This window comes from Camelus dromedarius, chromosome 27, assembly GCF_036321535.1.
Source record: "Camelus dromedarius isolate mCamDro1 chromosome 27, mCamDro1.pat, whole genome shotgun sequence".
In the NCBI taxonomy this organism is placed as follows: Eukaryota; Metazoa; Chordata; class Mammalia; order Artiodactyla; family Camelidae; genus Camelus; species Camelus dromedarius.
In genome coordinates this window covers 25,305,427-25,447,768 of record NC_087462.1, presented here as the reverse complement: position 1 = coordinate 25,447,768, position 142,342 = coordinate 25,305,427, and the positions used below count along the sequence as shown (strand labels likewise).

At 48.1% G+C, this 142,342-nt stretch overlaps 2 protein-coding genes and 1 long non-coding RNA gene across 8 annotated transcripts; 2 read left to right on the top strand and 1 right to left on the bottom strand.

Annotated features, from left to right (window-relative positions):
• Positions 1-40,434: 40,434 nt before the first annotated feature.
• Positions 40,435-80,215, top strand: GFPT2 (glutamine-fructose-6-phosphate transaminase 2). 2 transcript variants are annotated; one of them, XM_010993646.3, is made up of 19 exons: positions 40,435-40,519; positions 52,869-52,976; positions 54,879-54,977; positions 55,485-55,610; positions 57,827-57,885; positions 58,552-58,686; positions 60,926-60,987; positions 63,001-63,080; positions 63,516-63,633; positions 67,291-67,454; positions 68,930-69,025; positions 69,114-69,211; positions 69,499-69,619; positions 71,830-71,987; positions 72,125-72,239; positions 74,665-74,792; positions 76,747-76,914; positions 77,791-77,952; positions 79,329-80,215. In XM_010993646.3, the coding sequence occupies exons 1-19, from the start codon at positions 40,513-40,515 to the stop codon at positions 79,371-79,373; spliced, it is 2,049 nt and encodes a 682-aa protein (XP_010991948.2). In that variant the 5' UTR covers positions 40,435-40,512; the 3' UTR covers positions 79,374-80,215. The 2 variants fall into 2 exon arrangements, with proteins under 2 accessions (XP_010991948.2, XP_064336253.1); XM_064480183.1 differs by lacking the exon at positions 52,869-52,976.
• Positions 70,415-88,105, bottom strand: LOC116148481 (uncharacterized). The gene is made up of 2 exons (XR_010378137.1): positions 87,881-88,105; positions 70,415-72,190 (listed from the first exon to the last, which is right to left on the bottom strand). It is a non-coding gene; the product is annotated as an uncharacterized LOC116148481 (long non-coding RNA).
• A 257-nt stretch (positions 88,106-88,362) lies between these two features.
• On the top strand, positions 88,363-134,552 carry MAPK9 (mitogen-activated protein kinase 9). Of its 5 annotated transcripts, none has more exons than XM_031437993.2 (12): positions 88,363-88,474; positions 99,314-99,484; positions 109,529-109,658; positions 112,077-112,135; positions 114,175-114,313; positions 123,779-123,944; positions 125,352-125,423; positions 128,601-128,783; positions 129,790-129,914; positions 131,033-131,096; positions 132,387-132,458; positions 133,819-134,552. In XM_031437993.2, the coding sequence occupies exons 2-12, from the start codon at positions 99,363-99,365 to the stop codon at positions 133,959-133,961; spliced, it is 1,275 nt and encodes a 424-aa protein (XP_031293853.1). In that variant the 5' UTR covers positions 88,363-88,474; positions 99,314-99,362; the 3' UTR covers positions 133,962-134,552. The 5 variants fall into 5 exon arrangements, with proteins under 5 accessions (XP_031293853.1, XP_031293855.1, XP_031293854.1 ...); XM_031437995.2 differs by having other exon boundaries at positions 133,814-134,552; XM_031437994.2 differs by lacking the exon at positions 125,352-125,423 and adding an exon at positions 124,943-125,014.
• Positions 134,553-142,342: the final 7,790 nt, after the last annotated feature.

Genomic DNA, 142,342 nt, shown 5'->3' with positions numbered 1-142,342 from the left:
AGTTTAAATATATATGTATACACACACCAGTTGTTAAAATCCTGACATATTACCCTTCTGGTTGGTAAGTAGATGCTACCCTGAGCCCCTCAGTGCCCCTCAAAGCCCTTGTTCCTTCCGTGAGACCTCCAGAACCCCCTCTTCCAATCCAGCAACTGATGGGGTAAGGCCTGGCATGGCAGGGAGGGGTCTCCAGAGCCCCCTCCCCAGCCCGCTCCAGGCCATGAGTGGTCACAGTCTTCCTGCCTTTTGCCTGTCCTGAGTGGCCCTCTTGTTTGGGAAGGTGACCAGCTTCCCAGCAGGCTCCTGTGGCTGATCCTGAAGTCCTCGTCTCTGGTTTGAAGAGGCTCCCCTGAGTGACTCTGACTGTCGGCCAGATTTGCAAGCCATTGGCATAAATGGCTGCGCTGGGGGTTCACCCTGATGTCCCCACTTCCCAGATATGTGATTTTGGAGATGTCACCTCCACTCTCTGAGTCTCGGTTTCCTCATCAGTGAAATGGGGATGAGGGTATCTCATATAAAGAGTTTCTGGGAAAATTAGAAGAGACACTATGTGTAGTGAGCCTATCCCGTGTCCAAGAAGGGGACGCACTGGGAACTTCCCTCTAGGAACGCGTGTAACTCACCCTAAGACCGCCAGGTGGGGCCATTGGCACCAGGGAAGAAGAGCAGCTGGTGTCATACTTGGGTGGGCGTCCGCATCTCCTGAGTTGTTCTGTGTGTTGCTTTTTTCTTTCAAAACAGGAACTCTTCCAGGAAGGCAGAATCCAAATCTCCTTTGGGGCCAGGGTATCTGTATTTTAACAGGAGACATTAGTTCACATTAAGAAAATCTGAGACCCACTGATTGAGTGCATGGGGTAAGGGGCTCCAGCCCTTCCTCCCTCCCAGAAACTAGCACTCGGTGAATGTACACATACTTTATTGAGGGGTTGAGATGGATTTTAAAATAATTTGAAAGCCTTTCAAGCAGAAGCATCAGTTTACATAGTGGAAATTGTCAACCTGTATTTCCATAATCCTGTGTGTATTTTTATTTTGAGTAAACGGAAAAAGTTGGGGTTTTTTCATTTTTTTCCTCCTGCAATTCAAAATGCATGGTCATTTAATATAGTGACTTTTTTGAAATCTGCTAGGATTTAAAAAAATAAAATAAAAATCAGAAGCCTGTCTTTGCTTTAAATCTGTCCTGTAAAATTGTTATAAATCAAGTGAAAGGTGACAACGCCAGAAACAGACCATTGACTTGAACGACTAGGTTAGGGAGGACCTAGGGCTGCTTCCTGGGCAGTAGGGGCTTGTCTTTCTTTTCTTTCTGCATGATCAATTCTGTTGGTATTTTCATGATCACATTTCTCAAAGCTAAGGGGATATAAATATTCAGGCTATTGGGAGAGGAATAAATTAAAGTTTTTGCTCTGAAAGAACAAGAAAGGTTCTCCTCTGCGTTGGCCCAGGACCTTCAGGCCCACTGTCAGACATGCGTCAGGGTTGCTGGGATGACCCCATCAGAGTCCATTTTCCAGCTTTGATCTTGGCAGTCCCTCCAGGACTCGACTCTCTCAGCATCCTCCAGCCCCATGCATGGCATCAGTGGTGAGGAGCATCTTGGACCCTGCAGCCTGCCCTTGGTTATAACCCTGTTGGCAACTGGCCAAGGCGCCTGGATAAGTAATAACCTCTCGTGGAACATTTGATTTCTCCTGGGAACACCCCTCAGCCGTATGAACCAAAGGAAGACTGGTCAGGAGGTGGCTGAAACAACTCAGGGTAGAGACGACGGGACCCGAACACAGGTGTGGCAGCAGGAGGGGTGAGGGGCCAAATTCAGGAAGTATTCAAGATGTGGAGGGCGAGGTGAGGGAGAGGAACCACCAAAAGCCACATTCTTCTAACTGAGTTCCAAGGTTCAGCAGTGGCACTGGGGGCTTGTCAGAAATGTGGAATCCTGCGGGGAGGGTCTAGCTCAGGGGTTGAGTGTGTGCCTAGCACGCATGAGGTCCTGGGTTCAACCCCCAGTACCTCCATTAAAAATAAATCAATAATTTGACACAACATTGTCAAATGACTATAACTCAATTTAAAAAATGTAAAAAATAAACCAACAAAAACCTAATTACCTCCCCCTTGCAAATAAAAAGTAACTAATTAATTTTAAAAAAGAAAGAAAGGTGGAATCTTGGACCTTCCAGACCTCCTGATCAGAACCTGTATTTTAGCAAGGTGATTTGTGTGTACCTGAGAGTCTGATGGCCCTGATCTATAGTCCTGACTAGGTTTCTGGCTGTTTCTGACATCACCCCGATGGAGGAGACAGGAGGAGAGGCAGGAACCGGTGGTGGGCAGGGAATTGGGGGTGGGACTATGAAAGTTTCCTTTGGGCCTATGGGATTTGGGGGTGCCTGAGGACACCCAAGTATAGTGTCTGGGAGGATCCTGGGGGTAGGGCCGGATCTGGCAGGAGGTGCAGGGATGGGAGCTGGGAGCACACCTGTGACGGCTAAGTCCCAAGGGCAGATGAAATCCCTCTGGAAGGGTGGGTAGCAATGAAGGTGCCCAGGTGGCCCAGTGGATACGTGATGTGGTGGACTCGAACTTTTCTGACTCTTTGGTGAGAGCCAGGACTTGCCTATTGTTCAGGACTGCCAGGTTTGTGTCATGTGCCCTGGACCCCTCCTCAGAGCTACCAGACCCTTGTGACAACTTGTTCACCTGCCATCTGCCCCATTCCTTGACTTGCATCTCACACCTGTGGCCCCTCGCGGAACCCCTGTCCTCCTCCCCGCCAGCCCTGCTGCCATCTGAGCTCCCCTCAGAGGATGCAGGCGGTACCCGGGCTTTCCCCCTTCTCATCACCCAAGTCCTGTTGCTTGGACTCCCCACATCCATTTACTTCCTATTCCCACTGCCACTGCCCTGGTCCAAGAACATCATCTTGAACCAAATGACTGCCATGTCCTTAAAGTGGTATCCCAGGATCCAGTCTTGGCCGCTCTAATCCTCCCCACCCACAGCAGCCAGAGGAAGTTTCCCAAATGCAAGTCGGCTCCTACATACCTCCTAGCAGTCTACCAGCGGCTCCTGTGGATCTAAGAACAAAGCCCAAACCTGCTACCAGGTCCTCAGCACGTGCAGCCTGTCCCACTGCCCCCGGGCCTCGCCCGCCACAACGTGCACCAGCCTCCCGCCTTCCATCAGCCTCCACCCGGGGACACCGGCAGGTTTCTGGAGCAGGCTCCTTCCCCGCCTCCCCACCTCACAGAGGCCTTGCCTCCGTCTTGGTCCTCAGCACACAGAGGGCCCCTTCATCGCAACGTCCGAGTTGCCTTGGTGGATTTGCTCCTTCCCCTGGTTGCTGCCTGTCTCCCCCGTGACTGTCAACTCCAAGAAGTGAGGATGCTGGCTACTCTTTTCTCTGTGAGTGCTCAGCACACACCAGTTTTTCTGCCAGTGTTGAGTGAAAGGCAGACGTGTGCCAGGATGCAGAGAGATTCCAGGTTCCTGTGGTAGGAGGGGTTAGGAAGTGCTTCCTGGAAGACCTTCCTGGGATAAAGCTGGAAGGAGGGGCTCAGGATTTTGGTGAGCTGTGGTTATAAGTACAGACTATTTCAGGCCAGGTCAATTGGGAGATGAGACTGAAATGTCCTGATAAAGAGGGGAAAGACTGACCTACCTAAAGGGGGAGCATGAGAATGATTGGAGGGGCTGGGGATGTGGACACAAAGGGCTTCCAACACCGGGTGACCCTGCAGGGCCCAGGAAGCCCCAGAGGGATCTCCTGAGCGGGATCCAGGTGATGCTCCTGGGTCACTCCTCATGTTCTGCCTCTTCACCTGCCCTGCCCTTTGGACTAGTCCACAGCCTGGCTCTGCCCCTGCTGGTCTGTGTCCACCCCTGTCTGAGCTCACCTTGGCTTCTGTGCCCCAACTCCTGTCATTCTGCCTGACTCTCGGGCCTCCCCTTCTCCAGGTCAGTCATTACAACTGCCCTGGAGGTTTGCCCTCTCCCAGCATGGGCCCTTCCATCCCCTCCTTCCCCAGCCCAGTGTCCACAGTTAGTCACCCTGGGCTGCTCCCAGCCTGCTCCCACCTGCCTGGTCCTTCAGGTGCTTTACTGCTTGAGTTCCAGTTTTCTCGTTTGTAAACTGGGGTGAGACTGTCTCCTCTCTTGACTATGAGAAATGCTTCCCTCGCCTTCAGCACTTCAGATCTTCTGGGCCTGTGGGGAGGGGGCCTGCTGGTGCGGACCCAGGACCAGAAAGCGCTAGCCCTGAAATTTGACCAGAGACGTGCCTTTCTTCCTGCGCAACAGCTGGCTGGGGCAGCCTCCCCTCCCACCCTCTTTGCTTAGCCCCCTGGCCCAGGGCCCCGGGCTCTAGTCCTTCCTGGTAGCCCTCCCGGCCCGTCTCCAGTCTCTGCCAACAGCAGAGTGTGCCAGCAGCTCGTGGGTGCCTGCCCAGGGCTTCCCAGCTGTGGCTGATGCAGGAAGCATGAGATGGGAGAGATAACCCACTCTGTCCTGGCCCTCCGGCTTCTGGAAAGCCCTGGGGAATTCCAAGATCATTGCTGGCCCCATATGAGCCACCTGGTCCCACCTCCCCAATACCATCATGGGCTCACCCAAAAGCACCCTCTGCTGCCTCCTGTTCTCTCAACCTCAGGCCTAGCTTCCTCCTCCAGGGAGCCTCCTGGATGACCCCAACCCCCAGGGCTCTCTTTTCCTCGAGAACTGAGCTCTGGTTATCTGTGCCACTTAAGACAGCACTTGGAACGGACATCATCGGGCCTTACGCAGAGCTTCATTCATTGATTTGCGAACGCTGCTCCTCCCAGCCCTGCCAGGGAGCAAAAGGCAACGCCAAGAGGCCTGGCCAGGCCTGTCCCCAGTCACTGGGCTCTTAACGGGCATTGTCTTGGGAGCTTGCCCAGAAAGGAGCTGTCAGCCCCTGGATTCAGTCCCTTGGACCATTCTCGCCTGTTGCCTCAGCTCTGGGCTCCAGAGCGCCCTCTGCTGGCAGGTGGCCTTTGGTGGATTAGTGTGACTCTCCCTGAAAATGAACAGGTGGTCATCTGATTTGCACGGACATCTAGGGCCCACACGCTGGTCCAAGGCATATTTGCCAAGTTCATTGCCACCTTAGGGAAACTGCTTGGGAGATGCATTGGCCGGCTCACATTTGACGGTGACTTGAGTCTGCAAAGAATCCTCCTGCAGCTTTCCTCACCTGCTCAGGCAGGTGAACGGGAATTGCTACCCTCCTCACTTTGAGATCAGAGAGGTTGAGACTAAATCCTCCAGGCTGTTAAGTGGCAGACAGGTTTCCCTGTCCCGCTGCCCCTCACTGCCTCTTCCAGCTGGGGAAGGTGAGGAGGGTTCCATGACGGGCCTCAGCTGGCTCAGACTGTTCCCCACAAAGGGGCCTGTCGTGCTGGGCTGGGGCAGGTGCTGGCAAGACAGTGAACAAAGTAGAGAGGGCCTGCAACCCAAGTGGCACCCTCATTCGGCCAGACATAGCCGTATCTGGGCAGCCTTGACAGTGGGGACATGAGGAGTGCCGAGGGGTGCCACAGAGGACACCGCAGATATGAGCGTCTTTTGGTGAAACATATTTTGGCTCCTTCTGCCCACCCAGCAGCCACTCTCTCCTAGTTGGCTGCCCTCAGAGGTCTCCCTTGCCCCACTTTCAGTAGATGGAGTTCCAGCGAAATTACCACTCCCAGCACCTCCACTCCAGGCGCAGGGCCGAGGCCCAGAGGCTGACTCAGAGAATTCCACTCCCTGCCAACGCTGTTGCTTCTGAGGTAGGCAAGAGTTCAACCCAGGAGAAGGGTACACTAGTTAAGGCCTTTTGTAGGGACGACTTTCTGTATGTTTGTTAAGCTGGGCACATGGCAGTGTGAGGGGCTGGAGCCTCCCTGCCTGAGAGGGAAGCCAGCAAGGAGCCAGGAGAAGGCAGGAGAGGCCAGGGAGGCACACAGGCCTGGGGATGGGGCCAGCCCCCGCCCGGTGATGCCTGCAGTCTACCCTCAGGGTTTCAGTGAGCCCAAGCCACTCATGTCCTTCATCTTTGACCCAGTCTGCACTGGGTTTCCACCACTGCCCCGAGTTGCCCAATGAGACTCAGAGCCAGGTGGGCTGAGGCCAGAGCTTGGAAGTCCTGCCAGGAGCATGGAGCACAGCTGTGGGAGGGAAGATTCCAGGTGAGGCTGCGTAGGGAGAAAGGTGGCTTCAGAAATGTGTGTACAAAAGGGGACTGAAGGCAGGCAGGGGAGTCAGGGGCCTAAGCCAAGATATGAAGGGAGTTGCTGATGGGACCAGAAGCCCTAAGGAGGGTCCTGGGGAGGCCCAGGGAGTCTTCACAGGGTCAGGGTACCAGCTTCTCCACTCCTAGTGATGCCCAAATCTGCCGATGGGGGCGGTGGGGGGAGAGGTAGGGTGGCAATGGAGACCTGATGCTTTCCTGAATAAACCAGCTTTCTTAGGGTCTGAAGGACTGTTTATTTAACAAACACGTAGGCTCACCCCATCCCTGGGAGGCAGTGGGTGCAGGAGCCCCAACAAACGTGACCTTGCCCTTCAAGGCTAGAATGGGAAGAGGGGCCAGGGCTGACCCTCACAGCTCTTTCCACGCCTGGGCAAACCTGCTGCTTAAAAGCAGTCTCCTGTGAAAACAACACATTGACCATGTTAGAGCCCCGGGGCCACCCTAAAGGAGAGTCCCCTGTCCCTTCATGTTGGTCGCTTAGCGAGCAGCAAGTGCTCCTCAAGCCCCAGTACGACGAGTGCCCTGCCCTGCAGGTACCATTGTGAGCACTCGGTACACCAACGTGAATGGAAGAGAAAAACCTCTGGCCTCGTGGAAGTAGCCTTCTAGCGGGTGGGTCTGTTTAGGACAGAGCCCCTCTGTCTCCTCTTTAGAGCAGCAGGGATGAAAACCCACCTCACTGCCAGGACCGGGTGGGACGGAGGACTGGGAGCAATGGCATTCATTTTTAAAAAATTTATATTTGCCTTTATTCTTTTTTTTTGTTTTTGTAAGAGAGGTAATTAGGTTTACTTATTTATTCTTAGAGGAGGTACTGGGGGTTGCACCCAGGACCTCCTGCATGCTAAGCGTGCACTCTACCACTTGAGCTACGCCCTCCCCCTTGCCATTCATTATTGTCAATGTCAATGTCGACATCTGCTCCCCAGGCACTCAGGGGCTCATCTGCCCCTTCTCAGGAGTCTCCCTCTCAGCTGCTCTAAGTCCTAAGAGGGTGTCCTCCTCCCCTCATCTCAGCTGGGCTTCAGCAGCTTCCATCCAGGCAAGAGGAATGTCTCAGACAGGACAGATGGCTTCACCACCAGCTCCTGCAGGGACCAGCTAGATGGCCGTCCATTGCCTCCCCTGCACAGCCATCATCCTTCTCTTTGTTGCCCATCTCTCTTTCCAGTGCCCCACTAGCTTCTTCCTGGGGAAGAGGGCTGGGGTGGAAGCCCACGGGAGCTCTGCCAGCTCAGAGGTGCGCCTCTCCTGGACCCCAGCCATGGGAGACACAGCTCACAGTGTCCTATTGCTTCCGTGAAGCCCTGGCACCATACCTGTGCCATTGCTCCTTTTGAGACTTCCCTCTACCCGCTGCTTCCGCCATTTCGTCTGCATGTTTACTGACCACCCACCATGCACCAGGCGCTGTTCTAGGCACGAGGGGTACAGCCGGGAACAACGCAGACAAAGGCTCCGCCCCCATGGAACTTACCTTTCAGTGCGAGTTGAGGGAAACAGGCTAAGGACATGCTCACAGGACAGATATGGGAGCCAGATGGTGGCATGTACGTGCTGTGGAGAAGCAGAAGCCGGGTAGGTGGACAGTGAGCACCAGTCGTGGGAGAGGAGGCCAGGAGAGGTCTCACTGAGCAGGGGACAACTGAGCAGAGACCTAGGGAGAGCATGGGAGCGAGCCGTTCTATCTGGGAGAAGAGCTTTGCAGGCAGAAGGAAGGCCAGGTGCAAGGCCTGGGGTGGGACCGTGCTCAGTCCTGAGAAGTCACCACACATACAGCAGCCACAGACTGCCTGGCCCTTGGCACCAGCGGGTTCCATCGCAGCACCCACTCCAGTTGCAGGGGTCTGCAGCGTGTGCGTGTGTGTGTGTGTGTGTGCGCGTGTGTGTGTCGGCAGAGGAGCAGGGGATTTTCCACCTAAGCCAGGCAAACGGTAGCGCTTTTCACCTGGAGCCAAGAATAGCGCCTTCCCTTTGGCCCTGGAGCTGAAGCTGCCATGTCTCCCCCCATAGTACGTCTCCTTCCATTACTACAGGACCCAGCAATTCCACTCATAGCTATACACCCAAGAAGTGGGAAATAGGTACTCAAATCAATGCCTGTATGTGAATGTTCACAGCAGCACTATTCATCTCAGCCCAGATGTGTAAACAACCTAATGGCCACCAGTGGATGAACGGATAAACAATAGGTGGGATATGAATCTAATGGAATATTATTCGTCTAAAAAAAAGGAACAAATTGCTGATAGTTGCTACAATTTGGATGAACCTGAAAAACGTTATGCTAACGGTAAGAAACCGCACACAGAGGGCAACGTCTTGCACGATCCCATTTACGTGAAAAATCCAGAATAGACAAATCCATAGAGACAGAAGACAGCTCAGTGGTTGCCGGGAGATAGGGGCAGGGAGGAATGGGAGTGACTGCTGATGGGTGTGGGGTTTTCATCGGAGATGATAAAAAAGTTCTGGAACTAGATAGCAGTGATGGTCGCAAGACATTATACATGTAGTTACTACCACTGAAAGGTACGCTTTAAAATGGCTTAAGTGGTAAATGTCTTATGTGCATCTTACCACAATTTTTTAAAAGGTAAAATACGCATCCATCATATGATGTGGCCGATTCTGTGATCAGCAGTCCAGGCTCAAGTCCTCGTTCCTCCACTCCTGGCAGAAGACCTTGGGTGTATCCCACCTCTTAGGTCTCCTCTCTGAGACCCTCAGAGGGGTCCAGTGGGATCAGCAAAAAGCTCTGTAAGCCTTAAGGCGATACTTAAATGGACAGGAGGGCCCAGCAACCCGAGGATGGGGTTTGAAATCAGATGATGGGGTAAGAATCCAGGAGGCTGGCAGGGTTTGGCCTCAGTGTCCTGTTCTAGAAGTCACGGGGGCACCGCAGTGAGAGACACTCAGGAAGGGCTGCCTCTTCACATCTGTTTATCTTCAGCTCCTTCTGCCCTGAGCCTGACTGCAGAGACACAGACGGGGTTGGCGCCTCAGCTTTACACATAAAGCCAGTAACCTTGGTGAAATTACCAGTCCACTGGAGCCTCGGTTTCCTCATCTGTGACGTGGAGATAAAATCAATACTGTGGGCTGTGGTGCAGAAATGGTAAAGAGAGATAGTATGCTGTGCCTCATTCTAAGGTTTTGAGGCGGCAGCATGATGTGTGCCAAGGACCTAGCAGCAGTGAGTTCCCTGTTCTGTTCCCTCTCCCCTCCCCAGACGCTCTGCCTCCGTGATCTCACCCCTTCTCCACCCAGATTTCAGGAAAGGGTCTGACGGTCTCACCCTAGTGGGGAAGGCCTGTCTGTGCATAAGCGCACAGAGTCCCAAGACTGGCCCAGGAGAAACGGGGCGAGGACAGGGCCTTCCCAGGACCCCTGATAGCCCAGCTTCGCCCTGTGGAATGCCACGGTGCTGGAATCTCACCGGATGAGTGATCACAGGCCACTCTGGGCTCCCAGCACATTTCCCAGGGTGTTACGTGTGTGGACGAGACAGCGTGGTACCAGCCTGGAGAGAGCGTGGCCCCCGCCTCTCGGCGGCGCTGCCCCTGCCCGTGCCCCTGCCCCTGCCCCAGCCACGGCGGCCTCTCCCTCTGCGGGCGGCCCGCTGGCCTGCGCCTGGGACGCACATGCCTTTGCGCGGCTGTAATCACAGCGCTCGTCCCACAGCGCGCTGCTCAGCCTCCAAGTTGCGACACAGCTCTTAGCACTTTGCTTTCCAACGCCATCCGTCCAAAGTATGTAAGAGCCACGCCTCGAGGGGAGAGGTGCCCCCCTCTTCTGGATTATTTCATCAGAGTAAATTCCCAGCAGTGAGATCCTTGGGCTGGAGCCTAAGAACATCTTTATGGCTCTCACTGCTTTTTGCCGAGTTATCTTCCCCGGTGCTTACAGACTCTCATATCAATACAGGAATAAACCAGTTTATCCCAGTGTTACTGGCTTTGATTCTTATCATGAACTTTTACAAATCCTTTTTCTTTTTTTTTTAACATTTTTTTATTGAGTTATAGTCATTTTACAATACTGTGTCAAATTCCAGTGTAGAGCACAATTTTTCAGTTATACATGAACATACATGTATTCATTGTCACATTTTTTTTCGCTGTGAGCTACCACAAGATCTTGTATATATTTCCCTGTGCTATACAGTATAATCTTGTTTATCTATTCTGCATATGCCTGTCAGTATCTACAAATTTTGAAATCCCACTCTGACCCTTCCCACCCCCGACCCCATTGGCAACCACAAGTTTGTATTCTATATCTATGAGTCTGTTTCTGTTTTATGTTCTTTTTTTTTTTTTTAGATTCCACGCATAAGCGATCTCTTATGGTATTTTTCTTTCTCTTTCTGGCTTACTTCACTTGGAATGACATTCTCCAGGGACATCCATGTTGCTGCAAATGGTGTTATGTTGTCAGTTTTTATGGCTGAATAATATTCCATTGTATAAATATACCACATCTTCTTTATCCACTCATCTATTGATGGACATTTAGGCTGTTACCATGTCTTGGCTATTGTAAAGCTGCTATGAACATTGGGGTGCAGGTGTCATCCTAAAGTAGGGTTCCTTCTGGATATAGGCCCAGGAGCGGGATTCCTGGGTCATATGGTAAGTCTATTCCTAGTATTTTGAGGAATCTCCATCCTGTTTTCCACAGTGGCTGCACCAAACTGCATTCTCACCAGAAGTGTAGGAGGGTTCCCTTTTCTCCACAGCCTCTCCAGCATTTGTCATTTGTGGACGTTTGAATGATGGCCATTCTGATTGGTGTGAGGTGATACCTCGTTGTAGTTTTGATTTGTATTTCTCTGATAATTAGTGATACTGAGCATTTTTTCATGTGCCTGTTGGCCATTTGTATGTCTTCACTGGAGAATTGCTTGTTTAGGTCTTCTGCCCATTTTTGGATTGGGTTGTTTGTTTTTTTCTTATTATGTTGTATGAGCTGCTTATATATTCTTCCATTTTCAGAAATAAAAGTTGCTTGTCATAGTATTATTATGCTATAGACAAATAGAGAGGCCCCCAGTAATTTGATATCTTGCAGAAAATAACTAAAATCCTAAAATCCCCTATACTCCTGCAGAGCCATAATACCATGATGACACTGCACAATCACACAGTCTTTGGTGTCCTCTAACGCCCAATCCATGGTCACACTCCCATGTTGCCACAAAAATAAAGTCTCTTTTCATTTGTTTTGTTCAGATAGGATCCACACGAAGGCCACACAGGATATCTAGGTGTTATGTTTCCTAATTCTCTTTTAATCTAGAGTATTCCTTCCCCTTTTCCTTTCTTACCTTTGTCTCGATGCATGAGCCAGGTCAGTCATCTGATAGAGTGTCCCCTTCTTCCCAGTTTGTTCAGGCTGCCTCGTGGGGTCATTTAACTGTATTCTCTATCTCCCCCTCTTCCTGAAGCCATCACTAGATTCAGGCTCAAATTTTTTGACAGGAAGCCTCAGAGGAAGGGCTGGGAGCATCCTAGCACGTCACATTTGGAAGCACAGGACATCTGGGGGCTCTTCTCTTGGTGATTCCAACATGAGTCCCTTCAAGGAAAATGTCTATCAAAATAGGACATTGAAAAAAATGTGAAAAACCTATATGTTGACTCTACAAATATTTCTGAGAATTTAAGGAATACGCAAAAAAAATAAATGGAGAGCTATACTTTGCTCATGGGTTGGAAGACTCTGTTAATATGTCAGTTCTCCCAAAGTTGGTATAAAGATTCAGTGCAATTTCCTTCACAAGTCTAGGAGACTTTTTGTGGAAATCAACAAGCTGGTTGTAAAAGTCATGTGCAAAAGATCCTAGAATAACCAAAACAATTCTGTGAAAGAACAGTTGAAGGGCTAACCCAGCCCTGTAGAATTATTTTAAAGTGATAGTAAAGTGTGGTTTTTGGCAAAAGAGTTCATCTTTCAGATTATATGAAACTCTTCAGTATTTCATTTTAATGTATTTATTTAATTTATCTCTCTCTATATATATTTGTATAGATAATTTTAGTGGTCACTCTAGGGATTATGATTTACATAATTAATTTTTCACAGTCTACTCAGAATCAGTATTTTAACTCCAAGTGAAATACAGAAAACTTTGCCACACCCTCTCCCTTAATGTTGTAGCCTTATGTATTACATCTACATCTACATGCATTGAAACCCCATCAGACAATACTATAATTTTTACTTTTAACATCAAACATGTTTTAAAGAATCTAAGAATATCTAGAATATAGAAGCAGCTCATACAACTCAATGACAAAAAACAAATAATGCAGTCAAAAAATGGGCAGAAGACCTAAACAAACATTTCTCCAGTGAAGACATACAAATGACTAATAGACACATGAAAAAATACTCAATAACGTTATCATAGACATGCAAATCAAATCAACACTACAGTGAAGTATCACCTCACACCAGTCAGAATGGCCATCATTAAAAAGTCCACAAATGACAAATGCTGGAGAGGCTGTGGAGAAAAGGGAACCTTCTTACACTGTTGGTGGGAATGTAGTTTGGTGCAGCCATTATGGAAAAAAGTATGGAGATTCCTTATAAAAAAAAAAAAAACAACTAAAAATAGAGCTACCATATGATCCAACACTCTCACTCCTGGGCATACATCTGCAGGAAATTAATTCGAAAAGATATATGCACTCCAATGCTCATAGCAGCACTACTTACAATTGCCAAGACATGGAAACAACTTAAATGTCCATCAACAGAAGACTGGGTAAAAAAGTTGTGGTATATTTCTACAATGGACTACTACTCAGCCATAAAAAAGAACAAAACAAATCCATTTGCAGCAACATAGATGGACCCAGAGAATGTCATTTTAAGCAAAGTAAGCCAGAAAGAGAAAGAAAAATGCCATAGAATGTCATTTTAAGCAAAGTAAGCCAGAAAGAGAAAGAAAAATGCCATATGAGATCACTTAACTGTGGAATTTAAAAAATTGACACAAATGAACTTCTTTACAAAACAGAAACAGACTCACAGACGTAGAAAACAAATTTATGGTTACCCGGGGGGGGGGGAGGGAGTGGGAAGGGATAAACTGGGGGTTTGAGATTTGCAGATACTAACTACTACATATAAAATAGATAAATAATAAGTTTCTACTGTATAGCACAGGGAACTATATTGAATATCTTGTAGTAACCCATAAAGAAAAAGAATATGAAAATGAATATATATATATGCATATGTACGACTGAAACACTATGCTGTACACCAGAAACTGACACTGAAACATTGTAAACTGATTATACATACATCTCTATCTATCTATCTATCTATCTATCTATCTATCTATCTATCTGTCTATCTCTTGTTTTAAGCCTTCAGGTTTGTGGCAGTTTGCCACAGCAGCCCCAGGAAACTAATACATGTTCAGAGAGGTCCAACTGTTGGCAGGTAATTCTGGAAGGTAATCGTTTTCATATTCTTTTTCATTATGGGTTACTACAAGATATTGAATATAGTTCCCTGTGCTGTACAGTAGAAACTTATTGTTTATTTATTTTATAGATAGCAGTTAGCATCTGCGAGTCTCAAACTCCCAGTTTATCCCTTCCCACTCCCTTCCCCCCAAGGCCTTCTCAGTCCAGAAATCAGACCCTAGGCAGACTGATGAAAAGCCAGTTGCAGTGCACTGTGGGAAGAGCAGAAGGGCGCCAGCAGAGGCCCTAGCAGGAGACTAGACTTACCAGGGGAGAGTCCAGCACCTTCTCAGGTGGGATTCTTGGTATAACTGTGGAGCTACCCTATGGAAATATCTCTGTCGTGAATGTTACTCGACTTAATGTTACCTCCTTTAGCAAATGCGCATCAGTCAGGACAGGGAAGGCCATGCTGCGATGACAAAGAACCCTAAACTCTCAGTGAATTACAACAACAAAAGTTCTTTTCTTCCTCATGTCACATGTTTATAATGGGTTACATATGGGTTCTCCTCCGTATTTTGTGTCTCCATGACTCAGGCTGAGGAAGCAGGCACCGTTTGAAACATTAATAGTCACCCTGGCCAAGGGAAGGAGAGCTTTGGCAAGTCCTGCATAAGCAATAAAATGCACAAACTCATTTGTCTGCCTCATTAGTCACTTAAACCCACCCAAACAAGGGTGGGAAGAAAGTGTGACCCTGTCATCTGCCCAGAAGGTGAAGAGCTAAACCTATTTAGTAAACAGCCTTAACAACTAGCACACTTTCTGTGAACCCAGAACTGCTGTGTCCCACTGATCTTGCAGTGATCGCTACACAGCACGGGGCCTGGCTGCGATTATACTCGGTTACTGTTGAATACAAGAAAGACAGGAAGGAAGGAGGGAAGGAAAGAAGGAAGAAGAAAGGCGGGAGGGAAGAAAGATAAAGTTCTTGACATGTAGAAAGTGTTTAAGACAGTTTTTCCAAACCAGCAATGAAAATGGAACACAGCAGGAGCACTATAAGCATGTGCTGAATGCAATTGGATTGATTTTTATTTTTGTCCCTTCCATTTTGACTTGTAGCTTTTTGTCAAATCCAAACCCACAGCCAGACATAGCCCAGGACAGAGCAGCCTGAAAACCTGGGGTCAGGAGCAAGGTCTGTGCTGGCGAGCCGACCTGAGCGGTCAGAATGCTGACTGGGCGTCAGAGCAAGCCTTGGAGCAGGTTCAGTGCCAGGGCTGCTCTTCTCTCCCCCAACCTCAGGGCTGTGTCCCAGTGACCGTGGGCAAGCCCAGGTCTGCACTGTTATTTGTGCCCACTTACTCTGCTCTAGCAAGCTCAGCTCTGTCTGGGGTGGTATCTGTGCCCTACCTCTACCAGCCCATCTGGATGACAACACAGACTGTGACCTGCTTTCATTTGGGGCTTACCCTTGAATTAGTTATGACATATTACATGCAAGTGTCAGAAACCCCACTCAAAATGATTTACAGAAAAGAATGCAAGTGGTTTCAGTTATGGGTGGATCCAGCTGTCTAAACCAATGCTCTGTTTCTCAGCTTGGCTTTTTTTCTGCTAGCTTCATTCTCAGACATGCTGTTCCCCACTGTGCAGCCCTGACCTATGAGCCTAGGCCACAGCCAAGAGTATTTTAGGCGTTCAAGAAATACTTGTGGAATGGATGAAGGAAAGAAGGAAGGAAGGAACGAATGATAGGCTTAGCACTGCAGGTTTATATCCTATTAGCTTAGCAATTCCAGGAAAAATAGAGTAAGTAACTTTCCAAACCAAAATCCTCTGGGCTGACTGTAATTAGTCTGGCCTGGGTTTGGGTCATGTATTTGTCAGCGTAGGCTAGACTTCGCCATGGTAACATGTAAATCCTGCAGTCGCTTACCGCTTATTCACGTTACAGTCCAATGTGTTTGAGGGGTGGTGGCTTTGCTCTAAGTAGTTGCTAAGGTGTTCAGGGTCCTCCCATTTTATGACCGTTTTCAGTGTGAGGCTTTATAGTCATCAGGAAAAAGCAAAAGAGAGAATGTCCTAGGCGGGGTGTTCTCCCAGATGTGGCAGGGTGTTAGGTTGGCTGGTACCTCAGAGCGACATCCGTCTCTCTGCCTGTACTCCACTGGCCAGAGCTGGCACAGAAAGAGAATAAAGTGGTCTGTAAACATGTGGTGTCAGAGTTTCCTGGGGGCCGTGTAGCTCCCTGAGACAGGAGGTCTCATTGCTCTGACTGGCCAGTCTAGCTTACACACTTAGCCCTGGAGTCGGGGGGGCAGGTCAGCCCATTGGGGCTGCTGGGGCTGGCTGTGGAGGGGGCTGCTTCCCCGTGAGAAAACTGGGCTGCCACTACCAGACGTGGGGACGGGTCCCGGGCAAGCAGAATAACCGTAATGCTGACTTCTAACACCTAGGTATTGCTTCCTGACCCTCTTCAGCATCACCCAGGCCAGCAGACTCCTTCGGAGCATCCTTATCAGGGCCAGGCTGGCAAAAGGGCTCAGAACAACTTTGATTTTGTTTAAATTATTCTCAAATAACTTTCAGGCCCCTGTGGCCCATCAAAGTCAATTTAGTGAGAATATTCAAGGCTTGTTTCCATAACACAGACTCTGGACAGATAAAAAAGATTTAGAATAAAACATTAAATACCTAGAGAGTAATATGCATTTTAACAACCTGCCAAAACTGATTTTAAAATTCATGCTTATTACTTGTAGAAAGTGTTAGTCAGCTTTCACTGAGAGATGCTTCAGTCACAAATGATCCCCCAAATCTCAGTGGCCTACAGCAACGAAGGTTTATTCCTCACCCATGTTTTATACCAGCGGTGGAGCAGCAGGCTCTGTTCTGTGTGTTTCCACTCTAGGATGCAGGCTGAAGCATCAGTCCCATTGGGACATGCTGTTCTTGTAGCAAAAAAAAAAAAACCAAAAAACACAGAACTGGCCAAACCACACAATGACATAAAGTTTCTGCTCTGACGTCGTATGTGTCATTTGTGCCCACACTCCACTGGCTGAGCAAGTCCATGGCCAAGTCCGGTGTCAGTGGGGCTGGGTGCCCTCAGAAGGAGGCGCGGCAGAGTCACAGGCAATGGGTGGAGACGACTCACAAGAAAAAGGAAAGTAAATACATGGGAACAAAACAGTACCTATGACAAGTGTAAAAAATAAAACACAATTATCACAATCTCATCATCCAGAGGTAACCACTCTTGCCTCCTCGATGGATTTCTGTCAGTGTGTGTTCCCACGCGCACGTAGACTAACACTCCTGTCTAACCACAATTTTCATGAATCACTCAGAATACTCCAAGACAGTCAAATCCAGATAATCTAAGCAACTGTCATATCAGACCCTAATCAAATGATCCAGTCAGCCCCCAACTCCAGTCAAACCCAGCCCCCCGCAAACCAGTCGCCCTGACCAGTTAATTGATTTGGCTGGAGAAGCAGACTAATCGACAAGACACTGGTGGAGTGTGGCTGCATACCAGACTTTGCTGTTTGTTGACTTAGTTCTGTTGACTAGATTATGTAAATTGAGTCCAGCTGACTTCTTATGAGCAGTATTATGATTTATAAGGTCGTCCAGATGACCAAAATATATTTTTCCTTGGTTCCTGGCTCACAGTTCCCAAAACCCTTGGAATTTGCTGAATGATAAGAGCAATGGGAGCATTTTCTGTTATAATATTTGGCTTCTTGTCCTCAGTTCCTGAAAACAGAGCCATAAAGGTGAAATGGGTTTCTTGCTATTCATAACAAGCCCTTTTCCTCCTCAACTGTGTTCATGTTAATGAGGTGACTTTTGGAAAGCACCTAAGGATGGGGGCTAGTTGCCAAGGGAGCCAGCCCTGAGCAGAGGGCTGGAACTTTCAGTCCCAACCTCCGATTTCCAGAGAGGGAAGAGCGGCTGGAAGTTCAATCAGTCAACAATAGCCAATGATTTAATCAGCCATGCGTGTTAAACGAAGCCTTCACAAAAACTCAAAAGGTGGCGGTGGGGTTCAGGGAACATCCAGGTTAATGAATCAGGATGCTTCCATCTGCCATCATGCTGGGCCCAAACTCTACAGAGACAGAAGCTCCTTCATTTGGGACCCCCACTCCATATATATCTTCCTTGGCTGTTGATTAATATCTTTTAAATCCTTGGATAATGAAACAGTAATCTAGTGAGTAAATGGGTTTCCTGCGTTCCGTGAGCAAATCCAACCCAAGGAACAGGTCATGGCAACCTCTGATTCACAGCCAGTCAGTCAGAAGTACACACAACAACCTGGATTTGAGATTGGCATCTGAAGTGGAGGATAATGTTGTGGGACTGAGCCCTTCACCTGTGGAATCTGATGCTATTTCTAGGTAGATACTGTCAGAATTGAATTGAATTGTGGGACACCCAGTTGGTGTCAGAGAATTGCTTGGTGGAGTGGGAAAACCCCCACCCTCCACATATTGGAATTGGAGCCAAATCTTAGTATGTAAGTGTATATTTTTTCTAAATAATATTTAATTTTTATTTTAAACTAACTATGTAAGTTTAAAAAGCTAAAGCTCGATTCTGTTCTTGGAAACAATGATCAGTACACATATGTAAACTAAAATAGGTGCAGTGCGCCGTCTCCATGTACTTACGTGCAGCACAATGTGTGTGTGCGGTCGGACCGTTTTGATTCTACCTAATAAAACTGAAAAAGGAAAACAAAGATTTTTCTGTGTGGCTAAAAACTTTAAAAAAAAAACTTTTGCAAGTATAATTTTAATGACCACATATAGGTTTATTGTATGTCTATATCAAATTACTTAACCCAAGTCTTGAACATTTTAAATGCTTCTAATGTGTGACTTTTAAATAATTTGTTTATAAAATAATTTCTTTTTTTAAATTTTTATCAGTTTCATTTACTTATCCATTTTTTTCTTACCTTTTTTGGGGGGGGGATCGGTAGGTAATTTTGTTTATTTATTTGTTTATTTATTTACTGGAGGTACTGGGGACTGAACCCAGGACCTCGTGCATTCTAAGCACTTATTCTACCACTGAGCTATACCCGCCCCTTCTCTATTTATTCAATTTTATTGAAGTATAGTTGCTGTACGATATTATATGTTATAGGTGTCAACGTAGTGATTCACAATTTTTAAAGTTTATACTCCATGTATAGATATTATAAAATATTGGCTATATTCCACGTCTTGTACAATATATCATTGCAACTTATTTTATACCTAATAGTTTGTACTCTTACTCCCCTACTATGTTGCCCCACTCCCTTCCCCCTCCCCACTGGTAACCACTAGTTTGTTCTCTATATCTGTAAGTCTTCTTCTTTTTTGTTATATTCACCAGTTTTTTGTAATTTTTAGATTCCACATATAACTGACATCATACTGTATTTGTCTTTGTTTGACTTATTTCACTTAGCATAATGCCTTCTAAGTCCATCGATGTTGCTGCAATGGCAAAATCTTGTTTTTTTATGGCTGAGTAGTATTCCAAATACATATACACAGACCACATATTTATCCAGTCATCTGTTGATGTACACTTAGGCTGCTTCCATGTCTTGGCTATTGTAAATAATGCTGCTAAGAACATTGGGGTGTGTGTATCTTTTTGAACTAGTGTTTTCATTGTCTTCGGATGTATCCCAGGAGTGGAATTGTTGGGTCATATGGTAGATCTGTTTTCAGTTTTCTGGGAAACATCTATGCCATTCTTTATGGTGGCTGCACCAATTTACGTTCCCACCAAAAGTGTACGAGGATTCCCTTTTCTCCACAGCCTCTCCAACATTTGTTATTTGTGTCCTTTTTGACGATAGTCATTAGGACAGGTGTGAGGTGATATCTCATTGGGGTTTTGATTTGCATTTCCGAGATGATCAGCAATACTGAAGCAGTAATTCTGGCCACCCCTGCTGAGGCGACTCCATGTTCGGCCAGCAGTGGACATTTTATACAGTTGTGTTTAAGCTTCTGTCTTCAGGGGTCTCAAGACCATCCTTGAACTCACAAGACTCAATATCAGGTCATATTCCACAAGACTTATTATAGAAAAGGACACAGAGTAAAAGCAATGGGAAAAAGATGTGCACCGGATAAGGTCCAGAAGGGCAGGCACAGGCTTCCAAGTCCTTCTCCCACGGCGGCCCCACAGCGCACACTTTTTTCTGTAGCAGAAAGCTGCAGGGGCGTATGCGAAATGCCTCTGCCCAGGTGAGTTCTCTCAAGTCTCCAGATCCCAGGCTCTCAGAGAGCTGGTCACACAGTCACAGCCTGCTCTAGCAACTGAAACTCGGGGGCCCCAAAAGGCAGCCAGGTACATCAGCAGTCTGGCTGCTTACGCAGAGCAAGCCTCGTGGACTTCTCAGATGCCACTGACCCCGGCACATGCAGCATGACCAGTCAGCAGCAAAAAGAAGACTCTGAGGGCCACACTCCCAGGAACCGGGCGAGAGCTGGCCTTGCTTCTGCGCTCCCCCTGAGGACATAAGGGGACTGAGCAACTTGAACCATTGTGGTCATCTATTCCTCACAGTTTCATAACGATCTTGCACATGGGGACTGCTAGCCTGTTTACAGAGGGCGAAACTGAGGCTCAGGGACACAGTGACGGGTGGGGCAGGGACTCGCACCCAGGGCTGTGGGAGAGGAGACACACAGCAATCAAAAGCAAGGACTCTGAGGCCAGGTAGGTCTGGGCCCTGGTGTGGGTGGTTCTGCCGCTCAGTTCCAGTACTGCTACAGGCAGTTTCAGCCCAGCTGTGCAACAAAAGATAAAAATCTCTCCGAGGATTGTCGCTAGGAAGTGCATGAAGTATCGCAGTGCAGACGCTTAGCACAGCCACAGCACGCCACGAGTGATGCAGAAACACGAGCTCTCCAGATTTCGGTGATGACTTCGGTAGGATGGTTCACCCATTTCCAGCACAAAAATCGCTCTGGGGACGTGGCGAGAGGTGCGCTCTTTGGCCAAGGAGGCTGACGCAGCTCAGCATGGCCTTCAAGCCCCCAGGACCCCTCCAGGCTGTGTCGGGAGCAGCAGAGGGGAGAGGCCTGGAAAGGCGATCACGGCAGCCTCCCTGAGACTGGTCCAGGCTCTGGGCCCCATCGCTGGCTTACCAGCCTCTGACAGGATCCCCGGGGTGGGAGCAGCCTGGTGGGGCTGAGCCTGCGCACGTGTGGTGCCTCGGCCCAGGGAAGCCAGACCTCCAGGCAGCACAAGGGAGACATCAGTCCCCAGGCCTGCAGACCACTCCGAGGGCTGGGCCTGGGCTTCAGGAGCCCCTCCCCAGGTGTCTGCTGGTGGCAGGACCCTGACGAGGTCCTCTGCATCAGGCACCGAGCAGGGGCGGCAGCAGCTCTTGGCTTGTGGCCACACCGAGCCTTCAGTGAGGCAGCCAGACTGCAAAGGGGGCCAGCGGGTGGGGTCCCCACATGGGCAGTCACACAGGTCTCGGGGCCACGGTAGTCTCATTTATAAATTGAGGGCAACATTATAATGAAAGGCCACATGATTCAGAGGGTGTAACGGTCCCTGGAGGCCACGCCAGCCCACGGATTTATGTTATCTCGTCCTCACAGAGCATCTGATATGGTTACCAGCATTTGAACATCAGAAGATATTGCCTAAAATCTGAATTTGCAGCTTCTGCTACATGTGAGCTGCAGCCCTGCAAAGCCACAGGTGGCTGAAGCCAGGCAGCGGCCACCCCTTCAGGCCAAGGTCTTCCCCCTCCACCCCGCCCCGGTCAGCCACAGGTGCAGCTGCCAGCTCATCTGGCAGGCAGCTGTGTCTGATCCAGCTTCATGGCATAGGCTGCCAGGTGATGCTCCAAGAGTGCCAGGCAGGCTGGCCGGATGGGAACACAGACTATTTCTAGCTGTGGCCCCAGCCGGCTGTGAACATGAGCAGGAGGTCTAGGGTGAAACAAAGGGTGATGGCGAGGCCCAGAGTCAGGGCTGCACTGCCAGGTACTCACCCTCCTTCACACCCAGGCTGAGCACCTAAAGCCACATCAGGGCCTGACCTCAGGCCACCCGAGGGATATTGGCCACCTGCCGCCCAGCTCTGGGAGAGCAGCCAGGGTGGGGAGCACCTGGAAATTATAGGCACAGGGAGATGAGTGGCTGTGGAAGCTCTGTGGGTTTGGAGGTTCTTGGGGTTTGCAGAGTGGGGATGCTGCTGGAGGCAGGCCTTTCTACATGGCAGGATCATTGGCCCCAGGGGCCTGCCTGGGAGGAAAGGGTAACCCCATCACCCATTACCAGAAGCATGAGGGTGGGTGGCATCTGTCATTTTCATGTCTTCTCCTTGCTCTTGGAAACTGGGAGGCAGAAACCAGAAATGCTCAACAGCACTGAAGCACTGAATCCGTATGGCTCCTGGGGTCCCTCTGGGGGCAGAATGTAGGAAACCAGAGGCAGATGAGTCACAGTGCTCTGGCCCCTGCATGTGGCACTCCTCCTCTGAGCAGCCTTCCCTGACCTCCTTTTCATTAAATTTTCTTTCTTTTTGATGTTTTTATTTTTTTTTTTGTTTTATTGGGGGGGTAATAAGGCTTATTTATTTATTTTTAGTGGAGGTACTGGGGATTGAACCCAGGACCCCGTGCATGCTAACTGAGCTGTACCCTCCCCACCCTGACCTCCCTTTCTGAAGTCCTTTTCCTTAGCTTTCTTGGTCAAGCTCCTTCAAGACACAGTTGAAAAGCTTTCTCCTCCCAGAAGCTCTCGCTAACCCTTGGGGAGAAGCGACCTTTCTGCTGGGTGACCCCAGGGCCATGGACATGCCAGGTTATCCTACCATCCAGCCACTCTGTATTGTGACGGGACAGTCACATAGCCGTGTTCCCCACCAGGCCCTGAGAGCCAGGGGCAAGGGTCACCTCTTGTTTTCCGGGTACCCACATCAAGACCTGGCACAGAGAAGTGTCTGGTAATTCCGTGGGTCACTGGGCAGGGACAGTGTTTCCTCTTGGAGTGGCCCATGTGCCTACGGTCCTTACGCAACCTGCAGGCCCGCCCCCAAAAGTGCGCAGCCCCGTGGTGTCAGCGCCTGCGTTCAGCAGGCCCAGGGGACGGGCGGGGTCTGCATGACCTCAGAGGGGTGTGTGCGGGACATGCGTGAAGTCATGCTTGTTTATGAGGCTCTGACACAGCAAGCGTCATTTCCTCCCTGCCAAGCCGCACGGTGCTTCACCTGCTCAGCCAGCCTCTGACTTCTCCCCTGGCATCACATGTCACCTCTGTAGCCCATGTCGGCAGGGATGCTGGGGTCAGAGCTGTTTGTCTGACATCACTTTGGCCGCATGAGGAGAGACCCTCCCAGCAGCTATCTTCTTGGGCTTGGCATGGCAAAGGCTGCGAGGTGCCCCAGCTGCAGCTCGGCGTGCAGAGCTGGGCCCCGGCCAGGAGGTCCCTGAAGGGGTGACCACAGCGATGGAGGCTGGGATGGCCAAGCCTATCCTGCCTTCCTGACCATGGGCCTTCCAGTGAAGGGCTAAGAAACAGGGGTCCTAAGTAAGGAAAACCAGGGAGCAGTCAGAAGGGCCTCAGAAAGACGGAGGGAGGCAGAGTTATGAGCCCATACAGCTCAGGTCAGGGCAAGGGCCAGGCAGGGGCCAACAAGGAGGAGGTGAAGCGCACAGGCCCTGCAGCTCCACCCTCCAGATGCTGGCCCCTAGGCACAGTGTCCTCACGGGCCAGACCTCACAGACCACGGTGTGCCTGCCCTGCCTGAAGGCACCGACATTCAAAAAGCTTAAAACTGTTTGCTGGTCTAAACAGAAATGGGCGTAAATACACACCTGCACATAAACACACACACACACACACACACACACACACACACACTCACACACACTCACACACGCTCCGCCCCGTTTGTCCCAGTTACTTTGTGGTCCCTGGCAAAAAGCCTGTCAGATCCAGATCCCCACAGCTTGAGAGCAAGTTCTTTTGTCTTCAAGGGTCAGAGACTAGGTCAGGCTGTGCTGAAAGCTAAGGAATTTGTGATAAAGAGAGCATGGGGGTCTCGCTACTAGTGTCCTATTGAAATATAGTTTACATTCAGGAAAAAGCCCAAATATTAAGTACAAAGCGGTAGGTTTTCATCTATGCCTCCAGTCCTGCAAACCTCGATTGGTGTAAAACACATTTCCATCCGCCCAGATAGTTCCCTCGCGCCCCATCCACTCAGCCCATACCTGCCCCACTCCCCGGGGGGCAGTCGCTGTTCTGATTGCTCTCACCGTCTGTTAGGTAAACTGTCCTTGAACTTCATGTAAATCAGATCACTCCGCATGCACACCCTTGTCCAAGGCTGCGTGGCGCTCTCTTGGGTAAATGCCCAGAGCGGGATCGGTGGGTCACAGGGTATCCTTCTGCTTAACTTCACAAGAAGCGACCAAGAGGTTTCCCGCTGGACCATCTCACGCTCCCACCGGCAACGCGTGTGAGTTCCACTCGTCGCGCATCTTCGCAGCGCTCAGGGTTGTCAGGCCTGTCCATGTAGGCATGCAGAGGGGTGGGGAGTGGTACTTCACTGTGGTTTTAATTCGTTTTTTCCTGATGATTAAGGAAGCTAAATGTCTTTCCGTATGCTTATTAGTGGTTTGACTATCCGCTTTTGTGAAGTAGTTCTTCAAAAATTTCTTTTCATTTTTTTTATTGGGTTTTACCTTTTTTTTTTATGAGTAGGACCTCTTTATAAATTCTAGATAGTCTATAAATTCTAGTGTTTTGTCAGATACACGTACTCTGAATACTTTCGTTCAGTCTGTGGCCTGCATTTCACTTCCTTAATGGTGTTTGTGGGTGAGCAGAAGTTTTCTATTTTGTTGAAGTCAAATTTGTCATTTTTGGTCTTAGGATTAGCGCTGTGCACATCCAGTTTAAGAAACGTTTGTCTACTCTGAGATCATGAAGGCATTTTCCTATTTTCTTCTAGAAGCTTTATTGTTTTATCTTTCACATTTAGATCTATGATTCATTTCAAAGTAATTTTTCTGTATGAGGTAGTGAGGGGATTAAGGTTCATCGCAGTGTGTAAATTTCTAGTTGACCTAGCCCCGTTCATTGAAAAGATCTTCCTTCCCCTGTTGCATTATGCTGTGTTGCCATGTCTGTGTTGAACATGTATGTGTGAGTCTGTTTCTGAGCTCTGGATTCTCTCCATTGGTCCGTGTGTCTGTCCTCACAACAGCACCAGAGTGTCTTGATTACTTTAGCTATATAATAATCTTGCTATCACATAGTGTATATCCTCCAGCTTTGTCCTTCTTCAAGTTCGTCTTAGCTCTTTGTATTTCCATATAAATTTTAGAATCAGCTTGTTGAGTTTGCTGAAATTTTCATATGAACACAATTGAACTTATAGATCAATTAAAGGAGAACTGACATCTTAGCAACAGTGAGCCTTGCAATCCATGAACACGGTATATCCCTCCATTATTGAGATCTTGATTAATTTCCTTCAGTTATGTATTGTAGTTTTAAGTGTGTAAGTCTTGTGCATTTCTCATGAAAATTTTTGACATTATTGTACTTAGCATTTTTGAACAATTTGGTATCTTTCTAATGGCAGCTCTCTCTGTTTGTTTCTTTCTCTCAACCACTGTGTGCATATTTTCAATCTAAATTTTGAAAGGAGCCAGTCTGGTTGGCCTGTTTATCGCCACAATCCCTAAGCAGATGCCTGCCCTTGAGTCTGGCGACCAACCTGAGCCCACTACCAAGAACAACACACTCCTTCCCTGAACAGGGGACTTCACGTGTGATGTTTCTTCACAGGACGGAGAGACCGTGTGTGGCAGCTGCTGTGGCTGACACGCCTGCTACAGTTCTATAGTGGGTTGAATGGTGTCCCCCTAAAAAACATATCTGCCTCAGAACCTCAGTATATTGATCTTAATTTAAATAAAACTCTTTGCAAAAACACCAGCTTCAGCAGACACATCTGGAGCTTTCTTGTTGGATGTTAGGTCCCAACCATATGACCCTTCTGCAGCTCCTCAAATGACTTCTCTCTCCTCCACCCCACTCCCACCCCTGCCAACACCTGCTCCCACTGCCTACCTGGTCTGGCTGCTCAGTTGTGCGCCAGGCTGCATCTGGGAGTCATCAGTGGACAGCGAGGCCCTCCTACTGTCTGCACCCGGCCTGGAGAGCACACAGAGCTGGTGGCTGGGGGCATGAAAGGGTCCCTAGTCCCAGGCCCAGAAGGAGCAGGAAAGGGATATGGGGGGATTTGCAGATTTGGGGGAGGTGGACAATTTTGCAAAGGAGAAAGGGACCTGGGTGGACCCCTGCAGGGGCTACTGTGGGGGCAACAAAGATGAGGGTGCCCACAGGTTGCCATGATACCAGCTCTGTGAAGTGGGCACAGCCATCAGAGGAGGATGCAGGGCTCAGGGAGGTTAAGGAACACCCCTAGGTGGACATGCGTAGGGTTGGAGCAGGGCTCTGCTGGCTTTCCTGAGACCCTCCTCTGACCCTTGGATACTTAAGTATTGGGGTAGGTGACCCACCATGAGGATGGAGTGGAGAGGTGGCCGCAGGAGTGGGACCCTGAGGACCAAGCTGAGAAGGGACCTAGGGAGGAATGCTGAGGCCTGGCCCACCAGGGCTAGGGGCAGGTGCACATCTCAAACCCTCTTACTGCCCTGAGAAACAGCATTGCTCTGCACTTTCTTAGTGCACAAGAAATCCAAAGGTTCTTGTTGCCAAACTGAGCTCATGTTTAAGGGAACATACAGGCATGTGCAGGAGCAAGACTGGCCTTACTGGAAGGCCAGCCGGAAGCAAGTACCTTTCACCCAGGGCTTACTGAATTGTCACCACCACCTTGGGTACTATTATCCCTTTGTGCAGATGGGAGGCTGTAACTGAAGCGAAGTCACCTGTGCAAGGTCACAAGCTGGGGGCTACTGCTGCAAGGGCCCCTGGCCTCAGGCTCACTGGTCCTGGGAAGGATGGGGAGGAGGCAGTGGTCCAGGTGTGTTCCTGCGGAGCCTCCTTTGAGAACCCGGGAGGGGGTGAGGGGAGGCCAGTTTGCTGGACTGCAGAGTGGACGCCTTTACCCCAGGATAAGAAACCCCCCTCCTGCCCACTTCCTGGCCCCCCGGGGTGCTGGCCAGTTTCTCCAGCACATTCTTGGCAGCTTCTTGCTCCTGTCCCCTAAGAGGCAGACCTTTCCCAGTGCCTTCCTGTTCAAGTTCACGGGCATGGGACGCAGACTCGAAGTTGAAAGAACCAGGTGCGCAAACTTGGCCAAACAAAATTTCTTTTCTTTTTCTGCAGGAGGAGTGAAATCCAGACCTTGGGCTCCTCACCAGGGAGGGGAGTGGTTTGGCCCAGCCATCAGCTCAACAGGGCAAAACAGAGCACAGCATTCTCAGACACGGGGCCTTCTCCACTTCAGGGACTCGGAGCTCCGAGTTTCAAACCAGTCTCTGTGTTCATAGTTGCATTTTTGGCAAGGACCATCCTCAGGTTTCCAGGACAGGAGGCCTCACATGTGTTACCAGGATCGCTCCAGGGTTCTCTGAGCTGCTTCCCTCATGGATATGGCCCCGAGGTCAGAGACACAGGAAGCAGAAACCCTCAGTGGGATTCCCTCTGCAAAAGATCTTTAGAGAACTTGGTGAATTTCTTCTTTATTGTTATTTGTTGTGCTTTCATTGATTGCCATGAATCATGCTTTCATAAAAAATAAAGGCAAAACAAAAAGGTTGTTTTGAAAGAGAAGTTCCCTGATTTCGTTAGTTGGAGTTTTGCCTAAAATGAAGCACAGGGAAACCATTAAGACCTTAATGTGTAAACAGACAGAATCTCCGTCTTCTTTAAAAAAATTTTTAAATTAAAAAAAAGGGGGGGTAGGTAATTAGGTTTATTCATCTATATATTTATTTTTTAATGGCGGTACTGGGGATTAAACCCAGGACCTCATACTTGCTAAGCGTGCACTCTGCCACTGAGCTATATCCCCCTACTTCTTTCTATTCGAAGAAAGATAAAAGAAGCCTGGTTAGATTCTCAAAAAAATAAATAAATACTCTCAAAAAAAAAAAAAAAAAAGACTTGATTCTCGAGAAAAAGGTGGACAGACAGCCTATGGCAGACCAACACAGGGACAGGAGCGGTTAGACACGGCAGCCATCCAGACGCTGCAGGTGCTGGGTTCAAGTCTCCACCCCTATTCATCGAGCTCGGGTGGGGCCAAGGGCCCCTCACCCTCACTCCACCCTCCATCCCACCCCCATGCTACTTTTCAGCCAATACAAGCAGTTACTGTGTGTCAGGCGCTGCTCTAGAATCTGGGGCTACAGCAGCGGACGGACCAGACAGAACTCCCTCCCCTTATGGAGGACGTGCTTATGAGGGAGATGGACAAGGGGCGCAGCCCCACTGCGTCGCCTTGTGTCTCCTGCTGGCAAAAGCTCTGCTCGAAGAGAAGTAGAGCCAGAGGAAGGCAGGGATACGCTGGGACGGGGGCGTGTGGTGGGGGAGGCACCGCATCGTGAAGCACAATGTTCAGGGAAAAGGTTCGTCGAAGAAGTGACAGGGGAGCAAAGGCCTGAGGAAGCAAGAGAGGACCCCATGGGGTTCTGGGCGAAGAGAGCTTCAGGCAGAGGGAACAGTGTGCAGAGATGAGCCGGCATATTTCAGAGACGTCGAGGAAGTGGGGGCCATTCTGTGTGATGGGATGGGAGAGTGGCAGGAAGTGGAGGGAGGGGCAGAGATGGTGGGTCTGAGCACAGCAGGGGCCTACTTGTAGTGGGTTCCCCCAAAAAAGACATATCTGCGTCCCAGAACCGGTGAATGTGACCTTATTTGGAAAAAGAGTCTTTGCAGATGTAATTAAAGCTCTCAAGATGAGCTCATCCTGGACCATATAGGTGGGCCCGGAATCCAAATGGTGTGTCCTTGTAAGAGACACAGAGGAGAGACAGAGGCACAGAGAAGACCAGGTGAAGACAGAGGCAAAGATCAGAGAGTGACGTATCTTGACACAGGGCAAGGACTGCCTGGAGCCACCAGGAGCTGGGAGAGGCAGGGACCTAGCCTCCCCTGCAGCCTTCAGACAGCGCGTGGCCCTAATGGCGCCTTGATTCCGGCCCAGTGAAACTGAGTTTGGACTTCTAGCCTCCAGAACTGTGTGCCACTAACTGTGGGTGGTTTTCAATCACCAATTTTGTTACAGCAGCCACAGAATTAAACACACCACTGCAGCGGGCTGGGGTGAGGGTGAGGAGACCAGTGTGGGGGTGGCTGTAAGACACGCCCCCCCAAATGACTCCCCGGTCCACCGGGCCTGCCTGTCCCCGAAGTTCGCCATGCTTACCCACTGCCTGGCTTTTTTTTAAATGTCTCTCCTTGTTTTAATTTAAATAAACGTATTTCAAAATGCAATATTAGGTCCCTAAGTTAAATATAAAACTGGATTTCTTCTCCATAAATAGAACTAGAAATATTTTCTATGAGGCTGAGGGGCCCTTGAGCCCACTCAAGCTCGATGAAGAGGGGTGGAGACTCAAACCCATATTTATTTCTATGAAAATAAACTCAAGGGAAGCCAAATTGTGACCACATTCTAATGACATGCCCCACCACCTACAAGCCGTCTGGGATTGTGACCATCTCTTTGTGTCTAAAAACATAAAACAGCCCTCGTGCCGGAGGAGCAGCAAAGGCTTGCAGCCTCAGACAGAGCTGCGCCGGGAGGAGCCCTCCAGCCCTGCGGTCAGCGTGGCGTGGGTCGCAGGGCCCGCAAGGCCAGCTTGGGTGGTGGAGGTCTCCGCTCAGACCCCACGGGGACGGGGAAGAGTCTCCATGGTGGGGAGGCAGGGGCATGCTGCCGAGGGAGGTTATAAGAAGGCTCACCCTTTGGAAACGAATGACTGAATTGGCGTGAGCATCCCCCGTGGACAACAGACAGTCTGGGGCTGAGCCCAGTTTTATTGGCAGTTTTCACTGTCCAGGTACTGAGTGAAGGACACCAATATTCAGTTACAGACTTATTTTGACTCTACAGGATTTCGCGCTCATGTGCACACGAGACTCTGGCTTGAGGTTTTTCAAGACAGAGGGAACGCACCAAGGAGCGACACCACAGGCAGGACTTACATGCTTGCCAGGTTCGGAAATAAGTGGTGGGAGACCCAGATCTCCAGCCGCGAACTCCAGCTGAGGCGTAAGAAAGGAGTGCCAGCGACTTCGGTCTGCCCTGCACAGGCCCCCTGCTCCCTGCTCTGCGCCCCAGGAGCCTGACCTCGGGGTAAACCGCAAGTCCACATGCTTTCCTCAGCAGGGAGTGCAAGTCCAAGTATTTCTTCCGCAGGGCTGATCGTGGTCCTTTGCCAGAGGTCACAGCTCCTGGCTGGCCGCCCCTCCGCGTAGCCCCCTCCTTTTTGAGTTTCGGATACTGCACTCTGCCCCTGTCCCTGCAGGCAGAGGGTGGAGGCACAGCCTTGCTGTTATCAGCTCGGGGCGCTGCACTGCCCCTCGTGGCTTTTCTACACTTTGCCCACACCTTGATGGAGTTCTTTATTAAATTCTCCTCAACTTACCCTGTTGGAATGTTTCTCAGGAAACACATCCTGAGAATGGTCCCTGGGATCTGATTGTTTACTTATCTGAGGAACACAATCACACCTCCCTGCCAGGAGGAAAGGGGACATGGGACATCGGGCATGCCGTGGCATCATGAGTCCCCGGAGGATGGCTGGTGGTGGCGTAAGGTACATGCAGGTGAGGGCCAGGCACCAGAGCATCAAATGGCTTTGATGCTCAGTTGCTTAGCAACCGCGGCCCAAGGAGCAGTAACCAACCCTAGAGCATCATTTGTCAAAATGTGGCTCCTGTCCACAGACTGGTGCCATCACTGACTGCTTGTCGCTGGCCAGAAACGAGATAAATTCAGAACTTGAAGGTGTTTGGAAATCTTTTAGGGTTTTGATCTAGTTGCAACATCCAAGTGCATCCAAGAGTATGGCTGTTGTTCTTACTGCACAAGACACAGACTTGCTGGGGCACTGGCAAAGACTCACGGTGGGTCGCATGTAATGCAGGAGCGTCCGCAAGGTGAGCAGCAGGACCATGTTCCCATGTGTGGGCTTTAGGGTTAGTCTTTCCTGTAACTCGAAAGTATTTAAAATATGGAATCTATTTCTTTCTAAATGAGACACACCCACATTCATCATTCAGATTTGATGGAGAAATCAAAAGCTTTCCAGATAACCAAAAGCTAAAAGAATTCAGCAGCACCAAGCCAGCTTTACAGCAAGTGCTAAAGGAACTTCTCTAGGCAGAAAAGAAAAGGCCACAACTAGAAACAGAATTACAAAATGGAAAAGCTCACTGGTAAAAGGCAAACATTTCATAAAGGTAGGAAATCATTCCTTCTTTTTTTTCTTTTTAAGAAAATCATTCTTGCACAAACTAGTAGGAAGGATAAAAGACATTAGTAGAAAAATTGTCAGTTTCCACAGTAAGTAATTCAGTAGATTCCTGGTAATCCCCACTAATTCAGGCTTGTTTTACGTGTATGCGTCACACACACCTGCCCCTGCCTTCTCTGGGGCTGTGTGTAAGTAAAGGGACCTCACGACTGATTTGCAGGCGATAGTCCTAGTTGACACCTGTTGTCTCAGCATTGTTATTAATAATGCCCCACTGCATTCTCAGAGTCCCCAGTTTAGACAAACAATGAGGCGTCAATAAATGATATAAGGCGCTGTGTCCAGAGAGTAAGAGGAGTGGTGACCTACGTAGAAAGTGCGGGTCTGATTTAGAGGACAATCTTATTCTTTGTCCAGACTATCCAGCTGGCATCAGCACCCTTACTTAGTCTGGTGGTGAGCTGCAATCCCCTCCTGGCCTCCAACTTGCTCTTTGTTTACACACACACACGTACTCGCACATGCACACATCCACGTGTATACATACACACACACTCAAACACACATACACGTGTTCACATAGCACATGCACGTGCAAACATTTACACACATACACACACACACAACTTCCCAGGATGTGCTGGGCCCTGCCGATGACATTCTGAGCCAGTGTGAGCCATGGATAGGCTTGGGGAGGGATAGAGTATGTTCTAAACCTGGCAGTGCCACCCCACCTGAATGAAGGGCCAGTGTCGGCAGAAGCCTGTGGTCACTTGGGTGCCCCCAATGGCCAGATGACTCTGCAAAACGCACTGAGCTGCTCTGGCTCCTCGGTCCGTCTGCCCAGTGGGTGGACCGGCCCAGAAGGCCTCAGAGCCACCGCACCCAGCCGTGGCTTGACTCGCCCGCACTCTGCAAACAAGCAGCACACAGCTTATTTTCTTCATCTGCTGACAAGTTGAACATCCAAAACTCCCGTGGAGTTGGGAGGGGCGACAGAAAGGCCATCTGGCCAACACCCATCCCCATGGCTAATGATCTTTCATTTCCCAGCTGTGTTTTTAGAAGAAAATAAATAAGACTCTAAAAGCTGCCAAAAGGGTGGCTCTGTGGCTGTCCTTAGCGGTGACCCTACGGAGAATCCCCATGATTAAGCTCCCTTGCCCTGGCTGGGGCCTCACCCGTTGGGCCCTGCTGGGGCCACTTTTAGTTCAGATCATGGGGTACCAGCAGCAGTAGTCCCCTTCCCATGGATGGCCCCAGCCTCTGCCTGGGACCCACCTCTCAGACCCTCTCTGTCCTCACCCTTGTCCTGCCCTGTTCCCTGCTGTCCTCTGAGCACCCACCCTGGGCTTCATGCTTTGCAGGGCCCGTTTTCATCAGTCCTTATAACTGCACAGGAGCTAGGATTTCTCAACCCCATTTTACAGACGAGGAAACTGAGGCTCAGGAAGATAAAAGGACTCATGGGGGCACAGGCCAGCAAGAGGGGGCCCAGAACTCTGATCGAACCTCTGAACTTGGATTCCTTAACATTCTCTCCCATTCCCCTCACACCCCCGCTCTCTTCAAATCCAGGCCCCCGACTCCAAACCCCGTCTCCCGCATAGTCCCCTCTCTGAGCTCCACATTCATGTCCAAAAGCCTGTGGACCTCTCTGCTGGGGGACAGGGGTCCACAGTCACCTCAGGTTCAACAGGGCCCAAACTGTGGTCCTCCCCTCCCTCAGCCTGCTGCCATCTTGTATTCCAAAGACCAGCAAATGGCTCTCCTGTGGCCTCCAGAGTCGGACACTGGGGGGCCATGCCATGGCTCTCTTCCTCCCCACTGTCCTCTCCTGGGCAAGCTCCCAGGGCTCCCCCTAACTCTTCTCTCGCCTTAGGCCTGCACCAAACCTGCCCACCAGCACTCCTCCTGCTGCAGGGATTTTTCTAAAGAGCAAAGCCCACCACGGCACTTCTGCTTAAGGACTTCAGCTGAGCCTCCAACCACAGAGGGAACCCTGGCCCTGGGTGCTCCACCCACTAGCCCAGCCTGAGGTCTGCTTCTGCCTGACTGGGTGTCCCACATATCTCTTTTATACCTGACCCTATCTGTCCTACGAATTTGTGATGGACAAAATGTTTTTAAATCTCATTAGCCACGCCCTTATTCTAGTAACAGCACCTCAGGTTTTACTTGGGGATGTCCATGTCCATCCTCACTCCCATGGTGTGTCCGAAAACCTGACCTATGATGGCATGTACAACAATGAATGGCTCAGGGAGGCAAGATTCCCTGGACAATATAAGGAAATCCCAGATCTTCTCCTGGAACCTTTAGGGAAGGATGCGACTGCCCACTGGCGTTGCTAAATCAGTAAGACATAAGACTGAAGCTGTTGGAGCCACCAGGTGAGGAAAGCTGACCTGAAGCCAATACAGAGAAAAGCAGAGCTGAGAGACTCAAAGAGAAGGACACATAAACTGAGCAGCTTGATCCAGCTGTACCTGCGCGCACCCCCTGCATTTTTGAGCTGTGTGAGACAATAAAGTCCCTTTTTGACCTGCACCAGTTTGAATCTTTTTCTACCATTTGCACACCATCATGATCAGTTCAGATGGCCCTCTACTTCTAGGAAGAGTAGGTAGTTTCCTCCACTTGTTCCCCATCATCTGTTGTTCATTCCAGCGCAGAAAGGATTTACATCTGCCTCCCAGCTTGACCATGAGCTGTCAGGGGCAAGGATGGAGCTTTACCCATTGCTGTCCCTCAGTGCCAGCACAAGGCTGGTGCAGGGTGAGCCCAGTAGATGCTCAAGTGCTCAGGGGATGGAGGGATTCTCTCCCATCCAGGAGAAGTTTCCTGAGCAGACCCCCATCCTTGCCTTTGGCACTGCAGTACTCCCTCCTGCCCACCTCGGGAAAGAGGCGAGTTCAGTCCTCTCTTGGGAAAGAGAAGGAACGGGGATGGAAGGTTCTCACTGCCTCTGTTGTGTCCCCCAGGCTGAGCTCACCTTTGACTCTCAGACACTCATGGACCACCCAGCATTTTCCCCCTTTCCCATCTGTGGACCCTCCCCTTCTCCTCTCATTCCAGTCGGCTATTGGGTGAAGCCCAGTCCCCAGCTCCCAGTTCAGGACTACAGCTGGGGACAGGAGCTCACTTCTCACTTCTCACCCCTCACCTGGGGGGCACGTTGCACAGGCCCCAGCTGCCAGGAGGGGCGCCGGCCTGAGCCGACCCCGAGATGGCCCAGAGGTGAGCTGAGTGGGACACAGCACCGTGGATACACCAAGCCCAGGTTCTACTTTCAGAAACAGTAAACTTCCTTCCTTTTTCGCTTAAGTCTTAGTCCGATCAGGGCACGATAACAAAATAACTGTAGACCAGGTGGTTTAAACAAGAGACATCTATTTCTCACAGATCTGGAGGCTGGACGTTAAGGCAAGGTGCTGGCGGATTTGATTTGGTTCTTGGTGAGAGCTGTCTTCCTGGCATGGGGACAGCTGCCTTCTCCATGCGTCCTCACGTGGACTTTTCTTGGTGTGTGGACTTTTCTCCATGCGGAAGGGGATGAACGCTCTCTTTGTCTTCTTGCGAGGGCATGAATCCCTTAGGAGGGTCCCACCCGCATGACCCCATCTAAACCTAATCACTTCTCAAAGGCCCTGCCTTCAAATACCATCACGCTGAGGGTCAGAGAGACAACATATGAATTTGTTCAGTCAAATACCTAGTTTAAGGTAGGTCTCTGCTCCATGAACTGAGCGGAAGCCCGGGTCCAGCACCGTGTGGGACTCCAGGGGCAGGCCCAGGGAGAGCCCTGTGCTTGGCAGAGACCTCAGGGCCCCATCACACCGAGACGTCAAGGTGCCCAGTCACGGGATTACAGGGATTTCCTTGTTGACCAATGAGAGAACACAGTGTCACGTCCCAGTCATCTCCAGTTAGCCAGATAGGGAGGGCACCTGGCACAAAGTCACATGACAGCCAGGACTCCTGGCACGGGCAGTCACCAACCGCCTGTGTGCTTAGGGAGCTAAGAGAGGGTTAGTGTGTCCCTTCCAGGCAAGGCTTCCGCGCTCACTTGCTGTCAGCGTCTCTGCCTTGACTCTGCGGATGCACACAGACATGCCAGGATGAAGGCGAGGAGTTCACACGTCTGCCTGCTTCTCAGTTATCATGACTCGTAACATCTGCAGACACACAGAAGATCCAGAGAGTTTCACTGCGCAGACTGAGCCCAGTCAGCTCCAGGACACTGGATGGTTTGCACCCCTGCAGGACTCAGAGCCCCCTGTTCTCCTCGCCCTCGCCTCTCTGCTGAGGGGCAGGCCAGTCAGGCAGGTAGTGCCAAGAAGCCTCAGACCTCAGCTCAGCAGGCAGGCACAGGGAGGGAGGCGCTGGGGGGCCACCGGAAAGAGCTGGTGGTGTGGGGGAGGCTGAGCCCCGTCACACCTCGTGGGCACTGCCCCTTCAATGAGCCTGTGAGGGCCCCAGGACTCAGAGGTCCCAGGTCCCCGGAAGGCCGGCATGGACCTCCACAACCCTCAGCCTCATGGCACAGCTAGCCGCCATCACTTTCCAGGCAGGGCAGGAGGCCTGCACTGCTCCTTCCAGGAGAGGGGGCAGGCCTCTCTGCTTCCCAGGACCAGTGAGCCTCATCCACCCAGCTTGGAGTTTCTTTGTTCTTGTTGCTGTTTTATGGAAGTATACTCAGTTACAGTGTGTCAGTTTCTGGTGCACAGCATCATGTTTCAGTCATACATGTACATATATATATTTGTTCTCATATTCTTTTTCATTATAGGTTGCTACAAGATATTGAATATAGTTCCCTGTGCTATACAGAAGAAATTTGATTTTTGTCTGTTTTATATATAGTAGTTCGTATTTGCAAATCTCTAACTCCCAATTTATCCCGTCCTACCCTCTTTCCCCCTAGTAACAATAAGTTTGTTTACCAAGTCTGTGAGTCTCTTTCTATTTTGTAGATGAGTTCATTAGTGTCTCCTTTTCCTTTTTATTTTTTTTTAAATAGATTCTACATATGAGTGATATCATATGGTATTTTTCCGTCTCTTTCTGGCTTACTTCACTTAGAATGACAATCTCCAGGTCCATTCATGTTGCTGCAAATGGCATTCTTTTATTCTCTTTTATGGCTGAGTAATGTTCCATTGTAGAAATATACCACATCTTCTTTATCCAGTCATCTGTTGATGGACATTTAGGTTGTTTCTGTGTCTTGGCAACTGTAAATAGTGCTGCTATAAACATTGGGGTGCATACGTCTTTTTTAATTAAAGTTCCTTCTGGATATATGCCCAGGGGTGGGATTGCTGGATCTTAAGGAAAGTCTATTTTTAGTTTTTTGAGTATTCTCCATACTGTTTTCCATAATGGCTGCACCAAACTACATTCCCACCAGCAGTGTAGGGGGATCCCGTTTCTCCTCACCCTCTCCAGAATTTATCATTTGTGGATATAAAAGACATTTTTGAGACAACTGAGGAATATTGAATATATTCATATATATATATATCTCAATATTGAAAATGAAGTATATCTGATAATATTAAGTATTGCTATTAATTTTGTTTGGTGTGATACTGGAACTGCAGTCATAAGGGCTTTTATTTACTTGTAAATACACATAAATGAATTATTAACTAACAAATCACACTAGGACTTGTTCCAGCAAAACAAAACAAAAGCTGGATGGGTAGGTGAGACAAGATCGGCAAAACGTTGGTAATTGTTAACTTTGGGTAATAAGTGTGGGGATTCATTAGACATTTTTGAAATATTTTATAGCAAAAAATTAAGTCTGTGTTCATACTTAACTAAGATCAAAAATATTTTCTAAAGATAATATTGTTAAGGAAAGAAACACTTAAATGGCACAATCTGGCTTCCATTTACAAGAAAAGGAGGAGGGTTTTTATAGACAGGTTACGTTATTTCAGAACATAAGTGAGACCTGGCCATGCCAGCACAATGGGGAGCTGTGTTTTATTGTCCCACTTGTCTTGACTCTGAAGGAAATGTTTTCACCACTAGAGGCAGCAGAGTTCCCCTTCGTGGGCAGAGAGTAAATCTCTGTCTCTAGCAATGCAGCCACTTCATAATGCAAAGATGGTGAACAGACACCTGGCCAGGGCTCCTGCGTTCCCAGGCAGCTGGTTTCTTGAGCCCCCCACACTCCACAGAAGGTGGAACTTTCTTAACAGTTAGCTCACAGGTTATATAAACAGGTGATGGTGCTACCGACATCCTACGAGAATCCTTGGTGCATTTCACAAAGATCAGTACTTGGAGGCCCAGTTTACAGAAGGACTCGCCTCCAGAGTACCGCACAGAAAGGTAGTGACTGGGCGGGCTGCCTGGAACCCCACAAACATGGCAAGCCCTGAGCAGCAGGGGTGAGAGCAAAGGTCAACTTCACCAGGTAAAGCTGGGCCCCGCACCCAAGCAAGGACAAAATGCCTGGGAAGTTCAGGCATGCATGACTTCGGGCAGAGCTGGATCCATGTGCACAGATCTGCTTTTCTCTGTTTTATTTCCACTCCTGGATTTTCCCCACTGGGGTCGAGCTGGTTACAAGTGGTATCCTAGCCCTAAGTTCCAATGCCTGGAAGTCCCTCTTTTTGAGTGGGCCCAGCAAAACTCCTCCAGGATGTTACTCACTGGGTCTCATAGGCCTGATTTAGGTCCCTTGCCCAGCCCAGACCCAATCCCTGTGTTCAGAACATGGCACCCTCATTGTCCAGGCCTGGATCTGGTACTCCCTGCAGGAGCCGGGGGCAAGCCAGCCCCATGTGATCCAACTGACTGAGAGCAGAGAAGGGGTACTTCCACAGAGGAATCCAGAGTGTTGTCCCCAGAGGGGAGGGAATCAGGTCCAGACATATCCTCTGCCCACTGGTCACTCCAGCAGTCACCTTTGCCTGCCTACCTAGTGAAAACCCAGGTCGTCCCTCCCTGAAGCCTCCTTCCTGCATCAGCAGTGTCAGGGAGGGCTTCATGTCCCATTACCTCAACAAACATGGGAATGAGGCCACACGTGGGTCAGGAGTAGCTCCAGGAATGCTCTGGGGTCCAGCCCTCATCCTGTGGGGCTGGACTGACCCTTCCATAGGATGCCCTCCATTGCCCTGCAGGGTGGCCCACCTAGAAGCAACCCCTCTCCACTGATGAAGAGAAAAACCAGAAGAGTCCTGAACCCTAAACTGTCACTTTCTGACCCTTCCCTGGGCTCTAGGAATCACTGCTAGATCGGATGACTTGGAGGAGACATTTGGAGTACCCCCGGAGAGCCCCCTCCTCTCCTCCGCCACCCTGACCTGGGAATCTGTAAGACACTGGCAGCGTAAAGGAGTAGCTGGTCCATGTACCTTCAGAGTCAGGCAGGAGTCGCATGCAGGTAGGACAGCCAGCACCCGCTTAGGAGGGGTTTTGGGGAGGATGCGGGGTGAAGCCCCTCTCAGGACACTGCCACACTTGGTAACGGGCAGCTGTTGCCCCTCAGGATGGGGTCAGGGTGGCCAGCTCTTCTAATTGGTCACGAGAAACTGAAAGTCCATGGCACAACCTGGGCCCTTCTTAATCTCAACTTGTTAGGCAAGAAGGCGGTATCAGAGACTCTGCAGGGATGGGTACCAGGTAGAATGGCCGACTTGTCCGGGTTTGCCTGGACGGAGGGATTCCCTGGAACATGGGCACTTCACTACTAAAACCAGAACAGTCCCAAGCAAACTCAGACAGCCCAGGTCACCCTGCGTTGTGCTCGTAGACGGGGCGATCACACCATTTTCCGAAGGGAGTGTGCAGGGTTAAGGAGACCAACAGGGCTGGGTCCACTTCGAGGGGTGCTCAGGCTGAGTGTAACCACTAGGAAACCTGAAGTGGCAGGAACCAGCGAGGGCAGCTGGGGGAGAGGCCGCCAGATGGAAGCTGACGCCTCGGGGCTATCCTCACCACAGCCCCTCTTCCCCAGACCCCCTGCTGAGTGTCCTGGTACCAGGACAGGCAGGAAGCCAGCTGCACAGGAATGGGGAATGAATGTGTGAAAGTGACGCTGCACTGGGCAAGGGGAGGGGCAAATGCAGCAGCTCCTGAACCAGCTCTGCCCTTTCCCAGCAGGATGACTCAACCAACCCCTTCCTTACCGTCGCTGAGCCTCAGTTTCCTCAAATGTCTAATGGGTACAACACACACCTCCTCCCCACCAGGGCCTGAGCCGTGGTGAAGTTAGAGAGGGATTACACCAAGAAAAATGCTCTAGACAAGACGTAAAACACTTCATTTTATTCTCCAACATGACTGAGGAGGATCTGTTTAGAAATTTCCGGATTTTTTTTTAACAAAATAAAAAACACCAGATGGCTTCAAAGTACGCAAATTTGAGGCCAGTTCTCGTGACCTTCCTCGGAAGACCCGGCCCAAAGCTCAGTGGGGAGGGGTGGGGGGAGCCCGGGTGGGGAAGCGCCGGCCTTGGTGACTCACGGAGGGGCCAGAGGAGGGCTCCTGAGATTAGGCAGGCGGCCGAGGCGGAGGAGCCTCTGGCTAGAGCGCAGGCCAGCTGCGCAGAGAGGTCGGCCAGCGCCGCCAGGGGAGGGGGCGTCTTCCTGGGTTACCCCGGCTTTGCTCAGGATCTGGGGAATCCCGGCCTCCGACTTCCGGCTCAGCAGTAAATCCCGTCCCGGGTGCGAGCTGGGACGCCGCCCCGGCCGCCCAAATTTGGCGAAGTCCTTCTCCATGTCTGAGTCTGAGCCTGCCGCGTGCCGCGTCTCCGGTGCCCTGGGAGGAGCCTGGCACACAGACGGGCGCACACCAGGAACACGTGTTCTTACGCCCGACACTGTGCTCGGCGCCTTACCTACAGAAGCCTGACTTAAAACCTCATTACGACCCGGGAGGTAGGATCCATTGTTATCCCTGTTTTACAGAAGGGGAAACTGAAGTGCAGAGCGATTCAGCCAGTCCCCGGCCCAAGGTCCCACGCCTGCTCTGTGGGACTTGAGTCCGGGTCCGAACTCGGGTAGCGTGCTGCCCCTCAGCCCACTTCCAGGACCTAACGCCGGGCGCCCGCGTGTTACACCCGCAACTGGCTCCTGGGAGCCGCGGGTAGCCTCCTGCCCAGACTCTTGGGGGCCCAGAGCCGGTCGTTGTCACGACAACAGGAGGCCAATGAGGAGCCGGCAGGCGGGAGGAGGCCCCGCCCCGGCCCCGCCCCAGCGGAGGGCTCGGAGCTATAAGGGCCAGAGTCCGAGGGGCGGGCGCGAGTCCACGAGCGCAAGGCGCGCGGTGAGTGCCGAGTGTCAGCAGCGCGCAGAGGCCCGGAGCTGCGAAGGGCGCGAGGAGCCTCCACGATGTGCGGTGAGTGCATCGCCCATCTGCGCCCCCCTCCTCCGTGGCGGCCGCAGGTTCCGGCGCCCCAGCCTCTCACAGCCTGGGCCCGAAACCCAGGCGCAGGCGACCAGAGGCGGCTCGGAATGGGGGCGTCGATTTGTCTTGGTCCCCCTCCGAGGGGCTTTCAGGGGCCGAGCCTGCCTCCGCTTGCCCCGCCGCCAAGTGGGTGTCCCGGGGAGGTGTCGGGGAGGGGTTACCCAACCTTGGTCTCGGACCCACAGAGAGGAAGGAATTGGTGCTGTCACAGGCCTGGACCCTCGCAACACAAAGGTATCCGCGCCCCGTGTCCAGTAAGGAAAGCGCCCCCCCCCCCCGTGTCGCCCACAAAGGCGGCCACGCTCAAGCTCGCGCGCATCCAGGGCACGGGGTGTCCAGCCCGGCTCCTTGCGCGCACCGAAGAGAGGCGACCCCACCTGCACCCTCCGGTTGGTATCGGGACCAGCCCCTGGTGCGCTGGGAAGGGCCTGTCTGTTCTCCTCGCGTCCCAAAATGAACTTCTTGGCCCCAGAAGGGTTGATTCCGTACTGCCGCCTCTTTGCTGGGAAGAGCTCTCAGCGAGGCACGGGGAAGAAGCAGCACTTAACTGCCGAACCTTGGGCCAAATCTGGGAGAGGGAGCCCTGGAATGGGAGCTCCGGCGTCCGGAATACCTCGGCGACTGGGCGCTGTCGGGCCAGGCTGCGGGACGGTGGGGAGGGCGGCCCGGCCCTGTGCACACATCTACACATCTGCAATTCCTTACTGTCCTGGCTGGGCTGCCGCCTCTGGCTGGAGAGAGGGCCGAGAACTTCGGCTGGGACAAAAGGTCACTGTGACTTTTTTTTTTTCCGTGAGTGGGATTCAGTTACCCATTCCAGCCTCCTGTGGCTGGAGGACCTGGTGGAACTTTTGAAGCCATGAAAGGCCTCTGTCTGACTTTACTGAGGGCTGCTGGGGTAGGGTGGGGTGTGCCAGCGGTGAGCCGAGGGCCAAGGTCTGTACAGGCTTTGTTTCTGAGGCCAAGCGCTCCTGAAAAAGTGAAAACGGACTGACTGACCAAGGAGCAGGCAGCCGACTTTGGGATGCAGCTTCCCCCAGGCCAAGCAGGCATCAATTTAAATTGCTGAACTCTCTGTAAAAATGTCAGGACTCCAGGGCATCATTGGTAACATCCATCTAGGGCTGACTGCGGGTGTTTCTGGGTAGAGAGATAAGGAAAAGGTGGCAGTTTTGCTAAGAAGCTTTGGATTCCAAACTCCTCAGTGTGGCATTCAAAGCCCTTGGCCTTAGAGCCAGACTAGTGCACTGAGAGCCTCCCACTGGGTCTGCCCCCCAAACACGGAGCAGCTTCCCTGCTTCCTCCTCTCAGATGCCCTTTCACAGCGGTCCAGGAGCTGGTCGCTGACCAGGGACGGAATAACTCATGAGGTAAATGTTGCCATAGAGGGAAGACCTGGGGTACACACCGCAGTGTGGCCGCCCAGTGCCAAACCAGCAGACAGACGTCTTTCTGTTTGGTGCACAGGATTTAAACTTTATTTTTTAAATTATTGTAGCACCAAGATACAAAATTGGGAGATTTCATATAAGGAGGTGGGGTTTTGACTTCTCTTGAAAAAAAAATCTGAAGATGAGCACCCCTGAGTCCGTATTTTCTGAGCAGTGTGCGGTGGCCCCTGGGGTCACGGGGGCAAGCTCCCCAGTTCTCCCACCCCTGCCCCGCTGCCTCACTCACTGGTGTGACCTGCTGGCCCCCATGCAGGCTTAGTATGGGACCCTGGCACGGTGAGGGCAGGGACACTGACCTTCCCCAGAAGAGAGGAGGGACCTGGGACAGTGCCTCAGGGCCTGGACTCCAGTATGAGCTCTGCAGAGAAGAGGGTGATAGGTGTGCCAGGCTGAGGGCACAGCATATGCAAGGGCATGGCAGCATGGACCGTGGCTGCACCATGGCTGCGTGGGGATTTGATGGAAAGGATTCCACTTTCCATCCATGAATTCTTAAATCTTCCCTGCCCTACATTTAGTAATCTGTGCCGGGGGGAGGGAAGACTTGGCTATGCAGAATTGGAGAATTATTATTTTGCTAGTTTTGCCTTGAATTTGTCATCTTTGATATTAGTTCCTCTAGCCGCTATAACAAATTACCACAAACTTGCTGATTTAAAACAACATAAATTTTTTTTATATAATTCCGGAGACTAGCAGTCCAAAAATCTGTTTTACTAGGCCAAAATGGAGGTGCCAGCAGGGCCCCACTTCCTCCAGAAGCTCTGGGGGAGAATCTGTTCCTTGCCTCTTCCTGGCTTCCATGGCTGCCGGCATTCCTTGGCTTGTGGCTGCTCATTCCAACCTCCTCCTCCAAGGTCACGTTGCTTTCTCCTCCTCTGTGTTAAATCTCCCTCTACTTTCCTCTTACAAGGACACTTGTGTTTGCACTTAGGGCCCGTCCATATAATTCAGGATAATCTCCCATCTCAAGATCCTTAACTTAATCACATCTATAAAGACCCCTTTTTATATAGAGTAACATTTACAGATTCTAGGGATTGGGACCTAGTATTTTTGAGGGCCACTGTTCATCCTCCTACAGTTGGGCTCTTGCTTACAGATGCCTTCCTCAAGAATAGCCCAGTGTTGCCAATCCCAGATGGCCACAAGAATGTCGCCCAGAGGGCTACCAGCATTCCCTCGCATCACACACACCCAGGTCCTCTGGTCCCAGCACTCTCAAACTGGACCCACTACAGTCAGAAGGTGAACGCAGGCATCAGTTAAATACCCCGTCCTTCACTGGCATCATGCCACTTACCCAGTTGGATCAAATCGTTTTCACACCTTCTCTAAAAGTCAGTTTCCGAGTCACATAAATAGCATGCTCACTACATCTGCCCTCCTTGCACATACATGGTACCCTTCTCGCTCATCTCTTCTCTGCAAGAAGCAGACATGGTTTTATTCCGCAGAATCCAGAGGAGCCAGGACACACACACACACACACACACACACACACACACACACACACACGAGATTCTATTTACTTGCACAGTGGTCTTTCAGGAGAGCTTGTCAAGTGTCTACAGGGACTTGCCTCCTATCTCAGCTGAGAAAACAGCAATCCAGGGAGATTACTTGACTCAGGGGGGCTCACCCTTTTGTCCCAAACTCCTTGTGGCTCTCAGAACCCTGTCATATTTGACATTCCTTTCCTTCTTGTAACAGTTCAGCCCATGGTTGGATGCCTCAGTAGGGACTGGGCTGGAGTTAATGGGGCCTGGATTCTGGGGTCAGTTCGCCTGGCTTGTTACTTCTCCAGGCCACAGGAGCTTTGGGAGACAGAGCCCCCTACTCAGTGATGTGCACATTAATGTTTACCAACTGGCTCTCTGATTTGCCAATTTCTTGGTGTGAACACTCTCACCATGGCTAATTTCAGGTCATCAGTGTGAGGTCCCTGAAGCATGGAGTTGGGAAGCTGTGCACACAGCTGGCTCTCAGGAGCCAGTCCTGACAGCTCGCAGGCACCACCACCCCTACTTACAGGACTGTGGTGGGCACTCCTGCCTGGAGGGCTGCACAGAGGCTAGTGGGGCAGGGGCTCAGCCCGGGCTGCCACCCGCCCTCCACTTTCTTCACCTCGCCTTCCCCATCACCACGTCGTTTTCCCAGCAATTTTACTCATCAGGGGTTTTTCCCAAGTTCTGAGAAACCTTCTGGAGATTTTGTGATATAACATCAGTAAACAGTGCTTTTAAATTGAGGAGGTTTTTTTTTTTTTTGATAATTCTGTTTTTCCCTATTCCCTGTTTTGTTTATCTTTGCTCTAATCTTTTTTTTAAGTTTATTTATTTTTAAATTTTTATTTATTTTTCATTTTGGTGGAGGTAATTAGGTTTACTTATTTATCCATTTATTTTTAGAGGGTACTGGGGATTGAACCCAGGACTTCATGCATGCTAAGCATGCAGTCTACCACTGAGCTATACCCTCCCTCCTTAAGGGGTTATTTTTATATTTAGCAACATTTGCTTATAAGGAAATATTAATTTGAGGTTACAGATACTCTTGGGAGAAAGTTCTGAAATTCATTAAGTGCTTGAACAGTTAAATAATATAATCTGGTCATCTGCCTCTTTTTAATTTTCAAAGGAAATATTTCACTGAAAAAAAAAGTCTGGCTTTTTTATAGCCAAATTTTGGCAAGTTAAACACGATTCCTTTTTTTTTTTTCTTGGAAGTTTTCTTGTTTTAGTACAATCTAGACTATATGTATGTTGCTTCTCCTTTGCACTTGGTGAAATCCTCACAGGACAAGGACACCAGGAATTTTCTTTTAAAGATAAAAATGCCTTGCCCACATTTACTGCAGGAAGCAGAGTCTCCTGTTATCTCCGGGAATTGAGTGTTGTGGAAACTTTAACCTTTGGAGGCCCGAGGAGGCCTGACGCAGGGTGAGGCTGTCCCCAGAGGAGCCAGCCCCCTCCTGACCCTGCACAGGCCTGGGGGCTCCTCTGTCTTGGTGTGAGGACCCAGCTGTGGGGTCTCACGCTTCCTTCGCACCCTCATCTTTGCCCTCACTTCTGAGAGGAGGCAGCAAAAACTGTCATCCCCATTTTGTGAAAAAACTGGCCTCCCCTCCTCTGCACGAGGGAGTCCTGGACTCAGCCTCCTTCACGGCCCTCGTTCCTGGCCCAGTGGCCTCCCTCTCCTGGGAGCCTCACGGGAGAGAGTACACCGCCCACCTCCCCCGGCATGCCACACACACACACACACACACACACACACACACACACACACACCTGACACTCAAGCACAGACTCACGCACGTATACACACGCTCCCACACAAGTACTTACTCAGTGCACGTACCTGACACATGAACACAAACACACACTCTCTCTCTCACACACACACTCAGGAATTTCATCAGGCAAAAATCCATCTGGCCCTGTCTTGCAGTTTGGGACTGCGACCACTATGGCTTGTGGACTAAGGAGGTCTGAGAAGCATTGGATGGTGATGGAAAGAGTGACCTCTGTCTGAAGAGGGTCCCAGCCTGGCTGGGCGGTGACATGTTCCCGCAGAGTGAGACCCTATCCTGTGTGGGGTGCGGGCTGTGTCTCTGCCTGAGACTGTCTGCCCTCCCTCACTTGGAAAGCACTGATCCTCGGAAAGATGGAGAGGTTTTCCAAACCTGCAGCCACAGAATCAGGACGTGGACCCCAGCCCGCCCGCTGGGAACTCAGGCTTTCTTCCCTCGCTCTCCAGGCTCCAAACGACCTCTCCTCACCTCCAACACCCTGAGCACCCCACGGCTTGTAGACAAGATTCCGAGAGTTCAGTGATCCTAGTTCTGGCTGGGCCTCCTGGGGCATTGCTCCTCCATCTGGTCATTGTCATTATCTGTCACTTGAAGGTTTGAAGTGCCCCTGCCAGCACGGATGAACCTCCGTGGTGCCTTTGGTCCTGAGTGCCTATATGATCTCTCAAGCCACATTCAGAGGGACCGTTCGAATTCTCCAACCCCGCAAAGTGGGCTGGGTTGAGGGGCCCGCAAAGGGCTTGTCTCTGTTCCACAGCACATCCACGGTCTCTTCTGGAGTCTCTCTGAATTTATCTGGGTTTCTCTGCCTTTGGAACCGTTGATCACTCACTTTCCCCATCAGTTTTAAGAGTGGGACCCTGAAAAGCTGTTTAGAGGCTCTGGATGCAGGATGGCGGTGCGGGCATGGGACACACGCGGAGCTGCGGCGGCTGGGCCAAGGCGGCCTCTGCCCCGGGCCTGGGCATCTCTCCAGCCAGCTCGGAGGGATTCTGCCATCCCTCCTGGGCAAGGGAGAGAGGGAGGGATGTAGTGGGAGCCAGCCTTGCTATGGCTGCCTCCACCCTGTGGGGGGTGGGGGTTTGATGGGAAGAGAAAGGTGGAGTCAGAAGCAGGAGTGTCCTATGGAGGGGGCGACCTCCTGGGGGCCAGGGGAGGACCCCACCAGGGGCACTCTGGGTTGTGTCCATCAGGGGCCCGGCGGGCATCTCCCCCAGGCCAGGCCCCTCTGCGAGCTATTTCTCATCCCTTGGGGTAGGATTCTAAGACAGGTCTCAGCTAATTTAGGGAGCAGCGGTCATGACCCCCCTGCAGTCCAATAGACCTGACCATGAATTACCCAGCTCCTTGGCTTTGCAGCCAGAGATGCCCTGTCTGTCCATGGGAACCACAGCCTAGGCATAGGCATTGTCAGGATGAGACAAAATACGGCTCTGAGGGCGTCGGCACATGGGGAGGCATCACAGAAGGCGGTGGCGGTGGTGGTGGTGGTGGTTTGCTCTGCAGCCCCCAGCCGCCACTGCCAGAGGAGTTCCGGGATCCTTCCCTGGACCTGGTTCATTTATGCAGAAGGCTCTCCACTCCAGTCCTGGGATCCTCAGTGCACAGTGGTTGGGGGGTGGGGGATGCTGGGGCATATAGGCCTTTGTACCCGAGTGTCTTGCGGTTACCCCTAGGGCAGTGCCATGCTGCCCTTGTGACAGAGGCTGACACTCAGGGACCTGAGGATCAGCCCTGTCCACTTCCCTGGCCTGTCAGTCCCTTGTTCTTACACTGGGGGTTCCACCTGCTTGGGCGTGGTTAAGCATGGCTATCTCGGGCCCGGCTCGAAGGCCACCGTCTCTGATCACCCTCCCCCATCCATTCATTTACTCATGTATTCATGCATTCAGCAAGTAGTCACCGAGCGCTCAAAAATGTGCCAGGCTCTGGGCTAGTTGCTGGGAGCACAGCAATGAGTAAGACAGATGAGATACATGTGGTCCCCATCCTCGAAGGTTACAATCCAGTGGGGAGTCAGACAACACGTAGGGAAGGGAGTGCTATACAGGAAATAAACAGGGCCATGAGGCTTGTTCAGAAGGGGAGAGGGAAAGGCCTGCAGTAGACCGGGTGTGATCTGTCAGCGGGCATCAGCAGAACTGGGGCCACCTTTGCAGAGAGTTGGTCCAGGAGCCCTCTGCCCCTTTCCCGCCTCTCAGCTCCCACCCCCTCTGCCTGCAAGTCTCCTGAAGGGTTGGGTGGTCCCTGTGCCTCCTGTCTTCTCTTGACTCATCCTGCGAGGCCCCCTGACTGGTCCATCTCAGCACCTCCCACCACCCAGTGCAGTGATGAGACCCCTGTGGGCCAGAGAAATGTTTGTGGGATGAATTACATCTTCATCAGGCTGCAGCCAGATCACGTATTTGATTTAACCATCATTTCCCCAGGAAGAAAGCCAAAAAATAAGTAACAGTAAAATGGTACTATTTTCCTTGCGGTTTCATTTGAGGATGATTTCTCAAAGGGCTTCTGGTGTGCTGTACGCATACTTGCATTTGCACCTCACGCCCCTCCAGGAGGAGGAAGCTCCTTGTCTGCTCCGTTTTCACGACTCAGACACTTACTGTGTGGCAGGCACTGGTCCTTGGGCTTTCAGACTCCTGTGAATTCTCAACCGTGGGGAACCACAGGGAAGTAGGTGCTGCCAATGTCCTGCTCCACAGGGGTCCCAGTGACTTGCTCCAGGCCACACAGAAGCAAGGGGCTGGGCTGGGATTTGAAATCCATATTTGATGCAGGCAGCAGCTCCACCGTCCCTGTGTCCCCTGCTGTCCCAGAGCTGACAAGGGAGGAGGCATGCAGGCCTGGTGACCCTGAGCCTGCCCTTTTCCGCACTGGACCCTGGGCTCGGACAGTGCCCGGTCCTCCCTGTGGTTGTTCCTCCTGGTGAGCGGGGCTGGGGAGCCACCGTGGACTCAGTGAAGGCAAACTGGGCTGGATGACAATCCTGTATCTGCCACTCTCCAATTCCTACAGCAGCACATGGTGAAATAGTTTTACAGGCATGTGACGAAATATCCTGACTACGCAAAAAGGGCACATGCAGTGGAAAGGGAACTTCTGCCTTATGTCCAGCCCCCTCCTCAGAGGCAACCACTGCCCCCTGGGTCCTCCAGAAAGACTCTGTATGTCTCCCTGACCCACCTTGGGTAATTCGCACGTGTTCGCAGGCTGCTTTCCCCACTTGGCACATCTTGGAGATCTAGCTTGTTATCCGGGAGAACACACAGCTTCACCTTGTTCCCTGTGTAGAGATGCCTGCCTGTGGCCCTGCAGTGGCCCCACCATGTGGCCGTGTCATCACTTACCTGGTCCCTGCTAGACATCGGGCTGTCCCCCGTCTTCAGCTGCCACAAGCAGTGCTGAGCAACGATCCTCACGCGTGCATACTTGAGTCTCTGCACAGGTATCTGTTGGATACACTCCTAGAAGTGCAGCAGCTCTGGTCAGCAGATGTGCGCATTTCAGTCTGAGAGATTGCCAGATTGCCTTCCACGGAGGGCGCACGGATTTAAACTCTCACTTATTTGTTAAATTGTTTGATCTTTACTGATCTCATAGGTAAAAAATGGATTCTCATTTTAGCTTTTATTATGGATGGAGGGGGTTCCAGAAGGGAATCTGACGGGAACAGCAAGCAAAATTCCTAGGAAAGCAGCTTTATTGTATTGCATTATTTTGCTGAAATGAAGAACACAGTGTAAGTGCCCAATGTATTCACGTCACCTAGTAGCTTGTAGGGAGAATCCAGCCAAGAGGGTGAGCTGCAAGAGGAGAGAGGCAGTGCTTAGTTAGTGAAAGAATTTAATAGATGTTCGTATGCAAGAGATGTCATGTTAAAAATTAAATTTTGCCTTCATGCGCAAAAATCTTGAAAACCACTCCGTGGCAGCCCCCCTCACCACGGTAATCAAACAGATGGTGCCTGACTGTTTGCCGGGCCTCCCAGCTGGGTGTGGACACAGCTGGTGGTCCTGAGGACAAGGACCTTTTAGCCCATCCGTCTGGTTCCAGCCCAGCGGGGGCTCTGGCAGCAGCACCCCCCCCCCCCACCCCCACCACCAAGGAGGCTGTTTCTGGATCTCAAAGCCGGAGACGCATACATGTCTCCGGCCTTCCGAACCTTTCCTGAGTTGGTGTGTGCGCCTTCGTGTCCACTGCAGTGCCCGTCAACTTCCCTTCATGAGGTGTAAAATGTCATTCTGGAACGATTCCCCGGAAAGTTTTGCAGTTTAAAAAATTTCAAAAGTGTCTGTGAGTCGCTCCATCCTTCACAGAACCGTCTCCCAGAGCTACGTGCTCTTGACTGTGGCTGAAATTTGACCATATCCCTCCAGGGAGCTTTCTGATTTTTTGCAGGACAATTAATGTAATAAAATGTTTTACCTAAACAAACAAATTGTGGTGATGGTTACACACCTCTATGAATATACTTAGAAACCATTGCATCATACGCTTTAAACAGGGTAATATTATGGTATGTGTCGTATATCCCAAAAAAGCTGTTAAAATTTTTCCGTCAAAAAGTAACTCCCTGTCTTTTTTTTTTTTTTTTTTTTTTTAGATTCTACATATGAGTGATATCATGTGGTACTTTTCTTTCTCTTTCTGGCTTATTTCACTTAGAATGACATTCTCCAGGGCCATCCATGTTGCTGCAAATGGCATTATTCTATTATTTTTTAAGGCTGCAATTTTTTTTAAAAGTAAAAAAAAAGAAAGTAACTATCTTTTTTATATATATAAGTAAGGTGACAAAAATACATCCTCTGGCCAGACATGTGTAGGTTTGAAGTGTAGGGTAAACGGTGAGCTCCTGGAACACAGATGCTCTGCGAGGGAGGCATGTCTCACCTGACCTAGAGTCAGCCAGGAAGACAAAAATAGCTGACTGCCAAAATTATCCTTGGCCATCTTTAAAAGAAACCGTCTGTGACTGCTCAGAAAGCACACTGTGCATGTTTTTAAATATAAACCCTGTACCTTAATGCTCGTGTGAAAATACAGCCTATGTACAGTAACTTACCTGAGAATGCAAAATGCCATTTTTAGCGCTGTATGATTTTAGCGCCTACTGCTTTTACTGTGTCTAGATGAATTTTAGCAAGTTAAATTTCATGCGATGTGACCCTACTCGCTGTGTGGGAGTATAGCATTCACTTAGTGGAAGTTTACTCATTCATTCAGGTATACTACCCTGACTTGAATCTCATCCAGGGATGTTACAAATGTTACAGAGGCATTCTAGGTGGTTTCGTACAGAATCATAGTCAGCCCTCAGTTATCCACAGGCAGGTTGTCCTTTCCAAGGATTAGCTCTGGCAAAAATTTTTTTCCAGTTTTATTGAGATATAATTGACATGTAACATTGTGTAACTTTAAAAGGTGAAAGATTTACACGATCTGAAGAGAAACCAGAGTGTAACATTGTATAAGTTTAAAGTGTACGACATAGTGAATTGTATATGTGTATGTGTATTGGTATGTATTACATACAGATATGTGTATGTGTATACATATTGCAAAATGATTACCACAGGAAGGTTAGTTAACATTCATCACCTCACACAGTTAAAAATTATTTCACTGTGATGAGAACTTTTAAGAGCTACTCTCTTAGCAACCTTTAAATATACAATAGAATGTTGTTAGCTGTAGTCACCACGCTGTCCATTACGTCCCCAGAATTTATCTTATATTTGGAAGTTTGTACCTTCTGATCACCTTCACCAATTCCCTCACTCTTCCCACCTCTGGCAACCACCAGCCTGATTTCTCTTTCTGTGAGTTAGGTTTTTTCCAGTTTCATGTATAAGTGGGATCACAGAGATTTGTTTTTTTCTGTCTTACTTATTTCACTTAGCCTAATGCCCTCAAGATTCACATGTTGTCGCAAATGGCAGAATTTGCCTTCCTTTTTAATGGCTGGATAGTATTCCATTATGTGTCTATTTCACAGTTTATTTATTTAACACTTAAGTGGTTTCCATGTCTCGGCTATTGTAAATAATGCTTAACATGAGAGTGCAGATATCTGACCATCTTTAAGTCTTGCTCAGACCTTCCTGTCATCCCTGAAAAATGTTGAGAAGGTTTGAAAATAATAAAATTTAAAAATTAAAATGGGGAAAAATAAACCTTTTAACCCTATTCATCCCCAAGGCAGTGTAGCCCAGTGGTTAGGATTGTTTACACCCTAAAGTCAGGTCTCTTTAGTTCCACTCAGGACTCTGGCCCAGTTCCAGAATTAAAGGGGAAGGTAACAGCAGATCTGCGAGCTCTGATTGATGCCCATGTGGGAATGCTTAGTCCAGTGTCTGCCACACAGTGAGTTCTCAGGAAGATGAGTTACTGTAAATATGCCAGAAGCCGCAAAACTTTTTCACAATCCATACTGTTCCTTCACTGATTGATACAGATTCATGATCACTCTTTTCCACATACATTTATTGAACAAGGACCATGTGCCAAGATACAATAAGAAATATAAAGATAGAAGCACCAGCTTGTGGCCTTGTCAGGGGATGTAGATGTCTCAGGATGCAGGAACGCTGGGGACCCAGGGCAGGCGAGCGCTTCTGGCTGGGGCCTGGACAGGCCTGCCCTGGGGGTTAGGTTGGAGCTGAGCTTTGAGATGGGCAGATTTTCCCACGCAGGGCAAAAGGACAGAGGGGTGAGGGGATGGGACACTCATAGAGCATGACACAGGCCGACCCAGGGCCCATAGTCTCAAGTAGTGGAGTGGAAGAATTTGGAAAGAGCCAACATGATGAGTATTACTTCTTATTTTGGAAAATATTATTTCGAAATATGAATGCAGAAAATGAAGCCAAACAAAATCTTCTTGGCTTGCTGGCCTCCCTTGAAGACAAGGATTCTCTCTGGGGCCGAGGGATGGATTTATGCTTGCTGTTGTAAAAGTCGTGCGTATTGATGGCAAAGCTCCAAACAGCGAGGCCAAATGCAGAGCGGAGCAGAGGCCCAGCCCGGGTTCTTACCTGTCGCAGGAGGCTGGAGCGGGCCTCCTTATGACTCTTCCCCAGAGTGTTCTGTGCAAATCAAGAAGCCCACGCAGGCGGGAGTTCAGATGTCCCTAGCTGGTTGGGTTGTTTTGCTGACCTTTTCTATTATAAATGTCACTGCAGTGAAAGACATCTTCTGTAAGTACGTCCATAGGAGGAAAAGTCTCTGCAGTGCAGCTGCCCAGCCCGGGGGTGCACACGTGTCCTTCGCATGCCTCCTGAGTCTTCTTGTCGCAGCAGACGGGCTGCGTCCGACGGCCTCCCAGAAGCAGGAGGAGAGTGCAGCTCTCCTGTTACGTCCGAGGAAGGGAAGGCCGCACCTCCCTCTGCAGGCCGCCGCCGGGAAGCCCCCTGGAGTTGCACCTCCAGTGACGTCTGTGTCCCCGGAAGTGTTTCCTTCTAAACAGAACCAAGTGTTTTGTAAATATATGGTTTTCCTCTCTTCTTGACAGGAATCTTCGCCTACATGAACTACAGGGTCCCCCGGACGAGGAAGGAGATTTTCGAGACCCTCATCAGGGGCCTGCAGCGGCTTGAATACAGGGGCTACGACTCCGCAGGTGGGCCCCACGGCGCCGCACGGGAACGTGGTGCTCATTCATTCAAGAAATTAGAAATATTCTGTAGGAGAGTAGAAGGGAAAACAAGCCTAAAAGAAATCCCCATCAAAAGCTCCCCCATCCACATCTGTGTCCTTCCTCTGGCACTTTTGTGTGTATTTTGGGGTGGCCTGGGGTTTGGGGACAGATAGAGGTGTCGTGCTGACATTTTTAACTTTTACCTGATTACAATTATGCAATTCTGCAATTGTGTCTTCTTCTTTTACTTACCTGATCATTTTCCATCATCGTAAACTCTTCCTGGAAGACTGTCGCAGAGTTTACTCCTCTATCCAAATAACAGGTGGATATTTGGTCTGTTTCCCATTTTTAAAATCACATTCATTTTTATCACTTTCATTCATATAATAAAGTCAACATAGGAGAAGCATATAAAACCTTGTCCTTTTCATCAGGTTCCTGTGCATCCATTTTGCACAGAAAAGAAACAGTATAAAGTTAACTCCAGGCTCTGTGTCAGCTTCCGGATTGGAATTAATTAATGCACACTAAGGAACAGCTGATGATCTGGGCTAGACTGTTTGATTTTGTTATTGATAATATCGTGGGTTTTATTTTCTGGAGGAAAAATGAATACTAAGTGATGAATAAATGAATACTGAATGAATACTTCAAGAGCTTCAGATTTCCAGAGATCCTGGCACACCACCTGCTTTTCTATTTATTTCTCATTTTTAATTAAGCCGCCTTAGGAGAAAAGGGAGAGCCAGATAATTTTATATCCCTGTTAATTCTTAACAGAAAGTAAGTCAGATGAAAGATTGCAAGTACACTAGTGCAGTGGAGGTACCAGCTAAAGTAGCAGAATCCAGAGCACACAGATGCCCTCAAATGAGCCCACTGCCTTGGTGGCACTTCCCCCACAGCTCCCGAGCATCACCCGGGTTAGAAGCCAGGCAAGGCAGCCACAGCCTAGGTTCCAGGCACGTGGTCCCCACTTGCCAGTAAGCGCTGCCACGGTCACAGCCTCTTCTTTCCAAGTCAATATCCTGAACACTGTCTAGTTCTCTTCTGGGCAGCAAACCTGGGGAAAAAGAACTAATACATCGACAGCTCTGTGTGGCCCTCACCCTGTGTCACATCCTGTAATGAAGCATGGGAGACAAAACTTAAATTCCAGAACAAAAAATCATGTTTATATTTACAATAGCCAAGACATGGAAACAACCTAAATGTCCATCGACAGATGACTGGATAAAGAAGTTGTGGTATATTTATATAATGGAATACTATTCAGCCATAAAAAAGAACAAAATGTCATTTGCAGCAACAGGGATGGTCCTGGAGAATGTCATTCTAAGTGAAGTAAGCCAAAAAGAGAAAGACAAATACCATATGATATCGCTTTTATGTGGAATCTTTAAAAAAAATTAACTTATTTAAAAAACAGAAACAGATTCACAGACATAGAATACAGACTTGTGGTTGGTAGGGGCGTGGGAAGGGATAGACTGGGCGTTCAAGATTTGTAGATACTAACTAATATACATAAAATAGATAAACAGGTTTATGCTGTATAGCACAGGGAAATATTCAATATTTTGTAATAGCTTATGGTGAAAAAGAATAAGAAAACAAATATATGCACATTCATGTATGACTGAAGCCTTGTGCTGTGCACCAGAAATTGACACAACATTGTAAACTGACTATATACCTCAATTAAAAAAATACATGAATTATGCAAAAATGTCAAGATTTTTATTCTTATTGAAAATAATGTGAACGTATATGTGTATGTTTATCTTCATGTTTAGATGCATGCTGCACTTATTAATTCATTTCATATCATTAAAATATTTAATTTTATTGCTAATAAAAAAAAACATGTTTACATTACAGGTGTGGCAATCGATGGAAATAATAATGAAGTCAAAGAAAGACACATCCAGCTAGTCAAGAAAAGAGGAAATGTCAAGGCTCTTGATGAAGAACTTTACAGTAAGTGGAAGACACACCAACTCAGAGCAATAAATACACCCAGACTGGGTCACTTTAAAATCTTTTGTTCCAATAGCATTTGAGACTAAAAACATTAAGCTACCCGAGTGTGGAAAAATAGAAAGAGGGCTATGTCCTTGTTGTAAAACTGTTTCCCAGAGTGTGGGATGGTTTATTTCAGGTGATGGTATGCTGGGAATTTTTTTTTCAATATTTAGTACGTATGTATTTATTTTAATTTTTCTGGCAAATGATACTACTCCATTTATAGTAGGGGTCTATAATTCTTTCTTTAAAGTAAGTTTCAGTGACGTGAGTTAGGTTACTGATAAGTGCTATGTAACAGCAAGGGTCTGGCAGAAATCCTGGGATGGGACCTCTGCGGTCAGTGGTGGGGTATACTTTTGGTGTAGCGTGTGTCTCCGTGTAATGATGCCTCCTTATGTAACAGCACCATGTCAGTGCTTATTTTTAAAGTGTGGCAAACTGATTTTTTTTTTCATCTAGAACAAGACAGCATGGACTTAAAAGTGGAGTTTGAAACCCACTTCGGCATTGCCCACACGTGCTGGGCCACCCACGGGGTCCCCAATGCTGTCAACAGCCATCCACAGCGCTCAGACAAAGGCAATGGTACGTGGTGTAGCCTTGCTCCCCTGGTTCTGCCTGGCCCTGCCCTGTGGGTCCTCACCCACCACCCGCTGGCTTCTCAGCAGCCCTGTCCTCCCTGAAGGTCCAAACGGGTGGCGCGGAGCCCCAGCCAGGAGGCAGATTCGGCCTGGCCCTGGGGTGGTGCTGACTCCCCCAGGCACCCAGGGGAAAACAGTGACACCTCCACGGAGTGCTCCTGGCTTTGGGGACCCGGCCCGAGTGGGACTTGGTGGCGTGAAGAGCTGAAGGCCTGGGCTCTGTTCCTCAACCAGGGGCCAGAGTGTTCCAAAGGGCTGGGTGCTGGAGGAAAGGATGGGGCTCCCTTCTCATCCAGCTCTACCCGCCCCTGCCCCTGAAGAGAGTGGTCCTGAGCCAGGGCAGGTGGGCGTGCTCACCTTCTCTAACACCTGAGGTGCCTGCTCCAACCCTGGTCCCTGCAGCAAGGGCTCCCCAGTTCTTCCAGCTGACCCCTCATGCCAGCCCCAGCTCATGGGTCCACATCACTCACCTGAGGCCCCAGGACAGTTCTCCATGCAGTGGTTCCTTAAATTTCACCCCGCCCCCTCTCATGGAGGAGGGACTGATAAGTCTGGAGCTCCCACTGGCAGCTCTCGGGGACTCTGTGGTCAGCCTCCAGGGGCGCCGGGGCCTCCGGTGATAGGACACAGTGGGCGTGTTGATGGAGAGAGAGCGTAATCCCTGACTCCTCCCAGGGCTGCTGGGGCAGGCAAGGGTCTAAGATACAATGTGTGCCTTCCATTGGGTCTCCACTCTGGGTTGGGCTCGGTCAAGCTAGAAGCCCCCATGACCCACACCTGGGCAGATGGGAGAGGGTGTCTGGTGGAGAGAATGATGTCTGGAGTCAGCCAGGAGCCCCACCCCAAGCTGCCTTCTGAACTTGGCATAGCACGAGTTCTTGCCAAGCCTCGTGTTAGGTTAGGGAGCAGACACATAAGAGCAGTTGTGGGGTGTTTATTATTAGCTAAGCACTCGACAAGTGTCAGTGCTCTTAATTGTCATGGAAGTCTGGCCACAGGAGAGAGTGGCACCTCCCTGGTCATTGCCCTTTGCCCCGTGGACACTGAGGTGCCCTGAGACAGCTCACCCTGCCTGACTTGGAAGGGAAAACCTCCCCTGGAGAACAGAAGAGCCCCATTCACCCCTCTCAGCAGGGCAGCCGGAGCTAGCACAGCGGCCGGGCTGCAGGTATGTCCACATGGTCAGAGTCTTGGGTGGTGAGGGTTTTTTTTCACTGGGGACTATTCCTTGCATCTCGTCTATGCCCTGAGCCATAGGGCAGCCCGTTCCAGGGGCAGGCCCTCTGCACCCAGGGTGGGAGGCTGCAGACTCCACACTGCTGAAGACCTAGAGCGGACATCCAGCCAAGCCCAAGCCAGACGCAGAGGCTGGTCCCTGAGATCACATGCCCTGGGATGTCGCTGCCCCCGCCCCAGCTTCCCGCCCACCCAGGTGATCAGGTGAACCCCTACTTCATTGCAGACAATGATTCCCCAAAGTGGGGAGGCCCCAAGGAGATCCCCCCACACCCAACCTTGGGAACGCCTGCCCTGACTCAGGATGAGTAATTGAAAAGAAAATGACGTGGGAAATAAGAAAAGATTTGTGCAATTTCTTTAGCAACTCATCCCTGATAGCTGAAGAGCATACTTTTAAGGAAGACTTACACCCAGCAACTGCATTGCGTTAGAAAATTAGATGAAGACGTTTTCACAAAGAAAAGGCAGATGCTAGGAAACGAATTAGTGATGAGAAGTTCAGACAATAGACTGAGATGAAAGAAAGTGACAGGGTTAAGGCAATAGTGTGAAACAGTGTCACCATAGGTACGAAAAAAATTGGAGAAGGTGGATATGGAGACAGTTAATAGATAACGAAGTGTCAACCATCCCATTTGACAGAAATACCAAAGCCTATCTGATGATGCTGCAGCCCAGAGCTCCGTGCCTGGCTTGGTTGGTGGATGCTTTTTATCAAAAGAGAAATGTGTTATTTCTTCAAGTTTAAATTGTAGTCATAGCAGGTGTCAGTTCTAATCTCTGTGAATGAAGTTTGCTCAACACGAGTGTCCGTGTGAGCAGAGTTTGTAGAGTTTCAAGCCGTCAAGTTGTCCTTCTGGACATCTGACTTGAGCCTCACTTCTTCATGACGTTTCTCTCCTGACTAAACTTTACTTCCAGAGTTCGTCGTCATCCATAACGGGATCATCACAAATTACAAAGACCTGAGGAAGTTTCTGGTAAGATGCTTCCCCTGGGTGACAGCTAAGTCCAGTGGTATCGGTATTTCCCCGAAATTTTCCGACCAGCTCATTTCCCTCTGGGAAAAAAGGCAGGGGCTTGTTGAGACCCTCGCTTGGCCACGTCACCGCATTGGACACAAACCTCATCCCCAGCCCGGCCGCCTCCCCAGATCTTGCTGGAGGAGAGAGCAGGGCATTCTCGTTTACATCATCAGCCGCTGCAGATTCACAGCAGAATCAAAAGAACATAAACTCCCTTTTATTGAAGTAACTGCACTAAATAACGTGTCGACTCATACGCCAACTGGAATGTGGGGTGGGAAGGCAGACGGCGAGTGTTTGAAGTAGGAAGAGGTTGCAGTGTTGGTTGGGATGTGGGTGGACTGACTCAACAGATTTGATCATTTTGATCGCTGGTATTTTGCAATGTCCAGATTAACAGCAAGGACAGGCTTCTGAGGCGGGCTGATCTCAGGGAGGCCTGGGATGACTCAGCTGTGTTGGGCTGTGTGATTCTGGCAAACATTTCTTATCCCTTCCCCGTTTTCCTTGTTCTCGCCTTAAGTCACTCCAAGGACAAGTCATGAGGGAGGAGAGGGAGCTGGCCAGGCCGCCATTGCACAATGACCATTATCTGACACTGTGTCCAACCAAATATTCCAGGAAAGCAAAGGCTATGAGTTTGAGTCAGAAACAGATACGGAGACCATCGCCAAGCTGATTAAATACGTGTTCGACAACAGAGAAACGGAGGACATTACATTTTCCACGCTGGTCGAGAGAGTCATCCAGCAGTTGGTGAGTTACAGACCCCACCTGTCTAAATCACCCCTTCATCCCTTCAGCTTTCACAAGTGTTTATTAGGCAAACTTATGCCGAGTGCCTGAGGACTGAAGATGGCTCATCTCAGTATCTGGCCTTGAAGTGTTCGGAGAATTGGGAGGAGCTCTGAGGTTTGGTAGCAAACGAATAGGAAGTGTTTTGCTTTGTTTTAGCACCTCTGGAATGGTGACAGCCCCCCTGCTCTGTGGCTCCTGACAAGGATGTGCTGCACAGGGGACCTTGGCCGTGGTGGGCCGTGGTGCCATCTTGTCAGCTGAGTTGTGTGCGTTGTTAGTCACATGCCCAGGAAGGACTGATCTGATGTTGGGGACAGTTGCCATCTTGCCTGCTGTTTCGGTGAAGCATTTTCTGTCATGGGGGAGAAAGGCCCCCAGGTCCTTACTGCATGGGGCTGGGAGGAAGCAAAGACAGCAGGTGTGGACTTTGAGAAGATCGGTTACGGAGGAAGAATGGTACAAAGAAATGGCCCCGTGGAGGGAAAGGGCTACAGTCCTGAGGGAGGATTGGGTTTCTGTGATAAAGCATGTCTGTGTGCTGAAAGGAACGATCCAGGAGGGAAGGAGGTTGGTGATGTCCCAGCGGGCTGGACCCATGGAGCAAAGTCCCTGCGAAGGGGCGCATGGTGGGGGCGGCGGACTGTCCAAGAGAGGCCCCCCCTTGGAGGAGGAGGTAGAGCAGACCTAGGCCCCCTGTGAGACGGCAGAGAGAGGAGGAAAGGGCTCCAGACTCCTAGAGCCCATCCTTCCGAGCATCAGTGCCACCCAGTAGCTCCTCTGAGATGGGGCACCTTGGAGACAGTGTTCAGGGCCGAGAACCTGGAATATCTGGAGTCAGAGGCTGCTGCAGATATAACACTGTGGTTTAAAATGTGTGATCCTTTGGCATTTTCTTAAAAGTAAGTCTACTGTAGAACCCTTTGTCCTATGACTCCCATTTTGGGGGTCTTAATTTAGAGGACGTATTTATAAATAAGAACTTGTCCCATAAGGAATGTACAGTCTAAGATACTGTGTAATGTACAGTAAACAGTTTAGTTTCACAGCACATTAACTCCTCTTTCCCACCTATAATTTAAAATTTTGAAAATGCCTCTCGGTGATGGCACTTTCAAACTTCAGCCACCTACCTGAAACAACACAGAGCTCTTTTTGGCAGAGAACTTTTTTCTAGTCAGTCCTACTTCATTGTTGACAAAACCAGCAGGTGGACGTCAGGTTTCTCAGGTTCTGTCTGAAGCCCCTTCACGTTGGGCAGTTTGAAAGGCCATTAGAGGTCTGGAGATGCTGACCCTGGGGTCTCTCTAGCTGTGTGACTGAGTTGGCCAAGTGGCCATAGCACACTGAGGCCTTGGGTCTGCCCAGGGTTCCAAACCTCGAAGGACTTCACACAGAAATTCAGATTTACCGCTGTCTGTATAAAGTCAAGTAGGGTCGTGGTAAATTAGTACGGGATGGTCAGAATGCAGGAAAGAATTTTGCATCAAGGTTTTAAATAGAAAGAGCATTTAGAGTCTTGAGTTAGGAAAACTAAATTCTAATTCTGGTTTGCACGGACTGCCAAGCTGAAGCACAGAGCACAAATGGCAGTCATTGCCACAGAAATAATAATAATGACACTACATGCTTCTGTTAGGTCTCTATGTGGCAGGCACTGTTCTAAGCACTTACAGTGCATTAGCTCACAGAAGCCATTTCCATTCACCATGAGGCACAAAGAAGGCTGCGCGATTGCCCAGTTACGGGGTGGAGGCGGGATTTGATCCCAGACTCTGAGTGTGCTGAGCTAAATGTAGGTCACAGATTAGTCCCTTCAATCCTCACAATTGCTCCCCAAGTAGGTACCATCCCCGAGGCCCAGGTTCCCCTTTCCTGAGGCTCTAACAGCAGCAGTCCACCCAGGTCATCCCAGAGCTGGGAACTGTTCCTCACGGACCCGGGCGGGCTGGTAATACATTGCTCACAGTGAAATCTGCAAGTTCCCGTCTTGGTACCCGAGCGTGATCTGTTTCGCTTTCCCCTCCTGACATCACCCTGCATGAGCTGCGTTCAGCACCCTGCGTGAGTGACCCCAGGACTGCCTGCAGTGAAGAGGGGCCCAGGGGGCGCTGTCGGGGGTGTGGGCCAGGCTGCAGCAGTCTGGCCCAGCCAGAGAAAGTTGTTCCTTGTTCCTCACTCTTCTTTCCCGTCTTTTCAGGAAGGCGCGTTCGCGTTGGTTTTCAAGAGCATCCACTACCCCGGAGAAGCCGTGGCCACAAGGTGAGCCAGAACGCACTGACATTTCCAGTAACAAATAAATACAGTAAAACCGCTCAGCTTGAGGCACGAGGGAGGAGCAGGGCCTCTGGCAGACTGGAAGGAGCTCCCGCTATGTAAGGGACAACTGTGCTCCCTCTATGTTAGTGACAGAGAATGTACCCCGCCATCTCTGTGGCCAGAGCTTCTGACTTTTAAAAAAAAAAAACCAGAAAGTTGGATTTTTATCTGAAATCTCCAGATTTTTAGAAACTGACAACAAGTTCAAATTAGAAATAAAATTGTATAGCAAAGGCAGATCCAGGTTTCAGGTGAACTATAGAGATTCCCTTAGAAAAAGCATGTAAGATTACAAACATGAAACTGGGAACAGGGTGAATGTCGATTTGAATCAACGTTGAAGGCCAAGAGCTCAAGCTTCGTCACCTTCATGCCCCGAGTGACCCAGGAATCAGCTGAGGGGTCCTGGGCCGGCCCACACGGCCCGCTGTTAAAGCCCCTCTGCCCCCAGCGCTGTGCTGCTTTACACAAGCGGGCATGCAGGTGCCGTCCTTTTATTTTATATTCAGATGGGTAGATTATTCACCCATCTGTCCATCTGTCCATCCACCCATGTGCCCACCCATCCATTTGCCTATCCACCTTTCTATCTGTCTATCCATCATTTTCACCGTCTGTCCGTCCATTCATTCATCCATCCATTGAACTAATATTTGTTGAGCACTTACTGCGTGTTGGGCCCTGGGACCCTAGTGTCACCCAACCTGGTCCCACCCTGAAGGTGGCTGTGTAATTGTGTAAGAGGCCAGAGCAGGGCAGAGGATGGTGATGCTCTGTGATGGGGGCTGGAAGGCAGTGCATCGGGGACCTGAGGGGAGCAGGTGTCAGCCTGGGAAAGGCAGGCAGAGAATCCAGCACGAGCAAAAGCAAGGAGCCCAGAGCGAGCGTGGCACTGTATGGATCTGCACTTAGGCCAGGATGGGGGTGGGAAAGGGCACTGGTGGGACCTGAGGCTCTTCTAGTCTCAGTGTGTGCTTACCGACACCCTCTGTGCACCATGCATGGGTGACAGCAGCAAACAATGTTGTGTGGACACTGCCCCGGGAAGCTCAAGGCCATGCACCTGTGGCCTTGGGGGACTGGGCCAGAGAGGGTGGACCGTCCCTCGCAGACTGTCACAGTAGCCAGGAAGGAAATTTTGTGTTTGTTTGTTTTTTGGGAAGGGGAGGTGATTAGGTTTACTTACTTATTTATTTTTAGAGGAGATACTGGGGATTGAACCCAGGACCTTGTGCACGCTAAGCATGTGCTCTACCACTTGAGCTACACCCTCCCCCTTAGGAAGGAAATTTTGTGAATGTATTATGATTTTTTTTCTAGGACAGGAACTGATTTACCATTTGGAATTTAAGTTTTTTAAGTCATAGAATTATAAAATAAGTCATAGAATTATAAAATTATGAACCCACGTGGACACATTATTATCAAAATTTGATAGGGATGCTTGTCCCTATCAAATTTTGATAATAATGTGTCCACATCCCTATCAAATTTTGATAATAATGTGTCCACGTGGGTTCATCGATTGTACCAAATAAGCCACACTGATGAGGGATGCTGAGGGTGGGGGAGTATATATGTGTGGGTGGGGAGGGTGCTGTGCGAACTCTGTATTTTCTGCTCAATTCTGCTGTGAACCTGAAACTGCTCTAGAAAAATAAAGTCTATAAATTAAGAAAAAAATTTGAAACCCCTTTTAAAACCTGATATTGTCATGTTACTGTTTCCAGTTCAGAAGAAAGTAGTGTGAAGAAACAGTAAAGCTTTGTCTTTCTAAATTGCCCATCATCGGTGGCTCTGAACCCCTGGGACACCGTTTGGGATGTCTTGGGAGCACTTTGCCCTGGGGAGAGGGCTCGGTGCGGGGACCCGTCCTGACAGAGGGGTGTGCCAGGACGTCCAGCCCACCCAGGCTGGCACGGCAATGGGCAACTCGGTTCCCTCTCACCCCTGCAGGAGAGGCAGCCCCCTGCTCATCGGAGTGCGGAGCAAATACAAACTCTCTACAGAGCAGATCCCCGTGCTGTACAGGACACGTGAGTTTCCTCAGAAGGACTTGAACAGCATTGCGTTGTCCTGGAGCCAGCAGCTCCCCTCGGAGGCAGGGTGCCCAGAGAAGCTTGCACATGGCTCCAGGTCAAAAAGGTTTTCAGGCAACTGAGAACTGTCTCCATTGTTCCCATTTTTTATTATGGGTGTTTTCAAACACATGCACAAGCCGAGGGAGCAGCATGTGGTTCTGTTACATAAAGGCGCCCGGGCCCTGATTTCGGCGTTGAGTTGGTTTGTTTTGTTTGCAACCGATTCAGCGCTCTTGCTATTTGGGAATCTTTTCCGCAATTTGGCTGACGCGGCCAAAGCTAAAAATGGCAAATCTCTCCCACATATATTCAAAGGGGAGATTGGCTCCTTCATGTTATTCAGACGAAAATAGTTTGAGGGGATTCATGCTTCTTTCCCTTCTTTGCCAGGCAATATTGAGAATGTTAAGAATATCTGTAAAACAAGGATGAAGAGACTGGACAGTTCCACCTGCCTTCACGCCGTGGGTGACAAAGCAGTGGAATTCTTCTTTGCTTCTGATGCAAGGTAGCCGTGTATACCTTGCTTCCTTTCTTTCCTAGGATGATGTAATCAAGGATGGCTGGCTGAGCACTCCCACTTATTAATTATCCCCCCATTTGAGCTGTTTTCTCAAGGCTCAGCGAGGGGCAGAGGCGATGGCAGATCTCAGCTGTCATCAGTGACCCTCCTGAGGAATCTTTGCTCAGTGAACACCTGCATGGCTGATACTGGCAGCCCTGGTGGCCAAAGGCGAGGTCCACTGACCTACACAATGTTTTGGGCCAGCACAGAATAATTGAATTAGTTGCCAGCATTTTATAGTTGGGAGGTTTCTCATAAAAATCTGGATTTCTAGCTTCTCTGGAAAACCAGCAGATCTGAGCACTGCGGAGTGTGCTCCCTCCAGCCCCGGTGGGGGCCTTTCAAAGGCTGCTCCTTTTAAGCAGGACAGGCGTCTCAGACATTTAGTCCTTTGTGAATCTGACCTGCGTTTGCCAGAGTCTTACCATTTATAAAAGACAGAGCTAAGATTTTGGGATTTGGTTCAGTTGATTCCAAATTCCATGTTCTCATCAATACACAGACAGTAATTCTGAAATTTAAGAACGTCAACTTCATGCTCAAAATAATACAAAAAATGTGTACCTGCACGTACACTCAGAAAAGACCAAAACACTTTCTTGCTGGTTGAAGTAGAAAACCACCGTAAACTCCAGGACTACTGTCTCCTCTGTCCAGGCCTTTATTATACCCCTTTCCCGCCAGCCTTGCTGTGACGCAGAGGGGCCACCAGGCGAGGTCTCCTGGGACACACAGAGTAACAGGGACCTACAGCTCAGGCGGCGAGTCCGGTTCCGCCCACAGCCAGCGCCGCAGCACATAAGCACTCTCGGCTGATGTAAAGGCCCGCATTTCATAGATTGTGTTCCTTAGAGCACCATTTCGATGAGAAATGAGTACTATTTCAATGATTCTAAGACACACAATTATTTTATAGATTTTTTTTTTTTTTAGCATCTGGCATCTTGCCATTATAATTTGCTACGGTTTTAATTTCTTTGAAGTATATAAAATAATCATGATCTTAAGATCAAGGTTACCTTATATTCAATGAAATATGGTAGATGTTTCTCCAAAAAAAGAGGAATAAATGCCTGAAAGGAGATTAAAGAATTATTTGTAGGCCATATGATAATATACTTTTAAAAACCACCGGGAAGGCTGTTAGAAGTGATACCCATGGCTGGTCAGAGAGGAAAGGTGTGGAAATTTCAGCATCCCAGGAGCACCGCCAAGAGGCCGGCTCAGTGGGTAGGGGGGAGGGGAGTCCATCCCCCCTTTCCCCTTCACACGTGCTCAAGTGACTGGCATAGTAGGCGCGCAGCAAACCTGTGTTGAACAAAAAAAGTCATCTGTTTACGACAGCTGGAAAAAAAAAACACTTTAATCCCTTAAAGTAGATTTTAATAAAAACAGTCCCAAACCAGCTTGGAGAAGACTGCAAAAGCTTACCCTGAGAAACAGGAAGAAATCTGAGTACAGGGAGAGTTTCCACATTCCTCGGTAGGAAGGCTGATTGTTATTATTAAAACACAAAATGCTTTAAAGTTAATTTAATTATTAAAAATTATTTTAAAAGATACTGACTCCCCGTAAATTAATCTGCAGATGAGATGCTATAATTAAAATCCTCCACATTCTTTTGTCTGCTTAGGTTTTTGGAACTTAAAAAAGTGATTCTGCAATGTGTTGTGTATCAATGAAGAAGCACATATTGAAAAATAAGAGTGAACAAAGGTGACCCTCCCAGATAGGAAGGCACACTGCAGGGTTCTCGTGACAGTCGTGGCCAGGACGCGCTGTGGGCCCTTATGGTGGGACACTGTGCTGAGGGCCTCACCAAGACTGCCCCCATTTAATAATTACAAATCTCTGGTGAACGCACAGCGATCATCTCCCGTTTTAAAACTGGAGAACCTGAGACAGGCTCACAGGGTGGCGTCTGTGCTGCCCGAGGGCGCAGGGCTGATGAGCAACAGGGATGAGGATTCCACCTCGGGTCTAACTCCTGGGCCAGTAGTCTCAGTGACTACCATCCATTTTGTAAACTAGAATAATTATAGTTAAACGTGCAGCTATACGTGTACACGTAAATACAAACACACGTGTCGTAAGCACTGTCTGAAGGACAGCACGGAGCAGCATTTCTCCCCTGGAGACTGGGTCAGGCCCTTTTCACTTCCTCCTCTTGATGCCTGTGTTTCCTACTTTTTATACAAAGAGTGTATATTGTTCAAAATATTTTTTTCCCGGTGCCATGGAGTTCCCCCCTTTTCATCCTTCTTCCCTAGGATCTGGAGATACATCTCTTGGGGTCATAGAACTTGATTGTTCCTCTTTTTAACTTTGCATCCGGAGTTTTAAATGTGTGTTTTCTGCACAGGGCACATTTGGGTCTGGCACTTGGTACATGAGGGTTTTTTCCTCCCGAGGTCCTTCGAGTACCAACTTCACGGTTTTTACCGTATCTGTGTAACACCTGAGCGACTACCTAATTTTCTTTTTCACTTACCAACTTTTCTAGCTTTATTTTTGAAAGAAACTTTGTTTTCATCTCAAGGGAAAAATCAGTATTACTTTCCATGCAGAGAAAGTTACTATGAAAATAAACATAATGACCCTACATTTCGTTAGTGGATAGACCTCACGGTTTGCTTGTAAGTCCCTCCTTTTTCCTTCCTCTGTGTGTGTAAGAAACAGTCGTTCATCCTAATGAGTTTCCCACTGTGTGGATTTCCTTGAGTGCCTCCCCCACGGTGTCACGTAACATGCTCTTCTGTTGACTTTGTTTCCTGCAGACAGGAGTTTACAGGTGTCTAGAAGCTTGATATTCAGGTTTGGCTTTTTTGGCAAGACTCATTTCATAGCTGTAGTGTGTCCTTCCATCAGGGGGCACTATGTCTCATTGTCTTCTTGTGCTGGTCAAGTTGATCGGGGGTTCAGGTTTCACCAGCCTTATCCAGCCACCATAAAGCTGCTCTCGGCTTTTCATCTCTTGGTTTCGGTAGCCATTGGTGGACCTTGATTAGGGCTTTTAATGGTTAGGAGTTCATAAGTCGATTGTTATAATTTTATCATTCCTTCTCCATGAGCTGTATTCCTCCTATAAAGAGAAACTTGCCTTCTTAAACTATGTGGTTATTCTGAAAGACAGATCATTGGGAATGGCAGATGAATGTTTCATTCTTTCCCTTTGTGATTCAGAGTCGTGTGCTGGTTCCCAAGCATCCTCCAAAGGTGTTTGCATCCTGATGAAGAAAGCAATTGTAAATGAACCTATGTGAGATTATTGGGGAAATTTGAACATCCTGGATAACTGATGATATGAAGGAGTAACTATTATTCTTGGGTGTGATAATGGCATTATAGTAGGTTAAAAAATAACCCTTATCTTTTAGAGCTATCAGTCAAAAGGCTTGCAGATGATATGATGTCCGGGACTGGCTTCAGAATAATTCTGTAGGGAAGGGAGGAGAGGGAAGCATGAATTGATGTTCATACGCCATATCCTAAGATGCCATCCAGCTGATAGGGACCCACACTTGGAGAGCAGTGAGTAACTGGCACCTTGTAACTGTCAAGGGCAAGCCCCTCTCTGACGCCATGTGCTCCTTGCTCTAGCGCTATCATAGAGCACACCAACCGGGTTGTCTTCCTGGAGGATGATGACATCGCTGCAGTGGCTGATGGGAAGCTCTCTATTCATCGGGTCAAGCGTTCGGCTAGTGATGACCCATCTCGAGCCATCCAGACCTTGCAGATGGAATTGCAGCAAATCATGAAAGGCAAGTGTCCTCTGAGGGTCCCTGTACAGCAGCCACGGGGGCAGATGCTCTGTGGGGGAGCTCCTGAGACTCCCTGCCCTGTCCTGAGTGTGCACCATGGCCTTCCTGCCCGCTGTGGGGCTGCTGGTTCTGAGGTTCATACTGCTCAGGGGATGTGGGGCGCCTGGCCTGGCTCCTCCAAAGGGAGCTCCTGGCGGTGTCCAGGAACCAGGTCTCCCTGATTGATCTGACCTCAGTCCCTCAGTTACCTCCCTTTGCGGACTCCCTGGGACACATTCCTACACCAAAGGCATCGTTTCTTCTCTGGATGGGAGGCCTACAGTAACAGGGGACTGTGGACTCCTTTTTTCTTGCCAAGAGAGTATGTCTTCCTGCACCCTCTTCTCCACAGGGCAGCCTGGGTGAACTTTTCAGAATGTGAATCATACCTTCGTATCCTGCTGCTTAAAGGCCTCCAGTGGCTTCCCACTGTTCTTGGAATAAAACCCGCACTCTCTGCCACAGCCCACAAGCCCCCACACCAGCCCGCCCCGCCTCTTTTGGCCTTTCCCCACTGCATCTCTCCGGCTCCACCCTGACTGCCTCGCTGTTACTCAGACAGGCCGAGTGCTTGCCCACCTGGCTGGGGGGGCTGGGGGTGGGCAGAGGGGTCTCCGCACCTGCTCTGCTTCTCCCAGGACTGGCTCCTTCTGATCATCTCCCCTGAAACGTCGCCCCCTCAGAGAGCCCTTCCCTGGTCCTGTATCTGCAGTGGCCCCACCCCCTCCTCACTTGCTCTGTTTGCTTCATGGCACTTTTTCTACAAGTCCTCTGTCAAGGACGGCAGACAGACACTGCAGCGCTTGGCATCATGCACGTGTGCATCACAGAGCGCAGTCCCGCCCTGTCCGTGGTCACCTCCAAGGCATCGGGCGCCGCACCTGTCAGGGGTCTCCACACGCTGTGGCCAGATCATCCCTTTGACATCATCCAGTTCCATGCAGATCAGGGCCCTGGCGCGTGTGGCTGGAAAGATTTTTTGTTGTTCTTTGGTTTGTGTGTGTGTGTGTGTGTGTGTGTGTGTGTGTGTGTGTTAAATACAGAAGCTAGGAGGGTATTTTTTTTTATTGCCTGTTTCCCGGGACTTGCTTAATTTTGTGCTTCCCTGAGTAAGTGGGTGTGAGGAAGTAAGGCGTTTTACCTTCTTCTGGACACGCTACACGGAGTACAGCCCAGGCAGGCCAGGCGCGCCTTGGTACTTACCTCCCTCGCTCCCTCAAGCTACAGGTTGTATGTACATTGAAGACAGTGACCACACCTGGTCCGACTTGTCGTCGCGCATATCAGGCGGGACGGTACCTGGGGACACCCTTTGTCATCTGCAGTGGCCTTTACATGTGACTGACTGCATCATGACCTCATCCTGACTGAACGTCAAGCAGTGGAAATGTAACAGAATTAGGTTGGATTCATCTTGTGGATGTTTGTTTGACCAGGTAACTTCAGCGCATTTATGCAGAAGGAGATTTTTGAACAGCCAGAATCGGTTTTCAACACAATGAGAGGTCGGGTGAATTTTGAGACCAACACAGGTAACCCCTCGTCCGTGCCGTGGGCCAGTGTGTAGCCCCTGTGTCGGGCGACTCAGGCCGGCACTGACGCCCTGTGTGTGTCCTCCAGTGCTCCTGGGCGGCTTGAAGGACCACCTGAAGGAGATCAGACGATGCCGCCGGCTCATCGTGATTGGCTGTGGAACCAGCTACCATGCCGCCGTGGCCGTAAGTGCAACCCACCGGGGGCCCTCGACAGAGCCCGGGGGGCAGTGTGGCCTAGGACAAGGTGCGTCCTAAATGCTGCCACGTGTCTGGCCTTCCGAACTCGGTGCCGAGAGCCCGCGTGAGAGCTGGCACTGAGTCCTTCCTGTGCGATTCGGCCTGTGAGTGCCTGAAGCGCTCTCACCACCTGGACACAGAGATGTCATTTCACAGGCTGTCCCAGAAGCCCAGCTGCCCGAGTCCCTGTAGTGTCAGTGACTAACTTTAGTCCCCATTCTCGCTGGCTTCAGACACGGCAAGTTTTGGAAGAACTGACCGAGCTGCCCGTGATGGTCGAGCTTGCTAGCGATTTCCTGGACAGGAACACTCCCGTGTTCAGGGATGACGTCTGCTTTTTCATAAGCCAATCAGGTAAGGGTTACTGGTTTTCATTAGTTCATCTCATTAGTTACCCTCTTGGTAACACGCCATGCACCTCCCTCCCTCCTTTATCCAGTGAAATTCTCTGCACACCAGCCATGTGCCACCCTCCCGTGCCAGGGTCATTTAAGCCTCAGAGCCATCAGTCACTGTCCATTTTATGCGGTGGGGGGCCATGTAGCTCCCTCCTCTTGCTGTCCCAAGTCCAAGACTTAAGGGACCCCTGGCCAAGGTCCTCATAAATGTGTGTGGGGTTTAAATTAGAGGAAAGTTCTTCAAAATTCTGCCGGTTGAGAATCACTTCAAGGACTGTGCTCACACAATCCAGCAGGGGCGGGGCGTGGAGAGACACTGCTCAGGTGTGCAGCCCAGGCCACCCTCAGCTTAGCAAACCTGCCAGGACACCATCCCAACACTAGGCGTGGGCATCTGCCCTGGCCGGGCAGGGCAGAGGGTCAGGAGGTGATCCATGGCTCTACGCTTGGAGCCCCCGTGAGCGCTAGGAGGATTTTTATAATAATTATGGAGAATTCCAAACCTTTATAGAAAAAGAGAGAATCCCATAAGGAATTGCCTAGGCTCGGCAGTTACGTTATGGAATAATTCACCCATTTGTGTCGTCATATCCACTTTAACCCTTCCCCTTCCATGGGTTATTTTGAAGTCAATATCAGACATCACATTTTTTCATCCATAAATACTTGAAAACATATCTCTAAATGATAAAAGAAAAAGTATGACCACAATGCCATTATCACAACTGAAGCATGAATAGCAACGCCCTGGTACCTTTTAATATCGCTTCATTTTTAACTTTTTGTTTTGATTGAAGCGTACTCAGTCACAGTGTGTCAGCTTCCAGTGTAAGCATCATGTTTCAGTCATCCACATACATACATATATTCATTTTCATATTCTTTGTCATTTCGAGCTTTTAATACATTTCCATCTCGGTGACAAGCTGACAGAAACTAATGCAGACACACTCGCCACCTAGCGGATCGCCTCGGACCAGGCACGGCCCGCGGGCTTCAGCTGTCACTGCTGCCTTTGCGTTTACAGTCCCACCAGAGCCTCAGAATGTGTCATGAATTGGTGGAAGCCACTGACCAAACGACAGAGATGGGTTTAATGTGAAGATAATGCAGTGGCAGCTCCTGAGTGACTTCCTAAAAGGGGCTTCAACTTTCATTTTGTTTAGCCCTTTATTTCAAATTTTTAGAAGCTATCAGAAACTGGTGAAGGGGCAGCTGATGAAGGCAGAGCCTCCCTGCTCCCCAGCCTTCGCCCCCAGTGACACTGAGGGAGGGCCATGTGACACCCCAGTGTGCTGGGCACTGGTCTGAGGGGAGCTGGCGGTAGTAGCCGCAGCCTGCCCGCAGAGACGCTGGGACAGCATAGCCAAGAGCGGTGGCTGTGAACGTTTGGTTTTATGGTCTGGATCGCGTTTACTTTAGCTTGAGTTCTTAGGATTTAGAAACATAAGGAGTTTGTGCTGACTTTTGCATGAACGTATTTAGGTAGCTTTATTATGAAAATAATTTGAGTCCACAACTGGGAGGCTCCAAGAAGCTGTTCTCCTTTGAAACAAAATCTGTCTGATGGGGGGGAGGGTATAGCTCAGGGGCAGAGCACATGCATAGCATACACAAAGTCCTACGTTCAGTCCCCAGTCCCTCCTCTAAATATAAATAAATATTAAAACCTAATTACCTCCCCCCCAATTTTTTTTTTAATTTAAAAAACAAAACAAAATCTGCTTGAGAAGCACCATTTAGGGACATTCTTAAAAAACAACGTTAAATCCCAGCCCATCCTGAAAAAGGCAGTTCAGCGTCTGGGAAAGGGCACGGGGGGGCTAGGCCTGCCCTTCAGCCGCAGCTACTTGGCCTTGAGCAAATGAGACATCAATTTTCTCCGCCTCTGAGCACCCCATCCTCAAGGGAAAACAGGGGTGCCAGCCCCCATGGAGTTGTCATGAGAGTTCAGTGAGACAGTGAATGAGAGTGCTTGCCACATAAAAAGAAGCAAAATCTTGAATCTAAGAATCAACCAGAAAAATTGTTGAGCACGCATTTTCCTTTCTGAGCACTGTGTCCGGGCCCCAATTTCTGGCTAAGAAAAGTAAATGAGTTGGGGGTTGGGGGTGCGGGCTGGCCAAGCCAGCGCCTGTGAGCTGAAAAGAAGGACATGTGTGGCAGGCGAGACCGCAGACACCCTCCTGGCGCTGCGTTACTGTAAGGACCGCCGGGCCCTGACCGTGGGCGTCACCAACACCGTGGGCAGCTCCATCTCCCGGGAGACTGACTGCGGCGTCCACATCAACGCGGGACCAGAGATCGGCGTGGCCAGCACCAAGGTAGAAGGAGCCACATGGGCACCCGCGCGGGGGGGTGGCAGGAGGCCGAGAGGGAAGCCCAGCGACCTGTCTCGTCTTGGGTGGTTGCCACGTGCTCGTTCACCCTGGCTCTGCTGACGCCGCCGTGTTGTCCGCAGGCTTACACCAGTCAGTTCATCTCTCTGGTGATGTTTGGTCTGATGATGTCTGAAGACCGTATTTCACTGCAAAACAGAAGGCGAGAGATTATCCATGGCCTGAGATCTCTACCTGGTATGTCCCAGAGCTATGCTTTGCTCATGATCAAATCCTGTGGACTGCTCCTGGCTGGTCTCTCCCTTGACTCTCTCCCATGCTGTTAATCACTCCCTCCTCCTCCCTAGAACTTCCTACTCACCACTGAGTCCCTGCAGCGGGCCCCACTAGGCCGAGAGTAAAGCCCACACTGGTCACCGGGCCCTGGAGTCCTGCACGCTGGGACCCTGCGCCTCTGACCTCATTGACCTCCCTGCCCCTCCCTGAGCTGCCTCACTGACCTTCTGATCCTCAGCAGTGCCAAGCTCTTTCCACCACAGGGCCTTTGCACTGGCTCTACCAAAACCCTCTTCCCCCAGCTCTACCTACGGCTGACAGCTCTCCCCCCTCCCCCCAAGTCTCAGCTCCAATGTCACCTCCTGGGACCCTCCCTGTCCACCCTAACAGAGGCCCTAATCCCCCGCCCAGCTGTCTATGAAATGTTAGTCCATTTCTTTTCTCTATAGCATATGCCATGATTTGAAATGACCTGTTCATCTGTGTGCTGGCTTGTCTCCGCCAGCCGTGTCAGCTCAGTGAGCGCACAGCCCTGTCTGTCAGAGACACTCCCAGATGCCAGTGTCCAGCTAGGGCAGACATTCCGTCGGTGCTCAGGAAATACCCAAGAAGTTGCAGATGGCCCCCAGGCCTCTTCGTGGCCCAGACTGCTCCTTCACAGACTCGTCAGACTCTCCCTTGCTGGGTCCTATCTGTCTCACCCAGTGAGCTTCAATGTCTGTTGCACTAAGTTGCGAGCTCTTTGGGGGGACCATGGTTTCAATTATTCATTCACTCATTCATTCACTCACCAAACATGGATTCAGGACCAGTTGTGTGCCCTGCCCTGTGGCCGTCCTGGGACTGCCAAGATAAGCACCCACTCCTTTCCTTCAGTCACTTGCACCCCAGGGAAGAAGAGCTGGAATTTCTTTGTGCAGTTTAGAGAGTGTGAAATGAAAGGACCTCACCCCGTGGCTGACATGGAGCAAGCCCCGGGAGCAGGGTGTCATGGGGGTGGTCACAGGGCTGTGCGGCGGCCCCTCCCAGAGATGGAGCAGGCACTGGGACCTCCCTGAGAGCCGAGGGCAAACCCCAGAGAAGGCAGAGAAGGAAAGCCACCACCTAACCATACACAAGGTCTGGGGGTCTGAATATGACCAAGACCACATGTTGAAAATGTATTGACAAGACAAGCATTCTTAACTAAGCCAGGTTAATAACCCTGCCAAAACAGGACTCTGTTCTGCTCAGTAGGCAGTTGCCAAGATGTGGTCCGCAGGTCCTGGGGGTCTACAGGACCCTTGCAGTCAAAACTGTCTTCCTAGTCGGGTGTTATTTATCATAAATAAGACGCTTCTACCTTTCTCACTGTGGACACTTGCAAAGGCAGTGGTGGCCGCTTCAAGGCAGAGGCACCACACTGTTCTTGTGACTGAGAGTCTAACAGCTTCACTTAAGAATGCCTTTGATGATGCAGTAAAATGTGCTAGTCTTATTAAACTGCAACGCTTTTTAATATTCTAAGTGGCAAATGGGAAATATTCAGAAAGGGCTCTGCTGCACCTTCCAGCATGATGTTTGTTTCAGAGAAGAGCAGCCTGTGATTGAGTAGCAAGCTGACTGGGGTGCTCGGCAGACATTTTCTCAAAAATGAACCAAGTTAGCCCAGCACTTTAAGGAAAACGACTGATAACAGTATTTGTTGCCAGTGATAAACTTCGAGCTTTCAACTGAAACTTGGGATTTTGGAAAACTCGTGTTGTCAGTATGAATCTGACCACTTCCCGGTACTCAGATATCTCGGATGATTTTAACAGATTGTGGTGATTTTAGCAAAGATGATTTTTTAAAAATATTTTATAGTGAAATGTGTCCGTTTTTAGAAGATTTGCATAACTCAGTGAACCAATATTTTGCAAATGGCCAATGCAATGTTACACAATTATGCACACATAAAACACCCATTTAAGTAAGCGCAGGATAGACTGACGCATTTTAATGTAAAAAGGTAGGAAACATTTGTTGATATGATCTCAGATTCCACATTTGCAACTACCCTTTTAAGAAATTGCACTTCTTGGGTTTGGAGTAGTATCAAAGAACATTCACAGTTATTTGAAAAAGTTATTTAAATACTCCTCCATTCTCCAGCTACAAATCTCTGTGTGGCCAGATTTTCTCTTTTCTTTTTTCTTTTTCTTTGGAAAAGAACTAATTTACTTAATTTTTCATAAAATGACTAGACCAAAGTTACTATTTGGTCTTTGTCTTTTTAAGTTATTTAATTTCTTCTTCTTTTTTTTTGGATTCCAAAACCTTGTCTCACACACCATGACTGTTCTTTGTGAATTTTGTTGTGTAATCCATGTGACTGGCTCTCCCCTCTGCTGTGTGCTTGACTCAGAGCTGATCAAGGAGGTGTTGTCCCTGGACGAGAAGATCCACGACCTGGCCCTGGAGCTCTACACGCAGAGGTCGCTCCTGGTCATGGGGCGGGGCTACAACTACGCCACGTGCCTGGAAGGAGCCCTGGTGAGCCCCCCTGCCCTGCCCAAGCCCCACCTCCGCTGACCCCTGCATGAGAAACCAGCAAGAAGGCGGGGAGGGCTTTGGGCTAGGGGAGGGGAGGGTGCCGCTCACCCACCAGCTGTTCCAGCTGGCGGGACATGGAGATGAGGGCGCCTGATCTCCTGAGGAGAAACGGGCAGGGCACCCTTACAGGGGCCCCTGAGGTGCCCAGCAGCGCCAGGCTCCACCTAGGATAGCTCGTTCACATCTTAGGAGCACCCTCTGAGAAGCTGGCAGTTACTGTCCACGCTTTACGTAGGAGGAAACTGAGCCTCCAAAAAATTCGTCTTGCTCAAGATTACATAATGGAAGTCATCAGCCTCAGATTCAAACTCAGGCGTTCATGTGGACTTAGCTTTTTTCCACTACCATAAGCAGTCTGCGTGGGAGGATTTGCAGACCAGAATAATGGGGTCAGGTCTCTGCAGAGTTTCCCTGTTGTTCTTCAAACTTCCAAGGGAAGCTTGGGATCCTACAGGAATGATCCCCAGAGGCCCCGCATTTTTTATATTGGTGACGGGCTGTTTTGTTTATGGTGGCAGTAGAGCTCCACACCCACTTAAGAGAAAGCTGCTGGGGTCGGGGCACGGTGCCAGAACCGCAGGCCTACTTGAGAGGGCGGGCAGTGCTGTCCAGGGGCCCCAGCCCCTTAAAAACTATCTACTTGCTGTTTATGGATCAGAATGCTCAACCAAGGTACCTGGGAGACAATGTCACAGGTGAGGCAACACTTGGAACCCAGACATGAGCATCATCTGTGACCAAGCTTGGCTCCCCACCTCTCCCTGTGGGAGCAAGTGGCCACTGCCGCCCCACCGTCCCCATTTGGAAGACAGTGCTGGTTGCAGCGGGAGACACAAGTCAGAGAGTATTACGGGAGGTGAGGGTTGGGAGAGGGCGGAAGGTAAGGGTCGGGAGGGGCGTGCAAGCCGTGATGACTGCAGTGAGCTCCAACTTCCACACCCTTCCAGTGGAGACTCTGGCCCCTGTCAGAGGCAGCGAGGGGCCAGCCACGCTGCTTCTCAGGGGCAGGGGAGCAATGCCTGGGCGGGGTGCACTTTCAGTGCCCCACCCCCTTGCCTCTGCTCTCTGGTGGGGGATGTTCAGCTGCAGGCCCTGAGAATAGTGCTGAAAGATGTGTATTCAATGTGTCTCCAAGTTCGTCTTTGGGGAAAGAAAGAAGCTTTTACGCTACTGCTGGCACAAGTCACTGGCGTCTCTGCGGTCACTTGGGTGCCAGCACTCTGGCTGGCTGCGGCATCCAGGGTGGAGCCGCACTCCTGACAATGTGTCCCTGACCCAAATAAATAGTTCTAGGCGGCCTGAGAAATGTTTTTTTCAACACTGTCACCAGCTCAATGTCATGGGTTTAATGGTAACCAGAAAAAAAAAGGATTTCCCTAAATGTAGGGGAAAACTCCATTAACAGCCCAGTGTGTGTGTGATTTTGCCTGATAGGTAAGTTGGAGTAACCTTTTGGAAGCTATTCATGGTCTAGAACTGGGGAAATGATTAATCAAATAATTGAACGAAGGCATAGAATACAAGACCATCATTACAAATTGTGACTGCAGAGAAGCCATAGGGCTGACTACATAGAGGGAAGAGGGAAGCTAGATTGACACTGACTTGTCCGTTCAAGGCAGGGCTGGCTGTGCCTCGGGGCTGGTCTGGGGACACAGGCTGTGTGCTGGGCTTTGTGCATGCTCTGGACAGCAGCCAGCCCTCTCCCCTGGCCCTGGCCTTGCCAGCCACCCTCAGTGCTGTTGACCGCTCCATGCGTCCAACTGCCTTGTAACCCTCAGCTCCCTGCTTCCTAGAATCACCCCTCCTGGGCTCCCCTTCCTGCCCTCTGGCTGATACGCTCCAGCGCCTTGTCTGCCCAGTGTAACACTGACCCCATCTCCTGTTTCCCCAGAAAATTAAAGAGATAACCTACATGCACTCAGAAGGCATCCTGGCTGGGGAGCTGAAGCACGGGCCCCTGGCCCTGATTGATAAGCAGATGCCCGTCATCATGGTCATCATGAAGGATCCTTGCTTTGCCAAATGCCAGAACGCCCTGCAGCAGGTCACGGCCCGCCAGGTGAGGGCCCTCAGCGGTGCTGGGCCACTGCTCTCCTGTTCTCTTCCACACATGCCCTACCCACCATCTACCAGCACCAGCGATAGGTATTCCTGCCAGAGAGCAGGTGTGAGCACACACTCTCTCCTGGGCCCCCTCACGCAAGGTGCACATTCAGAAAGGGGCTGGCCAGCCTGCGGCCGTGCCCACAGAAGTTCCTCGGTGAGGCCCAGTGATCCAGGTTGCCCACAGGTGTCCTGAATCCCAGGCTTGGAGGCCAGAAGGGGCCTCCCGCTGGAGGGCCCAGGGGCAGTTCTGATGCTGGCTTCCCAGAGTTAGATTTCACAGCAGAAGGGCACCATTGGCCACAAGACTGCCTCAGGTTTAATAATTCGCTAGAACAACTCGTAAAACACAGGCTGTTCCCTCTGCCTCGAACATTCTTCCCACATATCTTTGGGGAGTTGGCCTCTCATCATTCAGGTCTGATACAAATGTCTTCTTTTTAGCGAGTGTTTCCCAGGCCTCACCACTGTCTCCCAATCGTGTTATTTATTGTGTTTTACTGGCTTATTTATGTTTTTGTTTTCCTGCCACTTGACTGTGAGCCCCCAGAGCAAGGAGTGGGCGTGACCTGCTCTTTGCAGGGCGCACCGGAGCCACTCAGCTAACGGGCGCTGAGCAACACAGCAGGAGAGGGGCCACCCTCCCAGGGCAGCACGGGAGCCTCCCCCCAAAGCACCAGCTTTGTCCTTTACACCGACCGAACACATCCCCTCACCTGTAACTCCAGCAAAAATGAAAGGTCACTGCTGTCATTGCAGACTGTTGACCTCGGGAACTCTGCTGAGTGTGAGGGATCTGCGTCTTGTGATGGACCACGCTTCTCTGTTTCAGGGTCGCCCGATTATACTGTGCTCCAAGGACGACACCGAAAGCTCCAAGTTTGCGTACAAAACCATCGAGCTGCCCCACACCGTGGACTGCCTGCAGGGCATCCTGAGTGTGATTCCACTGCAGCTCCTTTCCTTCCACTTGGCTGTTCTCCGAGGATACGACGTACGTCTGCGAACCGTCCCCACCAGCAAAGGGGAAAGACGTAACCCTGAGTTCCGCTTTGTTCTGAAACACTTACTCGGCATAAATAGTCATTGGAGAAATGTTTTTATTTTAAATAACTCTTCTTAAAGTAACTTAGACCCCCTGAAAACCAGATGGGTGCTGAGAGATGTGTGAAGACCATTTTAAACCATAAGCTTCTCATCCAGAGACAGGGTTACCTGGCAAATGTAGTACTTTACCCCAGTCTTCCTTGTGCCTGAGAATTTTTAAAGATTTTGTGAGATAATATCAAGGGTGAGGTTTTACATCTTCCTTTTTAATATATCACAATGTTTTCTCACCTCTTGCACTTGTAAGCCACATTGGATCACTGCGCAATATTCCACCACCACGTTATAACGTAGATTTTAACAATTACTTCATCAGTAAATCAGTATTATCAGTAAATAATTCTACTATTTAAACTGTTTCTAAGTTTTTAGAATATCTGCATAAATAAAAACTGCAGTGAACATATCTGTACACACATCTTCCTCCCACATTTAAGATTTGTCCTCAGGCTAGCAAATCATTCAACATTTTGAGACCCCTAACATATGTTGTCAACTTCTGTTCCAGAGACGAACTAATTTATGATCTCACCAGAAAGTGTGTGAGAACACACAATTCACTGGGCAAAGAAACAGAAGTTTTATTGCAATGTTATTTTGAGGAGCTTTAAGAAATACGAAACAGTACCAGGAACGATGGAGCTGATGCCCGTTGCTGGGTGTACCACCCAGCACTGACATTTGCTAACATTTTGTCTTCAGCGCAGGAACATCGTCTGACCACTGTATCCTCACTTCCCAGAAGAGCATCTAGCGTATTAAGAGCATAATAAATACAGTTAGAATGAATATATATACATATTTTTCTTCTTTTTTTTTTAACATTGTTGTAAAAGAAATACGACCCTGCAGATAAAGTTGAAGCCCACTTTATTATCCACCCCCAGACATATTTCCTTCCTGGCCCCTACCCTTAACCAGTAAGTCTCATGGATTTAGTGTGGATCCTTCCAAGGAAAGTGAATCTTTCAAAGTACAATTGAGCTAGCTGTTTTTAATAGCAGGAATCATATCCTTTTAATAGTGTTAACACTGCACAATGACGCATACCGGGTGCCCCATAAATGTTTACTGTGTGAACTAAACTCTGTATAGTTTCTGGAGTAAAGAACCACTTTCAAGACTCAGGTCTCAAGGAGTCTGTGGTTGGAGGTGACCCAGAACACCCGTCTTCGTGTCGTCAAGTGTTCTGATGGGCAGCTTTGCCAGGCAGCATGTTGCTGAGAGCTACGTGGTCCTGAGCAGCTCTTTCTGTCGTTTCAGGTTGACTTCCCCAGAAATCTGGCCAAGTCTGTAACCGTGGAATAAGAACATGAGTGCGAGGAGACCATTGCCACCTTCAATCTGTTTCAAGACCTGTCCCAAGTGACACAAAGTGGGAAGAAAAGCTGGCATTCTGCGTGTTCTGAGTAGATCCCAGTAGAGCTTGACAGCTTTGACGTGCCTTGTGCCCAAGTGCTTTGCTTACAGCAGATCGTCTTTCTCTGTGTCCTGAAGTCGCCAGAGGAGAAGGGAATCTTTGTTTACACACGGGGACCAGAGCGAACTTTTCCACTCCCGTGCAATAGAGGTACAGCTCTCTTCAGAATAACTGTGAACCTTTTTTAACCAACACTAGTTAGTTTTAAAAGACAAAATATTTATAATGACAATTGTATAGCTTTTAAGTTATTTTTCTAGTATGTGGCTTTTCTGTAGCCAAGGTAACTCCCAGACCGTGCCCCCGGCTACCCAGTGTGCCCTGTCTCCAGGCACAGGGCATTCATCTCAGATTTGAGCACCAGGCATTGCCTCCCTGGACTCCTTTCTCCTTTCCCATCCTCTCTTGACTGCTCCCGAGTCCCATACCCTGACTTCGGGGAAGCCCTTCCCGCTATCTTCCTATGCCTCCTGTAAGTCCCGTCAGAACCTCAGCCTCCTTCAGCGGTGTCCTCTCGTCTACAGTCTCCGACTCTCCACCTGCTCTTTCGTCTGATCGTGGTTTTTATTACAGCCCAGGCAGCATTTCAGTCCCTGCTCCTGCCCACAGTAAAACGGCTTGGAAGAACCCATGCAAGAGGGCAGTTTCGAGTGAGCTCCCTTGCCCTCTAGTTACAGGCGTGCACAATCAAAGTACTATGCAATTTTAAGACAATAAAGACAGTACAATTTTGGGGGGTGTTGTTTGTGTGGATTTTTGTTAATCTCATCCTTTTTGCCTTCGTGGCTTTTGAGGGCTCCTCAGAATAAGAACTCAATAGATCTGGTGGAAGCGGCCCCCTTTGTTGATAGCCACTGGCGTTGCCCCCACACCTGGGATCTCTGTGGTTCTAGGATGAGCACGAGGGCTGTTTTAACAGAATGGAACAAAATGCAGGAGGTCTGGGCCTCTGGGCTGAGAAGCCACCGAACAGCCTGTTGGAGAGGCTGGGTCGCGTGACGGTGCTTGAGACGGCTACCCAGAGCCCAACAGCAACGTACAGGGACGACAGTCAAATTGCACTTTTTTTCCCCCCAATGAGCAATGAGTGTTCTATCTTCCTGCCTGACTGTATTAATCAAATCAACAACTATTAGTATTTTATTAATACAATCAGGCAGAGAGATAGAAAGCCAGAGACAAAGTTCTTACGGGGTTAGAATTTGGCTCCCTACGAAGGTGTTATCCCAGACAGCTCGCATGGTGTCTTCATGACAACTAATTCGTGTGTGTGGCTCTGGAATCCCATCAGATGTTTGTTCTGGGTGACCTGTAGGCTTTTCAGCAATTTCCCATCTTCTCCTGTGCTCGTTCCTGTATCACAGGCGTTGGAAACCTGGGAACTATATTTCCAGGTTAAATTCAGCCAGTGAGAGGCTCTCCTGGGAGATAGGGAAGACAGTGCAGAAATCGTACTATTCACTGAGAAGTCGTTATGTATTTCTGCCCTGGCAGAGACAGGCAAGAGGTCCTGCTGTGGCGCTTAGCGCCACGGTGCCTGCTCAGGCGCTCCCTGAAACTCACCCATCACTCAGGGCTCCAGCCCGCGGCGGCCACCGGCAGAGGTTTCCTGCAGCTCCTCCAAAACCCCAATTCTGGAGAACTGGCAGGAACCCAGGCGCGGTGGGGGCATTCCCTGACCTCCTCCCTCCTACCCTTCTCACAAATTAATGAGGGTTATCACTCCTGCTGGAGATGCCTGCCCTGGTTTCCACCTTCCTGGCCAAACAATGGCCAATACAGCTTCTGAGGTTAGGAGACTACAAACTAGCTAGGACGTTTGTATCTGAACAAAATCCAGGAAAACCCATTTCATCCTTAACCCCTGAGAGACCACCCTGATTTGTGCTAATTGTTCCCTTGCTTTTCTTTATTGCTCTACCTGTGCATCTGCCCCAAACTGCACACCGCTTAGTCTTGACAACAGAGGGCAAGCACACTGTCCAAGGAGACACAGCCCCACAGGGCAGAGGCTCCAGGAGAGGGTGGGCGGAGTCTTGGCTCATAGTCTGACTCCTGCTTCTCCGGGGCTTGACAAGGCTCTTTCTGGGGAACTCATCAGCAAGGTCACAGCGAGTCTTGGGAAACAGGGTCCAGTCGGGCACTTGGTAAGACTGAAGTGCAGACCAGGTGCTGGACAAGTGGCAGAAGTCCGGTCAGTGACAGTGGGCTGCTCTGGACTTTCAGAGCCCACCGGGGCCTACCTCCCACTCTCAGGGAAAAGCTAAAAACTTCTGTGAGTGACATGTGTGTCCTCAGCAGAGCCTGAGGAGAGGGACCCTCATTAGCACGTGGTCAAGACAAGCCAAGTACTGATGAGAATGTGGGCCAAGTTCTCCTGGGCGTTCTGTCCTGGGGTTAAGAAGATGGCTGGTTGGAAGCGGAGGTCTCGGTGATGACAGTCTGGGTGCTGGGCCACACAGCTGCAGTGTGGCTCAGGTGCCCTTCACATCTGCCACGGAGCTGTCACCCCGGGGTCACCCTTCACCCTCCTCCAGTGGACTCCTTCCTCCTTCCTCGTGCTGGGTCTCCTGCCTCCTGTCTCTTGTGTCTTCCTTCCTCTGAGTTTCCTTTTCTGTTTTGGTGGAGCACATCCTTCTTGAGTAAAGGTGCCGGGAGGCAAATGTTTTGAGAACCTGCATGTCTAGAAATGACTTTATTATTCACACTCGGTTGAGGGTTTGGTTAATTATAGAATTCTAGGTCAGATACAAACATTTCTTTCAGAACTGTAAAGACACTGCTCCCTTGTCTTGTTCCCAGCACTGCAGCTGAGGGGTCCAAAGTCACTCTGGGTGCCTTTGTCGGGGACCTCTTCATTTTCTTCTTCCTGTTCCCTGTGTTGTGAAACATCGCAATGAGGTCCCTTGGATCGCTTTTCATCTAGTGTTGATTTTGGTCTGGTGACCCATGCCCTTCAGGTCTGGAAAATTTTCTTGAATGACTTTTATGTGGATTTCTTTTTTCATTTCTCTAGTCTCTCTATTATTCAGAGGTGAAGCTGCTAGAATGGCCTTGAGTTTCTTGTCTTTTCTATTGTTCATCTTGTCTTTTTGCTCTACCGATTGGGAGATTTCTTCAGTTTTCTCTCCCAAACTGTTTACTCCCAAGATTTTTCATTTCTGCCAACATTTCATTTCCAAGAGCTCTTTTTTTCTCTATAAACAAATAAATGTATGTATATACACTTTAAAATACATATAATATTTTAATTAACTAAAGTCTACAATTTATTCATATTTCCTTAGTTTGTATCTAATGCCCTTTTCCTACTCAAGGTCATCACATCACATATCTTCTTGGGCTCCATGTGGCTGTGACAGTTTCTCAGACTTTGTCTGATCACCTTGACAGTTGTGAGGACTGTGAGTGGGTATTTTGTAGAACATCCCACATTTGTGTTTGTCTGATGCTTTCCTTGTTGTTAGACTGGTACTCTGTGTTTTCAGAAGGAAGATGCCAGAAGTAAAGTGCTAGTCTCATCACTTCGTATCAAGCGTACATACTATCATCCTGTCTCACTTTATCACTGTCATGTCACCCGTGATCACCTGACTTAGGCAGTGTTTGACAGGGACTCTGTTTCTTACCCCTCTCCATACTGATTTCTCTGGAAGGAAGCCACTATGCCCATCCCACACTTAAAAGAGCAGGGAGCTATGCTTCACCTCCTAGAGAGGGGAGCATCACATAAACTGGAATTCAGTACAGATGTCCGTTCTTACCTATTTATTTTTTCATTTGTTAAATTATTTATTTCTATTACTGTTGAACTCATGGATATTTATTTTATACTTTGAGTCATAGCCCAGTACTATGTTATTTATTTTGTTGTTCAAACTGTTCCAACTACGGGCCCTGGGAGCTCCTTCCATTGGCTCTTGTGACTCGCGTGTGTGTGTGTTGGGCTGGGGAGTGTACTTTGTAAGCACTCCCTTTCTTGCACTACGATTTGCTCTGGGCTCATCTTGTGCATTCCCCGCCCCTGCCCTAGAATCAGCCATTGCGCCAAGAAGCCCTAGGCTTACTGATGCCGAGATTTACTGCCCGGCAATCTGGAAGGGGCCTTGTTGGGGGCTGGAGGTTAGGCCTTTCCTTTAGGCTTCAGGGCCGGTCAGACTTCCACAGAAGAGCTTTCCAGTCTCTTGCCTTTGAGCAAGGTGGAGATGCCTGGAGGAGGAGGGCTGAGGGCCCCTGTATTCAGCAATCAGTTATACAGCCAGGGGTCAACCCCATTTTCAGACAGCTCTCATGCCCTCAGCTGGGTCCCCAGCTCAGATGCCCTCCTTCTTATCACAAGAGAATAAAATCTAGACTTCTGTCTTTCCCAGTGGTTTCTGCCCTTCCTCCTGCCATGTCCTCACATGTGCCTGACTGCCCAGCCAGCGGTGGGAGCCTGCAGGGGGAGCCATCAGAGTCCTCCTCTGAGGGTTTTCAAGCTTAATTTGGGACAGAGGGCCACCTTCCTTGGGTGGTAGAAGAGCAGGTGACATGGGGAGAAGGAAGCTGGCACAGAAGAGTGGGAGGGGATGGGGGGCTTACCTCTGTCTTCCAAGGCCTCAGCCAGGCTCTCAAGCCAGCCCCACCCCTGCCCTCCCCCAGGAGGAAGTGCCCCCAAATTGTCCCCACTGGCTTAGGTGCAGTGTGGCTTTCTATAACACACAACTGGAACAGTTTTGACTGGGACCCTCCTCCCCCCGGCACATCTCTGGTCCTGGGGAGGGTTGGAGAGAAGACAGAGGAGGGGTTAAGGCAGTGGGACCGGGAGGAAAGGAAAAGCGGGGAGGGGTGAAGGAGGCCAGCACGCCAACAGTCACACACTTCTTGCCTGTAAGGCCTGCACCCTAAGTTTGGTACTTCTCTCCTTGAGTCCTCGCAGCATCCCCATCAGGATGGGGTCCCCACCAATGCCCACTCCCCATGGAACTGAGGCTCGGAGAAGCTAACCCCCTGCCCGGAGGAGCACAGCCAAGTGCAGAGCCTGACTGGAAGCCGGGTGAAGAGGCCCACATGGGCTGGGAGGCTGGGCGGCTCGGCGGCTGTCCACTGGCTGCAGCATCAAGCAGCCGAGTCTAGGGCAGGGCAGGGCAGCCAGACACAGGCCCCAGAGGGCCTCGCTAGAAGGCTGAGCCCCAGGGCACAAGTCCCCACTCTGAAAACAAAGCCGTGCTTTCCTCTCTGACTTCTCTTCCTTCACCCCCACATCCCACCTCTAAGGCCTGACAATTCCACCTCGCAAACAGTTTTCCTTCACATCAAGTTTATTTTAGTATAATTTACATACACAAAAAGTGACCCTTTCTTAGATGCACAGTTCTGAGTTTTGACATATGACGACGACTCTAATTAAAATACATACAGAGTATACCCATCACCCCTCAAAATTCACTAGTGGCCTCTCATAGGCATTCCCCTCACCCCCACCTGACCTTTGGCAACCACTGATCTGACTTTGCTTTCCCCAGGTTGTCGTGTAAACGGAGTCACAGCAGGTGTAGTCTTGCGTTTGGCTGTTTTCACTCACCATGTTTTCAAGTTTTTTGGGGGGTGGGAGGGAGAGTAATTCAGTTTATTTATACAATGGAATACTACTCAGCCATAAAAACCGACAACATAATGCCATTTGCTGCAACATAGATGTTCCTGGAGAATGTCATTCTATTTATCTATTTATTTTTAATGGAGGTACTGGGGATTGAACCCAGGGCCTCACGCGTGCTAAAGCACACCCTCTACCACTGAGCCTACACAGCCGCCCCGCCTCACTGACGATGTTTTTAGCTCTCACCCGTGTTGCACACTCGTCAGCAGCCCAGCCCTCTCTGCCGTCAGGTAACATCCCGCGGCAGATGCACCACAGTTTGTCTTTCCATTCACAGAATTATGGACATACAGGTTGTTTCTACTTTTTAACTATTTCAAATAAAGCTGCTATGCATATTCACGTTCTCTTTGTGTGAACATGCTTTCACTTCTCTTGGGTACATATCCAGGAAGGGGATTTCTGGGTGGCACAATGTTATCAGAAACTACCAAACTGTTTTCCAAAGCGGATGTCCCGTTTTGCCTTCCCACCGGCAGTGTCTGGGAGTCCCAATAGCTCCACATCACCACCACCACTTGTTACTGTCTTTTTTTAACAAAGCCATCCTAATGGGATGTGTAGTAATAATGGGTTGTAATTTCATTTGCATTTCCAATAAGTCTTGAAATAGTTTTAAAATCCATGCTTTTCTCTTGACATCTGTTGCTTGGCCCCAGGCCAGACCTCATCTTCCCTCACAAAGGCCTTTGCAATAGCTCCCTAATTCGTCTTGTGGACTTAACCCCCTCATCCCTGAAACTTCACGTGCCCTAATGATCTTTCCAAAATAAACATCTAATCACATTGCTCATGTCCTGTCTTAATGCCCCATGAGAGCTGCCTTTTACCCGCAAAGGCCAGCAGGTAAGGGATGAGTGAATTTGCAGGGTCTCACCTAAAGGGGCAGCTGCCACTCAGTTCCAGCTTCAACTGGAACTGCTGCCAGAGCTTCAACTATTCAAGAGAAACCAACAATTGAGATTTTTCAAGGTGAAGCTCCCAAGTTTTAAATGTTGACAACTAAAAAAACTTAAAAAACCCCCACAACTCTCTGGGTTAAACAGGCTTATCAGTGAGCTGAAGCCAGCCTATGGGCCTCTACCCAGCCGTGCCAGTCCACGCACCTCAAAGCCCTCCTAACTCTCCAGTCCGCCTTCTCCATCTCCCGTAGGACCAGGTGATGTGTGGGTCTCTGAACATACATGCTGGTCCTCACTTCTGAACCTTTGGGTCCGAGTGTCCCTTCAGCCTGAAGCACTGGCCCCCAGCCCATTCCTGCTGGCTTTCCAGCCTCAGCTGGGGCTTCCTCCAGTCCAAGAGGCCTTTCTCAACTGCTTCCCCCACCTGGCAGACAAGACCAGCTGTCAGCCGTGCTCGTGTGTTCCCTGCGCGCCCTGCCCCATGACACAGCCATCAGACGTGTGGCAGGATCTTCTCCCTCGTTGGCCTCAACCAGAATTCTGTGCGCATGCCAGCCCCTCACCTGACACATGCTCACTGTATTTCATAAGCCAGAAAAAAGCAGAATCCTTTCAGAAAACTCAGCGTGGAATATGCATAGGGGTATGTATGTGTACAATGAATTTCGGTCCTCACTTGGCATGGGATGAGTGCTGCACAGTCAGGGCCGGCGTGTGTCTGAGAATAGGTGCCCCTACCTAATCTGAGAAGCACCCATGAGGGCTCCTTTGTAAAACCACAGCTTTGTAAAAGACAGTCAGATTTCACTAGTTTCCCATAATCCTTGATGGCGGCAACTTTTGCTTCCCTGTTTTCTGCCGCGAACCTGGGGCAGGTGGCAGATGAGGCTGAGGTAGGGCTGGTGTGGGCAGGGGCCCGTCAGGTGGGCTCTCCTTAATACAGGCCACACTCAGGAGCTACCATTTCATGCAGGGACGGGCCATGCTCAGTTTTAGAAAACTCATTCTGGTGGCCACGGTAAGCACGGCCTAAGGGGGACACCATAGCTGGATGCCTTCCCTTACCCTACTCCTCTTCTGAGGCCCTGGTGTCCCCAGCCTGGCCCTGGGTCACAGGGCCCTGGGCCCTGCCACCCTCCTCAAATTCTGCCATCCCCTCTAAGCCCCCCATCCCCTCAACTCCCACCAGCCCCGAACACACACCCAGGGTCCTGTCCCTTCCGCTCAGTTTGGCCCCTGCCCTGGTTACCCTACGGTCCTGGCCACCCTCTGAGGGCTGCCCCTCCTCCACAGTCTCCCACTCTCCCCATACACGAAGTCCAGTTTCCCTCACCTCCTCCTCGGACCTCTGAGCTTTTCCCCAGTGCATCCAGCCTCCGTGCCTCACTTCCAGTTTTGCTTATCCAAACACGGATCCAGCAACAACCACTACTCTGGCCTCTCCCTTCATCTCACACGACTCGAGACCTGCAGAAGCCCAACCCAGATGACAGAGAACTGCAGGAGACGCCCCAAAAGGTGGTCAGTGTGAACAAACCCCATGCCTCAGGGCGCCCTCAGCACTGCGTTCCCACTTACAACCCTGCCATTCTCCTCTGAAGCAGACGCTTGACCTCTGTCCCAGACGCACCAGCCTGTCCTTCCCTCCCCTCTGTCACTGACCTGCCAGGGACACTAGTCTGCACACGGCCATCTCCTCCCCAACTTCTGGCCGCACCCCTACAAACCCGTTCACAGCGAGCCGCAGAATCCAAGCCCCCGTCTCCCCGCTCCCTCGCCGCCCCCGCCTCCCGGAGCCATCGCACGCGGGGTCCCCAGCTTCCCCTCGCCCCGGGCTCTCCCCATCACGTGCCAGCTCTGTCCTCCTCCTGGCTGCCTCGCCGCCGCCAGTCTGCACAGCGGCCCGGCTCTCGGTCCCGCCGGCCTGCCCTCTGCATCGCCTCCCGGCTCGCTGTTCGGCCGCCGCGCCGCGGGCCCCTAAGGGCAGCAGCGAACTCAGCCGGCGCGCCCAGCCGCGCCCGCGTCCACATGGCGCAGCCCCGGACGACTGCGCGGCCGCGGAGCGCGGATCCCCGCGGAACCCGGCACCGAGCGCCCTGGCTCCGCCCGCAGCCCCGGCCGCGCCGCCCGCCCCCGGGCGCGATTGGCCGCTCCCGCCCGGCTTGTCGCGCGCTGATTGGTCGGCGCGAGGGTCGGTCAGGCAGGGCGCCGCGGCGGCGGCGGCGGAGGAGAAGGGAGCCAGACCGGAAGGGTCCGAGCGCCCCGGCGCCCCTCACACCCACTGCAGCGGCAGCGGCGGCGGCGGCGGCGGCGGCGGCGGCGGCGGCGGCGGCGGCGGGGCGGGGCGGCCGGCCGAGCCCCGGGCAGCGGAGCCGCGAGGCCAGCGCGCAGCGCCGCCAGTCCGCCCGCCGGCCCTCTCCCCCTGGCGCGGCGGCGGGGAGGCGAGGTGAGCCCCGCGGGCGGGCGGGCTAGGCCGGGCGGGGACTGCTCAGGCCGAGCCCCGTCGGGGAAGGGCGGCGGGAGGGCCGCGCCACCGGGCTCTGCGGGGGCGGGGGCGCGGGCCGGGTTCTGCGGGGCCGACCGGGGGCTGCGCGGTGCTGGCGACCCCGGCCGCCGCCCCTTGTCCTCCGGACTGCCGCAGTCACCCGCTCCCGCCCGGCTGTCATTGGCCCGGAGCTGCGGGCCGGCTCCCCGGTCTGGCCCCGGCAGACATGCCTTGGGGTCTGCAGGCGCCACCCCTCCCGATTGGCACGCAGCTGCACACCCGCTCCCGGATGCTCCAGAAGCCTGGGGTCTGGTTCCCGCGACCTTGGCTGAGGCACTGACTCTCGCTGTTCCTCGGTGTTTCCCTCGGGAAAGTGGGGGAAATGTCTCCCCTTTTGGACAGGGTTGTTGTCAAGCTGTATGAATCTCTGTGAAAGCGCCTGGTCAGGAGCCCAGTGCACATTTGTGGAAAATTGAGCGGGATACTGCCCCTGGCTGGTGTGAGTGTGCGAGGAACCCCCTCCCCATCCGCCCAGAATCCCCCATCCTCACGCTCCTCCAGTGCCTCGTCATTGCACACTCAGTGCCCAGCAACGCCAGAGCGGGCCCTGCCCACCACCACCACTCCCTCCAACCCAGAGCACTGCTCTCCTATCCTGCCCATCTTACCTGCCTTGAATGTGCTGCTCTACATACCTCAGGACCTTTGCACTTGCTGTTTCCAATGATTGGCATTGTCTCTGGGATCTTTGTGCAGCTGGCTCCTTCTGGTCCTTCTTCTGGTCAAATATCTGTTTACACGAGGCCTTCCTTGACCATCCTTTCCTCCCTTAGTCATTCTATCTCATGTTGTTGAATCTTTTTCCTAGTATCTGGTTTGAAACTATTCTGTTGATTTGTCTGTTTATTTTCAGTCTTTCCCACCAGGATGTAGCTTTATGAAAACAGGTAGTTGTCTGATTTGTCGACTGCTTTATCCCCAGTGCTTAGAAAGCACACAGTAAGTACTCAGTAATGTCAGTTCAATGAATGAATGAATGACCTTGCCCGCCTGTTGCCTCTGCTTTCTCTGTTCATTTAGTGACTTCCGACTAACTTGTGAAAGTTGTATGCAGATGGAAGCTTGCTCTCATTTTGTGAAACATTTTAATATCCTTGACCCCTTTATTTGGTAACTGTCAGCACAAGCTGTGATGTAAAATGTTATATTTTTATAATGTTTTAGCTCTAAGTTCCTTCCACACATTTGGGAGACATTTACTGAATTCTGCATTATCTAGGTCAGGCTTTCTACTTGGCCCTGGGGACACAAAGGCAGTAGCAACAGGGTCCCTTCCTCCAGAGAGCCCAAGAGCCAGTGGAGAAGGCAGACGTATAGACAGTGGCAGGACAGCTTGTTGTTGAGGTTGAGGAGGGGCTGTGCCATGGAATTGCAGAGGAGATGATGGGCCTTGAGTGGTGATGAGAAATTTGTTGGAGGGGAGCAAGCAGTGGGAAAGGGCAGGGGCAGGGCAAAGGAACGACTTTTGCCCAATGTAGGGTCAGGAGTCAGCATGCAGGGTAAGGTGTAAGGTAGCCCATTGGGGACCCTGGAGAATCAGACCCAGCTCACCCAGGAATGTTTTAAAAGTCAGAATTTGACTTTTACATTTATACTGTTTTGATTTTTAAATGTTGGCAGCAGCTAATTTAAAAATGTTTTAAATGCTGTGAGCTAGGTAAAATACAGACCTTATTCAGCTTGGTTGCAGAATTGTTGACCTCCAGGGCAGGTTGTGTGGGAGGAAAGAGTTGGAATGAGCTGGAAAGGTAACCCAAGGCCAGGAGAGGTAGGCCCTTTTTGGCCAGGTACTCTCATTTAATTGTCACTGGGCTCTGGGAAAGGAACTTTGGAACCTATCTCTGCAGATGAGGAAACAGAGGCTCCTAGAGTTTCAGCACTCTGTTTCAGAGCAAGCAGCTGGAAAGTGAAATTTGAACCTAGGTCTCCCCAGATAAGCATTCTTTCCTGGGTCCCTCAGCTCTGAGTCTTCTCTTCTGGCTCTTACTTTGTTCTGGAAGAACAACATCCAGTCTAGATAATGTTTTCCTTCGTCTTCATTTAACCCTCCTTTTTTCCCTCCCTTCAAAAGGATCCTGCAGGGTTAGAAAAGAATCCTATTTTGGCATAGTTTTCTCTGAAGAGCTTTGATTCTCCTGAGAATTTTAATTTTCAGTGTGTCAGGACTTCAAATAATTTGTTGACAGATTAAAATGTGTTTATTTGCCCCCCCCCCTCGAAATAAATGTTAGAGGCTACACCTCCATTTGTCTATTTAAAATAAAACCTTAATTTTCTGGATAAAGAAAAGTGTCAGATGAAGCAATTAATAGTGAGTAAACCAATTGTTTTCATGATGCATAAGGTAAAACAAAATCACATTTTTTCTTAACACTATTGATTTGGCAGTAGGGCAGCTGTTTTTAATCTCAGTGTGTAGTTACACTTCACTCCTGGTTAAGAAGGTGACATTTTTACATAATTTTCCTTAAGAATAACTGCATTTGTACTTGGCCTTTTGTGATTGTATGAGCTAGTTTCACTGTCAGTCTTTATTATCACTGTTTATTATGAGGACTTTCAAACGTATACAGAAGTGAACAGAATAGTATCCAGCTTCAACAGTTATCAACTCCTGGCCAGCATCATCCACACACGCTCACCCCCATGTTATTTTCAAGCAAATCCTAACTGTCATGTCGTTTCATCCGTAAGTTTTTCTGTGTATCTCTAAAAAATAAGAATTGCTTTAAACTTGGAAAGCCACAATTCCTTAGTATCATCAGACAGCCAGCCCGTATTCAAATCTCCAGTTATCTCATGACTTTTATGGTTTCTTTAATAGTTTCTTTATTGGAACCGGGATCCAGATAAGGTCCATACCTTGTCATCGGTTGCTGTGTCTTTTAAGATTCCCCCCTCTATTTCTTTTAAGGGGGTAAAAAAGAATTACCCCCTCTATTTCTGTTTTTTGTTTTCCCTGTTTTATTTGTTGAAGCAAGAGCATTTCCCTTACTGAGATTTACTGATTGCCTCTTTGCAGTGTAATGTCTTGTGTTTTTCTGTATTTCTTGAAAATTTGTCGTTGGACCTAGACGAGGCTTGGTCGGATTCAGGATGCCTTCCGGGTGGGGTGCCCTCTTCCTCTAGTGGCAGGTGGGCTTGGTTGGCTCTCACTGTGATGTTAGGGGCTGTTGGCACTCTGTGCCTAGACCCGCTGATTCATTAGGAGGGCGTGTTACTGGGCGGGGTGGGGAGGTGATTTTGTATGTCTTTTGCCCAGTAAGAACTTATATATTTTTTTAAAGAACTATGGATCTTTTTAGATTTTATATCAGCCTTTGGATTACCAGTTAAAACATTTTTAACTAGCCCCTCAAATCCTCTTTGGAAAACGTTGGGATGTAAATTAATAGCTATAAAAGTAACGAGGAAGAGCAGTCCCGTTTTAACATAGGACTTCCTTACAGCCAAGTGTTCACTCAATATTTGAAGGGGAAATTCAACACATTTTATTTTATTCCATTTGACTTTTTTGTTTTGGGGCCCTATAAAACATTCTACTCCTTTTCCCCCTAGCTAATTTTACCTTAGTATCTTTCTTAACCAAAAACTACATAATCTAAAACATTTCAGGGATAGTAAAAATAGATTCTAAGGATGTATGAATTACTAAAGAGGTAATTCTTTTTTCCCCCTTGAAAGCAAGACATCAGTATTAACTGTCTTTGTGTTAAATAGGTTCTTGCCTGTTTTGAAGCTGTAATTTGAAGTATTTCTGTAACTGAATTATTTGGCTATTAGGAGAATGAACAGTATGAAAACCACCTGTTAGTTTGTCTTTCCATGGGCCAGGGTAGGAAGAACTTGGGGGTTTGTTTAAAAAACATTTTATTTTTTTAGACCAATTTGTTTAAAGAACACATCTCCACTGCCCTTCAGTGAAGCTAAGAGAAAGAATAATCGGTGATGATTGCTTTTAAAATAACGCCTTTTCCTTTAAAAAATATATATACACATATATTTCTGCAGAACTGTAAATGATTTAATTTGTTAGACTAAATATTGGATATTGGAACTCATGCTGCTACTGGTTTGATTTTAGCACATCTAGGCATGAGGGTGCCACACCAGATTATAAATCCCCCATGTCTGATTCTGGAATCAGATCTGTTTTACAAACTCATAACTCTCAGAAACATAGCTACTGTTAAATTTTGTGAAGCAGATCTCTTCAAAAACTTTCCTGAAACATCATCTGCCTGCCACACCCTAAAATGAAGAGTAAATTCTGTACGTTGCCTTCTGGCTGTTGTGTTTTTCACTGGGGTGCTCACCTCCATCAACCATGGCGTCGGCTTGTGCCCTTGCCAGCTTTCAGTTCACATTTTCAGAATGAGCAAACATTTGTTTTGGATAAGTAGGATGGGTGTGGTCATATCTGTCCTAAGATCAGCTGACACCGAGACCTTGCCCTGCACTGGGCACTGTCCGGCTGTCATCCTGTGAGGCTGATTCTGAGCTCCTCCCCGTTCTGCAGATAAGTGTAGCCACTCGCCAAGGTCACTCACCCAGACAGCGGCAGCCCCAGTGCCCTCTGACTCCAGAGGCCTGATCTTAAGTGCTGCACCAAGCTGCCTTACCCCATGTATCTCCCACTTAGTTTTGCCTTCACAGGTGTTTACTGGGCACCCGCTGTGTAATTACAGAGGGTTGAGAAATGGATCAGACCCATCTTCTGCCCGTGAGGGGCTCTTACAGTAGAAGTAGAGACTGACTTGCAATGCAGATGAACATACGTTGTGGTGCCAAAAAGATGGGGCGTGTTGGGCACAGTTTGAAGGGAAGGCCCGTTGAGGAGAACTGGGAGGAGAAGCAGGCACTTGGGTTAGATTTTGGAGGGTGAAGTTTGGCCAGGAGAGCAGAAGGGAGGGGGAATTCATTTCAGGCAGATGGAACAGCTCAGGCAGAGACCTGAAGGTGCGCGGGGGCCAGCGTCTGCTGCTCCCAGGCGGTCTGGTACTACCCTGGAGTGGCTGGCAGCGCTCCTCTGCTGTTCTGAGGATTCGAATTTTACTCTCAAGGCAGTCAGTCACTGCTGAAGGAATTTCAACACAGAACAGTGTGATCACTGCGTATTTTCAACAACTGTTTCAATTCCTTATTTTGAAATAATTATGGATTCACAAAAAAGTACAGAAATAGCACAAAGAGGTCCCGTACACCCTTCACCCCCCCCCCCCCCCCGTGGCTGTATATTTGCATGACTACAGTGCAGGATCAGAACCAGGCAGCTAGCACTGCTGCAGTGTTTGTGCAGCCCTGTGTCATTTTATCACATGTGGAGGTGCGTATAACCACCACCATCGCCACCAAGATGCAGAACGGTTTCGTCATCCCAAAGACCTCCTTGTGCCACCCCCTGTAGCCACACCACCTGCCTTGCCCCTCCGCACCATTCATCACCCCTGGCAACCACTTTGACCTTCGGAAATTGGCTTTTATCACTAAAATTTCGCAATACCCTCAAGACCTTCCTAAGTTACCTTGTGTGTCAGCGGTTCGATCACTCTTACTGCTGGGTGGTATGAGTGTGCAGCAGTTTGTCTGCCTTCACCGCTGGGGAGCACCTGGAGCGCCTCCGCTTTGAGCTGAGTGTCCGTGTGCAGGTTTGCACGTGCACGTGCCTCTCTTTCTCATTTGGCGCGTGTGCAGTGGTTTGGAGGTATCAGGAATGGAGGCTGGGAGAACACTCAGCTGCTGGTGTGTCCAAGGAGCCGTGAGAAGGCCTTTACTCAGCACACTGGGCATTGGGGCTGGACACGGGGAGACCTGACAGCCCCAGGCGACTGCAAGGGGCCGATGGGAGGAATCCTTGCTGGATCTTTAGGAGCCAGCTGCGGGCCATGCGATAACCAAATACTAGTTGTTATTCTGTATCATGGTATGTACTGAAGCTTAAGAACCCATGTTGTGAAGGATGACGCTGAGATGCTGTGAGATTCTTGGTTATCCAAGAAAGACTAAATTGTTGTGCTAGGCTATTTTCAATAGAAATTAAAGTAGGAAAAAAGAAGAACAATTTGATTAAAGCTTTCAGTAGCAGGCATTGAAACAAAGAGGGTGATTGTGAAAATCTGCTTTTAAACATAGCAATCAGTTAATTTAAAGATTGCATGCCTTGAGTATTCTGAAGCACTACTTTCCTTAAATGTTTGAGCAGACAGATGACTAAATCTTTTTGTTTTTTATTGAGGTATAGTCTGTTTACAATGTGTCAGTTTCTGCTGTGCAGCACAATTCTTCAGTCATACATGAACATACATATATTCATTTTCATACTCTTTTTCACCATAAGCTACTACAAGATATTGAATATAGTTCCCTGTGCTATAGAATATAAACTTGTTTGTCTATTTTATATGTATTAGTCAGTATCTGCAAATCTCGAACTCCCAGTTTATCCCTTCCCACCCTCCTCCCCCCTGGTAACTGTAAGAGAAACAATTTTTAAAGCATTTCTTACTCTGTGCTCTAAGCAGGTAAGAATGTTCCTCCTGCCCAGTGTTTATTTAGAGAGTGGGTAGATTTTACTCCAGTATCCTAGAGGGGATTCTGCAGGAGTCCCTAGTCTTGACGAAACAGAGATTTTTGATTAGAGCATTTCATTTAACAAGTGTTCATCAAAGCAGCTCGGTAAGTTGAGGGGGCAGCGTGTGTGTACATGAGCCAGATGCCTTCAGCGAAGGCTGGGCCAGTGCCTAACCTCGAGGTGTCCACTCACCACCCTCAGGTCTACAGGAGCAGAGTGTGTCCTCTTAGAGGCTTTCTCAGTGAATCACTGGTGAACATCGGACATTCCCTTCAGTTTATCAAACAGTGTCGTATGAGAGGGAAGACAGGCCCACCCTACTTTAGAGGAGCCCCCAGCCCGAGGGAGGGAGGCAGAGGCAGCCCTGCAGAAGCCGAGTGACCGTGCAGCCAGGTGGGCCCTGCGCAGCGCAGAGGCAGCGTTGGGGGGTGCTGGTCCCACGCTGGGAGCCAGGGTGAGGAGCCAGCACTGGCTGGGGAGGGGGGTTACAGCAGCGTCTGCCGCTTCAGTATGTTGGTAGTATGACTGCATGAAGAAATCTTACACTTCTCGATTTGTAAACTGTCTTCTGAAACTCGGTTGAGGTCCATTTTGTTGAAATACAATCTCGAGAGAGTAGATTTCATTAATAGCGAAATTACATGCTTTCTTGGGTGGCCTTGAGTTTCTTTCTCTTGATCTAATGAAGCCCCAAGCTCGACAGAGGAGGTGGCTTTGACCCCAAGCTCGACAGAGGAGGTGGCTTTGACCCCAAGCCCGACAGAGGAGGTGGCTTTGACCCCAAGCTCAACAGAGGCGGTGGCTTTGACCCCAAGCTCGACAGAGGAGGTGGCTTGGACAGGTTCTCTCTTAGGTGATGTTTTTCTGCCTAGCAAGGGCAACTTATTTTAATTTTAAAATTATTTTAAATCTTGAAGTGAAATTATATTAATTCTTGACCTAATGCTATCATCTACGCCTCAAATGCACAAAAGCTAACCTAGCCCTGTACTGGTCAGGGTGTTGGTTACAGCAGCCATAGCAGAGAGGGCTCCAGATTTGCTCCACAAGGTTGAGATTAATTTGTGCCAATCTCAGTGTGGGCAGGCGGGCCAGAATTGGGGGCAGCTCTGTGCCACAAGGTCATTCACAACTCTGGCTGGTGAGTGACTCTGCCATCTTCAGCATGTGACTTGCATCTCTGGGTTTATGACCACTGATCCCCCAGCCAGCAGCAGGGAGAAAGATAGATGGGAAAGCAAGCAGCTTCCTGTTAAAAAAATATCTGGAAGTAGGATCCATCACTTCTGCTCACATCCCATCAGCCAGAAGTTGGTCACCTGGCCACACCTGAATGTCAGGAAAGCGGCCAGACGTCGTCTCTTGTTGGGCAGCCGCGTGTCCAGCTGGAACAGGATGGCTGCTGCTCCTGAAAGGAAGGGAGGAGCGGATCCTGGAGCAGCCCTGCAGCCTGGGCCCGTCATGCTGTCCTTGGCCACTTCAGGCTTCACCTGCCTACAGCCGAGCTCCCCAGCTCTGCAGCTAACTCCTGTTTGCCTCCAGCTTTCCCCCGCATTTCTCCTCGTCTCCTGCAGGGCAAGTCCCGTCCATGCTTCCTCCAAGCCATGCATTTCCTTCTTTTCCCCACCTGCCACTTCGGTCAGGTCTCCTTGTCTTGAGTCCAACCCGCTCAAATCCATCCCGTCCTCAGCTTCCCGAGTGACCCCTGCAAAAAGCAAGCCCGAGCCTCTCGTGCCTTGACACCTCCACAGCCCTCAGGCCCAGGCCCCAGTGGCTCCGAGTGGCTTCCAGGGCCAGTGCTGATCTGGTCTTGTTTTCTCTGTCCAGTTTTTTCGCCCACTCCCCAGCAACGCCGAATCTCAAATGACCTGTCACCCTCAGAAGGCCCCTCCAGCTCTCTGCACATGCTGCTTCTCTTTCCCGCGTCCCAGCCTCCATCCTGGGGTGTGGGGCTGTGCTTACATCAGGGTCTCTCCTTGAGTGTACCCACAGTGTGTGCTCTCTGTAAGCTCAGAACCTAGAGAGCAGGCAACTGCTGTCTGTTCTGGCAAGGGAACTCGTCCACAGTGGTGCTCAAGAAATGCCTTATGAATGGCCAGCACTGCTGGTACATCACAACATGGCAAAGAAGGCGCCGGTTGTGGTGGCTCCCTGCCTCGCACCGAGTCTGTCTCTGATCCTTTGCCCTTGAGCTCCACTGGTCGAGCAGAGCAGTTCACCATGCCTGAGCACAGTCAGCCTGAGCTCTGTGCCTCTGTTCTCCGTCTCTGGCAAAACCGTCCTGGGCAAAGGCCCCCTCCTCCATGAAGCTCTCCTTGTCTTCTGCACCCCTGCTGGTGGGTGGAACCTCCTCTGCCTTTTGCCTTTGTTTACGTCTTGCTTATGGCCTCACCTCTTTGTGACTTACAGCGTAGGTAACAGACTCATTCCTCTCAGTTTCCTCCCAAATAGTGAATGAGGTGCTACTTCAAGACAACTTCCTGGCTGGTCTTGCTACGCCTGCTAAATTAATCACTTCCTTGTACAAAGGCACCCCATAAATGTTGAGCTGAATTGTCTCAGCCTCTTAAAAACTATAAATTCATCTTTAGAAAGGGATATTCATTCAGATGTCAGTAAAATGGAGTGGCATCGTGAGGATATATTAGATACCATATTATGGGTCAAATCAGCAGAGGTTTACTGAATGTTCACTCTGTCGCAGGGGCCAGGCCCTCCCTGTCCTCCTGTCCTAGGAGTACGAGATGCCACGGTGAGCAAGACAGACCTGCCCTCGCCCTCCTAAAGCTTAGGGTCCACTTCTCACAGCAGCATGGCTTGGCCAACACACTAAGCCTGGGGTCACTCCAGTGTAGCTCGGGGCTGATGCTCCCACCTTGGGTCGTCGTGAGTCACATGTCCGTTTGTCTGGTGCAGTGCTGGCCTCCGGAGGCCAGTGCGTAACGGCTTCCAGTCGCAATGATCCTAAAAGCGGTGCCTTAGCCACTGTCCTGAGAATGGTACAAAAGCATGAAGCAAAGGTCAGTTGGAGAAACTATTCATTGGATTTAAATTCTTCACTCAGGTTTCTTATTAATCAGTTTGTTTCTGTGTTTTATGGAAGTCCTAGACATCACCATGTTGAAATACATACCATCACTCCAGAAAACTCAGCGGGTGGCAGTAAGGTTTAGGTGTTGGAGCAAGCAGGCGGGGGTTTTCTGGAGCTGCAGAATAAAATTCAAATTCTGTGCTTTTAAACCATATAGAATCTTTACCTATCTGATTTTATTCTTGGCTTTTTCATTAAAAAAAATGACCAAAATAAAGAGCTTGCTAACTTTGCAATAAACATTGTCAGACGAGAGCCAGGGAGCCAAGGAGAGGTAGCTGCCTGTGTGGGAATCTCAGCCTCTGTCTGAAGCACAGAAAGGCTGCTCTGGGGCTGCCAGTTAATACTCAGGCCTCGTGACTGACATCGTAGTGCCCGTGTCATTGACTGTCGGTTGTGACAGTTCTCTGTCTATGGCTGTCTGTGCTGAAGCCCACTAGTGATGCGGGGAGTGGGCGGCGTGGGCTGGCTCCTCCCGGGCGGGACCACCTCGCATGGCAGGAACACTCTTGTGGGCGTGCACTGCACACACGGGTGTCACCTGGCCTCCAACAGCCTGTTCTTTAACTTCCCACTTTTACAGTCACTTTAGCCTCGGACTTGCTTCCTGGTTCATCACTTTAACCTGAATCTGTGGACTTAGCAGAAGACTGGCCCATTTGTGCTTCTGCGGGAACTGTAGGCACGTTCCTTTTGCAGCACGCCCAGAGTGCCTCCGTCTCGGGTTGAGACAGCTCGGCATAGTCTGGTCTCACAGGAAGCAAGCTGATGAGAATCACGTGTTGGCATGGCCTTGCCACAGCTGGTCAAAGTGTGCACAGTCTTTTCTCCAGAGGTTACTTCCTCATCCAGTCCCTTAAAATGTGATCATGCAGGGCCTCAAGGTGCCTTCCTTTCATGGTAGTCTTGTACCATTAAAATGTCTTTGCATTTTTTGTGTGTGTCGCTGAAGTTCAGAACTTGGTCTGAGTATATCAACTTACAGCCACGTTGTCTTAATCAATTTGAAACGCCGTTAAGTGAGCCGTGCATGTGTAATTTCAGTAAGAATGCGTGTTCATCCTGTTTTTCTTTCAAGGAACCTGACGGCAGCACCAGCTCTGGAGAATACCACATGACACTGCATCATGAGTGACAGTAAATGCGATGGTCAGTTTTACAGTGTGCAGGTGGCAGACTCGACTTTCTCTGTCCTCAAGCGCTACCAGCAGTTGAAACCGATTGGGTCTGGAGCCCAAGGGATTGTTTGGTAAGTGTGGTCTGTTTCAATAGCGCGGATTGAGCTTTTGTTGTAATAAAAACTACGTAGAACTGAATCGTCAGGCTTTAGAAACACGGATGATAAAAAGACCCTTTTCTTTGCTATAGGTTTATAAGCTAAATTGAGTCAACCTCTTGCTCTAGGTATATGTAGTCAGGTTTTAGGATACAAACTCAAATTCTTAGAATGCTGCATAAATTTAAATAGGTAGCAGTTTTTCTTTCTTTTTTTATTGTTTTGTTTTTGTTTTTGTTTTTCTTTTCCATTCCCCCTGTCATTGTGATATTAGAGCAATAGGTATGACAGTGAGTTGTACGGGAAGTTTGGAGCTTTATTCATTTCTTCATCCCGGCCACCTTTCCCCTCCCCCCCTTTTACTCCCGATCACTCCTGTTCATTTCTAGGCGCCGTCTTGGCAGTGCCTTGCCCTTCATTGGCAGGATGAGGCCAGTCAGTGTCATTATCACCCCATGGATAAACCAGGAAGGGATGCTGTATGAGGGGTTGGGCTGGCCGTCTCTTCCTTGGTGTCTCACTGCAACTATGTGTCCAGCCCAGGACGTCAGAACCGTTGGTCTGACTCTGAACCTTAGTCTCTTGCATGGTAAGACAGTCAGCTGCCGCGACATCACCGGCCAGCTAAAGGTAAAGTTTTTCACATGTTTTCTAGACTACAGTTATCAGCACTTCCCAAACTTTTTCTCTCTCAGTTTTCTGGGCAAAACTTTATCTTCTCTTTTTGGTCAATAAAAACAAGATTGTCTTTGCATCTAAAAGAAACTGTGATGAAGCTAAACATCCAATGATTACAGCCTGTAGGCAGAGGGGATTCAAGATAAAAGAGAACCTGGATATTCCAGCAGGCAGTGAGCTTCTGTCTCCATTAGAGACGCTGAGTTTAGAGACTGTATCAGTGCTTAGTCACTGATCTGCCTGTTAAAGAGACTTGTGATCAGGGGAGCTAGCTGTTTTCTTTGGCCCGGGCAGTTGGAGGCCCTGGAGCTACGAGGAGATGGCAGTTCAGAGAGAGTCCCAGAAAAACTAACGAGGGAGGAGGAGCTGTTTGGAAGGAATGCCCAGCTTGCTTCTAAAAGAGTGGTGATCTTAACTTCAGCTGATAGCATGCTGTGTTGGTACTTAAACCCAGTGTGCCAGAAGTTTTAAAGTCAATGTATAGTTCAAATTAGGGTGCTTTGATGTTAATAAAAGTTCTAGACAATAAAACATTCTTTTGATACATAATTCATCTCTTATTTGAAAGTGGGTGGTAATTTGACACAGGTAATTAAGTAAGACTGATATCAAGGACTTTTAATGTAATAACTACATTAAGAGGCTGACTAGAAGTTCATAATTAATTATAAAATGGAAGGCTTTATAAGGGGTAGGCAGTTAAAATTAATGACTTCATTACAACATGGTAAATAACAATAAAATCACATGCTACTTTATAAAATACTGTTTTCAAAGATTAGTTTTGATTCCAGTTTGCATATATGACGTCTCAACTTTGTATTTTAAAGAAATGTTTAATAAGGAAATTATTCACTATGGATGTGTATTTTTCATTAAAAAATTCTAATTTTGAAATGAAACTCCAAATACACCATTATAAGCTGAACCTTCTCTGGTAAAAGTGGTGGTAGAATTATAGGATGGAAAGTTCTGAATTTTTTTAAAAAATTTAAAAACTGAGTGTCCAGAAATAAATCCATACATCTGTGGCCAGTTGACTTTCAAAAAAAAAAAAAAAGATGCCAAGATTATTCAATGGAGAAAAACAATCTCTTCAACAAATGGTGCTAGGACACCTGGATCTCCACATGTAAAAGAACGAAGCTGCACTCCTACGTCTCACATCACATATAAAGTCAGCTCAGAATGGATCAGTAACCTAAATATAAGGGCTGAGCCATAAAATTCTTAGAAGAAAACAAACGGGGAGAGCTTTAAGACTTTGGATTCTCAGAAATGACACCGAAGGCATGAGCAACAAAAGAAAAAAATTGGACTTCATCAAAACTGAAACTTTTGTGCCTCAAAGAACACTATCGAGAGAGTGAAAAACAACCTAGAAAATGGGAGAATGTTTGCAGATCATTTATCTGATAAGAGTCCAGTATCCAGAATATAAATAATTACTACAACTCAAGCACAAAAACAAAAACCTAATTAAAAAATAAACAAACAAACAAAAACCAGGCAAAGGACTTGAATGGACATCCCCCCTGAGAAGACTTACGGCCGGCGAGCACAGGGCAAGGTGCCTCCTGTTGGGCATTTGGGAGATACAAGTCAAAGCTGCAGTGCAGTACAACCTCACACCCACTAGGGGGCCATAATCAGCAAAATGGAAAACTACAAATGTTCTCAAGGATGTGAAGAAATAGAGTCCTCATACATTGCTGGTGAGAACGTGAAACGGGGCAGCCACGTATGGAAAACAGTTTGATGGTTCCTCAGGGAGTTAAACCGAGAATTATTACATGGCCCAGTAAATACTCCTAGATCCACACCCAGGAGAGCTAAAGACAGAAGTTCAAGTGAGGCTTGTGTACATGTGCAGGTGTCCTAGCAGCACTATTCGCAGTAGCTGAGAGGCGGGAACAGCCCCAATGTCCATAAGTAGATGGCTGGACGCACAGATTGTGTCACACACATACGTGGAGTATCAGTCACAGAAAGGAATAAAGCTCTGATGTACGCTGCAAGGTGAATGACTCTCGGAAATACTATACTAAGTGAAAGAAGCCAGACATAAAAGGTGGTATTACTACGTGAGTCCATTTATGTGAAGTATCCAGAGTAGGTGAATCCATAGGGAGAGATGCAGCTTGGTGGTTCAAGGGGGCGAGGGGGAGAGAGGAACGGGGCACGACTGCAAAGTTTTCAACTGCGTTTTGGGGTGATGGGAAATCTTTTGGAATTAAATAGAGTTGGTAATTGCACAATACCGTGAATGTGCTAAATGCCACTGAATCGTTCACTTTAAAATGGTTCATTTTATATTTATGTGAATTTCACCTTAAAATTTTTTTGAAAAAAGTAAACTGAAGGTTACCTTAAGCTAAGGATGTTTGTCATTTTAATGGCAGTTAAACTCTGACACTGTAGTATTGGATATAGTGTTTTCATGTTACATCATGCATTAACATATGTTGTCATTTTCTTGCAGTAACTTGACCTGTATGTTGACAGAATCTTAACAGTCCTCACCTAACTCTTAATATTTCTATTTAAATAATTTTATGACAATTTTACTAATGTTTCTAGAAGCGACTTTCACCTCACATACATGTAGGAGCTGAAATTTTAACATCCTAACTTCGCGTCTCACAAATCCCCGTTGCCATAGCCTGAATTTTGATTCTAAGGACAGATCAAAAACTGGGTTTTGCTCTTTTCTGCTCAAGAAAGAAGTCATTACTTTGAACTGATTAAGGTAGCTTTTAATGAGCCTCTGCACAGCAGACGGTTTATGATCTTTGATGTAATTATTCACTTCACTTTGTAACCCAAGTCCGCTACTCATGACCAGATCAAAACCTTTTAGTTGGGTTAACTTTCCTGATGCATGAAAAAGAGGTTAGTTAACATGATTCAGATTATTGGTGTTATCTTTTAGGAATGTTTGTGCAGTTATGAAAATTATTCTTAGGCTTCTGGGATGTTTTCGTCCAGCTTTTAGAGGAGGTGCCATCCTGAGAGTCGGGCCTAGATGAGATGAGACGTGGTTTCCCTTAGTGCTTTACTGCTGCTTTCTGCCAGGGCCTGCGCCGGCTCCCCTCCGCTGGGGACATGCTCCTCGTGCTCCTTCTGGGCTTGAGACATGGTCCTGTCAACTGCAGCAGTGGTGGTGCCAGCAGTGGTGGCCGTCCTGAACTGACGGTACAGGAGAGGAACTTTCCCTTCGATGCCTCCCCCACATGTCTTGGGGGGATTTTTTTTCCTGCTCTATTTTGAACAGCATCTTGGACGCTGGCATTTTGCTTTAAGGTCGTCAAAAGAAAAGTGGTGGGTTTTGTTTTGTTTTTTTGTACATGATGCAAGAAGAGGGTCTTTTACCTTGTTCTGCTGTTTGGATAGAGCAGGAAACTAAGCATGGTTCCAGTTAGACTCCTTCCTTCCTCATCAGTGACGGGAGGGCCTGAGTGTCCCCCCCGTCAAGCTTTAACTTTTAGCTGCCTCATTTCTCCATGGTCCCTTCCCTGCAGATGCGGCAGGTTCTTTCCATGCCCATCCCACGCACATCTCCTGGTTGGAGTCTCCTCTGACCCCTACCCCAGTCTGTCCAGACACCACCCCGGTCTTTCAAGACTTATCTGTGGAAAATCCCCAGATAATCTCAGCTCATGCTTGGAATAGAGTCTCCTCTCTGATTGAACCAAATGCTTGATTGAAGCACCTGCACGTGCGTGCGCGCGCGCGCACACACACACACACACACACACACACACACACACTCTCTCTCCATTACTGTAAGAGAATAAATTTGTGTTTTAAACCAGTAAATCTGTGGTAATTTGTTACAGCAACAATAGGAAACTAATATAGGGGGCATGTGGGCTTTTACATTTTTGAGAAATAAAATATCATTGTAGCAATACTGCATGGTGTATAAAACTTGTTAAACATCTGTTTAAACTGGAGCTTTGTAACGACACAGGGACAGGTGTGCAGGTAGACCGCAGTGCAGGCACTGATACAGGTACAGGGTTGAACGGAAGAGTTAGGGTCCAAACAAAATATTCTGACTCCTGATTTTGAGTTGTGTTTACAGTTGTCTTTGATCTGTTTGTTTGTAAGTTTTTGTTGTTCATTGAAACTGTTAGTAAAAATAATTAGGAAGTAAGCTTTAAAATGTTTATCATTTGAAGTATTTATAAATATTAACTAAGTTATACAGTAGAGTTAAATGCAAGATATTGAAGCTCTGTGGGGAAAATGTGTGTACATTTCTTTCATACACAGTTTTTCTTTCTCCTTCTAAAATCTCAAGCTGTTTAACCAAAATTGGTAAAGACTATTTGTTTTATGAAATAGTTCTATGAAATGTTTAACTTTAAAAAAAAATGTATTGAATATTCTATCCGACGGTGCTTAGAAGTGACGATTTACAGCCTTGACAGGAATGGCTGGTGAGGCCCTTACTCCTCTGTGCTTCCTCCGGTTCTGCGCAGGTGTGAGTGTTGGTCTGTTCTTACACTGCTTTACCTTCTACGAATATAAATAAATCATGTCCACAACAAAACTGTGTTGTGATAAAGAAGATACATGGTTCGAGGTGGAGGAAGTTTGTGGTTCAGGAGAACTGAATTCTAAGTCCAGCTCGGATCCTCACAGCAGTTCTTTGTGACCTTGGACAAATGCTTGTGTCTTTGTGGACCTTAATAGTGTCGCCTTTAAAATAAATGGTTTGGAACTTCTAATTTAAGGTGGTAGATCTTAAACACCTAAACGGAGAGACCAGGAGGACAGTAATCAGTGGCTATGAGGACACTTAACAAGTTTCTGAAATGTAAAAAGCAACTGGAAACTTGATGCAGATGAAGCAGAGCAGAGGCAGTGAGAATAAGACGAGACGTTTACAACAAAGAAGACAATGTGTCATTAGGAGAATTCCAGAGAGGTTGTAGAGATGGCAGATACAGAAAACAAAGACGAAACAGGTGGCTAGAAATAGAGGTGTTAATTACAAGTGTGTCTGTGGAACAGCTTTTCCTGTTGGCTCCTCACATTCCCACCCCCACCCCCATGCTCAGCATCTGCCCCTAGAGAGCAAGGAGGTAAATAAAGAATTACTAGGCCAGGGTCCGGGGACGGAGAAGCCTGACAAGAGGAGCCCAGGATTGAGGGCGGTCTTTCTCCTGAGGGCATTGAAAATCCTGGAGTGGGCAGCTCAAGAGACTGAGAGTCCTTTGGACTGTCTTGTGGGCTCCTGGAGACAGGGATTCGGGTCCAGGAGTCTCTAAAGGGGCCTTGTGAGCGCCCCTGGGTTTGAATTGGCTACAGTGAAGGGCTGCGTTCTGGAAGTAAGAATGAGCCAGAAAGAAACAGGCCCTTGCAGGCACTGCCACTTAGCTTCACATCATCTCATTTGCCAAACTTGAAGTGAGGGAAACTGAAATTGCTGGTGCCCTCAGGTACCCAGCAGAAATTAGTGTAAATTCAGCCTGGAGGAAGATAACATCATACTGGGTATCAGATTATTTCTAGACAGCAAGCAGTTTTGCAAGTTCAAGGTCCAGCACATAATTAAAAATAGCTAGTCACACAAGATTAGACAACATTCTCAAATCCAGCACAAACAGCAGAGAAAGGAAATAGACACACAGGGGTTATTGGCATTAGTGGAGCCAAACTTCTAAATAGTTATGATGTTATATTCAGGATGCTAAAAGAGAGGATGAAAACATTTTGGTGGAAAATGAAAACTTAAAAAAACTATAAAGAGAAATAATAGAACTGTAAGATACATAGTGATTGAATTATGAAGTTAGTGGGTGAGTTTAACAGCCTATTGAACATAACTGAGGAGCAAATTGTAATCTGAAAGGTAGGTGAGGGGAAGAAAATCCAGAATGAAGCCTGAGGCAACAAAAGGGAAGAAAATACAGAGAGAGGGTGTGTTCGTCTTCTGTTGCCACATAACAAATTACCATAAACTTAGTGGTTTAAAACAAAACAATGCTCATTAATAATTTCATAGTTCTGTAGGTCATCAATCCGGTTGGGCTTGCCTGGATCCTTTGCCCTGCATCTCACAAAGCTGAAATCAAGATGTCACTGGACTGGGCTCTTACCTGGAGGCCCTGGGGAAGAGTCTGCTTCCAAGTGTGTTCAGGTTGTTGGCAGAACCCAGTTCCTTGCAGCTGCAGGTCCAAGGTCTCCATTCCTTTCCTCTCCGTTGGTCAGGGGCCACTGTGCTCCCAGAGGCTCCCACAGTCCTTCTCACGTGACCCCCTCCATCTTTAAGGCAACAGTGGCACGTCTAGTCCTTCTCAGGATTCAGATTTCTCTGACTTGCCCCTCTTCCCACCAGCCAGAGCGAACTCTGCTCCTAAAGGGCTCTTGTGATTGGATTAGTGTCCCCCACCCCGTCCTCCCATCCCTTTTGTTAAATTAATGGGTATGCTTAGCCCTCTTGCAGGACATAGGGTCAGTATACTACAAAAAAAATCAAATGCCTAGAAATTGGTAGGACAAACCACTTTGGAAAACAGTTTGGCATTATCTACTAAAATAAAGTGTATGCGATTCCAACTTCAGCTATCTACTCATAGAAATGCATACATAGGGGACCTAGAGCCACGTACAAGAATGTTGATGACCGTGTTTTTTGCTTGGAAACTGAAAACAACCAAAGTGTCAACTTTATGTCATATAGTCGCACAAAGGAACATTATAGCAACGGCAGAATGAGTTACAGCTTCACACAACGGATGACAAATATAATGCTGAGTGAAAGAAGCCAGACATATGATTTCAAAAACCAGGCAAAAATAAACCGTGCGGGGGCTTGAAGATACATGTTTAGCTGGTAAAGGCAAGCAAGTGATGATCACGGAAGTCAGAAGTGATTGTCACCTCTGGGGACCCGAGGGCTAGTGATTAGTAGGAGATATGGGAGGGGTGCGGAGATGGTGACAAAAATGGTTCTTTTCATTGAGCTGAGGAAACAAAAAAGGACGCAAAAGGATGAATATTAGAAGCTTATGCCTTCTCACCAACAACACTCAGCTTTGGAAATCAGTGGAGTTCCAAAGAGGAAGTTGATTTTGAACTTAGAAGACAAGCTATCAGGATGAGGGCAGGGTAGGACAGTTTATCTTCCATGCGTTTTTTTTTTTTTCCTGAAGAAATTCCTAGAGAATCTACTCCAACAAGAAAGAGAACACAAGAACGTGTAACACAAGAAACCGTGGAGGCCAGTGAAAAGGAGTCCCAGGGCCACAGCTGCACAGCAGGTCTTTAAGCTCCAAGAAAAAATGTCTTCCCAAAAAATGGAATAGATTCCAAACAATACATGATGTGAGTTAAGAAGGTAGGAAGTCCTACTGATAGGCTTTGAAAGGGTTTATTTTTCCCAATAAGAAAAAAATAGGTTATTAGAAACTTGTGGAAAAGCTAGAAAAAGTTATAGTCTAAGAATAAAACAAATTTAAAAAGACATGGTGTTTGAGCAGCTGATGGAATGTAAGAATGTAAGAAGAGGATACATTTGATCTTGATGCTGGAAACAATCTCATTCTCTTATGAGTGGCAGCAGGGGTCAGGTGAGCTTCAGAAAACAAAATGTGATCCCAGCTCTGCAATTGGTAATATTTACATGCGCACATACGCGTACGCTGTGTCTTAGCAATTTCAACTTGTAGACACATCCTAAAGAAGAAACACAGAAGACTTAATTATATACATTAAATAGATGTGTTATCAAGTTTGACCGTTTAAGACAGAAATTTGGAGGAAAAGGAGATGGACTATAATATTCTCATTTTACAAACTGAAGTTCCTTTGAAAGTTGATGTAACAAGTTTAGGCGCCTTAAAGTTACACGGGTGACCAAGGGAAAAGTTAAAAATAACATGAGAACAAAAGAACTAGGAAGAGTTGGGGGTTTCAACTAGGTGACTAAATCCTCAGTTTTCATAAGCACATAGATAATTTCTAAAGTTGATAAATGAGGAAATAGTGGTAAAGGTTTACTCTTTGGAGTTGGAACTAGAGTGGGGAAGCGTGTGTCCACTAGACACTCAGAATTGGTCCATTTGGCTCACTGGATGAAATTTGGAGACCAAAAAAATGTGTGTCTTTTTAAATTCCTGAGACTGAGAAATCTATATATAAGTACAAATCACACATGTATATATTAATGATGCGTTTCACAAACAGATTTATTTTTAACGTTTTATAGTTCATGTAAATATTATATTTGCATATAGGCATGTGATTTGCCATCTGTGTACACAGGTACACATAATGTGAACTGAATTAAAGAAAAAATAAGTCCAAAGTAACATATGAAGTTTCTAATAATTCTTAAGCAAATGCTACAGCCAACAGCCTTCAATTAAAAAAAAAAGTTAAAATTGAATTAAGTTAGAGTTTTGCACACACAAAAAATTAATAGAAGTGAATAAATGTAAACAGTGTTATAAATTGAATAGAATAAATAAATAGAAACAATATTTTAAATGGTGTTTAGGTTCTCAGATGGCCTTTAGCAGCTTTTAACCCCTGGTGCGTGGTCAAAAGGCAGTAGTAACAGCAGTGGTGCTGTTAGTGCTAGTTTGAAACTGGTACAAAAGGCCCTCAGTTTTTTCTGTCTATTTTCTGGAGGAAAATGAATCATCACTTTCAACTGAAAACTTGAGATGCCGGAAACACAGCCTCTAGAAGATTTTATTCTTGCCATAGTAGTTTGGAGGTATTTTTAGTAGAATTTTATATGTAACAATTGCTTACATTAGAGATTTTTGTATCTTGGGGATTTACCATGAGCTGAGATTTTGGCTTCTGTTTTCTTTATAGATTCTTTCATCTGGGAAAAACACAATCAAAACTTAGATTGAGTATATTCTTCCCATGAGCTCAACCATTTCCCCTACTGGGACACTCCAAAATATACTTCTGTTTTATTCTATAATACCAGCGACTTTTTTCCCCCAACTTACTGGCATATTTAAACTGAAGATTTTGTTTCTTGACTGGTCTTACATGCTCTGTATTAAGTTACTTGGTTCTGACCATAATAATCTCCACTAATGTAATGAAAAATCAACGTGCGCTGGAGCGCTGAGTCAAATCCTAGTTGCAGCCGCCGTGCCAGGCGCCCCGCAGAGGAGTCCGTCCATCCTGCACTCTTAGCCAGCCCACCTTGCCCTTCATGGCTAGGAGTACCCTGGTGGGAGCAGGCAGAAGTATTTCCCCCTATTTATTATTCATTAAAAAGATAATACGTCGAATGTACCTTCCTCGTTGCTGTATTTTCCAATACCATTCTAATGGATCGCTTGTATTTCTTAATTATAGTGCTGCTTTTGATACAGTTCTTGGGATAAATGTTGCAGTCAAGAAACTAAGCCGTCCCTTTCAGAATCAAACTCATGCAAAGAGAGCTTATCGTGAACTTGTCCTCTTAAAATGTGTCAATCATAAAAATGTAAGTTATGTCTGTTTCCTCTGTATACTTTAATGTCAAATGATGTGACAGTCGACCTGGGTCTTTGGAAATACACTGAGTTTAGACCTAGGATAAACTAGGGATAAAAATACTATTTAAATGGTTACATTTTATTGATAAAATTCTCAGTCAACATTGGGGATACTGAAGTGAACAAGAGGCATCACGCCCCACAGGAGTGTCGGTCTCTCCACAGGAGTAGGAATGTCAGTTCACCTTGTAACCGTTTGGTTTTTACTGTTTCTTTGTCTATAAAGTGCCAACAGTATTGGCCTGACAAATTGGGAGACATCTAAGTAATTTTTAGAAAAACATTGTTCTGTAAGTAGCTTTTACATATTCACTTTTAGTTAAGTAAATGTTATTAGATAACGTTATGTTCAAGATAGTTCTACTTGGCATCTCCACAGAAATCGGAGCACTGGAAATGTAAGGAAAACAGTGTGTCTAGGAAATGAGGTTCTCAGGCACATTTATGTTCTACTGCTGGTCCTTGAGCATTGTTTTGAGCATGACTTTGATAACCTTGTCACATTATAAAATTGTAAAATGTTAAGTTTGGAAGGGGCTTTGGAGATCCCCTCCCTTGTGACCTCCTTCTGTTGCAAGGCGATAAGTCTTTGATTACACTCAACTTTGTGGGCTCCCTTTGTTGTAACGTTTATGCTGGATTTTTCTAGTGTAGAGACATTAAACATGAAATTAAGATAGGTTCAGTCTTTGAGTCTGTGGTTTGAGTTTGTTTTTAATTTCTCCAATGCTTTATTTTACAATACATTTTTAAAAGTAAAAAAATTTTTTCAGGTTACAAAAAAATATATGGTTATTATTTTTAAAAATTCAAACAGTATAAATGAGAAAGCAAAAATCCTTGAATCCCACCACTCACAGATCACTGCCATCAACATTTTGGTGAGCATCCTTTATGTATAAACAAGGTCAGTTATGTTATTATATATCCTGCTGTTTCCCTAGTAGAATGTTGCTACAGCTCATATACATTAGTGAACATAGATATAAGACATTTTTTAAGTGGCTGCATAGTACAGGTGCATAATAGTTTATTTAACCAATCAACTCTTATCAGGTATTTAGATTGTTTCCAGTTTTTGCTACTATAAGCAGTGTTGCAATGAACATCCTTACATGTGCCTCTTTGCACACTTGTCCAGGTGAATCTTTTGGCCAAGATTGCTGGGTCAAAGAGTATGCACACTTCTGGATTTAACGTACGCTGACAAACTGACCTCAAGGAATACTGTCAGTTTTATACTTTCAATGAGTGTCTGACAGTGTCTTTTATGTCAAAACACCCCAGTACTACATATGTTGATTTTTTCGTTTTACCTGACCAAACTGATAGATGACAAATGACACCTTATTTTTGCTTGTGAGGTTGAATTTCTTTCCATATCTCTATTAGCCATTTATTTTTATTTCTCGAGAACTTGTTTTCCATGGCCTTTGTCCATTTTTCTCTAGGACTATTGGTTTCTTTCTTATGCATTTATAGAAGATCTTTGTATAATCAACCCTCACTTCTTTTCCATCTGACCTAATTTAGGTTATTTTTGCCATATTGATTTTTTTTTAATGTGATCAAATCTCCTAGTTTTCCTGTCATGCTTAGAAGAGGCTTTTCTACACCAGAATTATGCAAATGTTTATCCATATTTTAATGTTTCATGGTTTCATGTTTTAGATTTAAATTTTTGTTTCATTTTGTGTTTATCTTGGTGTAAAGATTGAAGTATGGATCCAGTTTTATTTTTTCCCTTGGCTAGCCAGCCACTCCAATCCTGTTTACTGAAGAATTCATCTTTTCCTCAGCCATTTAAATGATCGGGAATTCGTGTTTGGTGCTCCAGCAGCAGGGTTAATTGTTGAACCATTGGGGCGCCAGGACAAAGGCCTGCAGGGGGTCAGTTCTAGAACCCTCCTTAAGTAAATACATAATGTTATGAGGCACTTCATCTTTACCACACCAAAAACATAAGCTTAGCTTTCATATTTCAAAACATTTTAGAAATTTGGACATTGTGTTTAAGTTTAGAGTTAACATACTGCTTTATTTAGTGGTTTTCTACCAGTAATTGCTATTTTTTTATGTTCAGAGCCGGAAAGACATTATATGTTAAAATTCTATAATACTAAGTTACTGGGGACACATAAAAGTGATTTGATTAAAAGTACATCTTATTTCCAAGGTGAGAATCCTAATCATTTAACCTTTTTCAAATTCCATGTGACAGAACGTTTTGGTAAAAGTAACAACAGTGATAAATACTGAGCTCTACTGTAGTTTTTTTCCAGTTTGAGTACATTTTAATGTTAAACTTGACTTTTATAATCAAGCAGAGGCATTTGACATGCTGAGGTATAATTTTCTCTTTTCAGATAATTAGTTTGTTAAATGTGTTTACACCACAAAAAACTCTAGAAGAATTTCAAGATGTGTAAGTATCATTTTTATTCAGTAAATACACTGTGAATCAAAGACCAAAAGTTTAGAAAAGAAAATAACTGCTTTTTTTACTTAGGAGATGTAGGCGGCAGTAACATTTTTAATATTTTAGCCACTTTTCTCTGTGGAAGAGAAATATTAAGGAAAATGGGTAGTAATATTCAACTATTTATGCCTGGATGGTTATCATTTCAATAACAGATAAAGGCTGATGAAAATAATTCTTCAGCGCAGGTAGTGCCATTAGTCCTGCTGATGCTTTACTGAAATGTGCAATGTTTTTCTCCAATCCCCTGAAAGCCAGGAGTACAATCCCCTACAGGGTCCAGATGTTTACAATTATTATTTGAAATGGGTAAGTCATTAAATATTGTGTTTCCAAAATCTGAAATAGAATTGTCTTAACTAACAACGAAGTATTAATTTGTTATTGAGATATAACGCCCAACTTCATCCTAAGTTTATTGATGTGTTCCTTCATGCAGCAAGTCTTTGATTGCCAGCCACGTGCTGGGCACTCCCTTGGACTTGTCATACCTTAGTGACCAAAACAGGCAAAACCTCTTTTATTACTGAAGAATTGCAGGTGGTCATTCTCCTTCCCAGAGCTTGCAGGAAAGCCAGGGAAGATAGACAGTCAGCACAACAAATACAGAGATGGTGTCATTCCTCAGGATGTGGCTGCGCTGTGGGAGCCGCGGAGCTGGGTGAGGGGTCAGAAGTGCTGGGCGTTGGGAGCCAGGCTGCAGCTTTAAGTAGGGTGGCTGGGGAAGGACCTCACTGGATCGGTGACATTTGAAGGGTTTCTGGGCTGAGAACCCAGTATAAGCAGTAGGGCACAGAGGACCAGTCAGGAGGCTCCTGTGGCAATTCTGGTGAGATAGATGGCGGCTGCTTTTAGACCAGAAGGGCAGTGGTGACGGTAAAGGTCAGAGACTGGATGCTGAAGCTGTTTTGAAGGTGGATTCATAATGTTTGCTCTTAGAGAGGATGTGTGGTGTGCACGAAAGAGAAGTTGGGAACACCACCTGGAGTTTCGGCTTGAGCACTGGAAAGATAAAAGTGCTCTCAACTGAGATGAGGAAGGCTGCAGGAAGAACAGATAGCGGGGTAAGGTAGAACCAAGAGCTCAGTTTTGGACTTGGACTTCAGGATGTCTCTCAGACACCCAAGTGGAACTGTGAAGTAAGCAGTTAGATACGTGAGCCTGGAGTTCAGGAGGGAGGTCTGAGTTGAAGGTATTCGTTTGGGAGTTGCCGGTTTATGGATGGTATTTAAAGCCTGAGACCAGAGACCAGAGACCAGAGACCAGAGGAGGGCAACAAGCCTGCGAGTGCAGTTAGAGAAAAGAAGGCCAGGGGCCAAGTGCTGGCACTTCAACAGTGAGAAGGTGTAGGGAGGAGAAGGGCGCTGTCGGCAGGGGCTGTGGGACTGGCCGCTGGATTTAGCGACATGTGAGCCATCAGGAGCGCTGAGGACAGTTTCAGCCGAGTGGTCGGGGCAGAAGCCTGATTCAAGTCGGGTTAAGGAAAAATGGGGCGGGGGGGATTGGAGCTGGGAGGTATAGACACCTCTTTGGGGAGTTTTGCTTGCAAAGAGCAAAAATATGGGATGGTTGGGTGAAGTAAGGTTAAAATTTTTCTTAAGATGAGAGAAGTAACAGCATGGTTTCTATATTGATAAGAATGATCCTATAGCAAAAATGTTAAGATGTAGGAGAATTTGAATGTCTGAGATTCTATTTACTCTGATATCAAAATTGTTTAGTGTTTAACTTTAAAGGCATTTTGTGGTTAGTTGTCTTTATTTTTATTTTTTGAAAACTTTTACAAAGTTTCATTATACATTTGCTTCTTTTCAAGATACATTATAAATGTTTAGAGAAATTTTTTGGTTTGTTTTTTTTTACCTTTAGCCAGTGCAGTGACTTGGTGGTAAGTTATTACTGTTTCATAAAAATTCTGGCTTAATAACCATAAAGGAATTTTGAATAATTTTCATGTGTACATGGCTGATCATTTATTTCCTCAGGTATTTGGTTATGGAATTAATGGATGCTAACTTGTGTCAGGTTATTCATATGGAGCTGGATCATGAAAGAATGTCCTACCTTCTTTACCAGATGCTCTGTGGCATTAAACATCTGCATTCAGCTGGCATAATTCACAGAGTAAGTAGTGATCCCGTATTTTTTAATCAGTCATTCTGTTGTCATAATCTCCAGATACAAAATAACTTAATATTTTTTTTAAATGTGTCAGTGTTGAAAATCCAAATAAAATATGAAATCTTGTTACCTTTCCAAATGCTGTTGAGGTGAGAAGACATTTGTGGAACACTTGGTTTGCCCGGGCTGCTGTGAGCAACCCTGGATGCAGGCGTGAGCCAGCTGCTCAGTCTAGTACTGCAGAAAAGTACTTCTTGGGTTTGTTTTTTTTTTAAGGTTTTCTTTTGAAGTAACGTAAAACTTAGAGAAAAAATTTCAAGAATAGGGCAAAGAACTTCCAAATACTGTTTATCCAGATTCACATGCTGTTAATAGTTCTGCCATATTTGAAACCCATTTTTAATCAGCAAGGAATTTGAATTTGCAATGGGGAAAAGTTAGAGACCAAGTAGTACATGATACAGTTGCTTGAGAAATCTTACGTGAATTACCATAAGGCCCAAATATCCATTCCTTATAGTCCAGCAGCCCAGCCATACTGCTGGGAGCTTTTGGAGAGGGTCCAGGCAAACCTCCTTCTCGGCTAGGCCAGGGCTGGAATTTGAATGATGGTGTTGCCTTTGCTGTCGGAGAGTATATTTAAAAACCAGGGAGAGAAATTCTCTAAGCTGGTTTTATGAGTTTTTGTTATTTTTTGACTTGTGCCGCTGTGGGAGCAGAACATCACGATAATTTTTTTTTTTAACAAGTAGAATGTTAAGTGAGGCTAGAGGCAGAGATAATACAGTTTTTTTGGAAACCTTCTTAGCATTCTTTAAACTATTACTATACTAATTTTGTTGACAGACCATCTTTTGATATTATGTTTCAACAGCAAGAAGTCGTGTTTTCTCTGAACTAAAGTCTGTGTGGGGAAGAAGATAGTGGGACAAGAACAGTGAAGCCTGTTCATACAAAAAAGAACAGAGAGATTATTGACGGTGAAGTAGTGTTGCCGGTGGATGTAACTGGCGTTCCAGGTTCTTGTCCCGTCCCAGAAAGAATTCAGAGACAAGACATAGTGGAAAACTGAAGTGAGGATTTATTAAAGGGTGGATAGTACACTGTCAGAGGGAGAGCGGGCAGCTCAGGGGAGCCGCTGCCCCAAGTTTCTCTGGCAAGTTGGTTACACAGGGTGTAAAAATGAATGGGCAGAATAATATTCACTAGGGAGGGAGGGGTCTGGGGTCATCTGCCCTGATTTTCAGCCCACCTCCACCTTCCCAAAGGGAGGAGGGATTTTGTCTTTATTTAGTCTGGATCGGAAGTGTCATGGCGTCGGTGCATGATGGGGACTTCTGATCTACAAGGCTAATTTTATTGAAATGAGGCATAATGAGCACTCTGTGTTGGCCTCCAGATGTGACCACTTATCAGCCCAAAGGTTCCTGCTCTTCTTTCTCTCCCCAGGGACCCCTGGTGCTCACATGATGTGTGGCTTCCTGCATTTGGCCTGTGGCCCTCCTTCCTGCCCAGTTCCCGCCATTTGGTCTGTGTCCCCCTTTCTCTGCTCATATCTGGCTCTCTGCCTGCTCTCACAGTAGTAGGAGTTCTTTTGGATCTGGTGGGTGCCAGGAAAGGTTGATTCCACCACAGCTACTGAACAGTGGCCGAACGTGGCTGCGGAGCCCAGCAACCCAGAGACGCTGAACCCTTGCTCCTCATTGTGAGCCTGAGGCCTGAGTGAGGTCTGTGGCCTGAGGCCGGCCCTGGCCCTCCCGGTGCCTGCTGGGGGCCTGGCACAGTTTCCCTGACCTTGGCCACTTAAAATACAGCCTTTGCTGCCACCAAGCGTTCAGTTTAAATAATACATTCTGTTTGACGAATATGCTTGAAAAACAGTAACACTGGTCTTTTCAATTAAAAATAAAGATTTCCCAGCATAACATTCTGTTTATCTTCCTAAAATATTCGCAGACCTTTATGTGCACTAAGGCACTCAGTATCTCTTAAACGTATTTTGTGTTACCAGCCGTGCTTTAGAGTAAGTTCCCAGATTACTAGGCTTCAATATGGCGGGCCTTATTAATTTTGTTAAAGGAAATGGTTTGTCTTGCTTGTTTCTCCTCTCTTGGGCCCACAGACACGAGGGGAAGCAGTGTCCACCCGTTCCAGGGGGCCTTGTAAGAGCTGCAGCTCACCTGTGCCTGTGTTAGGGGACGTCAGGTCCCTGCAGCTTGGGCCCACACCTGCGGACCAGAAGGTCACATAGGGTCCAGAGAAGTTTGTGGCTTGCCCGGCATGGTCCGCCAAGCACCTCTCCATCCCGTTTACCTCCCTGCTGGGTCTCCCTCCGCTTGTCTTGTGCCTTCCTGTTGACACATTTGTGGGCCTGCCAGGTTTGTGTTTGCTGTGACAGTACCACATAGCTCATCGTGGGAAAGGTAGGTAAGACCCCTGTTTGCCCACCCACCACCCCTCCAGGCCCCAAGAGGTGACGAACTGCAGCTAGCCTTCAGCGTGTTAACAGTGTTCTGTGAACTCTTCCTTCCTTTCTCCCACGTGCTGTACCGCAGGCATAGAGACACACGTTCAGTGACGCTTATGACTAAGATGGCTTCACACTAAACATAACATTTAATTACTTGGAAAATAAAAACGTGTAATCCCACCACTTTTATCTTGTATTATTCAGAAACATTAAATGGATTGAAGTCCCCCAGCCCTGCATTGTCCCCCAGAGGAGGCCAGGGGTAGCAGCTGGGTGTGTTTCCTTCCAAAGTGGATCCTAACACGCCTTCTTACTGATGCTAATACCAGCATATCTGTTTGTACCTATGTCCTATTTAACTTAGATTTTTCAAAATAGGAATATCTGGTAGATAATTGTTCTTCAACTTGCTGAATGACTTGTTGGTTTGTCTTTTATTTTTATCAAGGGTCAAATAATTCCACAAAAACTTAGAAAGAGGCCCCACCTCCTCCCTCTAATTTCTTTCTCCCCAGAAGCAAACTACTTACGTCCTTTTAGCTGTGATTTAGGTGCTGCTCTCCGCAGTCTTGACAGCACATGCTCAGAGCCCTGTTTGGAGATCTTCAGTGGGGACATGCGGTGCCGATCTGGCTCTTTCTCTCCAGTCACGACCCTTTCCCCCACCTTTCCTGTCTCCCTGCCCCCCGCACAGGCACAGCACAGCCGGGCTTGGGTCGGCCCCGTATTGTGCTCTGCACCGTCCTGACCTGTCGGCAGCTTTCACCGCGAGCCTGTGCTTATGCCATGATTGCATTTCTTCCCCTCTCACCTTCTTGTCCCGAGAGCTAACAGCTCTTGTCTCTTATTTATTAGAGTTTTGGCCTTTGCTGTTGGTTTGGTTTGGTTTGTTTTTTTAAGGAGGGAGTGGCTTTGCAGGTCCTTATTGCTAATTTACCCTCCGCTTTCTGCCTGGCGTCTAAGTCCTCTCTCATTGCATCCAGGTGCCTTAGCTGTTTCGTCAGTTTGAGCGTCTCCTGGAGCTGCGGTCCTGCTCACTCCTGGGCTGGCTGCGCCCAGACCTGATGCACGGGCCTCATCCTGGCCCTCGCCCCAGCATGCTCCTGGGGGTTTCCTCCACCTTTCTCTGACGTTGGGGGTCCCTGCTTCCTGACCCCTTTCTCTCGGATTACTGCTTTGTTTCGGTGGGACACATCCTCCAGTAGCTTCCCCAGAAGTGGTGCCTGGGAGGTAAACTTTTCAAGACCTTGGATACCTGAAACTCTCTGCTTTGCTCTATCGCATGAGCAGTGCTTTGGCTGGATATAGAGTTCTTAGTTACAGATCAGTTGCCCTCGGAGTTGTAAATGCAGTGCCCTGCTGTAGTGCGCTGTAGTGTGGCTTTTGGACTTTCTGATGTCATTGTTGTTACTAATCCTTTGCAAGTGCCCTGGTTTGGGTTTTGCTTTATCTCTAGAAACATTTTTTAAAGTTTCTTTCTTTCTTATATTCTGAAATGTGGTGATATGCCTTGAGATGGAATTTTTTCACTAATGTGGTAGGCACTTGGCGGGCACTCCGGTCTGGAAGGGTATGCCATAGAGTTCTGGGAAATTTGTGTTATTTCTTTCAGAATGCCTTCTTTACGTGTTCTTTATCCTGTCCTTTTCTGAAGTACCAGTTAGTTGGAACTCTTTTTCATCTTTAAAAGTTCCTTTTTGTAGCATTTTGTTCTTTTTTTTTTTTTCAATTGAAGTGTAATTGATTTGCAATACTGCATTAGTTTCAGGTGTGCAGCACAGTGAGTGAGGCTCTTTGCAGATTATGCTCCATTATAGGTTGTCACAAAATAATGGGTGTAATTCCCTTAGCTGTATGGTAACTCCCTGTGTCTTATCTGTCTTATATATAATAGTTTGTATCTGTTAATGCCATACCCCTAATTTTCCCTCCTTTTCCCTCCCCCCTTTGTTAACCACGTTTGTTTTCTGTATCTGTGAGTCTGTTTCGTATATACTTTCATTGGTATTATTTTTTAGGTTCCAAGTGATATATCATACAGTATTTGTCTTTCTTTGACTTATCTCACTAAGCATAGTATTCTCTAGGTCCATACACATTGCTGCAAATGGCAGTATTTCATTCTTTTTTCTGGCCGAATAATATTCCCTTGTGTCTATATATACCCTACATCTTAATCCCGTTGTCTGTTGACGGGCACTTGGGTTCCTTCCATGTCTTGGCTGTTGTAAACAGCATTTTGTTCTTGCATGGAGGCACTTTTCATCTCTACGAAGATAAAATTTCTTTGAAGCTTTTTATTGCTGCCTGCATTGTTTTTCTTTCCCCTGAGTTCTTTTTTTTAGTGTGTGTTTAAAGACTGAAGCATTCGAAGCCCAAGTGGAAGTGCATGGTTTGGGATGGTTGAATGAGGGGTTTTCTCCAGGGCAGTGGGCACCCACAGGTGTCTCTGAAGGTCTTTTCTGTGGGCATCGCTTAGTTTCTCTAGAGAGGCTCCTCCAGCCTCATGACTGAGGGAGGTCAGCCTGGTTGCTGGGGTGAGAGGCTGTGTCGGGTGGGGCTGGGGGTCTCACGTGGCAGAATGCAGATCTCCAGCATGGTGCCCTGCCTTCAGGCTGGGCCCCTCACCCGTCCCCTCCGTGCCTCATACCAGCACATCTGTTGGCATTGTGCCTGGGGCCTGAGTCTGGAAACTCGGTTTCATTTTTTCTAGATAATAGGCCAATAGGAGTGAAGAAGGTGGGTGGAGTCGGGGTCTAGGAAGTCGGCCTTGGCTTTTATGTGAACCTTCTCCCACAAAACCCCTCTGTGTCCTGCTCCCTGCCTCCTCCTGCCTTCTGAGTACCTGAGCACTTCCCAGGTATCATGGTCCACATCACCTCTCTGTAGGCCACTCCCCGAGGTTGGATTTTACTTCACTCAGTCAAGCCATTTATTCCTCCCGGCCACTTTGCATCCCCATAGAGCACGCAGAGTTTTTCATGGAAGGCATTAGTGGACCGGAATGGCGTTAGGCATGCAAGAGGTGCACTGGGAGAGGGCCCGTGAGGGAGAAGAGCGGGAGCAAGTCAGAGGAGGTGGGCAGGCCGGCAGGGGGCCAGGCAGGGCGTGAAGGAGGGCTGGGGGCCGGCAGCAGGCGGCAGCGTGGCTCTCAGAGAGCTTGCTGGCCCCTGAGTTCTAGAGCTGCCTGTCAGAGTCTGCTGTCCTGTAGCCACTGGCCAGGAGCAGCCATGGGATGTCTGGCCTTGTCATGAGCAGGGCAGGGGCTCAGGGCACCACGGTGGGGTGTCTACAGTTGCCTTCCCACAGTGGGGAGCCAAAGAAGCATTTTCATGGCACTGCCGTCCACCCTTGCGCCCCTCAGCTCTACTCCCCACACAGGTCAGGAGCAGCCCCTCGGACTCCTCGGGGGCCTTCCTCCCTGAGGCGAAGGGACAAACTCTAGCTCCTGTCAGTACAGTTGACCTCGGGGCCATGGCAGGTACTTGTCCTCCCCCTTCTGTGTCATCCGTGCCCTCAGCCATCACCTCGGCGGGTTTCTGTGCCTTACCTGGAGGTGACCCAGACTTCATTCCTGAGGGGTCCAAGACTGGTGGCTCACAGTGGGCCACTGCGTCCATGGGCCCACCCAGTGGTCATCTCCCCAGTCCCTGAGTGTGTGATTGGAACTGATATGCTTGACAGTTGGAGTGACCCCTACACTGGTTTCTTTGGCCTGTGACGTAAGAGTTATCATGATGGAGAAGGCCGAGTGGAAACCTGAAACTGCCCCTCAGGACAGTAACTCAGAAGCATTATGGAACTCTGGGAGGTGGGGGAGATGGAGGAGGTCAGTGCTGCCGTTAAAACCTAAAGAATGCCAGGACGGTGGTCCTTCTCACGTCCCAGCTCAACTCACCAGTCCAGCCCTTGAAGAAACTCGGTGAATGCTAGAGAGTGAAGCCGACCAGGTGGCATCCTGATCGCACTGCCGTGCTGGGCACGGCGCTGCTGCCAGAGCAGGGTAACACCCACCCGGGGCAGGTGCTGTCTTCCACACTGACTGCGAAAGGGGATCGGAACCCTTTCACAGCCTTGTGGGACGGACAGCAAAGTCCGTCCACAGTTCTGCCCTGGGCCTGTGTCATAATACAGATGAAAGAGAGCTGGAGCAGTTCCATTCATTACCTGGCATCCACAACCACCCCCCCCCACCAGCTAGGGGAGGCAAGATGTCGCTCTGGGTCTTTGACTTTCACTGTCCACTCAGAACATGTGTCCAGTACTTCTCCAAATGTCTCAGCCTCCTGTCCCCACGTGTAGTCATCTGAGTAAGTGGTCAGAGTGGACTCTTGTCACAGTGTGCAGGGACATCTCTTCAGGCAGCGGGTTCTGGACCTGAGCACTGACCAGGAATGGTGACGGTTTGTGGGGTGAGGCCCTCAACCCCCACCCCCACTCTTGTCCTTTCTTGGTTCCAGATGCACCCTTACTGGCTGCCCCCAGGCTGCCACGCTCTATTAGCCGTGCCCACGCTGTGGGTCAAGCCCCTCAATTTAGGTGTCGTTTCTGTTTTAGTGTTTGTTTCTTGTTTTCCTTGTTTGGGATGGTCTTCAGAATTTGAAGGGGCAGAACCATCTTTACTTCGTCATCTTCAAACTGCGAGTGCAGCTCACTTTGGAAAGCCGTAGCGTGTGGAGGCTGAGGGAGAGCAGCTGGGTATGTGGGGACCCTCGGGAGCCTCGGGACCTCTTCAGGCACTTCGCTGTTGGCACGTGCCGGGAGGCAGCCTCCACTCCCAGTCCTGCCGCGACGACTGTCTGTACCTTTCCCAGCCGGGTTCGCGTTCTATATCGTAATTTCCCAGCAGGTGGCAGTGAAGTGCGTTGTTCCCACAGAACCAGTGCAGGAGGACGATCTTCTGACCGGTGCAGGTGGCTGGATGGACGTGGTTTCTAATTTACTCAGCAGCTCATCAGGCTGCCTGGCAGCTTGTCCACGTGGCTGCGTGGTAGTTCACGGGGCTGCTGGGCGGTAAAGTACAGACATTTCAAATTGTTAAAAAATCAGTCTCCTAAAAAGAAAGCACCTGTTGCCATCCCTTCCGCCGTGTGAGCAGGGCTCTGTTTCTGCTGCTCCCTCCAGCACAGGGTTTGCCGTTCCTTTCCTGACGGCCAGAGAGAGACTCGTGGCGGTGCCTCGTTTTCGGATTTTTTGTTTGTCGTTTGTTTAAATTTCTTGAAGTGGAGCATTATTTTATCTGTTAGTAATTTGTATTCTAAAATGCCTGTTCTTACCGTATTCTTTGATTTAAAAAAAAAGAAGCTAGAAACAAACTGAACAAACTGGTTTGCTTTCCCTTCGCTGCACCCCTGGCTCCTCACGGGAAGGGGCTGCCTCCTGGCTTTCCTCTGTGCGGAAGAGCAGCTACAGTGAAGGTGGTCCCGCCCCGCTCAGGCCTCCCTCCCGTCGGGAAGCGCTCTGGGACCAGCCAGGGGCTGGTGCATCTGCCTGGGGCTTGCTGGGGATTTTCAGTGTTTTAAAGCAATATATATTTATAAGTTATATTTTACTGAATCCAGGAAGTTTGGAAAGACAACGCACTTAGCACCAATGAAACGTAATTCTAGCTAACGTAACTTCTAAATGTTTTTCTGCTTATCCTGGTAACACTTGAAGGTGTCACTGTCTCGAGCACATCTATGCCTGTTGGTGACACATTAACTGGAAAGTTTCAGCCAGACGCTGGGCCTGAAACACTGCTTAAAGATCTCCCCGGCTTTGCTGTGCGGCAGTTTGATCTTGCTGCTACACATTGGAAAGCACTTGTGAAAAGAATAGGTGTGGATTGTTCAGAAGTCACAGTTTCGGCGGGGAGGGTACAGCTCAAGTGCCAGAGCACTTGCCTGGCACGCGTGAGGTCCTGGGTTCAATTCCCAGTACCTCCTCTGAAAATAAGTAAATAATCACATCTAATTACCTCCCTCCCACCAAAAAAAATTTAAAGTCACAGTTTCTAGGGTGTTTACAGACTAGAGCAAGAGTCAGATTCCTGTGGCCTGAGGAGGAGCCTGGGGCGTGGAGGATCACCGTGAAGAAATGAGGGAAAAACCGCAGAAGTTGTGTTAAGCTGTTGTTGAGAGTGGTGGAGTGTGCTGCTGACTCGGCAGACATTCTCTGAGTGTCCGCTGTCAGGCTCGGTGCGGAGAGCACAGCCAGGGCCCGCCAGGGCCTCCCGGCACAGAGCCGCACTGGGAGGGGAAGAGGAGGGGCTTGGAGGGTGGCGTGTGTGTGGTGGGGAGTGGTGGTCCCAGCGGAGGGATGGGAAGTTGGGGCTGGGGGTCACGGGATTCTTCTTCCAAGAAAAGAAGACGCCTTTGGAAGATTCCAGGGTCAGGATCCTGACCCTGTGCTGTTCGGTAGGCTAGTGTGGCCACTTGCTCCTGAGCACTCAGAATGTAAATAAACCCTGGATTTCAAAGACCGTAACAACAACATCAAAAGAATGCAAAATAGCTCATTAATAATTTTTATACGTTGGTTATATTTTAAAATGGTAATACTATGAAAGATATATTGGATTAAAGAAAATATATTATTAAAATTAACTTTACCTATTTCTAGTCATTCTTTTTAAGGTGGCTACTAGCAAACATTTAAATTAGTAATTATGTCTAATTCGGACAGGAGGGGAGAGCCAGCCGGTTGGGAACTGAAGGCTGAGCAGGTGTGAAGGGAGGGAGGGGGAGGGGTTGTGGGAGTTCTCAGAAGGGGTGTTGAGGTTCCCACACGGGTGAGGGCCACCATCCTCCCTGTCTAGGCTGATCTGTGTTAGTTTCATTTGAGAGTAGGATTTTCCGAAATGATTCCAAAATCCAGGGCTCAGTTCTAACTTTCCTCCTCCTCCCAGCCCTCTCTCGTACTGCAGTGGTCACTGACCTCACAAACCCTCTGCAATGTGAGATTGTTTCCTTAGCCTGTTTGGTCCATTTTATTAATTTAAACCATTTCCATCCTAGGATCTGAAACCTAGCAACATCGTAGTAAAATCAGACTGCACCCTTAAGATCCTTGACTTCGGCCTGGCCCGCACAGCGTGCACCAACTTCATGATGACCCCCTATGTGGTGACACGGTACTACCGGGCGCCGGAGGTCATCCTGGGCATGGGCTACAAGGAGAACGGTGAGTGCACACAGAGCTGGAGGAGGCCGAGGTGCTTAGAGATGGCGCTGTTGGTCAGCCCTAGCGTCCCCTCTTTCCCGTGAACTGTGTGAGGTGTACGTGGGGCCTGTGTAATAGGCAGACTGTCACAGCCCTCGGATAGGACATCGCTTGTTTTATATTTCCATTGGTTAACGTTATTCACTTTTAAAAATTCACTTTTGGGATTCATATTTTTGAACGTTTATCACGACTGTGACATACCTACAGAAAAGCGGGCAAACTGCCAGCGTGCAGCTGAGTGGGAGCTCACGCGCGCAGCCAGCAGCACCCGGGCCCCTCTGGGCCCCTCTGGCCTCGGCCGCCCGGGGAAGCCGTGACCCTGACATCTAGCGCCGTGGGTTGGTTTTGCTTATTTTCAAACTTACGTAAATGGAAGAATACAACATGCTTTTTTGTGTAAAATTAGTTTTGTTTTTAACAGCAAAACTTATTCTAGCACTATCACAGCTCTTTGAAACTTAGCTTTTGTCAAAAAGAACTAAATTACATTTACTTGTTTAAAAAAAAAAGGAGTCTAAAATTCGCCCAAGTCACCTGAAGTGAGCTGTGCTTCAGGCTTACTCAGGTGTTCTGTAACCTGTGCCCCACGCTGACTCCGCAGCTGTGGGCTGCTGGTCCCCTGTGTCACGGGAGCCTCTCCCACCCCGCCCCCCCAGCAGAGGCCCTCACATTAGCCCTCTGCCTGGGCATCTGAGGCCTGGGGCGCAGCCGGGCCCCCACAGGAGAGGGTGAATGGCCTGAAGGTGGGGCGCCCCGGCCCCACCTCCCCTGGAGCCCAGACAAGCCTGCCCCACGAGGCCTCGCCGCCTTGACAGTAGAAGGACCGTTCTGGAGTTCTGGGGTACATGTTTTACAAATGCTCCACAGACAGGCTGGGTTTGCCTTTGTTTGGGAGGGGGTTTGAGAAAAGACGTGTGGGGGTCTCTGGCTGGTTTTAATCACCTGGTGTTTGGTAGTGGACATCTGGTCTGTCGGGTGCATCATGGCAGAAATGGTCCTCCATAAAGTCCTGTTCCCAGGAAGAGACTGTATCCTTCACAGGGAGAGACCCGGCGCTGGCCACGGAGGCCGGGGGCGGGGACGGGCGTGTATCTGGGAACAGTTTTGTGGAGACAGGCACTTCTTATCTGGGGGGCTTTGTTTTTAAAGCCATGAAGTATTGGAATTTGGGCATTAAAAGCCCATATTGCTGCAAACTGAAGGCTAAAACAGAGGTCAGCAATCTTTCACATGGTGTGAAAAGTCCACCCTTAGCTAGCAATTTATTTTCCATATTTGTGTGTTTAGCGCCCTGTTAGAATTCCTTTCCTCACCTTTGTTTTGTTCATGGCACTTCATAATTTTATCATTTCATTTTATTTTCAGTTGATATCTGGTCAGTGGGTTGCATCATGGGAGAGCTGGTGAAAGGGTGTGTCATATTCCAAGGCACTGACCGTATCCTTCCCGGGGCTCCCCGGCCGTGCTCCCCACAGACAGCGAGGGCGGCGGGCGCTCCAGAGGAACGTGTCGCGGTTCTAGGCTGTGTTCTGGGGAAGTCTCGATTATGTTTGTTAAGTTAGTGTCACAAGCCAAATGGTTCAATTTTCTGTTTTCTTTTTTACTTGACTACCTGTAACAATTTTATTGAAGCGTGGAGTTAAGTTAAGCCAATTTATATTAGTTCTTAATTTTATCAGAATAGCTTATAAGACATTTATTTACTCTGACAAATGTATTCTGATATTTAAATGAAAATACTGTTTATTTAGTTCATTCAGTTACTTTAACTATCTAGGAAGTTGCTGTCTAGATCTAATAGGCCAGTATCCTTGTGTAATTTGATCCAATACTATTTTATTAGTTATCAGGATGCAAAATATTTCCCCCCAAAGTAAGAACTGATGCACACTACGTAAGACATAAATGAAAAAGATTAAAGTGAAAAGTTTGTGGGAAACAATAATGTTAAATTTTGTTTGTTTGTTACTCCGCTGACATCTTACAGAAAATTTCAGAAGATCCACTTACAAGGTTATTTTGTGACACACTGGGGAAGTCTAAATAAACATAAAATGCAAAAAATTAACTTATACTATGGTCAGCAAATCATGTTAATGACACAGCATAAAGGAGAATGGATAACATAATCATCGCAACAGCTTTCTTTTCTCATATTCCTCGTACTCTTCCATCTCAGTATCTTTTACCCTAACATGGTTCTTCACTTATCCCCTTTTTCATTTGTGTTCTAACCACCTGCTGTTTTTGTTGGTCTTTGATTTTGTGTTTTGTTATGAAAGCTTAAAGTGGTCTCTGTCTGTTGGCAGACTGATGGTTCTCTTTCCAAGAAATGAAGCTGAGCATTTAATGTTTTGTATGTGTTTTATCAAAGTAATTTTAGTTTTTTATAATTTTATGAGGGTGGTTTTCTTGTAATATAACTTCTTCACAACACCAACAAGGAATGAAAAGATTTTATTCCTGTCATTTTATTTACCTGCCTTGACATTTTTCACATCACAGATTCTGTGTGAAGTTAAATGCAACATTTTATTTTGTTTTAATAAATTTTCTAGCAACTTCCCACAGCCTTACCTTAGATTCAGTTGTTTCAAACTGTAAATAAGGAGGTCTTTAACTTGCAAATAAACTCACTTAAAAAGGGAAAAGTTGATGGAGTCTAAAAAAAAATAATTAAGAAGTATCTACTTAACATTCAGTTTGACTCAATTCTTACTCATTTTGTGTCTTGCGTTTTTTTTTTTTATTGTTTCCTTCACAAAGTACAGAAATGAAAAGTGTGGAAAATTGTTGGTGCATTAAGTGACTTTAAATTCTTAATTTACACATTAACATCTTGCAATGTGAGTAATTAGTAATTTTATATGTAAGGTCACCCAGTGTCATTCTCAAAACACACACAGAGATTAACATCATTTTACAAAGACAATTTTGCCAAGTTTTCCAAACAATAGATTAAAAGCTACTAGGATAGAAAAAGATTCTGGAAACCAGACTGTGGTTCTCAGAGATTTGCTTTTGATTCGTCACTTGGGGTAGAAAAGGACCTCCTGTCCCCATGTGGCGTGTGAGGAAGAGAAAGCTTTGGCCTGGCCCCTCCCAGAGAGCGACGGAGCCTGGAGGCCAGGAAGCAGGTTTCTGAGCAGGCTCCCTGACTCTGTCAAAAAGGTGAGGCCTGAGAACTGACCACCGATGGAGGGGTGGTTACTGGCAACCTTGAAGGGCACAGAGTTCATGAGGTGAGAGGAGAAAAGGCTGATAAGAGAATGAGAGGCTGGGAATTCGAGACACGCGTGTAGACCACTCTTTTTTTGCTGCAAATGGAAACGGTAGCTAAGCCATAGATGTTCAGCCGAAAGAAAGTGGCTTTTGTTTTAAGATGGGAGGGAAAGAAATCATATTTGATTGGTGATGAAAACCTCCAGGGGAGAGCAGAATGGCGACAGTGCACCAGCAAGAAGAGAGGTACTGTGAGAGGTGAGAGGACCTCCTCTTTGGGTCTTTTAGGAACATGTGTCTGTTCCCTTGGTTCTTTCACAGTGACGTCATTTCATTTTCTGAGACATACCTCAGTCACTTTTTAAGTCACTGTTCATTTGATTCCCCTGGCTTGCATTCTCTCGAATAGTTTTTATGGTTTCAGAATCACTTGACACATGCTTCATGCCAGTTCTCTCAAGCCCCCAGTGAGAGGCAAAGCTGGTATTGGGTACAGTTTATAAATAGGAAGATGGGACTTGAGGGAGGCTGACTGCCCACCCAACACCTGATGAGTGTCTAAGGCACAATGGAGCCTGAAACCCAGGTGACATACTTTGAAAGGAAATAAAACACATTCCTCGATTGCAGTGATGGTCAGCGCCAAGTAAAACAGACGACCGACCTCTCAAAGCTGCCGCTGCTCCGTGCAAGCCCACTATAGTGGGACCGGATGTGACGAGGTCTCAGAAAGCCCGGAGCCCTGGCTCCTGCCCCTGCCTTGTGCGCCCCATGCCACCAGGACTGCCTGGCAGGGCTGGCTTCCAGCTGTAAACTGAGGAGTTAGGGGGATCTCTCTACCTTAGGGAGCTTCAGTATGAGAGCTGATTTCAATTTGCCCACGTAATTATCTAATTTCACGGTTAAAACATTCAGTCATAGGTATTCTTTAGTTACAAGATAACTTTATTTTGACCTAGAATGGGAAGGCATATAGACTTCATTGTATTGATTTAGTAAACTGTGATCAGAGTTTATAAAGATGCAGAGTTTTTTTAAATGGTCTTAACTTGGAAACCCAAACCTTATTTGAATGGTATTTCAAAATACTTCTGCTAAAAAAAAATTTTTTTTTAGTAACAACACAAATTTGGGGGGGAGGGTGGTAGGCTCAGTGGTAGAGCGCGTGCTTAGCACACACGAGGCCCTGAATTCAATCCCCAGTACCTCCATTAAAATTTTTTTTAAATAAAGAAATACAAAACAAAATGCTTCTGCTGACCCAGTGGGGTGGCCTGGTTAGTTAACTGTTGCTAGGTATAAAGATAATTTAAATTGCTCTCTGAATGGTGATGCTTTACGTAACATGAATATAAGGCGTTTCAGTTGTATTTTCCTCAAGAGACTCCTTAGATATTGATCAGTGGAATAAAGTTATTGAGCAGCTAGGAACACCATCGGCAGACTTCATGAAGAAACTTCAGCCAACTGTGAGGAATTACGTGGAAAACAGGCCAAAGTATCCTGGAATCAAATTTGAAGAACTCTTTCCAGATTGGATATTCCCATCAGAATCTGAGCGAGACAAAATTAAGAGTAAGATACCCTCTTTTCTTGTCCTTGTCTTCGTAATCTGGGTGAAGCCTTCACTTTTTCATGTTTGCATTCTCAAACCTGTGGACGCTGGGAGGCAAAACAGTTGAAACCCTCAAATAAAGTCGTTTGCAGGCTAGAATGAAGGCTTTTCGTAAAGAAAGCTTAAAGCCCCAGAAGTTTTGTCCTCAGTAAGATGACTTAACTGAAGCCTTTGGTCAGAATCAAAACATTTACATCAGTCTGAAAGACTCATGCTAGTTATAGCAATTGGAATTCAGCCTTCAGATGTAAAGAGTGCCTGAATAAAGAACCCGGCCCAGCTGAAGACTCAGACCATGTTATGGCTCAGTTTAAAAAGGCTCCTCCTCCCCTTCCCTGTGCCCATCACTAAAATGTTTTTTAAGGGAAAGAAGAGATTTGTTTCTCTCCACATCAAGGTAAACTGTGCCTCAGTCAGAAAAGCCCCAGCCCTCCTTTGCCTGCAGAGTCACTGAAATTGTTGGGGGGGTTTTCTAACTACTAATCTCTAGAATTATTTTTTGCAAAATGTATATTGCCACCTTTGTATACAGGTAGGCAGAGCAGAGGCATCTGTGGAGTGCTCTGTACTGTGCAAGTATGAAATCACTGCGTGGCCTAAAAGGTCTGTCCTAATTTCATTTTGACACGACATCAAGACAAAGCGCTGGCCTGTGCTTCACGCCTGCGCTCTCGGCAGCGCCACCCTCAGCTCAGCTCCTGCACCTCCCTGGTCCTGGCTCCTCAGCCTTGGGCCTGTCCTCCCTCCCGGCTTCAGAGGCTGAAAGCACATCTAAAAGCCTGGTTTGTAGGGAAAGTGGCTGCTTGACCTACTCTTAAAGAAGAAGACTCTAATCACCTTGAACCTGTCCAAAACGTCTCAAGTTAATACATTTTTGTTCTGTCTGTGCTGTCGCATTTGGTTCTTGGTTGTGTGATTTTTCTGATTAGCATTAGTTTATTAATCTACTGTTTGTTTTCACCCTAGCAAGTCAAGCCAGAGACTTACTGTCAAAAATGTTAGTGATCGACCCCGACAAGCGCATCTCTGTGGACGAAGCTCTGCGTCACCCCTACATTACTGTTTGGTATGACCCGGCTGAAGCAGAAGCGGTAAGCAGCTGTTTTGAAAACACTTCTGTGCAGAGGCAGGGCACACATCTCCCGGGGTCTCCTGTCCATCTGGAACGGCTACATAAGAGCAGCAAGTTGTGCTGCACACCGGAAATTAACACAGTGTAACTGACGATACTTCAGTTAAAAAAAAAAAAAGAGAGCAAGTCCTGTATGTAAAGGAAATCCGGATTACAACAAGGCCGTGTGATGGGGGTTGCAGCCCCTTTGGGACCCTTGTTACAGGAGCTCCCCTCAGAGTACCTCGGCGCGGACATGCTTTGCTGTGTTGATATAAGTCGTCTTCATTTATGCAGGTGATGACGTGTGATCATAGCAGCACCTTTTCTGAGCATCCGTTTGTGTACCCGGGCCTTGGGCCTTCTTACGTCATCTTGTCTAGGCACCCAGCCAGGCCAGAGAAACGTGCTGAAAATCACAAGTGTGCTCGTCCCTCCCTAGAGGGACCTGCGGGGGGCGCTCCACTTCAGAGTTGGACGCTCCTGTGTGTTCTGCAGCAGCCCTGGTGCGGATGACCTTTAGCGGCAAGTGCCATCGCCACACAGTGGCGTGCTTCTTTTGTGCCATCAGTGGAACACATTTTTATGTCTTGGCCTATGGATTTAACCACCATTTTAGCCATTGTTTTGTATGAAAAGAATCCAATTTACAAACACGTGATTTTAAGCAAAGTTTTGGAACAGCCATTTATGAATTGGGGATTGAATCTGGGAGTCCTCACAGGAAAAAATGTAAACCTGAAGTGCGTTCTGCGGCTTCTGTATTTCCTAGCACAGTGCTGTGTCCAGGGGGGGGTCTCTGGGAAGCAGCCTGCGATTGCCAATTTTACCATTACATTTGGGCAGTTGTCCTTAGAGTGTGATTATTAAGAGGACCATAATACCTCTATTTTTGTTTTGGTTAATTCTTCCTTAATTATTTTGATTCTGAAACTGATGTAAATATCATACTTATGAAGAAATCTTTAATAAACTATATATTGAATGAAACCACATTCCTATTATAAGTATTTAAGAAGTTTTACAAGTGATTCTACCTTTTTCCTCATGCCTCACTATTTTTTTAACTGTTGATTTTATCTGTAATTTAATTTTCAGCCACCACCTCAAATTTATGATGCCCAGTTGGAAGAAAGAGAACATGCAATCGAAGAATGGAAAGGTAAAGACAGAATTTATTTCAACCTTTCCTTATGACATTCCTTTAACAGGGGCAGCTTTTCGCGCTTTGACAATAGCCTAAGGGAGGGGCAGGAGACCCTGCAGCCCACTTCCCCTCTCTCTCCCCACCTCCCAGCAGAAAAAAAACTTGAAAATAACAGAATTGGAGAGGAGCATGTATGAATTGAATATTATCTCAAAAGAGAAAGTAAAGGCTTTCACGCAGTCTTGCGTTGTGCAGTCTTGGCTTGTAAGCTAAGCTCAGTAGCTGTATAGCACACACCTTGATAACATGCTGCACGATGTTCAGTTACCCCCATCCACAGGCCCCCATAAAGCAGACATGGGAGACCCCGCTGGGGTCACGCAAACCCCTGCTGCTCTTGTAATCCATGTAGTTATATACGTGTTCTTTTTTTTTTAAAGGAGAGTCTGGGGAAAACTGCAGATCAAAAATATGCAAATAGTTATTATTACCACTATAAGATTAACCAAACAACCCACAATGAACTAAAGCAGTAATAAACAGGCTGAACCAAAAATTTTTCATTAAGAAGCAGAATCACTAGTAATTGGGAACTGTGATTGGCGCAGGTCAAGCGTGGTGGTGTGTCCTGCCCGAGGCCCCCTTCCCTGGGACATCGGGATACCGATGCCCTGCGTGTGCACACACTCAGCAGAGCGTGCACACAGCCACGCGCCTGGGCAACACGTGGCCCAGAGGCCTCACTGAGTGCTTGCAATGTGCTAATTTTATTTCACGAATACCAAAATTTTTGGAGCCCCCTATTAGCTTACTTAATAGGTAATTCGTTTTTATTACAAATGAAAATTGAGGAAAACTGAGGTTGAAGCCAAGAAAAACCTTAGATACTTGGATTAATTCTGGCCAATCTGGAGGGTTACATTTGGAGAACCACAGGTAATGATGGAGAAAAACACTTGCAAACAGGTGTGAGAACATCCACTGCTTTAAACTCTTCTGTGAGAGCCACTTTGCTGGTGCTTCCCTCTCTCCCTCCCCTCCTCTCACCTCCTCTCCCCAAGTCCCCTCTCTCTCTCGGTCCAGAACTACCCTACACTTTTGGCTGCCTGGATAGTCAGGTTGAAAAAAATAAAATGCATCAAACATGGATGTTTTGGTTTGGTATAGGTAAACTGAATTAACTGTCTATCACAATTTAAAATAACACATCACAGTGCCCTTGGAGTGGTTCCAGTTGATTTAGAAGCAGGATTTAGAGTTGCAAAGAAACTGATAAAGCATTTTAACTTGCATTTCTGTTTGAAGAGCTAATTTACAAAGAAGTCATGGATTGGGAAGAAAGAAGCAAGAATGGTGTTGTAAAGGATCAGCCTTCAGGTTAGTGATTGCTTTAATCGATTGATTATATAACATTCTTCTTTCCCTGTTGGGTTTTTGTAAGTCGCAGCAGGGTGTCACGTGCCCACTTGGCCAGTGTTGGATTTGAAAACTCCTCGTGTGCAGTAGTCGTCCCCTTTTTGGTTTGTCCAGGTGGTGGCAGCTAACATTTTTCTGATGAGCTGGGCAGCAAACTAACTGTTACAAACACTCTTGTTTCATCCTTGCAACAGCTGCTGTCAGTTCCGTTTAGAGATAAGGAAATTGAATTTAAAGGCTTTTCAGTGTGCAGGACCCTCTTGGTACCAGCCCCACCCAGCTAAAAAAGAAAACGAAGGTGAATCTAGATAAAGTAGAGTTTGGTTCACTTTTGAGAGAATTGCTCCTGTAATTCTCCCATCTATCTAGTTGATCTGCTTAGTAGTAGAAGTCTGACTAACAATTAGGTAACTTTATGATTATTAGACACATAATACATGTGGTGTTAACTCGTGTCCCGGAGAGTTCCTCCTTAAACAGACCTCTTTTAGTTGTATTTATTTTCTCACCTCCACGCCCACTGGAAAGCACGCACACACATGCGCGCGCACGCACGTGTGAGTACGAAGTGCGCTGCTTACTTCTTACTCTTGAATTTTATATTCAACATGGCACGTGTATCCAGGGTCTAGAGCTGATGTAATGTCAGCATGAATTAACCAAGCATGGAGGTATCACTGATCTCTGAGAGCCTGGATGTTTTAATTTTATTTTACTCAAACTAGACTAAAATTTAGATAGTAGGAAATAGGAGAGTTTCATCCTATTAAATCCTATTAAAGTGTCAGTTTGGGGGATTTAGAAAGCAAAAGTAAAATGAGCAAGAGTCTGCTAAATTTTCTCTTTATCTTTTTGCTTGTATGCAGTTCTTATTTTAGAAGGTATTTTTATTGCAAAAGAATTCTCCAAAGGTTGATACTTTTTTCCCTGGACTAAGTGTTTTATGATTATAATGAAATATCTGGTGACACTTGAATAGTTTTAGGATAAATTTAGCAATTTTCTTTTAATATCTTTTTAAAACCAGTAGGTATTTTTTTTAGTTAACATGATAATACATGGAGTACATATATGATGTTTAGCCACTGAGAAGAAAAAGAGAATGTTACAGGGAAAGACAGAGGAATATTTGGGATTCTGAGCCTAAAGAAAGACTCCAGGAAAAATCAAAATATACAGGCAGCTAACTCCCTGCGTATGCTGACAGGTAGTGTAGGGAACTGCAGGAGGACCGAGCTGAGAACTGGCCGGAAGTCTCACTGCCTGGATTTGCAGCAATGTCGTGCCTCAGATTTTATTATATTTGGTTTTCTTAGCACAGATGCAGCAGTAAGTAGCAACGCCACTCCCTCTCAGTCGTCATCTATCAATGACATTTCATCCATGTCCACTGAGCAGACACTGGCCTCAGACACAGACAGCAGTCTGGACGCCTCGACGGGACCCCTCGAAGGTTGTCGATGATAAGTTAGAAATAGCAAGCTTGTCATCAGTGAAGGAACTCTCGCTTCCATGGGCCTGAAATGCTTGGGAGTTGATGGAACCAAATAGAAAAACTCCATGTTCTGCATGTAAGAAACACGATGCCTTGCCCCTACTCAGCTGTACTAGGCTTGCCTTGCTTAGATTATAAAGTAAAGCAGATTATGTCTGAAGAAAAAAGCGCAAATTACACTTTTAGAGATTTTGTTCAAGATCATTTCAGGTGAGCAATTAGAATAGGTGATTTTTTTTTTTAAGTTGTGTGGTAATAGTAACAGTTTCTCGTCCACAGTAACTGTTGGGACTTACATGCATGTGACCGCAAGTGCTCGCTTGGACTTGCCCTCTAGCACTTTGGAAATCAGTATTTAAAAGCCAAATAATCTTCCAGGTAGTGCTGCTTCTAGAATTGTCTCTTAATCCTCTTCACTGATTTGGCGTCTGTCCAGAAAAAACAGATTTATGTGTATTAATTGGCCATCATATTATCACATCTTACTTTCTTTTAGGGTATGAATTATTTTCTTTTGTATTTCAGAAGGAATATAATTAAATCTATTTAATAAATTAAAATGTAACTTTTCTTAAATTTGTCATGTTTGGGGCTGAGAATAACCACTGCTAAAACCAGGACACTTTGTTTTCTCTGGATTGTCTTAGTCTGGGTGATTGTACGTTCAGCTTTATTGCATGGTAAGATTTTAAGTTTTGTTTTGTGCTGCTTAAGACACGTATAACTTTAAAATCCTATCTACGCCCTCTCCTTTTTCTTGGTCTTCTGGACTTACGGTTAATAGGGAATGCTGTCTAGAACTTCACCCACTTCGTCAGCCCCCTAGTGCCCAGTGTCAATAATGTGATGGCGTGTAGATTCCTGAACCCGCCACCTGCTGGTAGAGCAGAACTTTGCAGTGATCGCTAAGGATGGTTGCTGTCGTTACTAAGTGCTTGCTTCGCCTGAGGCCAGACTGGGTCCTTCCTTACCTTCTGTCCCTCGAGGTAAGAGACGTGATTTCACAAGGCAGCATTTCTCTCATCCAACACAGCATTCTTACTCAGTTTTGTTTCTTTTCTGAAAGAAACCACATGCATCCCCCTCTGGCCTGTTTCAGGAAGCAAGCTGATTCAGAATGCCTGTTTGTGGTTGCCCTCCACTTCGGGGAGGCGTTTCCTTTTCCTAAGGGAAGTCCGTGAATGTTCTGGGAAAGGTCTTCTAAGGGATATGGAGGCAATGTCCTGAGGAGTAATGACTAACTGTGGAATGTTTTCTGATTTAAAACTGCTCACCTGAAATTGATGCTTTCAGACCTCCTGACACGGAGCTTATTCAGAACTCACTGAAGCGCCGAGTGCTGAAGTGTCACTGTAGAAGTGGAGTCACGAGGGTCACGCTTTGGCTCCCTGTGCTCGGGGCGCTTTTCCCTTTAGCTTATTCTGCCACAAATTCATATCTTGTGTTTAATTATTTTGGAAGCTATTGGGTCAGCATTGTTCACATTCTATAGAATGTGTTCTGAGGAGGAATTTGATGAGAAAGTTTATTATAAATATTACCTAAAATACAGGATTCTCTCTGTACCAGCTGTGTCTTACTGGTTGGTCTTATCACTGGAAACTGGAACCCTTGATGAACAAAATTAATACTGAAATACTAAAGAGTTCTGTATTGTGAGGTTTAGACACATTCAACTGTAAGATAGAAATACTAACTCGGATTGAGGCAGAAACACCTGCTACATGGCTTGGGATTATTTTGGCTTTGGAGGCCTGTGGTTTAGTGAAGAAAGCTGTCATTATACATACATAAATGTCTTCAAATGTCCTCCTCTCTAATACACGCTCTTTAAAAAGACTTTACTAAATCTGTCTTTACGAAGAAAAACAATACAAGGTGGGGGAGAGTTTCTAAAATGCGCTCTGTGCCCTGGGCTTCTGTGCCTGCAGCGCAGGGGTGCTGAGGGTCCGGTGAGGCCCTGCTTAGTCTGGGTGCTGGCACGTGCAGCCAGGAGCTGTGTGTACATGGAGCTGGGTGCCACACAGAGGGGCTTTCTGCTCAGCCATTCCTCTGTGCGTTCACGGGTGGAGTTCGTGATGGCGCGGATGGGTTTCCTGCCAAGGCCACCGTCCATCAGAGCGCGGTGAGTGCACCCAGGACAGGCCCAGGGCTGCCGGCAGCAGAGCTCCGTAGAAATACCTCACCCCACGTCAGAGCCCCCCCCCCCCCGAGCCGAGACGTGCCGGGGTCCTGGTGCAGTGTGGTGGCTTCAAACTGCTCTCCATGGATAAACGCTGGTGTTGGAGAAAGAACTGAAAAATCTGATCAATTTTTCATCTTTTCTATTTTATTTTTGTAATTTATATTGTACACAACCCTGGAAGTAACTATTTTGGACACATATTTTTATAAACCAGGTAATTTATTATTAGCCTGGAATCTGGACTAGGTTTGTTTTGTTTGTTGACTTAGTTTTCAGTCAGGAAGGAAATGACTGCCTCCCTATGTCGGGTCTTGATTTCAAGCACGGGTTCCAGAGAGCAGACAGTCTGTGAGAGTAGGAGAGCATTCTAGAAACACAGCCTGCTCAGTGTGGATCTGCTGTGGAAGCAGGAGGTGGAACAGGGCTCTGCGCTTACCTCTGGGACGGGAGACTCAGAGCCACAGTGCTGAAAGGGGAAAGCCCTCCGCCGGGCCCCTTACTGACACCCAGAGTCCGTGGTTGGAACACTGGATGGGATACTGGTTTAATCCGGATTTGACGCTGTGTGAGTCATGGTAATGATGTGCGAGTTCGTCTGGTCAATTTCTAATGTAACAACTCCGGTGCTTCATGCTGGTAGTAAACACAGGTGTGACCGTTCAGATTGCATATCTCTGAAGTAACATTGCCTAATGTTTTATAATAAAATATATTGTGTGTGTTTTGATTGGTGAAAATAATACAAATACATTTTAAAAGAGAAGTGCACAGCACGTCCAGTGTGTGTGTGTTCTAAGTGACAGTTGCCTGGATTTCTATGCCACCATCTCTGGTTACAGGTTTCACATGAACACAGGTAGACGGAGTGTTGTCATTTCAATCAACATCAGCAAACGTTTTTAAATCGAAAAGCAAAACATTTCTGTAGATCTCTTACTGAAAATATTCTGCAGATTCCTGCATCTAAGTCTTCCAAAGCACGCAGTACAAAAGCGAGCATTCGGCATACCGGTGTCGTTGCTTCCTCAGCAGGTGAGGCCAGGAGGACCCGCCAGTCCGTCCCTCCTTGTGTCATGTAACAGCCCCCGCATGGCGGCTGTGTCCTTGTGGTCCTGTGCGTGGCGTGAGCGTCTTTCAGCTCGCTCCTGGTTTCGAGGCGCTGTAGGGCGTTTGCCACGTGAAGCCACAGGAAGAGAAGGGCCCTCAATGGCTCACTGTCTTTTCTCTTTTTAAAAGGACTAGAATCATTCCACATAGATGAGCTTCAGTCTTACCTTTAAAGGTCTCTAGAGAAGGAAAGCATCTCTTCTGATACTGACCTGGGTTCCAGTTCTCCGTCTTACCCACTTCCCGCTTTCAGCGTAGACGGTGCTAAAATGCTTTTACTTTATTGATGTAAGTAGTACGGGTCGGTAGGTGGGAGTCTTTTGGTGGGAAGAGGGGTAATATTTCAAAATGACTTAATACGTGCTTTCCTGAAGATTCTGTGGCTAGTCGTGTGAATTTAAGTGTAAGGTTACTGATATTTTGGTAACAAAATCAATAGTAACAGTGATGCAGTGGCCGGTAACATCTCTTTGCAGCCGAACACGACCATGATTTCAGAGGTCTGTGCCTGTCCTGGCCACAGGGAACTTGCCATTTGCTGTGTCCTCAGGGCCCACAGGGCTCCTTCACGGTTTGAAGAGCCAAGGCTTTGGGGCCCAGGAGTCCTTGTGAACAAGGCTGTTCGCTCTGCCGTTTCTGTGCCGAGGGGCTTGAGTGTTGGAAGGGAACTCCAGAGTCACTTCTCCAACCCCTGCCTGGCAGTGTCCTCACCGGCCCGCATTGGGAGGGTTGCCCTGGGAGTGGTCACGCTCATGCAGACCTCCGTCTCCTTTTAGTCATGAATAGCTTTGAGAATCCAGTGAAAACTGTGACCCTCTCCCTAGAAAAGAGCCACGAGCACAGAATTGGGCCAGGCTTTCCGGGGACCCTGCTCCCTGGTAGGCGGGGTTAAGAGCCGCTTTCTGGAAGCAGAGCCTGCAGGAGGGCTCTGCTGGCCTTTCTGCCCTTGGGAGCGCTGACACCTCCGCACACAGACCTGGGGGCATGCAGGGACAGCCTTACTCTGAGCCCCGGCACTAGTCGGCTATCTTATTTGATGTCAAAAAGAGCATGTGGGGCTCTGTTCAGTGAGATGGATCGTTTCCAGCATTCCTCCCACATGGAACTCAGGTGCGAGAGTGAAAGGAACTGTAGGCTTATCAGAGAAACTTCACAGAAACATAGAGTTAAATACATCTCTTCATTTTAAAGAAGTAGTTCTGTGCTGAGGTTTGAAATAAACTTGGCTTTCACTTAAATCCCCTTAAGATGTTGATTCTCCAATAATATTTTCTCCCTTTCTCCCAAAAGTTCCCTGTGACTCTCTTAGAATTTTCATAAGGGTGCTTTAAACTTCACTTCTTCTAAGCACTTCAATTTCCCAAAGGGTGGGAATGGACGGAGAGATTCTCTAGCTCACACTGCCCTTCGGGGCGGGAACCACCCTGAAGAGGTCACCTAGCATTTGCTCAGATGGCTTTAATGAAGGGAATGCTCTTCCCACTAATTTTTTGTAGTTTTGACTGTTAGAAAGTTCTTTCTTAAACTAAACTGAAACCTAGTTCCCACAAGTTCTACCCACGGGCCCCAGGCCTTTCCTTTGAGTGAAATAAGGTGGGTCTGACCCATCTTCATGCGACAGGCTTTAATACGTTTAGTTGGGAAGGTAAGCTCCAAGACTTCCCTTCTCTAGCTTAAACTCAAAGTTCGCCGAACCCTCTTTCATATGGAAAAGCCCCCAGAGCCTCACCACCTCGGTGCACCCTAAATATGGGCCCAGAAGTGAACATGTTCCAGATCCAGCCTGAGCAGTGCGCCCTCCAAACCAGGCCCTGCTGGTTAACACGGCCTCAGGTGGCCTTAGCTGGAACACCCATGTCACACTTGGAGCATGTGGTCCACCAGAGTTCCTGGGCTTTGTGATGTCACAGTTAATCCCGATTCTGTTGCCCTTCACAAGCGTTCTCTCTGCCAGCTTGTGACGTTCGTCAGTTTTATGAACATGAGCGTGCCTTCTGAAAATTCACCCACGAGGCGAGTCACAGCCCTGAGTGTCAGGACGGAGCCTTAAGGCAGCCCCAGCCTCCTCAGTGGGACTCCCAGCTCCACGGCTCCGTCATTCAGCCCATGTGGAGTATTATCTGGCCAGGAGGTCAGAAACAGAGGGTCTTGATGGACACCTCGTAGAAATCATGAAGACACGTAGCAGCAGTGTCCAGTCTACTTACCAGTCACGTTTCAGGATGAGAAGTGAGTATGGCTCCGTGCACTTGTTCTCAGAGTTCACTCTTTTACCTTCTCTTGGGAGGAGCAGATGGTGAGCCCCAGCTCCCCATCCCATGGCTACACTTTTGATATCCTGTGGCCACTTAGCAATGTGACCAGGTGCTGTGCCAGTGTCCACAGGTCAGTGACAGGGCAAGGGAGCAGGGCAGGAACACGTGATGGCCTTATTTTGTTTCTGCGTGAATAAAATGATGTGTTTTGAAGTCTATGTGACTGTGATTCCACAGGGGCCGTGGGACCTAATGCCAGGCTGCCCTCTGGTGGCCTGCTAATTACAGAATTGTGTCCATCTGGCTGAGCCGGCGCAAGCTGGGCGTGACGTCAGAGGTTTAGTGTCCTGAGCATAGCTTGCCTTTTTTCAGCTAATAGCAGTCATGCTACTTTGTTCTTATTTGATTTTAATCTGGGCTAACGTTCCATGCAGAATTTCACTAATAGTTAAGTTTGCACGGCCCCCCAGGTCAAAGTTGATTTCTTGAGTGTTTTTAAGCCGCAAGTTAGCATAGTAAGGATGCTGTTAAGACTAACTATTTGAGCGATAGAGTGCATGCTTAGCATGCACGAGGTCCTGGGCTCAATCCCCAGTACCTCCTCTAAAAATAAATAAATAGGTAAACCTAATTACCTCCCTCCAAAAAAAATACCTATTTGAGCAGCAGCACTCAGCTGTGTTTATTCTCAGGTATTTTCAGAGATGGCTTCATAACTGTACTTTATAGAGGAATAGAAGGCAACGAGTGCTGACCTGCCTCCTCCCCCCTCCCCCAGCCTCCCTGCTCCCATCCGACTGGGGAGTCACCCTCTGCCCCTTTCAGGAACTTCCCTCCTACAGTCCCCTCTCTCCTGTGTCGTCACTCTCCCCGCTCTGTCCCGCCATTCCCTACGTTCAGGGCACCCCTGTTAAAAAGAAAACGCTGTTTAACCCAGCATCACCCCTGAGTTGCTCCCCTTCACAGCAGAAATGAGGAGCAGTCTACAGCCACCACCTCCGACTCTCCACCTCCTCTCCTCCATCTGCTCCCTTTTAAAAAAAGCAACATACATATACATGAATTAGAGAAAAACGGAGAGGGAGAAAAGACACGTCGTATTCCTCACTCAGAGATGACCAGGTCGGAGCTTTCCTGGGCATCTTTCAGATAGTTTTCTGTAGGCACATACACATCTGGGGGTTTTGCTTGTTTGTTTTGGTTTTTTGCCCAAATGAGGTCATACCGTACATGCTTTTTATAACCTACATTTGTCAGTGAATGGTCTCCAACTGTGTATGTCCTTAAGTATTTGCCTGATTTAATACCCAGGGTCTTGGGGTTTCCCCAGTGTCCCCAAAGCCCTTTACTGGTGTGTCCTGCCAGGATCCAGTTGAAGCCAAGCCCTTGCATTCCTGGTGTCTGGTTTCTGGTTGTCATGTTCTGAAGCATCTTCTCATCTTCCCTGACACCAGCATATGGTGCCAGGCAGGTTGGCCTGCAGGATGTGCATCCTCTAGCTCTGCGCAGCTGCTTCCGGGGGGCTGCGCTGACCATGCTGCCCGTCTCCGGTGCTTCCGGGGTCTGGAAGGCACGTCCAGAGGTTGGCAGATTCACCCCCGTGTTTTGGTTATACTACATTTAAGTGATATTGTGTCCCTTATATGAACTCACAGCACAGGACAAACACTTCATATCTTTTTGACCCACTGTCGATGATGCTAAAATTGACTTCTGGGTTCTGGTAATGCCAGTCCAATCCTCTGCCCCACAGTCCTTTTTCTTATGACTAGAAAGTCATCTGCGTGAGCAGGAGGAGCCCATCTACCACGTGTCCCGTGCTGTTGACCCCAGGTGACAGCCCTTGCCAGGAGCAGGAATTTCATGAACTAATTTCATTAGTTCAGCCATCAGTTGACGTCCTTCGCTGGCACCCTGCAGGCACCAGGAGCTTCCTGGCACCAGCCAGGGCTGTTTGGTGGCCCCGAGGTGAGCTCCGGCCAAAGGTGGCTCCACACCTGTTCCTTGCCTTCAGCAACCCCTACCTCAAATGCTAGCCCAGGAGGGTTTATATCTCTGGCTGGCTTTTTCTTTGAGTCTTCCCAGTCATTCTTTTTGAGACTTAACTTGCTATAACTGTGGCCAAATCTCCTTAAAGATGATTCCTTTAAGTTTTTAACTTTTTATTTTTAAATATTTCTCAGACTGACAGAAAAGTTGCAAAAATAGTCTAAAGGCTTCTTGTATTCCTTTCCTCACTCAGACTCCCCAAAGGTTAGCATTTTGCTACATGGACTTGAACTTTCTCCATCTGTGCACACACAGGACCCATGCATGTGTGTGCGTCTGCGTATATAGATGCATGTGTTCCTATGTACACACATTTATGCTGACGTAAAGTCACTGATTTCCCCCCATTGATTTTTTTTGCCAGCAACCAGATTTTTTTTTAACGTCTGATGTGTTAGTAGCGCTTATAATAGGTTGCGTTCGTGTGGGTAAATGTGCCCACATGACTTCAGAGAAACCTACTAAAGAATCTGTGTGTGTGTGTGTTTAATGGTTGACAGTACCATGGGGAGGAATAAATCAAAAAATGTAGTGGAAATTTGAATGCAATCCTCTCAGAAACTGACAGGTCAAGCAGATGGAAAATGAGCAAAGATCTAGGAGACTGGAATGTCGCAGTTGCTCAGCGTGGGCTCACAGAGGACGTCACGGCCGACAGGCAGACCCCTTCTGGTCGTACACAGCACTTGAAACTGACCAGCTACCAGGCCACAGAGGACGCCTCAGTAAATTCCAAAGTCAAAAACACACAACT

Bases quoted from the DNA above. Each gene is read 5' to 3' on its own strand.
- GFPT2 (XM_010993646.3), top strand. The intron at 57,886-58,551 runs GTAAGATGCTTC...CAAATATTCCAG, and splicing joins AAGACCTGAGGAAGTTTCTG to GAAAGCAAAGGCTATGAGTT. The intron at 69,620-71,829 runs GTAAGGGTTACT...CATGTGTGGCAG, and splicing joins CTTTTTCATAAGCCAATCAG to GCGAGACCGCAGACACCCTC.
- MAPK9 (XM_031437993.2), top strand. From the start codon at position 99,363: ATGAGTGACAGTAAATGCGATGGTCAGTTTTACAGTGTGCAGGTGGCA. The intron at 129,915-131,032 runs GTAAGCAGCTGT...TTTAATTTTCAG, and splicing joins ACCCGGCTGAAGCAGAAGCG to CCACCACCTCAAATTTATGA. The intron at 132,459-133,818 runs GTTAGTGATTGC...TTCTTAGCACAG, and splicing joins TGTAAAGGATCAGCCTTCAG to ATGCAGCAGTAAGTAGCAAC.